Here is a 112,752-nt window from a genome sequence, read left to right on the forward strand (position 1 = left end):
ATCAACTGCAGGGAGCCGGAAGTCCACAACTCCTGGCCTGAGCCCAGAAAACGCCTGCGCAGTGCCAGGAAAGGCGTATCATTGGACAATCAGGGTCGGAAGAGTCCACGGTGGCGGGGGAGTTGTGATGGACTTTCGTAGAGGGAATTAGAAAAGGATTAAAGAGTGAATATGTGGGCCGGTAATATAAACCCAAAGGAGGTAACCTTAAACTACCTTTTGGTAGTTTACTTATGAAAATGTGCGCCCTTGTGCCTTGTGTCTTGGATAAGTCGGATTGATCCAACATCCAGAGCAGTAGAGCGCGGTCGGGATAGAGAGAACCCTTACGAAGGGGGCGTGGGAAAGAGCGTTAGCGGGGGAAGCTGGGAAATTCCCGTCCTCCGCCACCATCTTGCCCGCCTTTAACCCGCAGTGACTGTGGGTCAGCGCACTCTTGAGCCATGAAGCTACTGAGCACAGCCGGGTCCTTCTCGGTGAGCACAGCGGGAGGGTTTTGGGGAGGGTCTTTGGGCAGTGTGTCAGCACTCTGGTACGGGCCGGAGGTTCGTGATGTGGGGTCCCAGGCCTTGGGCTTCGATCTGCCCTTCAGCTGAACCCGCAGACCTAGAGGGTTGAAAGCTCAGGTGTTAGGAGAGACTTGGCTCGTTCTGTGAACAGAAGAGACCTAACGCCGGAAGACCTGAAGAGAGAGAGGGCTTGAGAGCCAGGTCAAGCGACTCCGAGGAGAGACTCCTGAAGGTCACTACTCTGCCCCACACCTAAGCCCCACCCGCCGCGCCTCTCCAGTCGTGGCCTCTGCTTCTTGGTTTATCTTGTGTGTCGGTTTCCCCAGCGGTGAAATGGGCTTACTAATAAAGTGTAAGAAATAAACTACTGTACCTTTAGAGCTTATCCCATTGCCTAGAACTTCATTCGTTGTAATTATATCCTGACAGTATAACGTGTGCTGCTTCTCTTGGTCTCTTACTACAGGATCCCTCCGGAAGGGATTCTTGGTCGGTTCTTGTCAAAAGCCGCTTAACTAGGGCTTCCCTAAGTGACAGTTATGTTCAAACTAGGGCTTCCCCCTTTTGAACAACTGGTTTCCTCAAGGATAGGTGTTTTGTCACTGTGGAGCACTGGTTACCAAGTAATGAAAGAAGAAACGCTTGAAAAAAAAAAAATCAGCAAGGAATAATTTGCACCAGTGTACTATTAGCAATGTCTAGAGACAGTTTTGTTTATAACTACTTTTGGGGAGGCTGCTACTGATAAGAAGGACACGGGTGCTGCTAAAAGCCTAGGATGCATGTAACAGCCCCTTTATAATGAAGAGTTATCCAGCCTAACATGCCCGTAGTACCTGCGTTGAAAACCCCTGCTAGAGGAAAATGCAAAAGACCAGATCTGGGAATGGATTTCCTTGTTCTTTATGTTTAAATAGACGTACTGTGGATTATACAAATTTAGGCTGTAATTATATTCCTGGCATGCCTTTAAAAAACCCAATGATTAACAACACTTTGAGAGCAACTTAGAATGGCAAGAGTGCCCCAACTTTCCCGTATTCCAATTTTCTGAGATAACAGTTGGAAAGGACCAAAGTAAGCAAATTATAGTAAATTTTAAAGCAATTGTTTATGTTTCTAATTGTAGTACTTATTTTATCTCATTCTCACTTACACTGTGTTATTCAAATAACACATTGTGTTATTCAAAGGAAAATTTAGTAATTGATAATTACTAGGACAGTTCTTTAGTGATTTGAAAGGGACAAATAAGCATATAACTAAAAAAGTGTCATGGCTTGGTGGTGCAGTGGCTCATGCCTGTAATCCCAGCTACTCCAGAGACCAAGGCAGGAGCATTTTGGGATTAACAAGTTTTATATATGCAGCACTTCCACTAGTAACCTTGTAAGGTTTAGTCATAATCAAAAGGACTTTTATGACATTGTATATCATTTGCGGCACCCCCCCCCAAAAAAAAAAACTGTCTAAAGTGAATGCATTTTGAATCCATTATCTGACATTTAATAAAAGCTTTTTTTCCTCTATTGTGACTATATATTATATACCAAGAATGTGCTGTGAATGAATCTATTGTTAATCTTAGGGTGATATAAACTTTTATTTAGTCAAAGAAGGTAAGATCCTTGGTTACTCAGCCTTTGGAACATGAGAATGAAGATGCAATGAAAATATTAGTGCAGAGGAAGTTGGTAAGCATTGGGTTTTTTACAAGGTTGCTAAGTATTTTCCAATTCATCTACTTAAATTATTAAGTAGATGAATTGGAAAATAGACTAAAGTGAAGAGACTTGTAGGGCAGATTAAGGAAGCAGTTTTTGGGGGGGAGGAGCAAATGATATACAATGTCATAAAAGACCTTTTGCTAAAATCTCTAAAAGGGAGTTAACATGGCAATTCAGTATACCTTTCCAAAAACTTTCAAAGCATCAGAGCTAGAGAGAAACACTAGAAACTTCAGTAAGGTAGTTAAAAGGTTCAGAAAATACAATGATTATTATATAGTTAAAAAAATTAGCATAGAGAATTCAGCTGTCTTTAGGAATCACAAATAAATTGACATTTTAAAATGGCTTGAGTAAGCTGTTGGGTTAAAAAGTTATTCAGCTAAGCCATCCCACGAAGATAATGGTTGTTCTTTTTACTTCTAAACACCCTCTTTCTCTTGGCAGCACTGATACAATGCTTTTATTTAAAGCACTTTGTGAGAAATGTGTATAACCTGTCTTTTTTGTGTTTAGAGATTTTATTCCCTCAAAGTTGCCCCCAAAATTAAAGGTACAGTCGCCCCCACAGGAGTTACTCTACATCCTCAGGACCTTGAGGTTAGTCCGACTGAGTTTCTTGCTATATGTATATATGAGTGTGTGTGTATATATACTTTACTCTCCTTGATAATATAAAGACAGTAATCATATCTCTACTTAATCTTAAATGCAGTTTACCAAATTACCAAATGGTTTGGTAATTGCTTCTCTGGAAAACTATGCTCCTGCAACAAGAATTGGTTTGTTCATCAGAGCAGGCAGTAGATATGAGGACTCCAACAATTTAGGAACCTCTCATCTGCTGCGTCTTGCATCCACTTTAGTAAGTATCTTTATTAACCTCACTGTTTGAACATGCTGTGGTATCTTGGTCCTGTGAAAAAGAAAAGCTTTGTTAATTTGCTTGAGCAACCATACAAACTATGTGACTTAAACAAAAGAAATTTACAGTTCTAGAAGTTTGAAGTCAAAATCGAAGTGTCTTATGACAAGTCAGGGTATCAGCAGAGCCACACTTCCTACAAAAACTATAAGGAAGAATCCTTCCTTGCCTCTTCCTAGCTTCTGGTGGTTGCTGACAATCCTTTGCATTCCTTAACCTGTGGCTACATCACTTTAATCCCTGCCTCTGTTGTCATATGACCTTCCTTTAGTCTGTACAGATTTCATTCTTAAAAGGACATCTGTCCCAAAGTATTTAGGACCCTTTCTAATCCAGTGTGACATCATCCTAAGTATATCAGCAAAGATCCTATTTCTAAGTAGAAGGGAGGATGGGTGGGGGGAGCCGGGATGTGTAAGTGGGGGTTTTGTAACTTTTTTCACTTAAGGATAAGGTCCTCAGGGCTCATTTATGTTATAACATGAGCAAATTAAATTAGTGTCCATCTGAGTGTTAGTGTTAGAACGTAAGAAGTAAGTAAAGATTTATTTAAATTGATACTGAAAGAATTGCATATATGAACATATGTAATTCTCTTTCAGAATAGACTAAGAACTCCGTTAAGCTTGTATTTGAAAATGGAATGTTTAATAAATATACTTTATATTTAAAATATATGCTTGTGCTCTACATTGCACCTTATTTTATAATTCGTGATTTAAAAGGATCCAATACTTAGGAAAGTTTCTTTAGAATATGCTAATAAGGATTACACAATAGATTTTGACATAGTGTGATGTTTGGGATACTTGGCATTAAAAAACTACTAAGAAAATCTTTTCTTTTTCAAGACTACGAAGGGTGCTTCGTCTTTCAAGATAACCCGAGGAATTGAAGCAGTTGGTGGCAAATTAAGGTTTGTTAAATAAATAATAGGAAATAAAATGAAAACACCAAAAAGTATTCAGTTTTAAGGGAACTCTTCTCTGTTATCAGGGTGATTAAAGATTTCCCAAACAGAACAAGAAAAAGACTGATGAATTTGCATCAAAGTATGAAATATCTTTATCCCTTAAAGTAAAAATTTACATAACCAATTGGGAATAGTATTTGTGATATACATAATATATTAAAGATTTCTATTTGGAAAAATAAAGAATTACAAATCAGCAAAAACAAGCAAAGGAAAAATATAAATGGATAAAAGATAGGAACAGACTTCCCGGAAGAGGAAGCCAGAAACACTAGTTTTGGTAATCAACTGCATACCATTTCACACCCATCAGAGTCTTTTAAATATCATATTTTGGAGGAATAAGGGAGATGAAGAATCTTTTATTCTGCTTGTGAGAGTATAAATTAATGTAACCACTTGAAGAATCAGAGAATACCTAGTAATATTAATAAAAATCAAGTGATTTGGTTTTTTTGCAGGTCTGTGGGGGTGTACTAGGGATTGAACTCGGGAGCACTCAACCACTGAGCCACATCCCTAGCCCTATTTTGTATTTTATTTAGAGACAGGGTCTCACTGAGATGCTTAGCACCTTGCTTTTGCTGGAGGCTGACTGAAGTCTTGGTCTTTCTGCCTCAGCCTCCCGGGCCACTGGGATTTCAGGCATGTGCCACTGCGTCTAGCATGGTTTTTAATTCACATGTATAAAGATATTCCTTATCTTGGTTGAGACTAGAAAATCTATGTCCATCGTTAGGGAAATAGATAAAGCATAGCATATGATGAGACAAGTGTATGGTTCTGTGGAGTTAAGGGACACTGAGCCATCATTAATACCATCTGTCTCTGGACCTTTGTCATCTTACCCAACCAAAAGTCTGTGCCCATTAAACAATGACTCCCCATTATTTGTCATCCCCCAAGCTCCTGACAACCCCAGTTCTATTTTCTGTTTCTGATTTTGTTCCTCATAAAAGTAGAATCTGAATATTTTTCCCTTTTGTAACTTATTTCACTAAGGATAAGGTCTTCAGGATTCGTCCATGTTATAACACGACTTAGAATTTCATCCTTTTTAAAGTTGATTTGCCAGTTTTTTTTTAAAAAATAATATTTTTAAAATTTAGTTGATGAGTATGTTATCATTTTGCACTTTCTGATAGCACTTCAAAAACTTTCAAAAGGAATTTATTGATTTAACAGAAAAGACAAAAGGAAAGTTTATTATTCTGATTTATTAATTCTAATTTATTTCCAATTCAGTGTGACTGCAACAAGGGAAAATATGGCATATACTGTGGAGTGCCTGCGGGATGATGTGTAAGTATTTGCATGTGTTTAGAATAGCTGCTTTTTTTTTAATATGTATTTATTTTAGTTGTAAATGTACCTTTATTTTATTTATTTATATGTGGTGCTGAGAATCGAACCCAGGGCCTCACACATACTAAGCAAACACTCTACCGCTGAGCCACACCCCAGCCCTAAATATGTGCTTTTTAAAAAATCCTAAACTGCTTAGGTCATGTTTGTGTCACTATGACCTCTGACTTTTGTTCGATATATTATTAACAAATTTCATGCTCATAACACTATTTACTACGAGTCTTAACATTTGAGAATGTTAATGTTTGTATAGAATCCTGAATGTTGGTTTTTTAAATTTTTGACCTGTAACTCTTAATTTTTTCTAGTGACATTTTAATGGAATTCCTGCTCAATGTCACCACAGCACCAGAATTTCGTCGTTGGGAAGTGGCTGCCCTTCAGTCTCAGCTAAGAATTGACAAAGCTGTGGCTTTTCAGAATCCACAGGCTCGTAAGTACAATTTCACATTACATTCTGTTGTTTCTAAAGTACTGGCTTTTTGAGAAGATAGATTTTAGAGACAAAAATTGCTGTTGAAATGTTTTCATACTTGAGTTTGAAACCATCTTTTCCAAAAAAATGTGCACATTTAAGTATATTTTTATAATTTGGATTATAAAGTCCTAGATGTATTTCCTGTTTTCCTTCATGTGTTTGTTTTGCTTGCACCAGAAGCATCAGCAGCTTATCTTTGCTGCTTCTGCTGTTATTGTTTATTGTTATGTATTGCTGTTATTGTTAATCAACTTCCCTTTATTGAGTCTTTCAGAAGCAAGCAACTTAACTTTTAAAAAAATAAGAGCTTAGCCAGGCTAAGCACAGTGGTGCACACTTCTAATCCCAATGACTTGGGAAGCTGAGGCAGGAGGATCATGAGTTCAAGGCCAGTCTCAGCAAAAGCAAGTTAGTGCTAAGCAACTCAGTGAGACCCTGTCTCAAAATAAAACACAAAACAGAGCTGGGGATGTGGCTCAGTGGTTGAGTGCCCCTAAGTTCAATTCCCAGTACCAAAAAAAATGACTTTTGTGTGTGTTCATTTTTTATGCTTATGCAGTGTTTAATTATATAGCATGAATAAGTACAACTGACAGAACAAGTTTCTAAACAGGCTCTGCTATCTCTTAGAAGTCATACAACTTCTGGAGAAAGCAGAAATGTGCAGGTAGATGAGAATTAGGGACCCACTGCAGGGCCTCAGTAAGCCACAGGCTTCCATGGGAATGTCAGCCTGTCAAGAAAGGATCCTATCAGTGTCTGGAACATAGCACATTTAGTTCATATTGCTCCTGTTACTTCATGGTGATGCTTTATGTCAGAGGAATGTGGTCTTTATTGCTGAGGACCTATACCAAACAAATGGAATGGTAAAGTAGAAGAAAAGAGGATTTACATTTCCAGAATGACTCCTGCCCCATCAGTGGCATAAGCTTGCAGCCATCATTCCCCGTACAATTACAGTATAGTCTTGTTGTATCTTCTCTGGTCTCTGTCTCCAAGTTTACAACTATGTCTGTCTTCTTATTTATTATTTTTTACTTTTTTAAAATGGTATATAAAAACTGTACATATTGATGGGGTACCATGTATACATTGTGTAGTGTTTAAGTCACATTAAACATATCTATATGTCCTCAAATATTTACCATTTATGATGATTAATCTATCTGGTATCACAATCTCTACTTCTAGCTTTTTAAAATGTCCGGTCCTACTTCTCTTGTTTCTTGCTCAACCTTCCTCCCCTTCTAGCAGTGATTCCCCCCTGAATCCACCTATTGTCATACTTTATGGCTTTGCTTTATCTGTTTTCTCTAGCAGTCATGCTGATCCCACATCACTCACCTATGAAACATTCATTCTATAAGACTTACACCATATTTTACTTCCTTTACTCTTTTTCAGTTTCCACTTCCTTCCCTTGTGCTTATACTGCATTTCCAACATAATGCTGATACTGCACTGTAATACTTTATTTCATGACTTCTCCCAGCATTTTGAGGGTGGGCATTATATCAGGCCCATCTCTGTATTTCCAGCACCTACCACAGTGCCTGGCATTAGACAGTTGTCTAGATAATGAGCAAATGTAGGAAATATAACTAGAATAAAAACACAGAAGCAGGAAGACAGGGACCAGGGTACCAGTGAGGAGTAAGTCCAGGTAAATGGTAGCATTTGACTCCTGAAAACTAATAATATAACCTAAAATTGATACTTTCATCACTCCCTGTATCCTGACAACACCTTCATTCCCTGGAGTGCAAACCTAGAGGTAAGTGGAATTCAGATTAAATTAAGGTCACATGGCAAGGTGGTGGAAGAATTATAACTAGATTCAGACTTCCTATATGTGGACAGTTATACCTTCCAGGTGATACTGTGTGGCCCACACCTGTAATCCCAGTGTCTTGGGAGGCTGAGACAGAAGGATCACGAGTTCAAAGCCAGCCTCAGCAACAGTGTGGCACTAAGCAACTCAGTGAGACCCTGCCTCTAAGTAAAGTACAAAATAAGGCTGGGGATGTGACTCAGATTGAGTGCCCCTGAGTTTAATCCCCAGTGCCAAAAAAAGAAATAAAGAAAAGTGTTAGGTGGGCTCTGACATGTAGAAGCTGCTACTATATAATCTCTTATTTTCCTCAGCACATTCAACTGGCAGACTTTCAAAGCTGCTAGAGATTAAATGATAATAAATTTCAAGTCCTCTTAATATTTGAATGCCAAATTTGTATAGATTTTTTGTAAACTCGGTTTTTAAAATATTGTTGTCTTTACTTAAGTGGTAGTTCAGTAATTTCTTCTTTACTTAACTATCTTATAGGTCTCATTGAAAATTTGCATGCTGCTGCTTACCGGAATGCCTTGGCTAATTCATTGTATTGCCCAGACTATAGAATTGGAAAAGTGACCTCAGAAGAGGTAACTGGTAAAACATACTGCATTTTAAAATGTGCTCATTTTCACCTTTTTTCTTTTCTTTTCTTTTTTTTTTTTTTTTCATATTTTTTAGTTGTCACCTTTATTTTATTTATTTATATACGGTACTGAGAATTGAACCCAGGGCCTCATATGTGCTAGGCAAGTGCTCTACTACTGAGCCACAACCCCAGCCCCTATAATTTTTAATACCACACATACACTGTATATCTGCTTATGCATTTGGATGTATACCTGTACTTTGTATATAAAATGGGTAAGTTTGTTTGTTTCTAACCCACAAGAACCAATTTTTAGACTCCTGGAGGGATTAAGAATACATGTTTTACCCCTAGTTTTGCACATTTTGAATCAAAAATAATAGTAAAAACTATGATTCCTACATCTTATTGATCCTCAGATCACCAGAGTGGTTGATTAGATGGATGGCTAATTGGATCACCAGAGTGGTTGATTAGATGGATGGCTAATTGGTTACTTTTTTTTTTTTGATGGATGCAATACCTTTATTTATTTTATTTATCTTTATATTGTGCTGAGGATCGAACCCAGGGCTCCACACTTGCTAGGCAAGCACTCTACCACTGAGCTATAACCCCAACCCATAGTTGATTACTTTTAATAAAGATTCTAAGATTCTTTATCAAATCTATCATATCAGTCTGTAATATGGGCCTCTGAAATTGGTGGAAGTGAGAGGACCTTTTAAGTTCTCCTAGGTAATTCTATAATAGTTCAGATTGGAAACCTTCATGTTAACAGTGACCTCATAGCAAGAAAAGTTTGCTGAGATTGGCTTCAAAGTGGACAAGAAGGGTATAGTGATAGAACTCTATTAGATCAGCCATAAAATATTTACAATGCTTTATTACTACCTGTAGAAACACACAGTAATCTAATGTATGACTTAAACCTCATGATAATAAAAAATCATAAATTTACTTCCATTTTTTTCAACTTCAGATCAATGTATACTCTTAATTTCTTTTCATTCCTTTTTATTAATGGCTTTATTGATAGGTATGTAATTCTACCTATTTAAAGTATATATATCAGTGGTTTTCATTATTATGATTATAGAGTTGTGCAACCTAACCACAATTTCCATTATTTTAAGCAATAGTTTTTATAACTAAGTCCTTTGTAGTTCATTTCAGCAGCATTTATGTCTGGGTATTTATCTTCTGCTGAACTGCACTTGTATGTTTTTACAACTTTCTTTGTTTATACCAATAAAATCTAATAAGAGTTTTTAACTTTTTCAGTTACATCACTTCGTTCAGAACCATTTTACAAGCACAAGAATGGCTTTGATTGGGCTTGGTAAGTTGGGAATTACTGTATGTCAGTTTGCTTCCCTAAGGACAGTCCTTTAAACTGTAATTATGTGAAACTAGAACAAAATTTTAAAACTTCTATATATGTCAAACAGGTATATATAATCAAATTTTAATTGCTAGTCATTTATTTGTGAAAGCACAATCCATTATTTAACTTTGTAAACCATTTGCTTTATATTCTTTACAGTATTTGTAAAACCTGTAACAAGGATGCATTTCTGTAACAGCAAAGAGCACTTACAAACTATCTTTTAAAAAGAAGTACAACTTAATAGAAAAATAGGCAAAGGGTGTAAACAGACAGTTCATGCTTAAAGTGGCCAGGGTAGAGCCAGTTATTTTAAAACATAGTCACCCTCACTAAATAAACATTTTAATCTGTGAGAACATCAAAAATTAAAAGGTTGATACTGCTCAGTAGTAATCAGAGCAGTATCAAAATTTTTAGTGGCAGTATAAGAATTGTCCTAAGAGCCAGGTGTACACATGTAATTCCAGCTACTTGGGAGGCTGAGGCATGAGGATCTCAAATTCAAGGACAGACTAGGCAACATAGCAAGACCCTGTGTCAAAAAAAAAAGAAATAATTTGTCCTACAGAAATACTTGTTCAACTATAAAATGTTTACATGGGAATATTGTTAAAATATGGATTTTAAAGTGTACAGTTCTGTAGCTTTTAGTAAATTCAGATAATTTTGTGCAGCTGTTACCACTGTCTAATTTCAGAGTATTTTCATCATCTCCAAAGAAACCCCATGCCCATAAGCAGTCCTTCCCATTCCCACCATCCTGCTTCTGGTATCTGTTAATCTACCTTCTGTCTTCATAGAATGCCCTCTGGACATTTCATATAAATGGAATTATATAGTAGGTAACCTTGTGTAATAGGCTTCTTTCAATTACCATAATTTTTCAAGGTCCATCCATATTGTAGCATGTATCAGTGTTCCTTTTTTATGGCTGACAAATATTCCATTACTTCATTTTGTTTATATATTCATTGACATTTAGGACATTTCCACCTTTTAGCAATTGTGAAAACTTAACATTGATATATTAAGTTTTTCTTAGGGTACTAGTTTTCAGGACATATATGGTAACTCTATTTAACAGTTTGAGAAACTGTGTGAGTTATTGTCCAAATTAGTTGTGTGATTTTACATTCCTACCAGCAGTTTTCCAGAGTTCTGATTTCTCCACATTCTCACCAGCATCTACTGTCTTTTTGATTATGGCCATTTTAGTGGTAATTGTGGTTTAAATTTGCATTTCCCTAATGACAGATGACATCTTTCTATGCCCTTTTTGGCCATGTGCATAACTTCTTTGGAGAAATGTCTGCTCAAGTTGTTTGCCCATTTTTTAATCAGATTGTTTATTTTCTTTATTCATGAGTTATAAAGATCCTGTATGTATTTTGAATGCAAATAATTTTTTGCATATATTTTATTTTATACCATGGGTTATCTTTTCACTCTTTTTTTTTAAAGAGAGAGAGAATTTTTTTAAATTTATTTTTCAGTACGCCAGGCAAGCGCGCTACCACTTGAGCCACATCCCCAGCCCCTCTTTTCACTCTTTTTAATAACGTCCTTTGAAGCATCCAACTATTAGAAACATGCTAATTGTCTACTGAAACGGGATTGATTAAAGAAATGATGGTATACCCATAGAATGGCACTTTGTATGACCTTAAATGAATAATATGGACTAATCACTTAGAAAAAAAGAGGGGCAGGGGTATAGTTCAGTGGTAGAGCACGTGCTTAGCATGCATGATGCCCTGGGTTTGATCCCCAGCACCAAAAATAAAAATCAAAGTATATGAATATAACCACACAGAAAAAAATTCAGATGAATATGATAGTAAATAGTTAATATTAAACTGTAAATGGATATATGGAAGAATGGCATTGCAGTAGAAAGAAAGCGTATTTTTAAATTTTATAATCACTTATGTTAAAACAGAAAAACAGATGTTTTAGAAATTCTGGTTCTAGCTTTGTTTTTGTTTTTGTTCAAACAGGTGTGAGTCATCCTGTTTTAAAGCAGGTTGCTGAACAGTTTCTCAACATAAGGGCTGGGCTTGGTTCACCTGGTGCAAAGGCCACTTACCGTGGAGGTGAGCATTCTCTTCTACTATGGTTAGTTTATCAGAAGGACATTTCACTGGTAGAACAGCACGTTGGGGTGGAATAGACTTGATTATTTACTACCAAACCATTTCAACACAGAAGGAAATAATTAGATGACTTAGGTGTTTAGCCTTAACATGTTTTGTGTGTGTGTTGGAGTAGGGTGTCATGGGGAAAATATAGGACCAAAGAAAAAATAGGGCCCGGGAAAAGCATAATCTTAGTGGGTTAATACTGTGTTATAGAAGATATTGAAGAATAAAACCAATGGTGCTGGGCATGGTGGCACATGCCTGTAATACCAGTGACTCAATGAATGAGGCAAGAGGATTACAAGTTCAAAGCCAGCCTCAGCAACTTTTTGAGCAACTTGTCTCAAAAAATAAAAAGGGCTGGGGTTGTGGCTCAGTGGTAAAGCGCCTATAGGTTTGGTCCCTGGTACTCCCTACCACCAAAAAAAACCCCAATGGTGACCAAGCCATTTTCCTTCTCACCCTCTTCTTACTTGGCCCAAGGTGAAATTCGAGAACAAAATGGAGACAGTCTTGTCCATGCTGCTGTTGTAGCAGAAAGTGCTGCTATAGGAAGTGCAGAAGCACGTGCATTCAGTGTTCTTCAGCATGTCCTTGGTGCTGGACCGCATGTCAAGAGGGGCAGCAATGCCACTAGCGTCTTGTACCAGGCTGTTGCCAAAGGAAATCACCAGCCATTTGATGTAAGTCTGAAAAGTTGATAATCTTTCTTGTTCCCAGAGACTCGGTATTTATGATGTAATCCTGATCATCTACTCTTAAAATTTGAGACGAACACATAAAATATTTGTGCAATTGAAGTGACAACTAGGCTTGTTTTTGGTACATTAATGGGTCTATCAAAAACTTATTATTTTTAATCCTAATGTAGAAAGAGGAATTGCATGCTTAGAAGTTAGAAAGTCACACAAGTTCCCTTTATGATAAAGTTTTAGATAGTATATGTATCCCTAGATTCTAACTAATGTTTCTTTCTAGATATTATTGTTTCTCTTCTGTTCCGGTTGCTACTCTCTGAATTTCACTACTCTTTTTGTTTTCCAATCAAGTGAGCAAGATGTATACCAAGAAATTGTTTACAGACCCATCCCTCCAGTTTAAAATTAAATTAAAAGAAAAAAAATGAGAGCTTTAATCATAACAAAAGGTTCATGTTACTTTAGAATACACTCTTTTATGACAGGAAAGTATTAAAGCTTTAAAAATAATGATACATCAGGAGAATATAAAATACCAACCAACAAAGTATTAATTAATGAATGCGCATTGTTTGCCCAGTGTAATATCCTTCATGAGTTTTGGTAGTATACATATAAAAGATAACAAACTAAATTATAGGAATGAACATTGGTCATAGTTTCCAATATAGTATATGGAACATGAAGACTTGTGCTTTATTTAGTAAAGTCTTTGGCCATTTGACACTTAATGATGGAAATTTAAATTAGCATTTTTCTGGTTTTTATTTGTCTATTTTAATTTGAGTGGTAGTTTTTAAACTTGTTTGGATTTTAGTTGTTATTGTTTTAGCAGAGGGACCTTTTTTCCTATATGATTTTCCAGCTGCAATGCACAAAAGGTTTAACTTTTAAAGAAATTTTGAAGACTTACTTGGCTGAAATCTTTTGAATCTTCTGTACAGAGCCTCAGGGTTCCCTGGAGCACAGTTTAAAAACCATTATCTTAAAGTAGTCCTAAGTTAAATTTTGCTTTTTAAATTTTCTCTAGATTATATTTCATCATTCACTGTCTACCGTTTTCTTTTTTTTTATTATTTAAAGAGACAGAGAATTTTTAATATTTATTTTTTAGTTTTCAGCGGACACATCTTTGTATGTGGTGCTGATGATCAAACCCGGGCCACACGAGTGCCAGGCGAGCGCGCTACCACTTGAGCCACATCCCCAGATCTGAGCCAGTGGTTTTCAAACTTTAATGTACCTAAGAGTCATCTGGCATACTTGTTAAAAATCTGCCTCCTAAGCTACCTACGTAGGACTGTGAGTCAGTAAATCTTGTATAGGAATCTGAAAGTCTGTATTTTTAAATAACAACTTTTTTTTTTTTTTTTTTTAATGTAAATGGTCCAGATGAACACTGTGAAACCCTGTGTTGGTCAATCAAAATCCCCTTAAGGAGCTCTAAATTCCGCTCATACTTTGGTCAGCAATATCCCTATTATCCAGAGGCTGAACTTTTTGCCACCTTGGAAATCTATATAATTTTTCTGTAACTCTTTGACCTTAGTGTGTAGGAGAAGTGAAAGCAAATTGATGAAAAAGTCACTACCAACAGCAAGAGAGAAAAAAAAAAAAAAACAGGTCTAATGATCTATACCATTTGACTATACTGTATCTATGTTATAATAAAATGTTTGAATTATCCTTTTTTCATCAAAAGAAGTTTATAAAATACCCAGCAAAAAGGAAAGTGAGCTGTCATTTTAGAAAGATTTAAATGAGGGGTGGGGGACCTCTGAAAGTTTCATTGTATTTCAGGTTTGTGCATTCAATGCCAGTTACTTGGATTCTGGTCTCTTTGGAATTTACACTGTCTCCCAGGCTGCAGCTGCTGGAGATGTAAGTTTCCAATTCATTAATTCTTAGAATTTTTTTTCCCGTCATTAGCATGTGTTCAGTTAAAATATGGAATGTTTGAATGGTCTGTCAGCATTTCTCAGTGTGAAACCATTGAAATGTATCTGCTATGATGAAAACATTAAAATGTGTATTAATACTTCCAGAAAAATGGAGAAATGCCTCCTTGATGTTCTGGTTCTATTTGGACAAGTGGCATTGAGTTGACTCTGAAATATCTGGATATGAGAACCCTGGAAAAGTCAAGCCAAGATGTGTATTTTCTGATAGAGATTGTGCTAAAGTCAGGGTTATGGGTGCTTTTACTTGTAGGAGAAGAAAGCCAAAACTCAAATTCTGGGAAACACCATCTATATAGGGCAAATGACTAAGGAAAAAAGGCCAGGAAAACAGGAAGAAAAAGAAGAGAAACCATTATATTTGGAGGCCAGGAAAAAGAGAATGGTTGATACCATTTTGATCCACTGATAGGTTAGCGTCCCTTTTGTTACCACAGAGAGGTCTTATAGTTTTAACAAACTAGATTGTTATTGGTGATTATATCAATTTCCCCAGAGGAGTGAAAGTGAACCAAAATTTACAGTGATTAAGGAATGATTGAAAAGTAACAAGTGAGAGATTGGTGCAGGTAGGTGGAGCTTCTTAAGACTTGTAGCTGGCCATTTTGGGAGAGTTTATACTGAAAAAAATGGGACATTGATAAAGAAAGATTGGAGCAAATACGAGTTAAAAAATGACAACTGGCTCAAGTCTGAGAAAGTAAGAACAAGTGGGATCCAGAATGCAATGGATGTATTGAGCCTAGGAAATCAAAACTAATGTTGGGAGATGTTGTCAGAAGATGAGGAAGAACCTCCATCATAAGGCAAGAGGCTAAGTCATCTTTTAAGAGTGAGAGAAAAAAAAGTTTCAAAGAAAGTAATGAGGCTTGGGACAAATGAATGGCAAGATGCACAAAGTATGGGCAGCAGGGGTAGTATAGGTAGGTATCCTGAAGTGCCCATGAATTCGTAGTACAATCAACCAGGTCTGTTTTATCTTTTATTCTTCATTAGCATTTTTTATCCTAATGGAAAAATTGGGGAGGCAGGTAGTAGGATTAATCCCAGATTGGAATCCAGCAAGGTAGACAGTTTAGAAGTAGGAGGAAGATAGCACAGGAGTTGGGAACATTCAAGAGTGAGTGAAGGGAGGATTCATAGATCTAGGCCAGATAAAGAAGAGAAAGGGGCCTGATTGAAAGTAGAAAAATAAGGCACGTGATCTTGAGAAAGTGGAAGAATAAAGACTGAGGCTGGAAGTCTTTGGAATTGGGGATTTCAGAGATAAGACAGGTCTAGGTTATGTGTGGGCATGGCTATAAAAATGGGTAATTAATGTGAAAGGGAAATGAAAGTCCTGGAATTTAGGTGATGCTGGGAACAATAAGTAGCAGGCCTGGAATGCTACCAGGGCTGGGATGAAGAAAATCATGGGCCAGATTTTTAAAATGTATTTGTTCATCAAGTATTTACCAAGCACCCACATCACTAGAACTTGAATCTTTCTTGACTTTGACATTCCGAGTATGGATAAGCCTTATAGATTGACTATTTAATTAGATTACTAATTTCTGCTCAGTTAATATTAAGAGATAGCAATTTTAAAAGCATGATGTCATGAGAGTTTAGAAATTTTATTAGAGATACTTACTTCATTTTCTGCTGTCTGTCACTTAAATTTTGTATGAAGTTTGGATGCTTAGATACTATCATTTGCACAAATGGTTGCTTTAAGGAACATATAGTAACTACAGAATTCCAAATGGACCCTGTACTGTTTATCAGAACTAACCCTCTATCTTGTGTTTTTGCCTCAGTAGAGGAACATTTGCTTGCCTCTGGAGACTCTGGCACTGGCCAGGGATGTCCAACTCTTACTTATGTGTCTTAGGTCATCAAGGCTGCCTATAACCAAGTAAAAACAATTGCCCAAGGAAACCTTTCCAATGCAGATCTCCAGGCTGCCAAGTAAGTTTCCATATTAACTACTTTGAAAGTTGTTTTTCTTTTTCAGTTATAATGATATAACATACTTATAAGGAATGAGGAATACAGAAAAGTATTAAAGGAGAAAGGGAAAACTGGGGATGTAGGTCAGTGGAAGAGCATTTGCTTACCTTACCATAGGTGAGGCCTACGTTTGATTCCCAGCAGCACAAAAATAAGTAAATAATAATAAAAGAGAAACACAACCATATTCCATGTAATTGTTAACATTTTCCTTATTTTCTTGACTCTGCGTTTTAAACATAAATTGTTAACATTGTATTTATATCTTTTGATTCTAATTAAATATTATGTTTATTGTAAAAATATGAAAATTTCAAATGAAAAGAAACAAATAATTCCTCTTTTTTTTTCTTTTAAGCAACATGTTACTTTTTGTTAGATGTAGATGGACACAATACTTTTGTTTTATTTATTATTTTTATTTTTTTATATGGTGCTAAAGATCGAACCCAGTGCCTCACAGGTACCAGGCAAGTGCTTTACCACTGAGTCACAACCCCAGCCCCAATTCCTCTTTTTAAAACATCAAAATGATGTTTCCATTTATTCAGATAACTAAACATTTGTTTAAATACCAACTTGTATATTGAAATTAACTTGTTGGAAATTATAAGCTACAAAGGACATCTTTAGGTTTAAAACACTTTTATATTTTCTGTTATAGTTGGCCTCTGTATCCTTCATCTGTGGATTCAACCAAAAAAATTAGGGGGCGGTAGGGGAGTTGCCTTTACACCAAACATGTGCAGACTTGTATGTTGTCATTTTCTAACAATAAAGTATATCAACTATTTACACAGTATTTACATTGTATTAAGTATTATAAGTAATCTAGGAATAATTTAAGTATATGGGAGGTTGTGCATAGGTTATATGCAGATACTGTGCCATTTTATGTAAGTGACTTGAGCACTGGTATGCATGGGGGTCCTAGGATAAATAGCCCACAGATGCCAAGGGACCACTGTACTTTCTAGGTAGAGATTCCCAACTGGGTTTCTTGAAAAACATCTGATTTTTTTGTTTTGTTTTGAATAAGAAAGACGAATACATGATTTTTAAATTTCCACTATCCAGATTGAAAGTGTCAAAAAACAAAACTCCTAATGTATTAGTACTTCAGCACTTTAACTCCTAATGTATTATACTTCAGCACTTTAAAACTGACAGAAAAATTGGAAAACACCCTGCACTTTTGTTTAACAGTTAAGACATTGTATTCTGACTCCATCCACTTAGGACATTTTCAGGATGTGAAGCCTGCAACTCAAGTGTGTCAGGGTAAATTCTAACCCAGGATGGAATAGCCTTTACTCATTTCTGTTACTGTTGTTATTAGTTTCGTTATGCAACATATTACAAAATTGTATCTCTTAAATAAGTACAACACAATTGTATTGTAGCATGGTTCTTACAAAGTATGATATTTTATACAAAATAAAATTTTGGTTATTAATGCCAAGATATGTTTTCTGTCTTTTTGATGGAATTGATATTTTTTTCTTGTAAGGTTTTTAGTCTTCCTATAGCAAAGAGTGAAAGTAAAGTGTCAGTCCTGAAGGGACAAACTAATAACCTCTTGGTAAAGTTTATTGCAGGTTAAATCCTTTTTTAATTAAACTGACAATTTGCTTAAATTGCTGCATTAGATTGTGATTAAATTTAGATGGAAGACTTGCTGTAGAGTGCCAAAGGATGATAGTTTGTTTGTGGTTTAAATAACTCAACTACCTTATTGAATACCATGGAATAATAGTTCATTTCTTAGAGAATTATAAATTGGATTTTGTCTTGTTTTGTTTCAATTTGATGCTTTTGTGCTCATACTTTAGCTGCTTGGGCTTTCAGGACTGTACCATCCTTCCCCACCTGCCTTCTGCATCCTGCTCTACCCTCACTGAGGCAAATCCTGGCATAGAATTAGCACTTGGAGATTGGGGGAGGAGAGAGAGAGAGATAGAGAGAGTGAGTGAGTGTGTGTGTGTGTGTGTGTGTGTGTGTGTGTGTATTGAGCACAGCATTCTGCTAAATGAACCTGCATAGGTAGATAACTTTCTTTAGTTACATTAATCACTAAAAATGTAGCGCAAGGCAGGAGTTATTTCACGTATAGTTTTACCTAGATCTGAGTTCTAGTCCAAAATCAAAAGGTAATGCATGCCTGTAATCCCAGCAGCTCTGGGAGGCTGAGGCAGGAGGATGGCGAGTTCAGCAAAAGCGATGCACTAAGCAACTCAGATCCTGTGTCTAAATAAAAATGCCCCTGTGTTCAAACCCTGGTACACACACACACACCCACACACACCAGAAAAAGGCAATCTGTTGAGTTTTCAGTACAGTTTTGTATTGAAAGCTTTCCAAATAGTAAATGATAAAGTATTCATTGAACGGAAGAAATTTATAGAATGGAGGCCTTAGCTGTTAATATTTACCAAAAACACTGCAGAACTTTGATTGCGCAAAGGGGAGGAAGTGGAAGGGAGAAGGTATGGGGGCAGGAAAGATGGTGAAGTGAGGAACATTATTACCCTAGGTTCATATATGACTGCACATATAGTGCGACGCTACATTGTGTACAATCAGAAATGAAAAGTTGTGCTTAATTTGTGTACAATGAATCAAAATGCATTCTGCTGTCATGTATACCCAATTTAAATCAGTTAATTAATTTAAAAAACATTACAGAGTTTGAGCTATATACTTTTAAATTGCCTTGCTTTATAAAATTTACTTCTGCCTTTTATCCAACAGGAACAAGCTGAAAGCTGGATACCTAATGTCAGTGGAGTCTTCTGCAGGCTTCCTAGATGAAGTTGGATGTCAAGCTCTAGTTGCTGGTTCTTACATACCACCAAACACACTCCTTCAGCAAATTGACTCTGTAGCTACCAATGATGTCATAAATGTAAGCAAATGAAATTTTATGGTGTAACATGAGAAAATTTAACCTTAATGATCAATTTCAGAAGAAATGCATAAGCTTCTTTGGGCTCTATGTTGTTCTCATGCCTCACTACCTAGTTTGTAGACACGGGGGCTTATCGTCAGATCTGCAGATAGCTTCCTTGTCAACTCAGGCCTATGTGTATCTTCCTTGTTCAAATAAATTATCATTAGGTTAAGCCATTTTAAAATCTGTAGGTCAGGAAGAGTCAAATACTGTCTCATAGGATCTGGCCTAAATAGTAGTGAAAAATAACAACTAAGGAATAAACAAGGGCTGGAGTTGTGGCTCAGCGGCAGAGCACTCACCTAACATGTGTGAGGCCCTGGATTCGATCCACATATAAATAAATAAATAAATAAATAAGTAAGTAAGTAAGTAAGTAAAATGAAGATATTTAAAAAAAAAAAATAAGAAACAAACTCCATCCTGCCAGTCCTTCCATCATCCAGCATTTCAAGATTTTCTTTATTCTTTTTAGCCTAAGACCTTCTCCCACTTTTGGCATTTTTTCCCCCACACATAAGACTGTGTTTTGAGGGCTAGGATTATGTCTAGACTATGTCTCATACTTCTTTGTATTCTCTAGAATGCCTAAAGAGCACAAGAGCTTCAGCATATATCTAAAGTCATTGGGTTTTCCCATGTTTTTCTACATTAAGAAATATCGACTCCTTTTTTTTTTTTTGTAGATGTCTCAACTATCTAAAATAATCTATTTTTTAAAGAGACAGAGAAGTTTGTTTATCTTGAGATAATAACTCTAACTTCATTCACTTGCCCCCAAGTTCATCATTACATACTCTGCTAAGTGGCTGACCTCATCTTACATTCAAGAGTCTGCAGCCCAACTGCCTCCCTCACCATCTCTCCTCCATTAGGAAAGCTGGCCTGAGATAATGGGGACAAGGCTGGGAGAGCTGCTGCTATACCTAGACCTGACTTTCACTGCACTTAACCTAAATATAAATAACTAGGCTTTGAATCTGAAATAGTGGCATAAAGAAAACTAAAGAGGATGGGACTGTGTTTGTAGTGCTTGCACATGTGAGGCACTGAGTTCAAGCCTTAACACCGCATAAAAATAAATAAAATAAAATGTGTGTCCATCTACAACTAAAAATATTTTTTTAAAAAAAGAAAGAAAAGAAAATTAAGGAGGGCTGGAGTGGTAACTCAGTGGTAGAGCACTTGCCTAGCATGTGTGAGGCGCTGGGTTCGATCTTTAGCCCCACATCAAAATAAATAAAGGTATTGTGTCCATCTACAACTAAAAAGTATATATATAAAAAATAATAAAATTCTTGGTTCAGTTATCAATATAAGTTTGACTTTAACTGTATTTTGATAGATCCAGACTATTTGCTATTATAATACAGAAGCAAGCACAACCCTGCCTGAAGTCACTCTGCCCTGTTTTGCAATGTCAGTGAGGTTTTCCTCATCCCCCTAACTACTCTGTTATCTAGATCACTGCTCTTGCTTACTTGGTCAATATTCGATGGAATATTCATATTCAAAAGAACAGCCAAGGTCTAGGGTTGTGGCTTAGTAGTAGACCTAGCATGTGTGAGGCCCTGGGTTCTATTCCCAGCACCACGTATAAATAAAAAAATAAAGGTCCATCCACAACTAATAAAAATACTAAAAAAAAAAAAAAAAAAGCTTAACTTTTCCTCCACATTGTTCCAAATTAAATGAAGCACTAGCCATCTCATAGCTTATTTTCACAAGAGGCTATTATAGAATTGCTGGCTTAAAATGTTTTATCTATAAACTCTTGAAATGGCAAAGTAGTATGGCAAAAGTTTATCTACTTGACGGTACATTATTATTTCTTTTAATTTTCTGTCTTCTTTTGTTTTATTTAAAGGCTGCAAAGAAATTTGTTTCTGGCCAGAAGTCAATGGCAGCAAGTGGAAATTTGGGGCATACCCCTTTTGTTGACGAGTTGAAACACTGAAGCACAAACTGCAAGGGAGAGCACAGAACATTTTCTCATCCCAGAGCAGCAGACACATGAAAGTCAAAAGTCTATAATTTATCTTGTTTTTCTCAACTAAGTAAAATATCATAAAACATAAATGCAAGTAATTAATGGAGTCAATAAAACATTCTGCTTAAATGTTTTTCTTGCATTTTTCCTGTTTAATCAATAAGTATTTATTATATACTGAGATCTTTGGTTTTTGTTTTTTTTTTTTTTTGACATGTTTGTTTTAGATGTCTGAAAGGAGGCAGGAATGTAATAATTTGGTACTTCAATTAAGAAGCATTGGACACTATTAAAATTAAGGCTAAGCAACTACCAGGGTAAAATTTCCAGATTATTATTGATGACTTTTTAAGATGAAAACAAATTAAAAATCTGTCATTTTGAATAACAACATTTAAGTGATCTGAGTTTACCCTCTTTGCCTTTTTTTACAGTGAAATCATTTCTGAAAAACAAATTCCCTATGAATCATATGCCGTGTAACTGTTACTTTATATTTCTGATTTATTTTCACTGTGGCAGTTTTTATTTTTCTCTTCTATTTCTCATCTGTTCCAATCCTGTCTCTTTGAAATAGTTAACTATCAGGCCAACACTAAAAATAAAGTAGGGCTGAAGGGTTGCTAATATGAATAACTACTCAAAGAATCTAATCTAAATATCAAAAGAAAATATGGTATTTACCTTAAAAAGAAGTTCTCTACCATGTTTATATATTCTGATGATGGTTTCTTCTACCATATTTTCTAAAAGATGGGAAATTCTCAGAAAGGAGGGTCTTCATGACCTGAATTGCTATTTTGAGAACAAGATCTGTGAAACCCCAGGAAGTCTCACTTTCTCACTGAAGAAGGTCTCTAAAGGCTTTTCCACAGTCATGAAAAAGAATTGAAAAGTCTGCACATAATTCCTGTAAGAATTCCTGCAAACTTGGCAAGGCACAAAAAAATTGGTGTTTTTAAAAAATGTTCATACAACCCCACATTTGTAAACTATTGCCTAACCTTTGATGCCAGTTGACTTTTGCCCTTCTCAACTTGGGCACAGTCCTCCAGCCAAAATGCATCTGAGGTGGAGGAGACGGAGGAAGAGGAGCTTTTGTTTTCGTTCTTCACCATGGTCCAGTATGGAGATGGGGCTCTCACTTCTTTCTTATGATCTTGATGAATTATCACATCACAGTTGATGTTTTTTCCGACACTAATAGTTTGGTTCTCCTTTTCATACCCATGCCATTCTCTGGAAATAGATACTGGTCTTCTTGCAGGGTGAGGCCCAAGTGACTGTGAATATCTGTAAAATTTAAGTTTTTTATCTAAAACTACATCTTCGTTGTCATCAGGGCTTGAGAAAAATTCATCTTTTGCCTTCCCAGTTTTCTTTGGTGAACTGAAATAAAAAGAATAGTGAATAAAATGAATGTCTGAACATTTATAGTTCCCTAAAGAGATGTCTTATAGCCTGCTTTGTCTCATTAAAGTACCGTTAAATTTTTTTCCTATAAATATTGCCTTAAATTATTTTACACTACTTTAAAAAGCTTTGCATAGACTTAAACCAGACTTAAACTATGCAAGACCATAATATTAGGAGGCCCTAAAGGATAGGTTAATTTCACTTGTACCTACAAGTTCAACCTGGCCATCACCTCCTGAGAATCCTGTTCTCATGGGTCGTATGACAATAACAGGAAAGTTCACTGATTGTGCTCTATATGTGTAATAAGAATTGTAATACATTCTACTGTTGTGTATTTTTTAAAAATCAAAAAAGAAAAAAAAAAGATCACTGATTTCCAGGGGGATCAGGAAATAAATAGTGGACCTCAAGGGTCTTCAGTAAGCAAGTCAGTACTCTTTTAATCATCTTTTTTTCCTGACGTTGCCACCCAGAGCATCATTCTGTCCCTCTCATTGGGGTTTACATACATAGATTTTGTTTTGTTTTGCTTTGTTTGGGTGCTGAGGATTGAACCCAGAGGCAATGACCACTGACCCACATCCCCAGCCATTTTTTACTTTTTATTTTGAGACAGAATCTAACCAAGCTACTTAGGATCTCACTAAGTTGCTGAGGCTGACCTGGCACTTGTGATCCTTCTGCCTCAGTCTCCCCAGGAGCTGAGATTACAGGTATGCACCACCACACCTGACTCAGACATGGATTTGTAAAGCACCTTCTACTCACATGGCCATTATCATTCTCTATTCTTCCTCTCTATTGTCATCCAAAAGCTTCAAAGGTTTTTTTTTTTTTTTTGCGGGGGGGTGTTTAATTTTGTTTTTTGGCTTGATTGTTGAAATTTAGGTGGTGTTTGCCTGCTAGGAACTAAGCTCTGGACTTTTCTAATACTTGCGCTTGCTAATCTTTGCAGAACAAATACCATCCATCACCTGCTCTCTCTCATCCTGGTGCTATTGCCTGCCAAGTCTACAACTAGATCTTTGTGATTCTAACCCTTTGACACATTCTGTTCTGCTAATACAAAACACGTCTCTTCCCCACCCTCTCTGCCAATCCATCAGACTTCTTAGTGTTATCATTAATATCCTTGCCAGTCTGCCTGGTTTTTGTTTTGAAGTTTCTCTCTTCTAATATTAAGTCATTTTTACTGAAAGCATCTAGTCTTAAATGGTGTGATTTCCTTATCCTTAGCTTAGGGTCATACAAGAAGATCTAGGACTGGAACCATTTGAAAAGAAAAGGAAAAAATCCAAGTTACTTTTTTTCGATTGCAAGAGGTATTCTTGGTAATTCTGTATTAGGCAATTATAAAGGACAGGTGGTAGGGCTAGGCACTTTAATTAAACTAGCATTATCGCAATAGATAATAAAAACACAGCCAGCAGAGGTCAGTGTGGGCTGGATATAGATTTTATGCCACTAGACTACCCAGAACACAATATGGAATATTCTCTCTATTGTGCACGCAGTGCCATCTGCTCCTAGAAAAGGTCATACCATAAAAGCCCTTTCCTTTCCCCATCTTCCCCTTTGCTAACCCCTTCCACATAAGTTAACTAAAATACCTTACAGAAGTACTTTGCTTAGTTAAGAAAGAAAATGTGTCATCATTCCATAAGTTTGTGGGGTTCGGTTGTGCTAATCTCTGTTTATCTCCGCTTTTGAATGGTCAGTCTGCCATCATTAACTTTTAATATTCAGAACCTCAGAATATTTCCATGTAATGAACAAGCTTAGGACATGGCAGTTCTACAGGCAAATGGTTAAGGGCTCCGGCTTTAGAGCTGCACTCTCCAAAACAGGCTGCTGGCTACGTGTGGCTAAGTTTCAACTGAATATTTTGAATAAAAATTTAAATTCCCCAGGTACAGTCCCCATATTTAGGTGCTTAATAGTCACATGTGGCTAGCCTACGGACAACTCAGATGCAGAACATTCCACTACCACAGAAAGTTCTCACTTACATTGTAAAGTCCTTGCCGTGGCCAAAACACAGGAAGCAATGAGTAAGTGTACACTATTATTTTTTAAATTTGGCGGGGTTTGTGTGAGGGGTGTGCCAGGGATTGAACTCAGGGCACTTGGCCACTGAGCCACATGCCCAGCCCTTTATTTATTTATTTATCTATTTAGAGAAAAGGGTTTTACTAAGTTGCTTAGCACCTTGCTTTTGATGAAGCTGGCTTTGAACTCAAAATCCTATTTCAGCCTCTCAAACTGCTGGGATTACAGGTGTGTGCCATGGCGCTGGGCTCATTTTTAAATTTAAAAAAAAAAAATTCAGTACTTGGATTGAACCCAGGAGGGCACTACACTATAAAGGCTATATCCCCAGCCTTTATTTTAATTTTTTATTTTGAGATAGGGTTTTGCTAAATTGCCTGGGCTGGCTTCAAACTTGTAATCCCCCTGCTTGTCTCCCTAGTTACTGAGATTACAGGTGCACACACTATTCCTGACTTAATTTTACTTATTTTAAATCAGATCAGGATTGGTTTGGTCATTGGGGAAAAAAATGATATTTTCCAGCCTGCCTGATCTGAAGAGGACAGCTGCTCCCCATCTCAAACCCAGTGTCACCACGTGGGAGTGCTTTAAAAAATACACAGAAAGTGTGAAAAAACAATTTAATGAAAACTATTATAAGCAGACACCTTGGTGGCTGCTGCCAGGTCAAGGAATGGAGTGTTACTGGTCCCTTGTAAAGCCTCCATGTATCTTCCTTGCTCTCTACAGGTCTGGGTTTTTTAAGTGCTGTGAGAAATGACCAAAGCATATCTGGGTACCACTTCAGATCCTTGACCGAAAGTTTGAGTCTCTGAAATAAAGTTGATGTAATATGGGCCATTTTCTAGGCTTTGTAAAAATCCTGGCCATATCCTTTGAGTCTATCCCTATAAGCGAAAGTATAGGGCTGGGGCTGGGGATCAGTGGCAGAGTGCTTGCCTAGCATGTGTGAGGCCCTGGGCTCCATCTCCAATACTAGGGGGCGGGGGAAAGGGGGAGTTTACACAGTGACAGTATCTAGTGTAGAAATCCTAACAAAACTGAAGATCACTCTTGCATCAGAGAATTGAATTCAACACAAAATAATCTCATTCTACACCTTGTGTTCCACAGAATGCTCCCTCATATATCTGATCCTCACAAGAGTCCCTGTTACAGATAAAGAAACAAGCTCTCAATCCCAGCTACTTGAGATCCTGAGGCAGGAGGATTGCAGGAGGATCCCAAATTTGAGGCCAGCCTGGGCAAGGAAGGAAAGAAGGAGACAAGCTGTCGTATTATTTAGGTAATTTGAGATTCCTAGCTGGATTTCGTTTTTCACTTTCAATAAATGAAGCCTCCACCACATTAAAGTCCCATAATAGATTTAGCAGAACAAGACACATGGCATTTGCATTTTCCCAGGGAAGCATAGCAAACAACTGATTGTTCAGATGATTGAATTAAAAGTGGGATAAATATGGAGGAGATATATAGGGTGCTATGAGAGCATATGACAGGTGGTCCCAACTGTGTTAATGCCTCTTAGAGAAAGCTTGCACAGTGAGCTTTCAGTGATGCTTACTGAAGAGCAGCACTCTACTGAGCACATTGTAGATGGAAGAACACAAGGCAGAAAACTGAAATCTAAAGTAGGCTAGATAAAGGGGGAAAAGAGTATGGGATGAAGCTGGAATGGTGCCCAGTCAGACCATCACATTATAGGCCAAGGTAAGGATTTTTTGTCATTTTAAAACTGGAATATGACTTGATTAGATTTGCATTGTAAAAGGACCACCCTGTATAGAGAATGAATAAGAGGTGGGAATAGATGCAGGGAGAACCAAATGGTGGCTTTGTCTAGGACAATGGTAATAGCCAGAGACAGAAGCAGATAAATGTGAGAAGATAAGGAAAATGACAAGTATTAGTGGTTGGTTGGCAGGGTCAAGGATAGAGGAATCAAGCACAAGCACAACCCTTGTCAAGTAGGCAGACATTCCCCCAGTAAGAGAGGACCACTGAAAGATCACTGGTGAGGTGGCTTTATTTTAAGCATGAGTTTAAGGGGTTTATGAAAAATCAAGATGTAGACGTCTGGTGGGCATCAAAAAATTTGTGTTCACAAGTTTGGTGATGACACAATGTGGAAGTGATTAGTGTACAGGTAGGGACCACAGGCAGCGGTGAGGTTGCCTAAAAGAGCCAAGGACTAGGGACTGGGGTTGTGGCTCAGTGGTAGAGTGCTTGCATGGCATGCACGAGGCACTAGGTTCGATCCCCAGCACCCCATAAAAAAACTAAATAAACAAAATAAAGGTATTGTGTCCATCTACAACTAAAAAAAAAAAAAAAGAAAGAAAGAAAGAAAAAAAAAAGCCAAGGACTAAACAGAGAAGTTTAGTTGGGCAGAAGACCAAGAGGAGGTGACCAGAGGTAACAGGAAAATCAAGGGAGTCAGGTAACACAGAAACCTGAGGAAACTGATATGTCAAGAAGAGGGGAAGGAAGGTCGTTGCCAAGTCTCTAAAGCTGCTCAGAAGCCAAGCAAAATAAAGACTGAGAAGAGTCCATTAGAATCAGCATGAAGGACATGTATGACCCCAGGAAGGGGCCTCTGAGCCAGGGATAAAAGCAAAACCTAGATAGAAGCAAGTCCCTGGAAAGTGCATCTACGGAAAAAATGGAGACGTCTGATAGGGGACGTCTGATAGGGGAGGCAAGGACAGGGCAGTGATGGAAGTGATGGAAGCCAGTAGGAAGAGGGGAATGGAGTTGACGGGTTTGCTAACATGAAAGAAACTTGAAAGGGCTAAATTGTTACTGGGAACAGAAAGAAAGAAGTTGGCAATTAAGAAAGGAGACAGGATTCCCAGTGTGTTTTAAGGTCTGACTGCAGAGAGGCACAGTGCAGGTGTTTTGGGGACAGTCTTCCTATCAGCGACTGCTGGTTATAGCTTTTTTAACTGTAAGTTGTGTTTATCATGCTGCTTTAAATGAGGTCAGTCAACTATGCTTTCCAAAAGGATTTGGAAATTCACCTAATTATTCCGGCAGTGTCACCCATCTCTTCTACCACGGGTCCTACCATTTGATTATTCTCACATTCAATCAGGACCCTGTGCTTCCCAGGACCTGGGGTTCTGTATTGTAACAAAGAGTTCCTAAAATGAACAACTTACCGTGTCACTGGGAATTTGGTTTCAGGGATTAAATCATATATTTCTTGCCATTCTCGGGGTATAGCAATAAAATCTCGGTAAACCTTGAATTGTAGCACTGTTCCTATGGTGATATTTTGCAAAAGCTTTAAAAATTCTCGAAGAGTATATCCTAATACGTTGGCATGGCCAACACTAATCAGAACATCACCTAAAAGAGGAGAAATATTATCAGTAAAATTAAGATAATGGGTTGGAAAGGACCATATTTCTGACTTGGTTGTGGAATTTCTGTTTATATTGTTGGTCCATTTTGAACCAAAACTAGGCTTCAACCTTGACTTATTAAAAATATTCATCTCTTTGACATGAATGTCTTTTGTATAACAAAGAATATTTACAAGATGTTTCTTAATAGCAGTATAATGGAGGATATTAAACCATGAGACATTTCTAAAGTTCTTGGTATAACAGAGGCTATAAACCATTTATAGTCTAAACCATCCTTTGGGATTCTAAAAATATATTAGTTTGAGATAAAATGGATGGCTGTTACTAGTAAAGGAAAAAAACATTTACACTCAGTGATAAATAAATGACCTACTTTCTATTATACCTGCCTGGCAATTTCCAGCGCCCTCCACCGTAAATAGACTATATTAATCAAGCCTTTCATTTCCATTTTCTGCCCCATGCAGAATTACTTGGGCACATAATTTTGTATGAAACACTGGGCAATTAGCTTGCTTTAATTATGCTGAAGCTGTATATGCAGAGAGTATATTGAAAGGAATTTGATGGCTTGGGAGAGGGAGTTTCTGAGCCCCCAGTAGGTGGAAAGAGAACTACATTTTGGCAACAAACCCCTGGGTCCCCAAAATGGAAAAGCTAAGAAACCAATTCTTTACTTGCACCCACCTCCCCTGCCTCCCTACCCTACCAGGTTGATATGGGCCTATAAACCAGTGCAGTCACCAGGCACTCCCATCTGGGTCACTGAACCTGGAGGAGATGCAGAGCAATGACAGGAACATGCAGTTTCCAGGAGCAGCTATACATGCCCCTTTCCTCTCTCCCTATCTTCTGAGCCTGGTTCTCAGTCTGTTGGCCAGGCAGTTGGGGCAGATGCAGTATCCTAAATTCAGTGCCTCACCTGTTTTCTGTTGCTTGCAGTGAAGAACTCTGAATGCCACTTGCCTTCAGCAGACTTTATGCTGTTCAAGGCCAGACTCACACTGGGCAAAATCTTAGTCCTCAGAGCTTACTAGGAACTGACTTCTTACCAACAGTAACAGAAACTTTAGAGCTGACATGGGATGAAGTGGCCTGGATGAAGTTATAAATGGTGTGTTCACTTCTCCGAGTGTGGAAAACTAGGCATGCTCCAATCATTCCAAGACAGATGAAACTCAACCTCAGAAGAGAAAAGGATCAAGAAAAAGCACTTTCTCTGATCCCAGTGAGCTTTAGTCAGAAATTACAGTGATCACCAAGGATTTCCACAGTGCTAGACCCATCAGAAACCAGTGGTTAGTATTCCAGTAAATGAGTACTTAGAAGGATAGAGAAAACCTTCTACCTTGGTCTTAGGAATTAACTGTGGGTTAAATCAGCCACGTACCTGAAGTGCCTGAAGCTACACTTCATAAAAAACAAGGCTTCTCCCAGCTCCCTGTAGGCCACACAGTCTGAAGCAGCTGCTCCTCCGACTGAGGTTAATTACAATGGGGGGGAAACCCTCTCTGGATGAGCTAACTTGCTTAATGTTAAAAGGAGTGTTTATAGCTGAAAGCTATGACTTGGCATTGTGCTTAATTATGTTGTAAAAGGGTGACTTTATCAAGAAAGCAGAAAATAAACAGCTTAATACCCTGACGGTTCTGGCTATAAACCAAGTGTGTCACCGTACGAATGTGATTATTCTGGCAATAGGCATTAACACTGCCCTTCATAGGGAGACATCAATTTGGTGTTTATGAACACCAACTTCATTACACATCTTCTTTTCTGTTTTAATGGGCTGTAGAATGACATTGCATAAACTTTGTCTCGATTACCTATATTAAATCAACTCTGTAGCACTTGTGTCACTACTGAAAAACACATTTTTTTCTCTGTCCCTCCCAACAAGGCTATAAGTTGCTTAAGTTCTACGTGCTAGGGACCGACTCTGCTTGGCTCCCCAATGGACCCACAGTGCCTAGCTGGGTGCGTGTGCACAGCAGGCATTCAGGAAATACTGACTGAATGAGTGAAGCCTGGTACGAGCAGTGGCCAGGGCACAGGTTAGCTACTGTCAAAGCAGCATCAATTTCTTAAGACTTTGGTTGGCAGTCTGTTGAAGCCATAATGGCCAAGATGGATCTAAAGTTTAGCCAGAATAAACTAACACTAAACTAAATCAGGAGATTTAAGATGAAACTCCATCATGAATCACCAAAGAAGAAGCTTTAAAACATAGGAATAATAAATAATGGGACTGAGAGGCTATGAAACCAAAGAAATAGCGAATTTCTACACTTATTGCCTTCCATGATCTTATTTATAAAAAACCAATTACAGAGACTGAAGTCGCTGACTCCTCATGAAGAAATCTGGGATATCTGATATCTAGTTATTAGGTAATTGTCTAGAAAGGTATGGGCTTTCCGGGCAGACATGGGTTCAAATCCCAGCTCGGACCATGGACTAAGCCATGAATTCTGAGCAAATTACTTCATCTCTCTAAGAGTCTATGTTTCATTATTTACATTCTAGGAGTGTTGCAAACGCAAAATTCAATAATAAACGTAGAAATATCTTGTACAATGCCTGGGACAAATACATAATAAACGTGCCAGACCTGGAGGTAATTCCTGGATTTAAAAAGATGGATTCGGGACTGCCTCTCACCTCAAAGAGCCCACCATGAGATTCTGTGTCACAGGGATGAACCGGAACACACTCTTGTCCCACTCTAGCACCCTGGAGTATGCACCTGGTTACCAACCAGCATTTGTCACCTGACTCGAGAGCTAAAAAGAAGGAAAGTCCGTGGAACCTGACCTGGAGTTCTTTCGGTCTGTGTATTGAAGGTTTGATCACCAGCTTGTGGAACCACTGAAAAATGCTGGGACCTTTAGGATGTAGAGCCTAGTAGAAGGCCCCTTCATCTCTCTCTCTCTCTCTCTTTTTTTTTTTCCCTCCAGCTGCCAGGAAATGAGTAGGTTTCTGTGCCACACACTCCTACCATGATGTGCTACTTTGCCACAGTTCCAAAGCAACAGAGCCAACCAACCGTGAAACTGAAACCTCTGAACCATTAGCCAAAATAAACCTTTCCTCCTTATAAGTTGTTTACCTCAGGCATTTTGTCACAGTGACAGAAAGCTGACTTAATACAGTGTAAGGAGCCCAGAACTCTCCGGGCAGTTTGTTCCTCAGCACCAAGTAGTGATATGGGGAGAAAATGCTTTGGATTTTAAGATAAGTTAATCTTTCAATATAACATTTATCTATTTTATTTTTTAATCTGTTGCTTCAAACCCTATCTGAGTCATCTGAGGAGATTTTAAAGCATGAGCTAGCTGCCCTGCCCTAACCCTACACCAGTTGAATCAGAACCTGTGGGGAGATGGGGCCCAGGTGATTCTAACAGATAACCAGATAACTGGGACTTGTATATCACAATCATTTTTTATTCTTTTAAAAAAGACACAAGTATAGAGAATCTATAAATCAGAACAGTGTAACAATTGCCAATTTTTCTAGAGCACTTGAAGTTCTCAAAGCACTTTCATAACAATTATTTCATCAAATCCTAGCAACCCCTGACAAAGACGGGATCCCCCAATTTAGAGATGAGGTGACTGAGACCTGGAAGGTTAAGGACCTTTGCCCAACATCACAGAGCTAGAAAGTGACAGAGCTTGTGCCAGAATTCAGGTTGCTTAACCTGAAATGTTTTGTTTTGTTTTTCCTTTTGACCACTTCACCATCCCACTGTGCTTCACTCCTGGGCACAGCACCAGGCCTGGAGAAGGCACTGGGAAAATGTGTCTCTCACCAGATAGAACACGCATTCACCCAAAGATTGGTAAAACCCTGGGGCTCTCGGATCCTAGCTCCTCGGTGTCACTGTGGGTAAATATTTGATTTTTTTGTGTGTAAGGTGGATTAATGCAGAATCTGCCTCTTGGGTTTGCAGGAGGGTGAAACATGATAATGGGTCCAAGTGTTAGTGATGATTAATACTGCCTAGAAGAGAAGAAATCTTTATCACAGAGAGGCATAAGCTCTGGAGTGACACTGGACTTCCAGTTGTAGCCACTTACAAGGTGCACATGACCTGGACAAGGAACTCAGTCTCACTGAATCTCAGTTTCCTCACCTGTAAAAGGAGGATGATAATAACAGTTCCTACCTAGAGAATTCAATGAATAAGCACTTCTGACAGCGAGAGTTATATGTATGGGATAGCAATTTACTGGACTGCAGAGAGTTCTCAACCAATGTCATCATATTATTATGGTTATGCTGAAACTGTGTGGCTCCCTGAAGGCAGAGGAGAGGGGACATGGGGAAACCACAGTCACCTGGCTTGAGTCTCCGGTCCTTGGCTGCAGCCCCATTTTTGATGAGGTGGGAAATCTGGAGGTAGGGCCCATGCTGGATGATGATCAGGCCTAATCCCAGTCTGCCCACAGTGAGTTTGGTCTGCTGAGTTTTGCTCAAGTTGTGTACAGAGTTCTTGAACTCGAAGCTGAATTGTTCTCCTAATAGAAAGAGGGGAACTTCTTTCAGTTATTTATTGAGACAGCAGCATGGCAGTAGTTTCTGGGGTTCTGAAGCCAGGCTGCTGGGGCAGTTATGAAATCTACCTATTCCTTAGTTTCTTCATCAGTAAAATGAGGGTTACAAAAGTGTTATGAGAATTACATGAGTCATTAAAGGGCTCTTGCACAATGTCAGACACACCATGGGGGTTTAATCAATATCAGTTATTATTATTATTATCAGTTCACTTAACAAATACTTATTGTGCTTACCACTTACCATGGTGAGTCAAACAAATGTGTTTCTTGCCCTTGTGGATCTTGTAGACAGGGAAGGAAACAAATATCAGTTACATAAGTCTACACTGGATAACAAACTGTAACACAAGCTATGAAAGAAAAAATAATACTCAGGATGAACAGCAGGGGGCCTCATTCTCTTCTGGGGAGGGTCCCTCAGTTGGGCTTTTCTGAGAGGGTGAATACAAATTTAGAAAGGACCAAAACTATTTACTCAAAAGAGAAAGGGAGAGAGAAAATTGGATCAAGGTTCTGAGATTCCCGAAGCCCTGCTGGGAATATGAAGGAGTCCACTAGTAGGAGGCAGCCAGAGGCCCAATGGTGGGGCTGACAGGGGCTGGTGCTCAGGTTTGCCCTAATGAAAAAGCTCAGAAGTGATTTAAGCTGGACATGATTCGGTTTGCATTTAAATCAAACTTCTGGCTGCTGGGTGGTGTGTGGGTTGTGGAACCCAGAGTTGACTAGAGAAATGGACAGGTTACTGCATTCACCCAGGTATGTCATAGTGGTGACAGAGGAAATGGACAGTAGGCGGATCCAAAAAGGACTTGGGAAGGAAATCCAAAGGCCTTTGGGACAGTGAGTTGTAGAGATGTTGAAACATGCTTTTTATAGATCCAACTCTCACAAGGAAATTTCAAGGATTAAGGAGTGATTGAAAACAAGTGATTTTTTTTTCCTCCAGAGGAAGCTTCTAGAAGGCCCTTTTTCAGTACACAGGAAAGTTCTGTGTGGAGAGCTGTTTTCTGCACACTGTTCCAGAATTCCATACACAGCTGATTCCATTAGGATGAGTGACACTACAACTGGCCAAGTCCTTGCTATGTCCATGTGACTGCTGTTTTCATGGTCTGCTGAGAGGGGCTCACCCAGCTGTAGAGAACTGGCAGAATTCACCTCCCTTTCTTCAAAGCAAAAGTCTTTGCCCATCTCCAACCTCATCTTCCTTCAAACCACAGACACTTTCTGGCTGGAAAACTACCCAGGATAAAGAAGATAAGGTCTTCAGAGTTTTTTTTAGGGGCAATTTGGGGCCCGGGTATGCTCTTCTTTGAGCCTCTGGTTCCTGGGCAGACAGAGAAGTTCATCCTCTGCAGGGTCTGGGTCTCAACCTCAGCCTGCAAATTAAATGTGCTTGATGATGTAGTCTATGGAGCCTAGATCAAAAGACAGCAGGGTAAGCAAATGAAGCCAGCCTCAAACAGCGCCATCCATGATTCCATTTTTATGACATTCTCCATGGAAAAACACACAATTCTAAACAAACCAGAGTGTGAGAAAGTACGGAGAAGGAAGAGGTGGGCCACCAAAGGGCGGCTCCAGTGTAATTTGAGGGGTGGTAGTACATTCTCTGTCTTGGGGTGGTTCCATGTGGATGTATGCTTGTAGAAACTCATAGTGCTGTCCACTAAGAAGGGAGGCCCTACTGAATGTAAATTATACCTTAATAAACAATGGTGAGAGGTTAGCTTCCAGGCCAAGGAGGTGACGTCCCCATTTTACAGAAGAGGGAAAGTGAATATGGCTTGAAACCCAAGACCTCACCCTCTCCCCATTCTCCCCAGTTACCATATCCGCATTTTCCCTTGGACTTCTCCATGGCCCCGGGAGGGTGGGCGGCTCAGGAAAACCTCCTGGAGCCTAGGCTGGAGCGCGTCTAACGGCCGGCAATTTCGAATCCTGCAGAAGCACGCGCAGGGCAGCACTGCAGGCAACCCCCGAGTAGATTTCGGGCGCCGTCCCTCGGGCTGACCGCCAGGGGGCACTGCGAGGCCGTCGCGCAGAGGCTGAACCGCAGCGTGGGAGCCTCCAGGGCTGTGTGGACCTTGGAAAACTTGGCAGGGGTGTTACACTCCAATGTGGCATGTGAAAACTTTGGGGTGGAAAGAATGGAACTTCTGCGGGGATAGGCAGAGTGCCAGGCTCACACTGGGTTCTTCATTCACTGGTGATGAAACCCAAATGGGATGGAGCAGAAAGCAAAGAGGAGTTTTCTCAAAGATGGCAGAGGAAAAGCACAGCTAGAAGATCACAGAATCCCTAGAAGATCACAGTCCCCTGCTGCAAGCCTAATGATGGTATTTTTAAATACTGTTGCATCAACAGCTCCAATTGCTTTGCCACTACACTTTTTTTCATAGATGTTTTGGTTGAGAAAAGGCCAAGGGTGGCCTGAAAACAATGAGTCACTATTAAGAGAGGGATTAATGCTTCCTTCTTTTTTCCAAAATAACCCTTCCTCCCACACACATTCACTCATACAGCAAATATTCACTGGAAGCCGCTGTGGTGTGTGGAGATGCTGGGGACAAAGTAGACAAGACAAACAGGGCCCTATCCTCTTGGAATTTATGCTTGAAAAACAGACAATGGGGACAATTTTATGAAAATATAAATTTTCAAAATAAATTCTAGGCATGTGGCACATGCCTGAGATGCCAACAACTGAAGAGGCTGAGGTAGGAGATAAAGGCCTGGGCAAGAGAAGGAGGAGGAAATAACCTGAGGTAGGTCCCCACTCTGAAGAAACCAAGGGGTTAAGCACCTTGCCTAAAGGCATTCACCTATCAGATGTCAGGAACTGTGCTAAGATTTCTCTGGTAAACTTGAGTAGGCCCAGCTTATTCTGCTGATTTTTTCTGGCACTACCCAGACAGGCCAGATTTCTCATTGGATAAATCCTGTGTCACTGAACCTCACATATAGTGCTACTGTCAACCTCAAGGAATCTTCAGCCAGTGGTTTCTTGTGATAGGTCACCTGTTTCCTCTTCCAAATAGTCTGGCAGGGATCTAGCTAGATAACAAATAAATTCTTTCATAAAATGTACCCTTTGCCTCTGTCTTCCCATCAGCAGGGAAATGGTGAGATTTGTGGGATTTAAGCAGCTGAGTCTTCTCTCCATGCCAGACAGAAAAATCTCTTAAGGGCTCATGGTATAAATGCAGGATACAAATTGTCACGGATGCTGTGCTGTTTTGCCCAGGTCCTCCTTCAGGGCTGAAGGACTTATGCCTCCCCCAATTCACCATTCCCTGCTGCTGGCTGAGAGAGCCCCTTGCCCAAGATCCTACCTTCCCAGGGCAGCTAGAATCCAATGACTGACAGCACAGGGCCATCCCAGCTTCAGAGCTCTCTATGGGGTCCACTGTCAGGCCCTGTCATGGTTGTCCTGCAGCCAGACTTCTCCCTCTGCCCACAGGGGTGGGTCCCAAAAGCACTCTCCCACCAAACTCCCTGTGACTTGGAATCTGTCTTCTAAAGACCCCAACCAGCAACAGAGAGTGCCAGAGGTGATCTGAAGGAGTAGATGCCCAGATGAGACATGGGAGCTGGATCACCCAATTTAATGAGGTCCCAGCCCTAAAGAAGCATAGCAGCCTCTGGCACAGGGAAGCGTTAAACTGCAAATGTTTTCCCGGTAGTAAATGGATGGTATACCAGGGGAAGGAAATTTAAGAGCAGGTATCATGTATCAGACATTCATTAGGCTAAGGAATTGGCAGGAAGAGTAATCACCAGGAAGGAAGCAGGTAACTGCGACACATAAGGACAGGAAGCAGGTGACCTGTGGCACCCAGATGATCCAATTAGGTGTTGTAGTCCTTTGTCATATTTTGACAGTAACTAACTGGATAAATACAGCAGCCACAGCAATGAGGGCCTAAAACTTCAGGGCTGGAGGTCTAGGCCACTTGACCACATGAGCCCCCTAGACCATCAGAGGTGCTGGCATGGCGTGAGAGGAATCTTGGGTGAGTCAAAGAGGGAAATGATGAGGATGTTAGTTATGCTTCAAGATGAGCTGCCACATTCCTCCAGGAGTTTCCCAAGAGAAAAGATACCCACCAGAGTCCTGGAGGGGCCACTTTCAGGACTTAAATAAACAAGTCAAAGATGAGAATTGGGATGTTAAAGATAGTAGATATGTTTTCTACTGCAATAGAGCAGTGCTTCTCAAATCTGGGTAGGACATGGACCAACAATGAGTGATGTGATAGGAATTCAAGTAACTGGACAGATATGGCCCATTTTCCTGGGGGGTCAGTTTTATTTGAAGATATAAGGAAATTCTAAAAATTATTATTATGGAGCATAATACAAAATGCTAATGATCTGCTGAACACCATGTGGGCACTGTGGCAGATGCTGATGTGCCACTAGGTCCCCTTCAGGACTAAAGAATTATTCCCCAGTTACTGAAAGAGTTGTAGGTTGACAGATCTCTGCTGTTGGTCTTCTTGAGGAATTGTGCTTGGCTGCAGAGAGCCACCTTCCCTAAGGTCACACCCCATTCCTGGGGTAACTAGCTAATCCAGTGATTGACTGGTCAGTGCTAAGAATGTAAAGGCTTGGCCTCTTTATCCCAACTCAGCAACTTGAAATTGCCATGTCAGCTTCAGAGCTCCCCTCTGAGTCTGCCAAAGTCTCTTCTGACTCCCTGACTTCTGTGTCCAATCCTGCCTCCCTTCCTTCTCTCACAGGAGTTGATCTGAGAGCATTCACCAATAAATTTCCTGCACACTGATCAATAATCCCTTGCCTCTGAGTCAGCTCCAGAGGAATCAATGTAGGAGACAAACCATGATCTGAGCCCTGACCAAGCTGTTAACCTCTGGATTTGGCTCTTTGGTCTTCTTTAATCCCAGAAACCCCCTGATATATACATGTGGTGTGTTCTCCACATTCTTGGCCCACACAGTAAACTTGATCCCTAGGAGGAAGTGTGTTCTTTATTCTGTCAGGCCAAAGATACTCCTTAAAATGAAGAGTGATGACACCAGCCTCCCTTCCACAGCTTTCCCAAGGTCCCATCTGGATTCAGCCTCTTCTGCGCTGAGGCCTGTCATCAATCACAATCAAGCACATCACATCCATGGCTCCTTAACAGCCACAGTATGGCTATTTATGTCTTTGGGCTTCTAGCAGAGCTCTCCCTGTGAGCCTTCTATGTTCTTCTGGATCCCCAAGGACTTTCTGCCATAAAGAGCCTCGTTGCTCATCTCTGATTAGAAGAGTCCCAGCTGTTTTCTTAGGTGTGGGTGAGAGGATAGGATGCTTCTATCGCTAAGGCAGTGACTCTGGGTGTCTGTCTGGTTAGACAGGGGAAAAAGGCCAGGAGAGGTGACATGGCTTTCCCAAGTTCAAGTCAGTAGCAGGACTGGAACTAAATATGCATATCACTCCTCCCAAACCTCTCAGGTTTGTCTCTACTAAAATCTAGAGAAGGGAACTGCTTTGTGCTGTAAATCTCAGCGGCTTGGGACTCTGAATTACCAGTTATTCTGGAAGTCAAGAATATGATGTGGAACCCAAATCAGGGATTAAGGGAAACTCTGTAAATAGCATATTTGGCCCCTACTAATCCCACCAACAGGAAGGCATGGGTCACTATGATCTATAATGCAAAGCAGAGTTGTGCAGCAGGAGTGTGCAGGGCCTGCATGATGATGTATAGCCATTCATCTGAGTAAAAGGTTTAAAAAAATTTTTTTTAACTCAGTGCTGGTTATTTTGTGCTTTCCTCTGATATCTAGAACCTTCTGTGGAGGGATAAATGCAGGAGGGTCTGGGAAGTGCTGCCACAGTAAAAGGAAGATTTACACCTGTATTTTTTAGTTATAGATGGACACAATACCTTTATTTAATTTATTTATTTCTATGTGGTTTTGAGGATCAAACCCAGTGCCTCACACATGCTAGGCAAGTGCTCTACCACTAAGCCACAACCCCAGCCCCTACACCTGTATTTTTTAAACAAAAGAATCAAGTCACTATCATTCTACTCAATCAGAATAGTTGCAAACTGTTTAACATTCCAATGTAGGATTCTCACTAGCAGGCCAGTGGTGAACATCAGTGGATATTATTCCAGAACCTAGTTCTGCATAGTTAGGGTTTTTCATCTATTAATAGGCAATCAAAACACTTGACAAGAAGCCAAAAACATGACTCCCTCAAATTTCTATAGTACTTAAAAAAGAAAAGACCTACTGCAACAATATATTGACTACAGTCATGTATAACTAGTTAGAACAAATAAAAAATTCTTTGAAAAAATAATGATATTGATATGCATTAAATTTAGATCTTTGGAACATATAAATTATCTTGTGTCAATTTCTATGGCAGAGAAAATTACATTATATATTTTTTTTCAAAGTTCTTCTCCCAAGAGACCAGTGTTTGGACAGGAAAGTCTTTAGCAATCAAATCTTTTCTTCCCTAATCTATGTTGTGCCATGGATAACTGCACATTTTTTGCAATGCTGTTGAATCTGGTGGAATTTGAAACCTGCTGAGTTTTGTGGACAGGTAGGCCTTCCAAAAATAGAGACAGATGTCACTCTTCTAGGTCTTTCTAGAGATGACCTAGGTGGCATTTAAGGAGAAAACAAGTGTCCTGTCATTATTTGCTGCATGGAGTCCTACCCAGGATACAGAGAGTGGGATCTAAAGTCAGAGTTAGTGTCACTTAATCCAGAAGTCATGGAAGGAAAATCAAAAACAAAAACCCTCCAGCAGATAACAAAATCATAGATGGCTAGATCATCTGTATTGCTAACTAAATTATGCAAATGTCTTATTTTTTTCTTGTTTATCCATTCAGCCTAGGATTCTCCTTACATCCCAACTCAGTAAATAGTATCTATCATCAAACTTGGTTGCTCAGGCCAAAAGCCTGGAGTCATTCCTGAGTTCTGTCTTTCAACTCCTTCCACATTATCAGCAAGTCCTTCCCTCTATCTACAAAACACCCAAATACGTCAAAATTTTTTCCACCTAGAATACTGTTACCCAAAACCACAGTTATCTTTCCTGGACTACTTTGTCTCTTATGTCGTGTCTCTGCTTTCATTTTTGCCCCTTCCCCCTACAATCTACACTACGTACCTTTACAGATTAAAATCATGTCACCCTCCAGTGTCTTCCCATTGCTCTTGAAACAAAATCCAAATGCTTTACTATGGACCCCGAAGCCTTTCATCTAGATTCTGCCTGCTGCTTCTCACACCACTCCCTAAACCCACAGGCCATTTTGCAGGTCCTTGAATGTGTCAGTCTCTTCTCTGTGGCCTCCCCTAATGGTCTGGTCTTTGCACTTGCTGTTGCCTTTGTCTAGGACAGTCTTCATAAGATCAGCCTTTATGATCCTAGTTAAGTCTCAGCGAAAATAAATGTATCCCTTCCTCTTCATCATTAAGTATCACCAACCTGACCCTCATTAAGTTCATAAATCAGCACCTGAAATTTTGTTTTAAAGATGGGCTTTCAGCTTGTCTTTGCCCACCCGCACGTCAGTACCCTCGGCATCTATAGTGCCTGACGCACGCACAGTAGGTGTCAAGAGCTATTTCCCACACGGGCCAATCCCGGGAGCTGACGGCCACGGAGCTGGTAACGATAGCACAAGGTGACAAGGACCGTGCGGGGCCCGCCTCCTGCTAGAAGCGGGCGGCTACCCCTTGCGCTCATCCCAGTGGCCTTAGGAAAGCTTAGGGACCGGAGCATTCGGCATCCAGTCTTTAACGACGACGACAGCGTCGTTCCTGGGAAGAAAGTCGAGAGGCGGCGCGGCCAGCTGGAAAGCCCCGGAGCGGGGCAAGGGCTGGACGAGCGTCGGGTCCAGGTCCAGGGCAGCGCGGCAGGGTCGGCGGTCACAAGCCGCGGCTGGTCCTGCCGGCGCCGCGGCTTCGCTTCCGGGTGAGGGGCGGGCGGGCCGAGCAGTTCCGGGGCGGGCGGCGGCTGCTGGTCCCGGGCGCGCGGAGGGCGCGAGCGGCGCGCGGGGGCCGAGGGGGCGCGAGGCGGCGGCGCGGGGACTCCGGGCCCCGGCGGCGGCCCATGGGGCGGGAGGCCTGAGGCCGCGGCCTGCCCGGGGCTCGGGGGGTGGGGGGAGCGGGGCGGGGAGATGGATAAACTGACCATCATCTCAGGATGTCTCTTTCTGGCCGCCGATATCTTCGCCATCGCCAGCATCGCCAACCCCGACTGGATCAACACCGGGGAGTCGGCGGGTGAGCGGCGGGCTCGCGGGGCCGCGCTGGGGCTTGGCGGAGGCGGAGGGCGGCGCGGGGACCCGGGCTGAGGGGGACAGGCAGCCGGAGCGGCGCGGGCGGGGGCCGGCCTGGGGGGAGGCAGGCGGAGCGGAGCGGAGAGCCGGGCCGCGGAGCCGGGCGCGAGGGGAGGGGACGGAGACCCGGCTGCCTGCGGTACCCCCGGCCTGTGCAAAAAGTGGCCGAGGAGACCCGGGCAGGGCTGACGCCCGGCACCGGGGAAGAAGCGGGTGCAGGGAGGATTCTAAAAAGAGGGGGGAAAAGTCAAGGTGGGAGACTGGAGGAAACTGAGAGAGAATTAGAATCCAGGCGGAGAGGCTGGGGCGGGAGCGGGGCAGCGGGTGGGGAGAGCTGCGGGGCGAGGCAGCCGGAACGACCCTGGACCCCCACCCTGGCTCCCCGAGGAAGCTGCACCCGGGAAGCGGTGCCCCCGCGGCGGTGCCGGGAGAGCCTCATGAGGGGGGCAGGTCGGGTGGAGGAGGTTGAGGATCTCAGACCCCCGTCCCCAGCCCATCCCCTGCCCTTTTGGCGGGGCTGGAGACACTGGTGGCTTCCAGTTTTTCCTTTGAAATGTAAGTGATTATAATTTTGCTTTATTTTAGGCCCGGGAGCTATAATGATACTAATAATAAACTTCATTTTATGGAGCATCTTTCATTCCAGCGCATCACAAAAACACTGTAGAGGTCTTAATAGTAGTTACAAAATTAAATAACACATTAGAGTTGCAGGCAGCCCAGCAGCAGTAGCAGCGGCTGCTGTGACGCCACGGAGCTGTAGACTGGAGAGGCAAGGTGCTGCCCTCCAGGAAAGAGGCGGGTATCTCAGGTGAATGTGCTGGCAAGATTTTTCTCAGCTTGTTCATCCCTTCTCCCTCCTCATCTCTCTCCCTTCCTGTAGACCTGTGAGACTCAACCTTTAATTAATGTAAACAGGTGTCAGGAATTAAGGAATGAGTCTGGTTTTTTTTTTGTTTGTTTGTTTGTTTTTAACTGCTTATCCAGTGCAGGCAAAGGGAATATTGAGGATTGGGAATGTCAAGCTCCTTGCATGAACAGTTTGCTACAAAAAATGTAACACTATGCTGTCAAACTTAGTTCTTAAGTATTACTTATGGTTCTGTATTTATCCTGCAATATTTTTAGCTCTTAAAAAAAAAAAAAAAAGAAGCTGTAGCTGGGGCATTTGTTGCTTCTTCCTCCCTTCCTTCGCTCCCCTGATCTAGACCTAGTGACACAAAATCGTGCTGTCACATTTACTGGTTATTAAAATTACACTAAAGAATTCTGCTACTTTTCTTGGCTGTGGAGTTTTAGCAGAGCTTTTCATTGTAAAGCCTATAAGAAAGTATCAGGATGGTTTAGAATTTGGTGCAACTGTTTATGAAAGTGTTGGTGATTCCAGACAGTTTGTGCAATTATATGTGTGACATCCTGCTCATTACCATTGTTGTTTTTAATCCTAATTATATATGTAGTGACTCCTTTTAAGAAACTTTATTTGGGGCTTTACAGACTTAGAGACAATGAATTTTCACTGTCTTTAACAGAGGGATCCTTTTTGTAAAGGAGTATTATGGGAAATCTTGATAGACTAAATGTCCCTGGGACTGTTATAATTGAGAGAGGAAAGTATTACTATATAGGAGAAGAAAGAAGTAATGGTATAATATTCTTGAGAGAAGATGGAACATAGCAAACTTCTCTTTCATTCAAAAGAAAGCAAGGGCAGGATGAGTTCAACTCTTTCAGATTTGGAGGCAAAGTCATTGACTGTAAATTGCCAGACATAGGAGAGATGATAGTTCAAGGTTTGAAGGAAGTAGAAGGTTCAAAAAAAAAGTTGCAGAAAGAGCATGCCAACGTAGTAGGATTGTATGGCTGCCTTGTGGAAGCTGGTAGTGAGGAACATACTGTGTGATAACCTGTTTGTTATACTGACTTTTCTAGTAGTGCTCAGCTACTTTGGTACCAGTGTAGCTGAAGTAGGTTAATTTTCTAGATGTTCTTGGGAATAAGGAAACATCGAGAGTACTAATGTGAGATCCTGTAGAAAGTGTCATTGAAGGTTAGGGTTTGCCAGATATATACAATAAAACGACAAAGCAATCAAGATGTATAGTATTGGACAAAGTATCTTTGTATACACACATGCACCCGATTGATCCCAGGGCAATTTAACATGGAGCTACATCCCCAGGACCCCCCCCCCTTTTAATTAATTAATTAATTAATTTTTAAGAGAAAGTCTCCCGAAATTGCTGAGGGAATTCAGCAGTCTCAGAGTTCAGTCTCCCTAGTAGCTGGGATTACAGGTGTGTGCCACCATGCCCTGCTGTTGGCCAAAGTATCTTTGTAATGATGGCTTATGAAAGCTCCGCTGGATAAAAAGCAGAAGTAAATAAAGGGTTGGCCAGTCAAGTAGCAGATGGTTTATAGTCAATGGAACAGTGGACCCAATAATACTGAGGACCAGTCTGGGTGGAAATAATTGTATGGCAAAGTAGCATGACAGGGGATTGTGGGCATAAGCTCCACAGTGTAACAGTGAGAGTGTGCGGCTGAAATGGAGTAGTGGATATGATTTTTTTTTTTCTTAACAATTTTTCTTGCCATCTCTACCCTTCAGTTAGATATTCTGTGGCTTAAAAGGGGAATAATAAGGTGGGCGTGGTGGTACATGCCCATGAATCTGGTAGCTTGGAATCTTGATATGTGAATTCGATAATATGTTCTTTTCATTGTTGTACTCTTGTGCTGTGATAAGATGCACTTGAACTTTTCCTAGTATTTGCTTTAGCACTCATGTTCAACTTTACCTGAGCAGACAGATGCAGTCTTGAGTTAAAAATAAAAACAAAAAACAGTGGAGTGGTGCACGCCTGTAATCCCAGTGGCCTGGGAGTCTGAGGCAGGAGGATTGCCAACCTCAGCAACTCAGTGAGACCCTGTCTCTAAATAAAATACAAAAAGAGGGCTGGGGATGTGACTGTACCCCCTGGTTCAATAGCAGGCACCAAATACCAAAAAAATAAATAAATAAAGTGCAAAGTTATTTTTCCAAATCAATGAAATAATTACAAGATGTTTTAATAAGGTCTCTCTGAGGTAATAGAACCACTGTCGTGTCATCATCTGCCTATCTGCCCCTCCCATTCCCACCTCCCAATCCCATACTGGGGATTGAAACTGGGGTTCTCTACCACTTAGCTACATCCCTGGCCATTTTTTGTTTTTTATATTCGAGACAGTGTCTTGCTCAGTTGCTCAGGCTGGCCTCCAATGATCCTTCTGTCTCAGTCTTCTAAGTAGCCGGAATTACAGGCATGTGCCACTGTGCCAGGCTAGGACCAGCTTTATTCTAGGGTCTGCACAAAAGTGAATTTACCTGGCAGCAAAAGTTAATGTGTTCCCTTTGGTGTACCGGATTCATTCTATAAAAGTTTCGGTTAATTCTTGGGATTTAAAAGGTTCTGTTTATGTAATTTTGAAAACCACTGCAGTGAACTATTTAAGGGAAATTTCAGGACTCAAATCCTAACTTCATCGATTACCAGTACTGTACTTTAGTTCAAATTCCTTAGCCTCTCCATCTCAATTTTCTCCTCTGTAAAACAGGGATAAAAATAATAGCCATCTCATTGTTTTGTGGTGATTAACCTCACTAATCCATGTAAAACATTTAGAAAGTGCCTGGCACATAGCAAGTGCTCAATAAAAGATATTGTTGTTCTAGTTTATAAGAACAGGTGTCAGAATCCCAGTTTTGTAGTTAGAGCCCTGGACTTGTTACTGTAAGAAATGACATCTCTTTATTAGGTGCTCTTGGATATAAAGAAACATCAAGAATAATACATCCAGACTTAGAGCAAGTTAAATGTTTACCCTCTTGGCTTTGAATTTTATTCATCACTCCTGTACAGTTTCTCTTCTTCTAGTGTTTCATTTCTGCACTCTAATCTGTTCCTCAGCTTTTGCTTAAACTACCCCAGAAGGAAATGAAATATAAAATGGCAAAAACTGGATCAAATAACTTCCTAAAATCACAACTGATAAACTATATTACCATAAGATTATGGGCCATACCTTGGATGCTCACAGTTTTTAGTTTTAATTTTAGTGGTCCAGATCCAGAGAAAATGTTTCTTTTTCTTTTTGTCTGTTTGGGACAACATTTTCTTCTTGTTCTAATAGCTTGTGGATTATGTAGCAACTTTTTTTTTGAGTGGGGTACTGGGGGCTGAACTCAGGGGCACTGGACCACATCTCCAGTCCTATTTTGTATGTTATTTAGAGACAGGCTCTTACTGAGTTGGTTAGCGCCTTACTTTTGCTGAGGCAGACTTTAAACTTTCGATCCTCCTGTCTCAGCCTCCAGAGCTGCTGGGATTACAGATGTGTGCCACCACACTGGCTGTGTAGAAACTTTCCTTTTTTTGTAGTGCCTTATAGTTTTGAAGTGCTTTGACATTCATTACTTGATTTGATCCCTTAGGCTTTTTCTATCTGGCTGATGTGAAATAGTCATTTCCACATTTTCTCCACATTTCAATACTTTGCACTTGAGATTTGAGTTTCAATGTGTCAAAGTCTCCCTTCAAGAAGATTTCAGGGCTGGGGTTATAGCTGAGTTATAATGTACTTGCCGTAATATGAACAAGGTCCTGATTTCTGTCCCCAGCACTGCAGAAAAGAAAACTTTTTGCCTAAGTATTACCTATATCTTAATTATGTACAACTTTTATTTATCCTACCGAGGTTTAAATTCCTCAGTGGGTGGAATTTTTGTTAGATTATAGAAGAGGGAAGGGAAAATTTAGGTTTCAGTCTTAAACGATAGCTTTTGCTTTGTAAAAGTTTCTTAAACCTCACTGTCATTCTTTAAAGAGACAAAGCCTTTGTGGGAAAAAAAAAAGAGATCATTTATTTAATTTTAGCAAGATCAACAGTTAAGCAAGTTGTTCTGATTCACAGATCCCTTTATTAAAGGCATCATCTCTTTAGCAAAGACTTTAGTGACCATTTAGGATTATACCAGCCTAACTATCATTCTAAATGGATTTGCATAGGGGTTTTTATGAAGATTTCTAGATGTTTCTCAAAAGCCTCTTTCATGTGCAGGAAAGAACTTCTCCCTTGTATCTAATCAGAATTTCTCTAGAATGGTTATGTAAGTTAAAGTTAGTATATTCATACCTAAAAATATTTTCATTCTTGTTCTTTCTTTTTTAATTTGTTTAAATGGAATGTTGGTATTTAAGGCATCCCAAAAACTGGCACCTTCTTCCCTGCTTGTATTTTGAACCAGTTGAAGAAAAAAAAAAAGAATGAATAAATAGGAGCTAAATTATTTTATTACTGGTAAAGAGGATATTGGAGAATGTGACTTATATTTGGGAACCAGCAACTTCTTACTACTACTGGACCTCTGAATTGAACAGATTTAACTAATGAGAAAGATTAAGGCATCTGAATTTTTTGTGTTTCTCTTTTGTATTATCTGTTTACATATGCCCTGCCTTTTTCCAAAAAGAAATTTAAGGCAACATGATGTGTCTGTAGTTGACTATTCCTGAAACCCAGCTGGATCCAATCTGGGCAGAGAGACTACACAATTGTAGTGGTAATGTGAACTTAATGGGACACCTGTAAGTACCAAATCCAAGGAGTGCATCAGGTTGAAAGGTTTTCTAAGTGATAGGCAGCCTAGCATAGTAGAAAGGATGCACAGGTTTTGGTTAAGTCCCAGTGTCACTATTAGCCAGGTAATTGATCTTGGAGGTTTTTTTGTTAATAAAAATTACCTCATTCAGAACTGATTAAGACTTCTTTTAGCACCGTTAGTTGTTGTGCAGGTTTAGACCCCAACTTTCTTTTCTGTTCTATAGGTTAAAGAGTATTAACCACAGTACCACAGTGGATTATAGAAATCACTTAGTTCAGAAGTTATTTTTAAAGGAATATATCTAAGAGCTGGTAGCTGTAAAGTTATTATCTATTTATTTTTTTTGGTAGTGGGGATTGAACCCAGGGGTGCTTAACCACTGAGCCAGCTCTCCAGCCCTTTTTTATATTTTATTTAGAGACAGGGTCTTGCTGAGTTGCTGAGACTGGCTTTAAATTCATGATCCTCCTGTCTCAGCCTCTCTAACCTCTGGGATTACAGATGTGTGCCACTATACCCGGCCTATAAAGCTTTGTAGTTGGAGTATTAAGAGTCAGTTGTGTCATTTCAAATTCTGAAAATTAAGTTTTAAATAGGTGAGATATTTCTTTCTTTATAGAAATCTGGCAAATAGTATAACTGAAAATTAAGTTTTAATTTATGGAATAAAATTTCTTCTAGTTACCATTAGCTTTTATAATACAATTTGTGAATTTGTTTTTCCTATATCTCTTTTATACTCATACTTAAGCAGTGGGCCATCTTGCATAATCTTATAGGGGAAATCTGGACACATAATGAAGTGCTACTGTTTATGAAATTGTTATCATTACGTTATAAGTAATAGCTTAAGCAACCTGAATAGATAATTATTTATATACTGACCTTATTTGATATCCTCCTTTAAGTACACCGGGAGATTAGGCTGTACTGTAACAACAGTGACAGCATGTAGATATAAATTTCATATTTACTGCTTTATCTGTGGTGGTTTATGTAAGCTTGACATATCTTTTTGGTTGTCATAATGTTTTCAAGCTCTAAAGCTACATGTTTTCCAAATGCTTTCTAGAATTCCTTGCCCAACAAATAACTAGCTCCTAAAAAGTTTAATGATTACAAACCTGCTCACTTGGTAACAGTAGATTGAGAGTAGTGGCTATTTCATCCTTTATTGACTATAGATTTATTAAAGTTCCTGGATCCAAATCACTTTTCAGTATTATATCTATGTAAACGTTACTATGTATTCTCTTGTTAATTGTAAATTGTACAGAGGAGAATCCTTGCCAGAAACTCAGCAAGTAAAATGTGATGTTCCTTTGAGATTTGTTTTGGAGTTGACAAAATAATAAGCATATGAGTTTGGGTGTTGGTATCAGTGATACATGTATTACTGAGTATGTTCCACCCAGCATGTACAGTTGCTTACAGGAAGTTTTCATGTATGCTCACATTGTTTTTTTTTTTTCTTTCTTTCTTTTTTTCTGTAGTGGGGACTGAACCCAGGGGAACTCTACCACTGAGCTATATCCCACCCCCTTTTGTTTTCTTTTTCTGTGTGTGTGTATTGGGGATTGAACCTAGAGGCATTCTATTAGTAAGATACATCATCAGCCTTTTTATTTTTCATTTTGAGACAGGGTCTCTAAATTGCCCAAGCTGGCCTTGAACTTATGAACTTTCTGCCACAGCCTCCTGAGTAGCTGGGATTATAGTTGTGCACTCCCACCCTGGCTTCAATTCAGTTTTGAAGCAAACCATTTCTCTAAGTCACCACTAAACTTATTTATTTTTAATTAGAATAAGGCTGTACTGTTGTATGTCTCTTTATACTAGTTTTGCTATAAATAAAATGTCACATTTGGCATCTGGACACTTGCTATTGTATATATTGAGCAAAAAGGCAGCTGTTGACTTTTAATATAGATCTGTTAACTAAGGACCATATCCTACTGTATAGTTAGAGATTAAATAGGAATAAAGAAAATGCAGTTGGGTGAATCAAGTAAAAAATGGTAGAACAAGCCGGGTGCTGTGGCACATGCCTATAATCCCACCGGCTTGGGAGGCTAAGACAAGAGAATCATGAGTTCAAATCCAGCCTCAGCAAAAAGCAAGGTGCTAAGCAACTCATTGAGACCCGGTCTCTAAGTAAAATATAAAATAGGACTGGGGATATGGCTCAGTGGTCGAATGCCCCTGAGTTTAATCCCCAGTAAACACTCCCCCCCCCCAAAAAAAATGGTAGAACAAAATTTTACAAGCCCTCCCTTTTGCATTATATTCATGGTAAGTTGTTTACCTGGAACATTATTGGGTCTGCTTTCAGCTATGGTAGTAGAAATTATTTTCAAAAATAGGCCATATTCAGATCAGTTCTATTGACTATTTACCAATTCTTAGACTATCAAAAATGTAATCATTTGATAAAGTACCATCATTGTCTGGGGATGTAGCTCAATGGTAGTGTTTACTTAGTATGCATAAGGCACTGGTTGATCTCCAGTACCATCCCAAAATAAATAAATAAAATACCAAAGTTTTGATAATACCATGAATATATCTTCCCATGGATATTTCCCAAACCACTGGATTTCATTCCACTTACAACTAATGCATTTGAAGTATTTATGCTCTATGTGGAACTCGTACTGGATATTCAGTGGGTTAGTTATTTATTTTTGAGACAAGATCTCACTAATTTGTTGAGGTTAACCTTGAACTTGTGTGCTCCTCCTGCCTCAGCTTCTTGTGTTTCTGAGGTTACAGATATGTACCACCATACCTGACCAGGTGATACATTTAATAATGAGTATTTAAATAATTAGGAAGTTTTGGGAAGTACTTGTCCTTAAAAGCAGATTGATAGTAAAAGCAGATAGAAAACAGGGAAGTTTCTATTCCAGTTCATTTCTCTATATTGCTGCTAAGTTTATTTTTCTAAAGAACAAATATAATAATACTTATGTATCTTTTACTTTGTTACATACTGTTCTAGACACTTTACAGAAGTTTACTACTTTCCTCCCCACATCATTCCTGTATACAAGCTGTTATCAGCCCTATAGAGTTGAGGAGAAGTTAATTAACTTGCCCAAGGTCACAGAGCTGATCCTGGCTCTTGACCACTGCATGTGCTTACAGGAGAAAACTTCAGTGCCTCTTCTGCTTCCACGGAACAAAAAGCACTCAAAGATGATCACAGTATGACTCTAATTTACCTTTCCAAACTCAGATCCACTTTTTTCTCCTGTAAAGACCTACATTCTTAGCCCCTCTTAGTCTATTTCTGAGGTACAACTTCTGTTCTCATCTCTAAGTCCTCTTATGTTTTATTCTCAGCGTGAAGTGCCTTCTCACTAATTCCAGTCCATATTTCATCAACATCCTATCCATCTTCCAAGTGGATTTTAACTGCAGTCTTCATAAAAATCTTTTTTGGTCCCCTACCTGAAGTGATTTTTCACACTTTGTGGGAGCACATTTATATCATGGTTATTTGAGTGTTACTTGCCCTATTTTCTGGTATAGACTTTTAAAATTCCTTGAGAAGAAGGAATATGATCTATTGATCTTTGATTTTGGTAGTATTCAGCCTTAGCTTGAAATGTTACAGTTGCCACAAAAGTTTTTAACGGGGACTGTGGAATATGATTGGAAGTTTTGGAGAGTGGGGTAACTGTAAAAATAAGGGATTTGGTTATATATTATCAAATTAATGTTTAGTAGCTACATGTCCACAAAATTCAGTCTCTTTTTTTGAGAAGTAACTGTTGGTTTTCATTTGGAAAATAAGATACCATAAACTCATTCCCAACTTTTAGAAAATATTATAAAAGGAGAGTTAATTTGTAGGTTAACTGGTTGATTATTTGGGTCAGTAAAGAAGTTAGGCTAGGGGCTGGAGTTGAAGCTCAATAGTGGAGCACTTGCCTCACAAGTGTGAGGCACTGGGTTCAATTCTAGCACCACATAAAAAACAAATAAAGGCATTGAATCCATATACAACTAAAAAAAATTTTTTTTAAAGCTGGGGCGGGGGAAGTGCTAGAATTGGGCTCAGCAGTAGAGTGCCCTAGCATGTTCGAGGCCCTGGGTTCCATCCTCAGCACCACAAAAAAATAAATAAAATAAAGATATTGTGTCCAACTACAACTAAAAATAAATATTAAAAGAAGTTAGGCTAGTCAGTAAGACCACCTTGTAGCTATTTACTTCTATAATAAAACTAAAATAGTAGAAAGCAGAACAATTGCTTTATTTTGTGATTTTATTTATTTATTTAAATTTTGGAGGGATCAGGGATTGAACTCTGGATTACTCAACCACTGAGCCACATTCCCAGCCCTATTTTGTATTTTATTTAGAGACAGGATCTCACTGAGTTTCTTAGTACCTCACTTTTGCTGAGGCTACCTTTGAACTTGCCTTCTTCCTGCCTCAGCCTCCTGAGCCACTGGGATTATAGGCATGTGCCACCATGCCCAGCTTGGTATTTTGAAAAGATAAAAAGAAGTAAGAAAATGTAGTTTATTTCCCTTTAATTTATTGTTCTTTAACTTGTCATTTGACTTCAAAGCTTAAAACATTTCTTCTGTGTGATATAGGTACTTCACTGGGATTCTTCTGACATTTGTCAACAATATTTGGGTTGTATTTCTGATTTACAAATTGCCTTATCAGAGGAGGAAACAAGAGGAATTATGGAGAATGTTTATTTAAGAGATTTCGGGAGGTAGAGTTAACACAGTGGAGCTGAGGAGGGCATCTGTGTTTGTGGCAGGTGGAGGAGATTAGCAACTACTGATGAGTAAAAGGTCTCCCATGGGAGGCAAGGTGATGAGAGGGAAGTGGCTGGAGCATGGTCCTCATTGGTAGCCATGAGATGGGCTACTAGACTGGGCTAGTATTGTTACTATTTGTTGAGGGGGGCTGTGGCTAGAAAGAGTAAGGAGAAAGCAATATTTTATATACCAGTTTGGTTATGATATGAGGTAAATTGACTTATTTATTTATTTATTTGGAAGAATGCCTATAAAGAATTTGGGCTCTAATTCTGGCTTGGGTGTAGATAATTTTGTTGGTACCTGAAAAATTACCAAAATACTTATTATTTTCTCCAACTGGAAAGTAGTTCCTGTCTCTCCTTCATCCTCTGAATGCCATCACTTAATGTGATATAGATGTATATGTGATATTGAATTCTGGGGAAAATTTCATGCAGAAAGAGTTCAAAAGAGTATAGGAGTGGAGCAGGGCACAGTGGTGCACACCTGTAATCCCAGTGGCTCAGGAGGCTGAGGCAGGAGGATCAAGAGTTGAAAACCAGCCTTGGCAAAAGCGAGGCACTAAGCAACTCAGTGAGACTCTGTATGTAAATAAAATACAAAATATGGCTGGGGATGTGGCTCAGTGGTCAAGTGCCCCTGAGTTCAATCCCTGTTACTGCTGCCCACCCCCCCCCCAAAAAAAAAGGGATTGAAGTCAGAACTTCTGACTGATGTTTACCAACTGTTTGGGTTTGGGCTTGTTACTAGGCCTCTTGAGTTTTATTTTTTGCATCTGTAAATGGGGTTGATAACTTCTTACCTTGAAAGGTGGATGTAAGAATTAAAGTTAATATATCTGAAACACCTATCACAACACAGGTACATATCATACCTTCTTGTTGACCACTTCAACGGATTGCTCTCTTATCACATATGATACACAGAATGTAAATATTACAATTGATTGTTTACCTACCTTACAATCACTAAAAGCAATCTGATGTTTTTAAACTAAGATATATCATTGTGGTATATGCCTGGTTGCCTGCTTCATTTTTACCACATACACTGTAACAGTGCCCCTGAGGCTTAAATTGATGCCTTTTCCCACCATGCACTAAGGGAAAAGAGTGCCTGGCAGCCTATCCAGATGTTTGTATGTCAGTGTTCTCTATATCAAAGGTAACATGGAAGTGTATACCTGTAATCCCAACAGCTCTGAAGGCTGAGACAGGAGGATCTCAAGTTCAAAGCCAGCCTCAGCAATTTAGTGAGGCTCTAAGAAACTTAGCAAGACCCTGTCTCTAAATAAAAGGGGCTGGGCAAGTTGACAGATTGTACTAAGCCATTAGCTTTCTGTCAATCTTCTTGTTCTCCCTAACATCTAGAGATAGTCTGTGGCCTTACACCAGATCTCCTGGAGAAAGCTAAATATGCAAACCATGACCTTGACTGCATTAGTTGAGGTTAGTAACTGTTAGAGTGAATGTTTGGGGCTGCAGTATGGCTCAGTGGTAAAGCACTTTCCTAGCATGCACAAAGCCCTAAGTTTAATACTCAGCACTGCAAAAAAAAAAATTAAGGGGTAAATATTTGTGCCCCCTTTGTCATAGGAGGATACAATAACTCACCAATCTGTAACCCAGGATAGTACCCTCCTCAGGATTTTTTTTTTTTAAAGAAGAATTTTTAATATTTATTTTTTAGTTCTCGGCGGACACAACATCTTTGTTGGTATGTGGTGCTGAGGATCGAACCCGGGCCGCACGCATGCCAGGCGAGCGCGCTACCGCTTGAGCCACATCCCCAGCCCCCCTCCTCAGGATTGAACCATTGTGTCACCCTCATCCCCTGAACTGCTGTTACTTTTAAGCAAATCAGTCTAAGGTTCTTTGTTATAGTAGCCCAAACTGGCTAAGATAACAACAGGGTTCAGGTAAAGAATGGTTGATAATAACAGGTAGCCTATAAGATAGTTTATGATACAGTTCTATTCATTCTCATATTATGAAACAAAATGTAAAATTCTTCATAATTTTTTATCCTGTAGATAAAATGCTTTGAAGATTTTATTTAAATTTAAAAATCATCAAATCACTTAAAAAGCCATATTAATGAATCTTATTAAAACAAATATAGGACTGAAGGTGTAGCTTAGTGATGGAGTGCTTCTAGCATGCCCAAGGTCCTAGGTTCAATCCCCAGCACCACAAAAATATTAACAAATAAATATATTTAATAAATATAAACTGTCATTCGGGCATATTGAATTTCATCAGCATACTGGATCACTTTTTGGACTCCCCCTGGAGATAAGATTTAGTGCTTTTTGGATCAGAAGACAAACCCTTACATGTTGAAATGTTGCTGAAACAGGAATGATTCTGGGAGCTTTAGAGAACTATTTCTAGTATCTGCCTACTTACCATCCGGTAGGTAGCTATCATACTGTAACCATTTAGAATCATACCAGTAGTTATGTAAAATGTCTGCTTTAAGAAAATCATCCTCTTATATAAGTTTTATTGTCCTTTAGTGTGGCCTCCATCTATAGCAGGAACATATGTATGTCAGTTAAGAATGCAGAAGACATTTAGAATTATACCTGATGGCACAGACTCTTGAGCCTGGGCTCAAATTCTACCTGTACGACTTACTAGCAGCATGATCTAGGGCAACACACCTCAGAGGTCTGACGATTAAAATTTTCATATACATAAAATACTAAAAGTACTTGGCACATGGTACTATATAAATGTCAACTAAAATTAATGACACTAACTTTTGATGATTCTTAGCTATAATCATTTCAATAGCCATAGTAGCAACTGAAATATAAATACTATGTAGTTTTATGTTAAAGATGTAAATGTTACTGTACTGGAATATAAATTCTAGCCCCCAGACAACTGGTCAAAATTTTTACCTTAAAAGAAGAATATTACCACTACTATAGTGAAATGGGAAGAGTAGCCTTCTAACTATATATATATTCAGAAAAAAAATTTTAAGTGGAAAAACATAAATCCTGATATTGAGTACAAATTGAGATCAGTGCATCTAACTGTATTTCAAATTGATAATGTCAAAAGGAAAAAAGAAGTAAGTAACTTTGGAATACTTTCATTGTATTCCCTTAATGGGATCTAGCCTAAGGACAAAAAGAACTATAAAGAAATATTGAACTTAGTAGGTAGCAAACATGCCCTGCAACTGCTCTGCAGGGGAAATGCAATCCCCATTTTTCTGATGAATAAGCATGTTCAGAGAGTGAAATGAATTAAATGATGCTTTGTCCACTGTATCATACAATTTTTCTTAAAGTATTGTTTCTGATGAGTCAGTCCTCTCCTATGCCCTGGTCTTTTATTGATATCATGCATAAGTGCTAATCAGAACCACATTTTCAAGAGCTTTCTAACCTCTTGAATTTCTTTTCATTCAAGAATTTCATCCCATATAATTATGCCCACCTTTTTGAAATCTGCCTTCCCGAATTAAAATGTAATTGACTATAACCACCCTTTTCTTTACAAGTTATAAGATGACATGAAAGCTTTTTCTCTAGATACTTATTTCCCCTACTTCATCAGTAACTAGTTTCCTGAATTTAGCTGATGTCAAAGTCATAATTGGATATAATCTGTATCAATAATTAAGTCTGAAAGTTGTGAGAGAGCTTTGTTCTTTTAGACACTAATCTATTTGTAACTTAGGATGTCTTAAGATGATTTGGTGTGAGACATGGAGTAGATTGCTAAAGAATGTAGTTGTTGGACCTGCGTTTTTTATGATGGTGGAAATAGGTATTATTTTATACACTGTGATTTTTGAAATGATTATTAAAGAAGACCAAAAAATGGCAATGAAACTTGTTGTTAAATGAACTGTGTACTTTGAAAGAGGGATGATAAGGTAGAAAATATGTAAATAACTTTTGAAGAGAAGTTACTATTTGAAATTTTGCAGAGTAAAAGTTATGGGAGGAATTAAACTGTTGAGGAATTAGTCAAATTTTGCTTAAAGTTCTTTGTATGGCAGATTTCCCATTTTTGTTGTTGCTAAAGCATTTGAAGACCCTCTTCTTCAGTTAGCACAAAGTGGAATTCTGTTTTCTGACACCCCTGAACAATCTTCATTATGTGTGGCTTTAAATGTAATTTTATGGCCAGGTGCAATGTCACATGCCTGTAATCCCAGCCACTGCTCATGAGGCTGAGGCAGGAGGATCGCAAGTTCAAAGCCATCCTTATCAAGTTAGCAAGGCCTTAAGCAACTTAGTAAGACTCTTGTGCCAAAAAATAAAAAGGGTGAGGATGTGGCTCAATGGTTAAGTGCCCTTGGATTTAATCCCCCATACTTACTAACTAAATGAATAAATAAATAAAATGTAATGTTATGTAATAGAGAAATTTTCAAGATTTCTAGGCCTAGGATTTTAGTATAATTTTTAAAAAGAGGTAAGGTTGGCAATCAGATTGATTTGAAAAAGTACTTTTTATCAGAATCAAGAATGTAAAATCATATTGTAGTTCTTTTATTATATTAGCTGTGTTTCTGAATGATTATTCCAGTATTTTCTGTTCAAAATAGCAGTTTGTGGGAATGTGCCACTGTCTGTGGAAGTCAGCATTTGTGAACATCTCTGTTGATATTTCTGAGGTTTTGACTCTGGATAAACATTCAAGAAAAATTAAACTGTTCTACCAAAATATTCCTAAATAATAAACTTTGAGCATAGCTATAGAAACAGACCTGGTTCATGTCTTAACTTCAGCTTTTTCTAAGTGGTACTAAGTAAGCACTCAAAATCTGATGGCAGCAGTTACTATTTATCCTTTTACCTTTTCCTTCTCCTCCAGCTTTCTGAGTGATAAGGAAAGAAAATTTCTTATGAGGGTCCTTTATTTTAATATTAGGGTTTTGAAATAGAGTTTCGGACAAAACTAGATTTTTCTGAACCAAAACAGTTGAGATACAGTTTGGGAAGTGAGAAGGAAAGCTGCTCAATACCTACTCCGCTTGTGCAATGGCAAGAAGGCTGAATTTCTAATTTGTTTCCTGCCCTCAATTCCTCTGCCTCAATATGAGAATTTCCCTATTCCTTCAGAGATAGTTACCTCACTAAAACATATTATCTCTAGGAGTTAATCATAACCTTTTGGAAGAACATCTGAATACAGTTTCCACTTTTAAAGTCTATATTTTGAGGTCATTAGATTATTAGATTTGTATATTTTTAAATTATTAGCTTCAGTTCTTTTCCTAGATTGTGCCCATCTTTTTTTTTTTTTAATATTTATTTCTTAGGTGTAGATGGACTCAACACAATGCCTTTATTTTTATGTAGTGCTGAGGATCGAACCCGGGTCCCGCCGGTGCTAGGCAAGCACTCTACCACTGAGCCACAATCCCAGCCCCTTAACATTTTAATCTTGAGACTAGATTCGTCTAGTGGCCTTGTCTAGTTGCCCAGGCTGACCTCAAGCTTGGGATTCTTCTGCCTCACCTCCCAAGTAGCTGGGATTTACAGGCATGTGTTACTGCCCAGCAGTGTGCACAACCATTTTAAGAGATGTCTTTTTTTTTTTTAACATTTTAAAAAAAATAGTTGTAGATGAACATGCAGTATCTTTATTTTCATGTGGTGCTGAGGATTGAACCCAGTGCCTCACACATGTGAGGCAAGCACTCTATCACTGAGCTAAAGCCTCAGCCCCTGAGATGTATGTTTTTTATCCAGAAAATATAAAGCCTGTAAGTAATAATGAATGAAAATCATTAAACTACTGGAGTTTTTGCTTCTTCATATATTTAGAATATAATCATTACACTAAATTGTTGTTTCGGGACACCATTTCACCCCCAGCAGATACCAAAATTCACCATGGGCAGGCCCCGTGTGTGTGTGTGTGTGTGTGTGTGTGTGTGTGTGTGTGTGTGTGTAGTGTAGTGTAATGTAGTATTTGCTTATTGCATGCACGTCTTCCTGTTTACTTTAAGTCATCTTTGGATTGCTTATGATGTCTAATATAGTTGTTGTACTGAGTTGTTTAGAAAATAATAAGGAAAAAAGTCTGTTTATGGTCCGTGCAGATGTATATTTTTTTCTTGAATTTTAAAATCTGAGGTGGTTTGAATCTGAGAATGTGGACCATGTGTATACAGAGGGCCAACTTATACTTGTACATACAAATGTAAATTTGCTTTGTTGTGATTACTCAGGTACACTAAGTAGAAGTCATAATATTTGTTTTCATACTCATTTCAGCTGTATCATGGATAGGCTGCTGGACTCTGGAATTTAGAGAGGATTTTAGTACCATAAGCATATAATGAAATATTCTAAATATCTGAAGGATGTTTTAAAGTCATTTCTAAAACAACTGCTTCCTTTTTAACTGACCTTTTACTAAGCCTCTTTTTGGAAACATTACACATAATCTACTCAATCTTGTTTCCTTTAATTTTTGTCTCAAACTTTACTTTTCCAAAAGTGATGTAAATCACACCCTTCGAGTTTTTGTACACTTCCACTCCACTTAGCTTTTCTTCTTCCCTGTACTTGAATGAGTGCATATCATCAGAGCACTGTTTCTGTTACCCTTTCTGCAGTGTTCTAAAAAGTCATAAAAGGCAAATTGTTTAGTATACATTCTTAACATTTTAAAAACCTCCAATTTTGAAAGCCTTCTTTCTCTGAGCTGTTAGATACATGTATGATTCATAAAATGAAACAGGGTTGCCTGTAGTTACTTCTTAATTGACTTGCCATTTAGAGTCTTCTGTCCTTGTCATGTATCTAGGGAGAAAAATCTAGCTTACTTTAATGTCCTATACATTATTACAGTTTGGGAAAATTCTCTTCAGAACTTTCCTGTTTTAAAGCTTTTACTTCTCCATTAATTTTGTCTCCAAAACGTGGTGTAGCAGTCAGTTGTGGTGGAACATTAAGTAAATATTCTGTTTTATTCTTAGAGATTTTCAAGCAGTTATTAGGACTTCTGGTAGACATTTCTAAATTATCATATAACTAATCAGTTTCACATAGAATTAATGGTAGTCTAAAAAGACTGTTTTCTTAGGTCCTTCCTGCCATAAACTCACACCTTTCCACCCCACCCCCAAATTCTGAAAATTTCCTGTGGCTTATGAAGTTCATTCTTAAATTTGAAGAAAATCTATACAAAGGGCATCACCATGTTAGACTGTAGATGGAATCTGTACTAACATTCACCCTGATTCAGAACTGTTCTCTTGGGTCTGATTTTGTAGACTTTCTTATAGATAGGTATTCCCTGGGATTCAGAACCTGTCACACATCACTGCGGGAGATGATTCAAATACAGAGTGTTTGAAAATCAAAACTGTATTTTCCAAACAGTCAAGTTAAATGTTTGTATATCTGAACAAAGCTTAACCAAATAAGACATCATTACTTTTCCATTTGAAAACTTGCCTAGAGCATCTGAACATTAAGTACTCCTTACATATTTTTAGGAAAATTATGCTCCAGTACTTTTCTCTTTACAATTAAATATCTTTAGTATTTTGTGACTTTTATTGTGAGGGGACTTTTTTTAAAGTGATCTTTTGAATTGAATTGACAGATGATCACAAAAATGATTCTGACTTGTGGTTAGTTTATCCCAATCTTTAAAAAATATTCATATTTTACCCTCTTTAGGCCAAGATGCAATAAAGAAGACCCAATTTTAGTGAGAGATGCAGACAAACAATTGGAATTCATGAGAACAGCACTAAGATCGTAGTAAGTGCCATTGCCATAGGAGCACATGAAACATGCCTCTCTGACTCAGGCATCGGTTAGAAATGGCTACATGGAAGAATGATGCCTAAACCAAGATCTAAAGAACATACAGGAATTGGTCAAAGAAGGAATCAGCATAAGAGTGTTTCAGGTAGAAGGAAAAGCAAATTGAAAGCTTCTGAGGTTAAAAAAGAAAATTTTATGTGGGTGTCCTGGAAGCTAGATGTGGTAACAGTAGATTGAAGGAAGAAGTGACATTGGATGGGTAAACAGGAACTAGATAATGGAGAGCTTGTTTTTTCATCTTCTTTTTCGAAAGAAAAGAGTGCTGGGTACATGGCATGCACCCATAATTGCAGTGACTTAGGAGGCTGAGACAGGAGGATCGCAAATTCAAGGTCAGTAACTTAGTGAGGCCTTAAGCAACTTTGTGAGAGTACTCCCCCTTTTTAGGTGTAGATGGACACAACACAATGCCTTTATTTTTTTGTGGTGCTGAGGATCGAACCCAGGTCCTGCCCATGCTAGCCTGTGCTAGGCAAGCACTCTACTGCTGAGCCACAATCCCAGCCCCCCTTTATATATATATATATATAAACATATGTGTGTGTGTGTGTGTGTGTGTGTATGTGTATGTATATGTATATGTAGAGAGAGCTCAGTGGTAAAGCACCTCTGGGTACTCAAGTACCCAAATAAATAAATAGAAAAAGAAAAGAATCTTTTGAGTTAGAATTAACAGTCCATTTAGCTTACTCCTTAAAAATGTACAACTCATCATTTTTTAGTGTATTCACAGAGTTGTAAACTATTGCTAATTTAGATTTGGTCAATTTTAGAATGTTTCATCACTTCAAAAGGAAACCCTGTCCCCTTTAAATATCAACCCCTACTTATCCCAGCCCTAAGCAATTTTCTAATTCTGTGTAATTTACCTATTCTGAATACTTGTAGACTTTTGTGACTAGCTTCTTTAACTTAGCATAATATTTTCAAGGTTCATCCAATATTATAATAAAATCTATTAATATTTCATTCAGTTTTTGTTACCATTGTATGGCTATGCCACATTTTATTTACTCATAGTCAATGTACATTTGGGTTTTTTCTACCTTATATGGCTATTGTGCTGCTATGAACATTCATATCCACACGCTTCTTTGTGTTTACTTGTTTTCATATCTCTTGCATATACACCTAGCAGAGAAATTGCTGAGTCATATGATTCTTTTAACTTGCTTTTTTTGGTATCAGGGATTGAGCCCAAGAGTGCTTAACCACTGAGCCACATCCTCAGGCCCTTTCATTTTTTATTTTGAGACAGGATCTCACTAGGTTGCCTATAGCCTCACTGAGTTGTGAGGCTGGCTTTGAACCTGAAATCCTCCTGCCTTAGCCTCCCAAGCTGCTGGATTACAAGTGTGCACCACCACACCAGCTTCTTTTTTTTTTTTTTTTAATTTATTTATTTTAATTTGTTATATATGACAGCGGAAGGCATTTCAATTCATAGTACATATAGAGCACAATTTTTCATGTCTCTGGTTGTACACAAAGTAGAGTTATACCATTTGTGTCTCCATACATGTACTTAGGGTATTGATGTCCATCTCATTTTACCATCTTTCCTACTCCCTCCTTTCCCTCCATACATGTACTTAGGGTATTGATGTCCATCTCATTCCACCATCTTTCCTACCCCCTCCTTTCCCCTCCCTCCCCTTTACCCTATCTAAAGTTCCTCCATTCCTCCCATGCTCCATCCACTCCTACCCCCATCCCCATTATGGACCAGCATCCACATATCAGAGAAAATATTTGGCATTTGGTTTTTTTGGGATTGGCTTATTTCACTTAGCATAATATTCTCCAAATCTCTCTGTTTATCTAAAAATGCCGTGATTTTATTCTCTTTTAATGCTGAGTAATATTCCATTGTGTGTATATGTACCACAGTTTCTTCTACTAACGGGCATCTAGGTTGGTTCCACAGTTTAGCTATAATGAATTGTGCTGCTATAGACATTGATGTGCACACCAAGCTTCTTTTAGCTTTCTGAGGAACTGACAATCTGTTCTAAAGTGGTTGGACCATTTTACTTGCCCACCAGCAGTGTAAGAGAGTTCCAGTTTCTTCACATCCTCACCAACAGTTGTTATACTTATTATACTGGTATGTAGTAGTTTTTTTTTTTTTTTCTTGAGGACATTTCTCTGATCTCTAATGATATTGAACATTTTTATATGCTTATTGGCCATTTCTGTAGCTTTGAAAAGATGTCTGTTCAGATCTCCTGCACATTTTAAAACTGGATTATTTGTGTATATTACAATAATAAAAGTTGTTTATAATTCTGTTACATTTTGTTGTTGGACATTGATTCACAAATATTTTCCCCCATTCTGTGTATTTTTTCTTTCACTTTCTTTTTTTTTTTTTTTAATTTTTTTTTAATATTTATTTTTTAGTTATTGGCGGACACAACATCGTTGTTTGTATGTGGTGCTGAGGATCGAACCCGGGCCGCACGCATGCCAGACGAGCGCGCCACCGCTTGAGCCACATCCCCAACCCCTCTTTCACTTTCTTGATTGTTTCCTTTGTTGCACAAAGATTTTCATTTTGATTAAATCTAGTGTATCACTTCTTGTGTTACTTTTGATTTTGGTGTCTTATCTAAGAAATATTTGTTTAATCCAATATCACAAAGACTTTCTTATTTTTATATGTGTGTGGTGCTAAGGATTGAACCCAGGGACAGTTAACGACCGAATCACATTCCCAGCATCCGCCCCTTGTGCCCCCTGTGCCCTCCACCCCTTTTAATTTAGAGACAGTGTCTAAGTTGCTGAGGCTGGCTTTGAACTTGCAGTCCTCCTGCCTCAGCCTCCCAAGTTACCAGGATAACACATCCAGCCTAAATTCCTTCTTTTTTTTTTTTTTTTTAAGAAAGAGAAAGAATTTTTTAATATTTATTTTTTAGTTTTCAGTGGACACAACATCTTTATTTTATTTATATGTGATGGTGAGGATCGAACCCAGCACCCCATGCATGTCAGGCGAGCATGCTACCGCTTGAGCCACATCCCCAGCCCCTAAGTTCTCTTTCTTTCTTTTTTTTTTTTTTTTTTTTTTTTTTTTTTTTAATGGTGCTGGGGATTGAACCTAGGGCTTTGTGCATGTGAGGCAAGCACTCTACCAACTGAGCTGTATCCCGGCCCCCTAAGTTCTCTTTCAGATGACATTTTCTCTTCACCAGTAGTGCAATGCAATCACCTTATAACAGTATCGCCAATTTCTCCCTCCTATTTCCTATAACATTGCTGTCATTCGTTTTGCTTATCCATAGCTGCAATCACTGAATACATTTTTGCTATTATTTTGAATAAACTGTTATCTGTTAGATAATTAAGGATTAAAAAATAAGATGTTTACCTTTATTTATTCCTTTACTAATGCTCTTTCTTTGTATAGATTTCAGTTTCTGACTTGTATCATTTTTCTTCTTTCCAAAGAATTTCTGTTAACGTTTCTAGCAAGGCTAATCTTCTGATGAAAATTACTCTCAATAGTTGTTTGTTTGAGAAAATGTTTCTGTTTCACTTTTGAAGGATAATTTTATTGGATACAGAATTCCTTTTTTTATTTTAGCCCTTTACTATATTTCATTCCACTATCTTGTTGCTTGTGTGGTTTCTGATAAGTCTGATATAATTCTTTTTTAAATATTTTGTTTAGTTGTAAATGGATACAATACCTTTATTTTGTTTATTTGTATGTGGTGCTGAGGATCGAACCCCAGTGTCTCATATGTGTGAGGCAAGCGCTGTACTGCTCAGCCCCAGCCCCAGTCCCAGCCCCAGCCCCAGCCCCTGGTATAATTCTTACATTTGTCCTCTATAGATTAAGGTGTTTTCCCCATCTGGCTTCATTCAAGATTTCCTTCTTGTTTTTCATTATCTGCAGTCTGAATATGATATATTTATGTGTAGATTTTGTCTCCCTTGATCTCTTTGGGATTTAGAGACTTCTTAAATAAAGCCTGAGAACTCCAGGTTTTGTAACTGTATTCCCCTGTTATATAGGAGCTGTATTGATGTTATGGTAAGGTGTACAAGCAGAGAAAGTGTTCTGTGATTAGGTCCAGTCAGCCTGGGCCCTGACTTATGACCTTCATAAGTGTTTCTTGGCCTTCTTCCCCTCTTAAGTGAGATAGAAAGGCTAGAGACAGGTGGTATTAGGTATTCAGCTGGGCTTTACTGAAATGGTTTCTTTTTAGCCATGCCTTTTTTAGAAGAACAGATGCTCTGAGCTTATTTCATCAACTGGAAGCATGTAGGGATTTTTTTGATTTTCACTGTGAGAACCTGGTAGGTTCCTTGAGAAAAATCTCAAAAGGTATATCCCCCCCCCCCACAGCCGCCAAATTAAACCTCCTTGGATTTGTGTGTGTGTGTGCATGCATGTGCACACACATGCAAGTGCCCTTTTTTTATTTTTCATTTTGAGATAGGATCTCATTAAGTTGCCTAGCTGGCCTCAAATTTGCCGTCCCCCTGCCTCAGCATCCTGAATAACTGGAATAACAGATGTGTGCCACTGTACCTGGTCCCTATGGCATCCTTGGAATTTTTAACTATCAAACTTGACCACACAGAGCCTCTAGGAATTCACCTGTTAACATTTTTATGTTTTTCTAACCTAGTAAAGGTTCCCATAGAGGTTTGGAAATTTGTGGTTCATTAAGCAATGATTGTATGTGCCTTTTGTCTCTCCAGTTCTGCAGGCAGCATTTTGTCTGTGACTTCAATTCTCTGATGGATCTAAGGAGAGTTGTGGATACTTAATTTGTTTAGTATTTTTCTTGTTTTATGGACGAGAGTGAAATTTCTAGGCTCCTTGCTTGCCTGAGTGGAAATCAGATGTTCCTACTTTAAAAAAAAAAAATTAGTTGTAGATGGACCAATGCTTTAATTTTATTTAATTTATTTATTTATATGTGGTGTTGAGGATCAAATCCAGTGCCTCACACATCTAGGCAAGCACTCTACCACTGAGCTACAACCCCAGGCCACCTACTTATTTTTTGAAATTTATTCCTATAGAATTTAGGGGGCTCTCCTAACCCTAGTACTGGGGTTTGAAGTCTGGGACAATTAACCACTGTGCTACATCCCTCACCTTTATTTATTTATATTTTGATGGGGGGCTACGGGGGCTTGAACTCGGGGACACTCAACCACTGAGCCACATCCCCAGCCCTATTTTGTATTTTATTTAGAGACAGGGTCTCATGAGTTGCTTAGACCTTGCTATTGTTGAAGCTGGCTTTAAACCCGTGATCTTCCTGTCTCAATCTCCCGAGCTACAGGAATTATAGGTGTGCACCACCATGCCCAGCTATATTTTTATTTTTTGAGATAAGGTCTCTCAAAGGAGCTGAGTCTGGCCTCATAACTATAGTCTTCCTGTGTCAGCCTCCCAAGTTGCTGAGATTACAGGCAGGCACCCCTGTACCTGGCTGCTTTGGGAAGGTTTTGTTTAGTTATAGGTTTATTGGGAGGGTTGAGGTTTTAAATTCAATACTTTCTTGAGTTTGGGATTAATCATTGCTAATATTATAGGAATACAATTTATTTTTGCATATCGATTTTGTATTCTGCAACCTTTCTAAATTCATTTATTCTGATAGTATTTTAGAAGATTTATTTTTCTTGCTTGATTGCTTTGGCAGGAACCTCAAGTACAACATTGAGTAGAAGTCACAAGTGTAGGGCTAGGGAGATAGCTCAGTTGGTAGAGTGCTTGCCTTGCATGCACAAGGTCCTGGGTTCAACCACAGCACCACAAAAAAAAAAAAAAAAGGAAGAAGAAGTCTTATTACAAATCTCAAAGGGAAAGCATTCAGTCTTTCTCAAGTATGTTAGCTGTGAATTGTTTTGGGTTTTTTAATTATTGCTTTGTTTGGGTTTCTTTTGTTTTTTGTTTGTTTGTTTGTTTTTTCAGGTAAGCTTTGAGCACATTCACTTGTATAGCCATAATGGTAATATTTTTGTAAGCTATCCAAATTGTGTAGTCACTAGTTTGTTCCTTCTTTTTACTTATATTCTGTATCTTAATTTATTTATTTTTATGTGGTGCTAAGGATCAAACCCAGTGCCTCACACATACTAGGCAAGCACTCTACCACTGTGGCATAAATGTACCAGAATTTGTTTAATCATTTGCTTTGTCAGTCTTAGGACATTATCATAGCACCCAAAATGGTACCTAGCACATAGAAGGCATTCATTATATACATGTATATATTGAATGAATGGAATCTAATAAGGAAGGAGAGAGATTAGTTAAAAACTTATTAGAATAATTTTAAAATGAGGGCATAAAGAGATGGACAAGATTGAAAACAGTGGAAATTGTTGGAAGGAAAGAATAAATAAGAAAGGTTACAAAGGAAGAATGATTTTTCATTATTAGAGGAAATGATAAAAGGCAGCAAGAAAGATTCCAGGATTTCCAATTAAATACTAAAAGTCTCATTCTCATTATTAAAATGTCTGCCTTTCTCTCCTCTTACAACTTTTTAAAAATATTTTTTTAGTTGTAGTTGGACACAATACTTTTATTTTTATTTATTTTTATGTGGTGCTAAGCAAGCGCTGAACCACTGAGCCACAACCCCAGCCCTCCTCTTAAAACTTTTTATGTCCAAGATTTGTGCCTAGAATATAGAGATGGACAGTAAATATTTGGATAAATGAAAACTAAGGAAATCAGAAGCTTACATCTTAGATGCATTTTATATGTAAAGTAACAATAGGACATTGAAGCATGGGACATTGACGGAGGGTAAGGCTAAAAGTTTGGAAAGAATGAGGGCCTTGGGATTTACAGCATTTAAGTGGGGAAAGTACCACGAAATAGAAGAGACAACCTTCCACATAGGAGAGAAACAGGAATATGGTCTCAAGAAGGCAAAGACAAGAGTTACAGTCAGGAAGGAAAAGAGTTATCAACATTATATGCTTCAGACAGCTGAAGAAAATGACGAGAAGATCTTCAAAGTTATCGATTAAGAGGACATGATGTTGAGAAGAACAATTTAAATAGAGCAATGAAGTGAAAGTCATAGTACAGCGTGAGGATGAGTGAGAGCTAGAGAAGAGAGACACTGGGGAAATCTGAGGGAGAGTCATTTAAGGGAAGTATTTTTTGTTTCGTTTTGTTTTGATTTTATAAATATGTAAGCATATTTTGAGAGAGAAGCATCATCCTGTAGTCTAAGACAATGGTCAAATTTCTGATTGATTAAGAATAACATGGGGGACTGGAGCTGTACTCAGAGGGAGAGTACTTGCCTAGCACATGGGAGACACTGGGTTTGATCCTCAGCACCATATAAAAATAAAATAAAGGCATGCTATCCATCTACAACTACAAAAAATTTTAAAAAGAAAAAAATGTGGAAGCTGGGCATGGGGTGCACACTTGTAATCCCAGTAGCTCAGGAGGATCCTGAGTTCAAAGCCAGCCTCAGCAATAGTAAGCAACTCAGTGAAACCCTGTTTCTAAGTAAAATACAGAATGGGGCTGGGGGTGTGGCTCAGTAGTTGAGTGCCCCTGAGTTCAATTCCAGGTACCCCCCCCCCCAACAAAAAAAATAACATGGAGATTTTATTTAAAATGCAGATTGCTGGCATCACTTATAGAGAATCTTATTCAGCAGGTCTGGGGTCAGAAATTCTCATTTTTAAAACAAATTGTACTTCCACTTACCCCAATTTGCACCTAGTAGATTCTGATGTAGTTAAGTACCAAGACCTTACTTTGATTAAGATTGGGCTGGGAAATAATTGGAAATGATTTTTAAAGAAAAAAAAGTGTAAAGGGTTAAACTTCGAGAGGAAGATCATCATCTTAAAGAACAAAAACAAGAAGAAATGGTACTAGGGAAGTTTTGAGACGAGAAACAGATTCAGAGGCGTTTTGGAGTGCCGAAGAGGGCAATTAAAGTTGCTTCATTTGCATGACCTTGTTTTTTTACTTCTAAGAAGAAAAGTTATCTACTGTGGGTAGGCATGAGAAAATTTTAAGTGTGGTTAAAGGTTTGAAACTGCTGCTGTGAAGGATGTACTTGGGTCACCAAGAAGGAACGTAAACCTGCACTAAGCAGGAGTAGGGCCTTAAATTTAAGTAGGTTGCATGAGTTTATCAGTGGACCCAGTCAGTACTGATCTGACACTTTTAAAGTGAGGAGTAGTCCAGAAAACATAACGTCTTCTCTTGATGATTCTCTTATTTCATCAAATGTAGAGTTACTTAAATATTTCATGATGCTTTTAGCCTGTGCCACTTCGTAGAATGATTTCACATATTTACAGAATATAAAGCATTTAAAATTTACCTTTCATCCAAAAAGTACTTCCTGTGATTTTCTTGAATACATTTACATTCATTCTCTGTCCTCTCTAAGTTTCTATGAATTTTGATCACAATTCATGATGCTTGCCATCATTTTACAGATTGATGTTTCTACAGCCAGCCATTGAGGGTATTTATTTCACTTGGGCAAGAGAAGTTATCACCAGGTAAATGCAGTGCCCTGGTTTAGGGCAAAACTCCAGTCTGCTGAGTTTTTCTCACATTTACATAAATATAGTCAGTTTGAACAAAGTGGGGAGGAGCACATGGGTTCTATGCAGCTTGTTCTACAGTTTTATTAACGCTGTCAGTAACTCTCTGAAATAGAAATTAGAGTCTCTCCATTTACAAATAAGGAAACTGAGACTCACATCCCTAGATCCCATGTAAGTCATATAGTAAAGAAGCTGGACAGCAAGAAGTCAAACCTTTATCTCTCTTATTCAACACCCCAAAACTCCTTTTTATATCATATGCAGAGTATAATGCAGTCTAACCAATTATGTTTCATGCATAAAATAAAATAACAATAGGACCATTGATTAATTAATAGTTTCTAATTGGAAACAATTTATTTCTCATTCTAGATCAATAATTAAAGAAATGCATTGTTGGGAATTAATAAAAGGAAAGTTTTTCCTCTGTTTCTGTGATCAGTTCTTCTAAACCCCTTAGACCTTTAGATTGCTAGTATGACACTTAGAAATTCACCTTTTTTTTTTTTTTTTTGCTGGTGCTGGGCCTTGTGCATGTGAGGCAAGCATTCTGCTAGCTGAACAATATCCCCAGCCCCCAAAATGCACATTCTTTATGAGGACAAATAAAAGTTATAAATAGTATGAATTTAAGTTTTCTGGGTTTCTTTCCTAGTAAATTCAGATGGTATCCAGCATTTTTAGCCACAGTAATATATTTACATTGCCATATCACTATGTCTTATATACAGGGATTATTTTTCCTTAAAAAAAAAAAATATATATATATATATCTTTACATTGCTCATGTGGCTGCACCTCTTCTCAGACTGTTCACACACTCTTGACTCACCTTCCTATGTATTGTCAATGAATATTCATTGAGCAGTTCTTTTGTTTCAGCCATTATACTGGGTGTTCCAGAAAGTTTCCTTGGAAAGTCTAATGTTTTCTGAAAATTGGAATTCATTAATTTAAAAATTAAGTGGAACACTTGCTTTGGCCACATGTATTGGAGCAACATATAAATTAGCAAGATCTCTGCACAAGAATGGCTTGCAGATTTGTCAAAAAAAAAAGTAAATAGAACCAAATATACTATGCTTTTCTATTCATGGAAATTATGTCTTGATTTAAGACTAAACCATTTCTTTCTGCCAGCCATAGAGTAAGATGAGTTTGTTTCTTTTAGGTCCTAGATACAGAGTCTGATCAAAGTCTAGGGGTTTATGTGTACTGACAGTTGCATTTATAATCAAGGGGACTTGCCCCAAATAAATGATCAGTTTAGGTAGGTTGAGACATTCTGAAATGCCAATTATGTACAAATAGAATAGAAAATAGTTACATAGAATGCAAACTCTTTGAAGGCTTACATAATTGTTTAATTACCTGTTCCCCCAAATTAGGTAGCCAGAAGTGTTTTGTTTCATTATAGGTACAACATGTCAATATTAATGATAATAAATAACTAATTTATTAAGTCATTGTTCTTGTCTTTTGGCAAGAATAATTTGACTTAAGTAAATGCAGTGCCCTGGTTTAGGGCAAAACTCCAGCCTGCTGAGTTTTTTCCACGTTTACATAAATATAGTCAGTTTGAACAAAGTGGGGAGGAGCACGTGGGCTCAACCTGTGAAGTAGGTACTATTTATGATCCTCCTTTTACAGATGAAGAAAGTAAGGCAAAGAGAGGATCGGTAGCTTGGTCAAGTTACAGGGTAAGGGGCAAAGCCCCAAGCCAACCTGCTATGTTACTTACTGTCCTCTTAACCACAACTTAGCTAGCTGATGACTATTATATTATTTATGCTGCTTTTCACTGGTCCTAACTTGGTAAGTCAGTCAGCATGATCCAACTATATTTTATAGTCAAGAAATCAAAATAACAGCAAGTCACACACAATGATTTAATGAATCTAAATAAACATGTTGAGCAAGAAAAGCAAGTGTGGAAGAATAAATTATATTTGTATGAGGGTCAGAAACATAGAACTAAACATGTTCAGGGGGAAATATAGTAAAGCTACAAATAAGGAAATTAATAATCTAAAATCAATATTGACTGGAGGATAGCTGGGCATGGTGACATACACCTGTAATCCCATCAGCTTGAGAGGCTCAGACAGGAGGATCGAGAGTTCAGAACTAACCTCAGCAAAAGCGAAGCAATAGTAAACAACTCAGTGAGACCCTGTCTCTAAATAAAATGCAAAATAGGACTGGGGATGTAGCTCAGTGATCAAGTGCCTCTGAATTCAATCCCTTACACCCAATAAATAAATAAATAAGACTAGGGGAAATGAAAGATTTTAGAGAGGTCACATGGGGGATAATAAAAGTAGTAATAATGCTCTTTTTTTCTTAACCTGTCATGACTTTTTTAACTTCATGTATGTTTTATAAATACTTCTTATATTTACTAATTATTTAACTAAAAATATGTTTGGGAAAGCAAGATGTGAAAAATAAATGTTACCATGACTGTGTGGAGCACTTTTTAAAATACAGGCTACATGAGCATACGTACACATATCCATCATCTCTTCCATAAAGAAGCTGGTAATAGTAGTTTTTGCCTCAAGGGAAGAGGACTGCATAGCTGGAGATCAGTTGTTGAAAGGAAATTTACTTATCATGCCATTTGAATGTTTATAGTAAATGTATATACTACATATTAAAATTTTACTTTAAAAATATGTGTAAGTAATTTATCATTTGTGAGATTCCTGGAGAAATTTCAATATCATTTCTAACCTTGGTGACTTTGCAGGTTTTACCAAACCATATATGAAATGAAAGGTACATTTTTATTGACTAGGTACTTTACCTGTCACACTAATTTTTCCTTGAAGCTTAAACACCATGCAATATAACATTCATAACACAGAGATTATATTCTTAGCCCTTAGCCTTACTTCTTTTTATATTGCTTACTGAGGAATCTTTGAAGTTCTGTTCAATTTTTTAAACATTTTTTTGAGGAAAAAGTGTCCTTTCTTATTTCCCTTTGTATTTCAACTCTTAGTGTAAGAGCACTAGCCCTGAAATTAGACAACACTGTACCATTAGAATATATGTGTATCTTACTAAGATATTTGTCTACAGTAGGAAGCAAAAGTTAACCTTTGTTCCCCCTGCCTTGAATATTTAGGGAGAGGATCTAATTGAATACTTTTTTTTTTTTTCTCAAAACTAATCATAAGTATTTTTCCACATTTTCTCTTTAGGGTTTTACTACTTAATCAAATTTATTTAAACATGTCAAAGGCATTTCTTTTTAAGTGTTCCATCAATTCTCTTTCATAAAGATAGGTTTTTTTTTTTCATTTATGTTCTTTGTCTCTGGTATAATTGATTATAAATATTACCTATTTAGCTGACTCATGAATTCTCATACTAATACAAGTTATCGTCCTCCTCCTTTCTCCTCGGTTGGTTTTAAGGGAGGGCAAATCTGGTCAATCTCTGTGCAATGTCCCACATCACTTTGGTACTAATGGGTACTGTAAGGGATTGATGTCATTTTGTCTTAGTAGCATGGCATCTGCTGGTCACCTTAAGAGTCAACAGCATTTTCTGCTGGGTACTGCAAGCACAGTTACTGTTTCCTCTAGGTTAAATGTTGATATGTTAGTCTTCTCCAAATGACAGGATACTAAGAGGGAACAACTTCCGTTCCATGTTACACCCTGACTAGAGCAGTCCCATGACAGTACTGCCACTTCTCCACAATCACTCCTTTTCTATGACAGATGATAAAACTTTCTTCATTACTATGTAATGAATGTAAATCAGTTTAATGTAAATCAGTTTCTTGAAAAAGAGTGATCCTTAGAGCTCAAGTCACAAAAATTCTGTTCCACATCAGGTCTCTTAATGGAAAGTGGGTCAGCAGGTGTTTCTTAGAGGAGAAGTTGAAAATTGTAGTCACCTTAACCTTTAACTTTGAACCTGTTTGCTGTTGCTTTCCTCAGCTTGGTCCAAAAAGAACAGTAAAGCTAAAAAAGCAAGTATTGTTTTTATTTTGTTTGGGGGATATAGAGATAGTAATCCTGTTTTGATAGAGTTAGCAAAACCAAGTTTGTACCGGCTGCTAGACCTTCTTGCTTTGCCCAGGAGCCTTCTCTTGGCTTATCTACTCCCATTTCTAAAGCTTTTGCTTTGGGGGGGGGGGCAGGGAATTAAGAATCTTTCTGGTTTTTCTGTATTTTCATTTTATTATCCCAAGAACCAACCTCGTTCATTAGGAAATCAGCATATTCTCCAAGACATATCAAGATACCAGTTAGCTGGCCATGTTAAAATTGCATTTCTGATTGTATTTTAGGTACATCATCAGTCCATAAAGTAAATGAGAACATTAACAGGATTCTTAATTTTATATGGATATCTCACTGAAGTGTTACTTGTCTTTATTATCTTATTGAGATAAAGCTTGTTTTTTTCTCTTTCCCTTCTTCTTAAGTTAATGATAAATAGTGTCATTAACTTGAAGTTACTATTTAAATTAATCTCTTCCTTAAGATAAATGATAATTGTCTACTGCCTAATTTGTCTTTTATTTTGGAAAGAGAAAAATATGATAAAATATGGTATCTCATCTGCCTTTGTGCTGCTACAACAGAATGCCTGATACTAGGTAATTCAGGGCAGAAATTTATTTTTCACAATTCAGGAGACTAGGAACTCTACGTATCAAGGCATTTTAGGTTAGGTGTCTGGTGAGGGACCAGTCTCTTCTTCCAAGATTGTACCTCGATCCTCTGCATCCTCCAAAGTTCCTCAATGTTAGAAGAGTTCCCATAAGTTCTTTTGATGGTGGCATTAATTTGTTTGTGAGGGTGAAGCTCTCATGACCTAGACATCTCTCATTAGACCCTACCTCCCAATATGGTTGGAATCAGGATTCAAGTTTTCAGCACATTTTAGGGGATATGTTCCAATCATTGCATGTGGGTCCTCAACTATTAGGCACAAAATTTATATATTTTTTAAAAATATTTTTTAGTTTTTTAGGTAGACACAATATTTTATTTTTATGTGGTGTTGAGGATCGAACCCAGCACCCCGCGCGTGCCAGGCAAGTGTGCTACCGCTTGAGCCACATCCCCAGCCCACAAAATTTATATTTATATTAATATTCATTGAGAACATATTATATGGGCACTGTGCTAAGCATTAGATACACAGAGAAAAATAATGTAGATGCTAACCACACATTGAACTTATTGTAAACAATAAGAGAGACTAGAGACAAAAACTTTTTTTTTCATGGAAATATAATTATCATAAGTGCTGTGAAAGGAGAAATGTAGTTTAATGAGTACTTGTAATAAGGAGTAAGATACTAGGAAAGTCTTTCTTAAGAAAACAATACCTTGGGGCTAGGGTGGGTTCGATCCTCAGAACTGCATTAAAAAAACAAAAATAAAAGATATTGTGTCCAACTATTGCTAAAAAAATAAAGAAAAGAAAACAATATCTTAAGAATGAAAGGAAGTGCAGGAGTTAGCAAGAGAATGAGCAGGAAATGGTGATGCAGGCTAAAGGAGTAGCATGGTCCAGGCCTTGAAGTGGGAAAGAATCTGGTATATTTAGGAGCTAAAGAAAACCAGTGGGGCTAATCTCATTGAGAGAAAGGCAACTTTGGAACAAATCTGAAGAAATTGTTGCTATGTTCTGTATAAATTTATTAACAAGCTAGTTTTATAAGAATCTTACTTTGTAATAACTTGGCTTTTTTAACTGAGACTTTCTGTTACAATACAGTAAACTTCTCCCTCCTGCCAGATACATTTGTCATCTTTTTTTTATGTTCGCTATTATTTGTTCAAACAATGAATAAACTTTGTAACTAACTGATCTTCCAAAGGCAGTAGTTGATATTTTCTAAGCATATAGGTTAGGCAATGAGAAGAAAAGGCATTGAGAACTATTCTGAGTGTATTTTTGTCCTGTAAATCTTGAGATGACATGATTTTTAGCTGTATGTCCAAATGTAATAAAGGAAAGTTAATACTTCTTTGCAGTCGTCGTCGTCGTCATCTTCTAATTCTCCTCCTCCTCCTCCTCCTCCTCCTCCTCCATCATCATCATCATCATAAGCCATTGAACATATCTTAGATGGCTTTAAAAATAATAAATGTTTATTACTTTGGTGTTCTGTCTTGTGATGTCTCTTATTGCCAAAGGTTCAATTAGGTATTAGAGTTGGGGGTTGCCCCTTTGCCACTAAGTAGCTACAGAAAGCAAAATGAGAAATTATTAAATTGACTGTGCATGGTCGTCCAGACCTGTAATCTCAGCTACTCCAGAGGCAGAAGCAGAGGATCACAAGTTTAAGATTAGCCTGGAGAATTGAGCAAGACCCTGTCTCAAAATAAAAAAAAAATAAAATAAAGAGGGCTAGGGATGTAACTCAGTGGTAGAGTGCCATTGGGTTCAATCCACAGTACTAGGGGGGAAAAAGTGTTGGTAAGTTGGACTCTTAAAATATTGATCCTTAAAATCCTCATTAACAACATTTAAAGGCAAGACTGAGGGAAAATATTTGTAAAACAAAGTCAGATGATGGACTTGTATTTAGAATATATGAAGAATTCTTAGATTCAATAATAAGACAACTTGATTTTTTATAGGCAAATGATTTAAATAGATCAGAGATAGCAAATAAATGAACATATGTTTTATATTATGAGATATTAAGAAAACACAAAACCACAATAAGAGATTTCTATGTACCCACCTTTACAAACTATTAAGACTGCTAATTTCAAGTGTTGATGAGTATGGGGAGAAGCTGGAATTTTCACAGGAAGGCAAAATGGAACAGCCACTTTAGAAAGCACTTTAATAGTTTTTTATAAATTTAAACACACACTTACCATATGACCAATGTTTTTACTTCTGTTAACACAAGAAAAAGAAAGCATGTAACTAAACAAAGACCTGTACATAAATGTTTGTAACAGCCTTATTAGCAAACAGTGTCTGTGATTCTATTTTATAAAATTCTACAAGAGGCAAAACTCTACTGATAGAAGGCAGGTCAATCTTGGGAATCTGGTGGAGCAGATTGCAAAGGAGCCTGGGAACTTTTAGGGTGAGATATATGTTCTATATCATGATTGAGATGATGGTATACAGTTGTCAAAATACATTGAATTGTACATTTTTAAATGATTGGCTTTATCATATCTAAGTTATATCTTAATAAAATTAAACAATTATGAAGGATTTTTAGGAACCCTTTAAAAATACTTCATTTGTAAAATGGAGCAATAGGCCATGCAGTGAAGTTTCTTGCTCAAAATTACATGAATAATGTGCCTGTGGATGGAATACTTATCACCAGATTCCTAGTTCCATGAGGCTGCACAGTTCCCTTGGCATTAGGTCACATCCTGTTATGTACTGTGTTGTGCTTTTTAACTTTGTGTGAATGTGCACCTTGGTTTTCTACATTTAAGTTTATGAAATACAGAAATTCTGTTCTTCACTATACTTCCCACATTGTGCTGCACAGCACAAAGAGCTGTAAACAAATGTTTATAGCAACTTTATTCATAATAGCAAACAGTATATGATTGCACTTTATAAAATTCTACAAGATGCAAAACTGTACCGAAAGAAAGCAGATCCATCTTGGGAGCTGGGAAGAGGGGATAGAATGCAAAGGAGTCTGAGTGAGTATTTGCTGAATGAATGAAAGCTTAGTGTGGCATGCTGTGCCTAGCAGACTTGGAGAGAAGTCAGACCTATCTCATGGAGTGGTGCCAGACTTCTCAAATTCATCAGAGACCTCCTCTAATATATGATTTTCCTAAACCACCATCTTTTTGCTTAAGAGATCATGTCTACCACAAATGTAAGCTAATTAATGAGAGATTGATTTTATATATTTCTGCAAAAGCTTCAGTAGTATGTTCTAACGTTGAAAATTGAGAGATATCACCTTACATTTTCAATCTGAAGCCAAATATAACTGCAGTGAAAACACACACTCCTCTTCAAGATTAAATGGAAGAGCAGCTGTCATAATCAGAACTTCCATTTTTCTCCAAAGCCTTCCAGTTTTAAATCCATCCTTTTCTGTAATTGAGAGACCATACTAATGGCACAGAATAAACACATGTATCAATGTTAAACTAGCTTTCCTCATATATACAAGTCTCCAAACTTTGATAATTATAACTCACTTAAAAAATTTTTTTAGAATTTGATGGACCTTTATTTTATTCATTTATTTATAGCAGTGCTGAGAATTGAACGAGAGTGCCTTGCACATGCTAGGCAAGCACTCTACCACTGAGCCACAACCCCTGCCCCATGACTCATTTTTAAATTAGTAGGTCTATATAAATTAAACAGAAAGTTTTTATTTTTATTTTTTCATCTAAACCCAAGAAAGCAAGGAACTCAAAGATATTCCGAGAAAATAATACATTTAATAGGAAGACAAAATTCCACAGATTGTGTTATCTTTCTTAAAGTAAAAGTACATATTTTAATTGAAATAGCAGTATATCTCTAATAATACTTAACATTTATCAGGTTCTTACTCTGTGCCAGGCATTTGTTCTAAGTGCTTCATACACATTCTCTGTCTTAATCTGCACAATATTGTGAGATCATTCTTTCCCCATTTATAGTTAGGGAAACTGAGATACACAAAGGTTAAATATCTTGCCCCAGGGGGCTGGAGTTGTGGCTCAGCGGTAGAGTGCTCACCTCGCATGTGCGAGGCCCTGAGTTTGATCCTCAGTACCATATAAAAATAAATAAATAAAATAAAGATATTTTGTCCAACTAAGAAATAAATATTAAAAAAAAAAAAAAACTTGCCCCAAATCTCACTTCTACTGAGAAATGGACCTGGATTTTAAGCTTAATCTGGAACCTGAATTCTAACCACTAATATACTTTTCAAGAAAACAGATATATGACTAAATAGTTTAGAATTTGATTTGGTTTTAAAGGATTACTGTACTTACATAAATTAAAGGGGTATACTTTTGTTAGAAAATTTACTTTGAGTTGTTTCATATTGGAGTATAAACTAGTTGCAAAAGAACAATTATTTTGACAGACCCAGAAATCATAAAATGGAATTTTGCTAAACTCAGAAAAGTTAATTATTGTCATTTACTCTACAGTTTTCTTCTGAGAAGGTGATGATGCACATTTTCTGGACTATGTAAATAAATGAGACAAATAGGAATATTCTTTTTGATGTTTGAGTATAGCCCATAAATGACCAAAGTTCCTTGAAGGTAGGACAAGAGACTAAAATCAATGCAAGGAATCCTACTGTTCTTTCTTTTTTATAAGTGCTTTTTATGGGGGGTACAGGGGAGTATATCCAGGGGCGCTTAACCACTGAGCCACATCTCCTGTCCGCTTTTGTTTTTTATTTAGAGACAGAGTCTCACTGAGTTACTTAGGGCCTCTCTAAGTTGTTGAGGCTGACTTTGAACTCACAATCCTCCTGCCTCAGCCCCTGGAGCAGCTGAAATTACAGGTGTGCGCCACCACACCCACCCCTGTTGTTTTTGAGACAGAGAAAGAGGGATGTTTCTTTAAGGAGAGGTATATGCAAAAATAATCCACACAGTTTCAGCACCATAATGAAAATACAAATAACCTGGATAGGAGCAGACCTCAAACGGATGAGCAAGCTTTCCTTTATTCCACAGGGGAGTCAATCAGGCACTGGAGGAGCTCATTTTCTGAGTAGAAAAATGGTCATTGGTTATAGAGGGGCTCTTGAGTTTTATAGTCTACAATGAGGGTGAATTAATCATTGCAGACTGAGGCAGAATGTATCAGTTTGGGCAGTCTGAAAAAAGGCTGTAAAAAGTCTGAAACTCATTGTCACCTGAACTCAGTGTTCACTGCTTATCTTCTTCCTCTGGGACCCATTGTTACCCAGAGCTTCACTATTTGCTTTTCTCCTTCCAGGACTCATTGGCAATGAGAAAGAGTAAAAGTCCAGGGCCCAGTATTTGCCTCCTCCCATCAGGACCCATTGTGGTTAGGAAGGGATGAATGTTTGCTTTTGGTGGAGATGCTGGGGATGAACCCAAGAAGGGAAGAAAGTGTGCTCCCCACCCCCTTAGGGCCTACTGTTTCTGGGGAAGGATTAACTGGCAGAGGACTAATGATTGCCTTCCTCCTCCCTCTTCCTCCAGGTCAGACAGTTTTGGGGGAGGTTGTCATTTCCCTGTCCTAGGAGTTGTCATTTTCCATATCCTCCTGAAGGACCTGGGAATGGGATACTCCTTGAACATTTATGAGGAAGAGTGACTAGTGTGGGAGGAGGCTACATTTCAGAGTAAACAGAAGCCAGGGAGTCATTTCTTTGAGAGGAACCCAAAGACAGTCTCCATGGTATATTTTTTTTGACCTCCCATGAAGTTCCTCTTAGATTCACTATCGGTATGCTTACAAAGTTATAATTAAGTCTGCTCTGATGTAAATCTGAATGTTCCTGGAGCTATTTTTAGGAGTACTATTCTCTCTCTTTACTGAATGGATGGTGTTCCAGGAAGTTAGTGTCATGTGATAGGGATAATTTTGAAGTAATTGAAAGTCTGGGTTTTAGTACCGGTGCTGCTAGTTACTTTGTACTCTTGGATTTATCAGTTAATCTCTCTGGGCTTCAGTATTCTCTAAACCCTAATTTGGGGATACTCGGACAGATGATCTCTGAAATTTCTTCCAGCTCTAAATTGTCTAATGTTATGACTGCTTTGGGCCAGGAGCGCCTCTGGAATAGGAGCAGTTCTCATCTGCTGCAGGGCTTGCTTCTTTCTTGTCATTGTGTTTAGGTGAACCTTTTCTATGACCCAATTAGGGTCATTATTATTCAGCTTTTTTGTTAAAGTGCTTTTACAGATAATTCTGCACTAGTTTCCTGCCCACACAAACTACTTGACCTACAAAATTCGTTTGACTTTTATTCAGTTTTTCTGTATCACTTGTCTTAAGCCAGTTTAGTCCTACAAATGAAACATGGAGGTTATTCGTTTAGGTGAAATAAATTTGTTTCTTCTGCCAGATTCATAAGAGAAAAAACAATAAGTCCCCAGTGTGCTCTACTGAATTTCTCCACAGGGGTGTCTCATGATACCCTATAGATATTATAATTTTAATTCCATTTTAGCTCTCTAGACTTTTAGTCTTATTTCTTTGGCATACTCTTAATTCAATTTAGATTCAGATTAGTATATGCTTAAATTCATGTATGACTGGAAAATTTCACAGTGTGTAACATAAATGTAAATAACCTTTAATGTGTAATAAATACTCTTGAAACATTTTAGAAATTTAAAATATAAAACAAATGCTTGCCAGGCACAGTGGCACACATCTTTAATTCCAGCGTCTCTGGAAGTTGAGACAAGAGGATCATGAATTCAAAGCCAGCCTCAGCATAAGTGAGACGCTAAGCAACTCAGTGAGACCCTGTATCTAAATAAAATACAAATCAGGGCTGGGGATGTGGCTCAATGGTCAAGTGCCCCTGAGTTCAATTCCCAGTACATTAAAAAAAATTTAAAAAAAGAAAAGCTTTTAAATTTTCAGGCAAAATTGTATTAATTATCTACACTCAAATAAAAATGAAAAACATGAGAGTTCTCAACTCCATTCCCCAATGCACTTTCAATCCTACTCAACCAGAATAGGCTACTCACAGCAGTATGACAAATACCCTTTCGCATGGTTTCCGCACATTGTATGGGACAGGTTAAATTTCTCTTTTATTAGTTCTTCCTGCATTATGTGTTAAGAGCTTCCAAATGATTGGCAGAGTCATAGTGAAAACTATAATACTATGTTGTACTTGTCAGTAAAGAAAATTTTCAAATAGGGATTCACTGCTAGTGTTTACTGTCTTCATAGTGAGCTAGGATGGAAGAAATAGAAAGCAGACACAAGAAAGGACAAGAAGACTAACTTTAAAACCCTTGTGCTAAAGTTCCTCACCCACCTAAAGCCAGTTCCTTCTAGGCCTGTCACTCCCAAGGCAGCTCTATCCCCCAGGTCTGTCATTCCAGAATTTCTAGGAAATATACAAATCTTCATTCTCAATCTTAAAAGATACTGAAAGTTCACCCACTTGGGAAAATTGCCATGTCCACTGCTAATTAGCCCATGGATACATCTGTTTTTAGAACAGATTGAGCAAAGAGAGATGCAAATCCTGTAATATTGGGTACTTTCCCAGTGTAATCTATTGATCAGATAATGGAGATGATGTCAACCTAAGGATCCTGAGAATTGTCAGACCACCTTAAATTATTTAGTGATCACCAGACTGATATCATTCCCACAGCTGCCCCAGATTGAGTTTCCTTTAAAAGAAGAACCCAAACTATGAGCACTGAATAATTGTTACTTTTTTTTTTTTTTTTTTGGAAAAGGAATTAGATAAATTCTGGTTTTGGTTTTTAAAAGAGTGTGTGTGGAGAACCTCATTGTTATACAGAACACATATATGATGTTGTAATGAGAAAAAAAAGTGTGTCACATTAGATTGGATAGAGAGAAAGGATGGGAGAGAAGGGGAAGAGTAGGGAGGATAGGAAGGACAGCAGAATAGAATAGACAATGATTGATGTATGTACATTCCATGTATGTATTATATATCAAAATGCATTCTACTGTCATGTATGACTAAAAAAAATAAATAAAAATTTTTAAAAAAGAGTGTGTGTGTGTGTGTGTGTGTGTGTGTGTACACAGAGCAGTAGGGGATATCCTAATTTAACACAGTAGTCCATTCATGAAACTCAGTTTAAAATAAAAAGGGTGACATTTGACGGCTGCTAAGGCTGCTAGTCACACAATATATCAGGACATTACTCCCCTGTCCAACTGCTTTGTTGTATCAAACAGACTGAAGATGACACACAGGTAAAAGTGCACCTCACTCTTGAGGTGGTTTTCCTACATAAATTGTCTTTGCTTTTTACTGACTCGAGCTTAAATTCATTCCTGTTAACATTTGTTAAGAACCTCATTCATCCTGAGTTGAGATTTCCCTCTCGAGGAACTCCTTTGAACAACTCCTTGAACTCCTCTAGTGACCACAGGTTCAGAACCAAGGCCAGTTTAGAAACTGAAGGCTGATAAAATGAATTATAAACGGGGAAGGGGGCAGGAATGTTGGGCATGACTTAAGCGACAGTAGAATATTCTGTGACCTCTGAACTGCAGTCCTCAAAAATTACTGGTAAGAGTTATCTTTTGTAAAAGAGGAAACATCTAGGAAACTGTAAGGAAAAAGAAAATCTAACTTAAAGATTAATGATCAATGTTTTTATTTGCTATCTAAATAAAACATTACATTAGCAAATCTTTTTTTTTACACAAAGGAATTTTATTCAGTCATAAAGAAAAAGGAAATTATGTCTTTCATGGTAAGTGAAACAAACCAAACTCAGAAGGTTAGGAGTCATATATATTTTCTCTCATATGTGGAAGCTAGAGAGGAAAAAAAGCAAAGAAAGGTGGGAGTAAGAGATCTCTTAAAAATCAAAGGGAAATCAGCAGAGGAAAGGTACTAGAGGTTGGGAGGGGTAAGGAGGGCGGGGAGGTGGGGGAATGCTGAGGAGTGATATTGGCCAAATTATATTGTTATATTGTAACATATTGTTATATTGCTAAATATAAATCCCATCATTATGTACAACAATAATGCCCCAATAAAAAATGTGGGGGAAAAAAGGAACCATGCTATGAAGTCTGCCTAAATAAGACAAATTCTTGAGCATTACAAACATACATATAGAAACTTGAATCAATTAAATAGGAAGATTATGGTGCCGATAATTCTAATGATACTGTGTTATGTATACACAAAGGCAGACAAGAGATATTTTATTTAATGAAAGCTATGCCAAGATCACTAGAAAGCTTTAGGCAAAGAAGTTACTAGGAGAGTCTTCTCTTAAAGGGATAAAGTTAATGATATTCTTTATTTTACTTAAAAATTTTAAGGATAATTTGAGATTTTATTTAACCTGAGAATTTATAGTACAAATTTTTTCTTATAATTAAATGAAAACATACAATCTATGCTGAAATTTATTGATAAAAACAAGAAACATATTTTACTTGCATTAAGCCATTCATGTTAAATAAGGCTTAAAACATGTAACTTACAATAGCTGAGATCCAACCACTAGGAATACAGAGGCTTTAAATGGAACTCCTCAGGCCCCAGCAACACTATGTTGTTGATAAGGTTGGAAGGAGCCCCAAGGCCTAGTGAAATGGCTGGAAGCAGAGGGTAGAGAAACCTGGAAGGAAAACTAACCATCTGGATGAAACATCTATATAACTTTGATGAGAAGGCCTAGAAAATTCTGAAATTCTGGGCAATCTGGCTCTGAGAAATAGCATTCAAAACTATTAAGGGCCATTTGTGCACTGTGATAATAAGTTACAAGTAAGTCCACTTCTTCCCTCTGGAGATAACTTACGACACTGGTAATGGTGGGAAGAGCAAACACTTCTTGTCTTAACCAGACAGATTTCCTCCATCACTGTAAAACTCCAATTATAAAGAGAATGTCATAAGGACAAATCATTAAAAACTTGATCATCAAGATATCTCTGAAGTCAAAACAAAGAGCTGAGAACAACTGCAATACCATCTGGCAAATGATGCACGAAGTCCTTGATTACTGAGACCAAGAAGTTGTACATTTTCTTTTCCATGGTAAATCCTCAAAGCCTCAGACGTAGAACCCACAATATATGATGATAAGATCTCATTTGAAATGGCACTCATCCAACCCCAGTTGATAGGCCAGGTTCTGTAGGCCTCGTACCTTCTCCATCAAATTAGCTGTAGTGAGACTTCCCAATTCTTTCAACATGTCAATGTCATCCCGTTCTATTTCAGCCATCCATTTGGGTGGAAAGCTAGTAATAGGACTTTTGAAGGAAGCTGCAAATTCAGCAACACCTGGTAATTGTTCTGGCCAAAGATCTGGTGAGGCAAGGTCAAGTTTTTCAAAACTTAGCAAAGATGCTTCCAAATCTGTCCTGTCTGTGGGAGACGCCATCTTCCAACCCATGTCACAGCAAATCATTCTTAATCCCAAGGTTCTAGCATTGCTATTCCTATAAAATTCATCCTCAGAGCTTTTATTTCAGCAAGTCCAAATTTGCCTTGTGAGTCATCTTCATCCTGTTTGATACATCGAAGCAAATGGACAGAGGAGTAATGACCTGAGTAAGTTTTATAACTACCAGCATTAGCAACCATCAAATACCACCCTTTTTTATTTTGAACTGAATTTCATGAATAAACTACTGTGTTAAATTAAGCTATGTCCTATTGCTTTGTGTACACAGACATTTTTATAATCAAAACAAGAATTTATCTATTCCCTTTTCCAAAATCATATAGTAATTACTCAGTGTTTATAGTTCCATTTGCTTTACAGGTATTATCACATTATCCCATTTAATTCTCACAAACCTAAATGAAAGGTGGTATTTTTCTGTTGAAGCAGGCTTGGAAAAAGATAATGAAACTTGCCCAAGGTAGTGGCAGATCTGAGATTAAAGTTGTGACCTGTTGAGTTTAACTTTCTCAGTGGTGGAGCAAGGGCAAAATATGTTCCTCCATAAAAGTAGCAAAATTGGTAGCAAAAATTGTCAAATCAACTTTTTTAGGGCTCTGGAAATTAAAGACTAGCACCAACTCAAAAAAGCATTTGTTCAAGAAAATCACCTGAGTTTCAGTAAGTACAATTTAAAATGGTTTGTGACATTTTAAATTGTGCTCATCCTACCTGCCATCTTCCTGAAAACCTGTAGCCTTATAACTTTAGTAGCTATAAAACAGCAGCCTAGCAACAATTGAGAGAGCGTAGGGTTTGGTACTGTTTCAAGATTCATCCCCAGAGAATAAGTACCATTTTGATTTGTCTGGCAACTTACTATACATCTCCATTTTCAGAGTTTATTTGATCAGATGCAGAGCTTCCTCTTTCTTATCCCTTGGGGCATTTGTTAAAAAAAAAAAAAAATTAGCAGCCCATTGTTTCACATTGCAGATATACCTAAGGCATTGTTACCAGTTGAGAGTAAAACAATGCTGGGGGGAAAAACAATAAAAGACCCATAGAAGTCTTTGAAAAATACACAATATAATATATAACTTCACTTTCAACTTCAGCTTAAAATTACAATACACTCAAATAACAGGGAAATACCGCCTATACACAGGAAAAATAAAAGCAGTCAGTAAAAATGTTCCTGGGGAAGCCCAGACATGAACTTACCTGATGAAGATTGAAATCAGTATTATAAATATGTTCCAAAAATAAAGGAAACCATGTAGAAAGAGTAAAAGTACTTTCTTAGCACACATAGACTATTAATAAAGAAATTTTATTTTAAAAAATAAAATAGAGGGCTGTGATTGTGGCTCAGTGGTAGAGCACTTGCCTAGCACGGGTGAGGCATTGGGTTTGATCCTCAGCACCACGTAATAAATAAATAAATAAAGTCCATCTACAACTAAAAAGATATTAAAGTAATAAATTCTGGAGCTCAAATTCAATAGCTGAAATGAAATTTGGCAGAAGAATAGATCAGCAAACTGAAAGACACATTAGTTGATTATCCAACCAGAGGAACAGGAAAAAAAATAATGTAAAATGAACAGGGTGTAAGACACATGGGACATTATCAGGTATACCAAATACACATAATGAAAATTACACAAAGGCAGACAAGAGCTACTTTATTTAATGAAAGCTATGCCAAGATTTTGATTTGTCTGGCAACTCACTATACATCTCCATTTTCAGAGAAGAGAGAGGGAAAGAAGAGAGACTTTGAAGAAATAGTATCCCCCCCACCAAAAAAAAACCCTCAAATTTTGATTAAAAAATTTTAATTACACATTGAATAATTTTTAGCTCCAAGTAGGATAAGATTTAAATACTTCACATCTAGACATAATAATCAAACAATAGAAAGAATGTTGAAAATAGCAGAAAAAAAACCAGTAAATTCTCATGTACAGATGATCCTTAATACTATTAATAATTGGCTCATCTAAAATTGTGACCCTGGGTGCTGGGGTTGTGGCTCAGCGGCAGAGCGCTTGCCTTGCACATGTGAGGCACTGGGTTCTATCTCTCAGCACCACATAAAAATGAATACACAAAATAAAGATATTGTGTCCATGTATAACTAAAAAATATTTAAAACAAAAAAAACCTGTGACCCCATTGGGCAGTGGAATGGCAAATTCAGGTGTTGCAAGAAAAACTAGCAACTAAGAATTCTATACCTAGCAAAACTATCCTTCAAAATTAAAGGAGAAATTAAGACATTCCACAAGAAACAGAAAAGAAAAATCTGTTACAGGCATACCTGTCCTGTAAGAAATACTAAAAGGTGTCGATTTTGAATTGGAAGGTAGTAGCATTTTTATTCCATAGAAGGGAATAAAGAGTACTAGTAAAGGCGATTACCTAGGTAAATATAAAAGTTGAAATGTATTTTTGTTCGTAACTCTTAAATTAGATAATTATTTGGTGTTGATAAGTTTATAATGTATATAGATATAATTTGATAATAGTACAAAGGCAAGTGAAGAAATGGAGCTACATTGGAACAGAGTTTTTGATATACTATTGAACTTGATAGTAATCTATACTAGATTTTTTTGGTTTCTTTGGGATAAATTTCACCATTTTAAAATGTACAATTCAGTGGTTTTTAGCAGATTCATAATATTATACAACAATCACCAATATCTAATTCTGAAATATTTGTATTATCTCACGAAATAGAAGCCCTATATATCCAATTCCTACTTCCCTGTCTCTTGCCAAATATTAATTTACTTTCTGTCTTTTAGGATTTGCCTACTCTGGGCATTTAATCTAAATGGAATCATACTATATGTAGCCTTTTATGTCTGGCTTCTTTCACATAGTATCATGCTTCCAAGGTTTATCTATGTTGTTAAATATATATAATTATATATCTGCAGCATATATCTATGCACTTCACTTTTTGAATTGCTGAGAAGTACTCCATTATATGAATACATCACATTTTGTTTAACATTTTATCAACTGATGGATATTTGGGGATTGTTTTCACTTTGGGGCTATTATGAATCAAACATTCATGTGGGGTTTTTTGGTTTGTTTTTGTGGTTTTGCTTGTTTGGTTTTTTTCAGTACTAGGGATTGAACCCAGGGCCTCACTTGTGCTAGTCAAGCACTCTACCACTGAACTGCATCCTCAGACCTCATGTGCAAGTTTTTGGGTAAAGAGATACATTCTGTTTCGACTCCCAATTGTGAGTGCACTGCAGTGCAGTTTAATTCCTACACTACGCACTTGGAGTTAATGCAGACCCCTGAAGTTGAAAGCTCTGTCCTCCAGTTCAGACACTGCTGTAAGTTCAGGGGATCCCAGGTTACCTGGTTCCCAGCACCCCCTCAGGTTTGATAAAGAGACAGCTGTAGTACTTTAATAGGAACTGTGGAAGCACAGAGGACAAACACTCAACCGAGAATGAGGGGGTAAATGCTTGTCAAGGCAGACATCTCAGAAGTGACTTCTAAGCTGCAACTAGAATTTTGAGTCAGTAGCCGAGAATTTGGGAGTATCTTAGGAAGAGGGAAAGAGTATACAAAGACTGTTGGGAGAGTGGAGGAGTAGATAGATTGCTGGATAGATATGGGTTAAAAAAATAAGGATTTGAGCATTAAATGTGAAAAGTAATTAAAGGAGAGGCTAATGAAAGCAAAATTAATATCCAGACCTCTGTAGGCCATTTTAAAGCGTTTGGATTTACAGGGGAGAGTGTGTATAGAAGATCCAGGACCAAGAGAGGTCCCTGTAAAACACCACATATTAATGAATGAAGGAGGGCTGGGGCCATGTCTATGATAAAAGAGAGGAGAAACTAAAGAAGCTGAAGGAAAACCCATAGAATGTGAAAAGGATTACCAAAGCCAAAGAAAATGTGTTGAAGAAGACAAGGCCTTGGAAGTATCTGTGAGCTGGCAGTGTGGAGCAAGGGCCGTTACAGGGAGGTGGTTGGGCAAAAGCCAAGCTGTAGCGAGATGAAGAGCAAAATAGCCTCTATACAGAGGGGAGTAGGGCAGGAGATCTTGACCAGGCTGTGGGCAAGGGAGGCTAGGCAGAGCAAGACAGACTGCAGGATGCTGCTGGAGGATGACCTGGCATAGTGGGATAGTTTTGGGTTATGATGGAGAGACATAAGTATATTCAAATGTTTTTGAGATCCTGAAGTGGATTCATAAGCAAAAGAAACCAGTAAATTGGGCAAGATCTCAAAGTGAGAAAGACTGGGATCCAAAACACAAGGAAGAATCAATAGGATGAAAGGCAGGTAAATTCACAAGTTTGATACTGGACAGCTAAGGAATTGCCGTCTGATGACCTCTTTTTTTCTGAGTAGTAGACACTGGTACCTACTGAATGTGAGAGAGGTTCTGATATTGGAGATCAGGAGAGAGTGCAGGAGACTTGGAACAGCCCCAACACAGGAGGGGAGACTACTGAATTAGGGAAACCTAATTAGCTACTGGGCAGTGGTTATAGCCCTGAGATTAAAATTTGAGGTGGCATCCCTCTACTCTGATATATGTTTTTCTCCATTAGCATTCAACAGCCTGGAGGTAAGTGCAAGAAAAGGGAGACATTTTATAATCTCTAGGAGTCTAGGCTGGACAATAAGAAAGAATCGATGAGGATAAAGCATAGGGTTCTGTGACTAGAAGTGCTAGGAGAGAGTGTAACAGGTGGAAATAACAAGAAGACGACATGGTTGCTATAGCAGACACTAGTACTTGGTCTCAGCCTCTTACATTACTCAGGTTGTCAGACACTGTGTGTGGTTCATTATAAAGTTCTTTTGTTTCGCCTGTCTACTCTTTGAACCAGTTCGTTATTTATAAATACCTTTGTCCTAAGATAGAATGCAAAATCATAGCAGATAAAAATCTATCACTGCAAGCTGTTTCTGGAGGAAACGATTATGTAAAGTTTTAAAGTTACCTTTAGGCTATTATTTTCTGTGCTTCTGCATCTAGTCACTCAAAAGTTTCCTATCCTCTCCTGTCCCCAATTCTGCTGATTCTTCAGCCAAACTGTCACTACAACATGAAACTTTATAATTTCTGTTAAATTGGAGTACCGTCCCTTGCTTAAATACCATTGCTCTTGGGAGGGGCAGGATGTTAAGCGTTTATCAATCATTAAGATATTTGTAGTAAAGCATTTGTTTGGTCTGTGTAAGCGACAAGATAGCTTGCCAAGAACAGATTTTTATATCTGCCAAGAGAAGGTAGAGCCAGAGATCCCCATCAGTGGCAGGGTTTGGGCAGATCAGATCACAAAACATAGAACGGACAGGGAGCTCCTGCGAGGAATAGAACACTGAGTAGTGGGAAAACTTAAAGGAGACATGAGAAAAGACAATTGTAATTTTATTATTTTTTAATTTTTAAAATTTTGGTGCTGGGGATGAACCTAGGGCTTCGAGCATGCTGAACACTGAACACATGCTGTGTTGCTGAGCTATACCCTGAACCCAATCACAAATTTTAACTTCATCCCTTTTGCTTGGGTCCAACCCTATATGGGGAATCCCTCTGTGGCCAGGTTGGCAAGTCCTTCACAGGATTTGCCCTTGACAGGTTCTGGTAGGCATATGCTTCTGCTTTATAATCCCTAGGTTACAGATTTTCGGTGACACTGCTTTTCATGCACTGATAACATGCCTTATAATCATTCTCGCTGTGCCAGCAGGCATGCTTAGACTGGCTGTGCTAAGTCATTTCAGCAGTGTCTACTATAGATGATGAGTGTCAAAAGCCACTTTAGTTAAAATGCCCCACTTAATGACTCATTATGACTTTCCCTTTTGTATGTGATGATACACAGGTGAGATCCTGTGAGGCACGTGTGGTTGTGGGGTGGGTTCCTAGTTTGGTTTCCTTTTTTCTATTGCTTATAAGACTTTTATTTGGCTGGATTGGTTACCTAGGAAACTGCTGCTGGGCAAAGATAGATTGGTTGTTTGAGGAAAGGAATTACAGGCTCCTTCCAGAGGCAAAAAAAAAAAAAAAATTGTTGGATAAAACAAAAGTTAGCTTGTGCTTACCAAGTATTCTTCAAGAAACCACACTGAGTAACCTAATCAGTGTAAAGCCACCAAATACTTTTTAAAGCCAGTCTCATGCCCACTTCCGCCTGCCATTTTGAGGTTCCAGTGAAGTAGAAGGTGAAGTAACCTCCTCTGAAAAGTTCATATCCTATTTGGGATAAAACAAAGGTACCTTTGGGGATAGGGGTGTGTAGCTCAGTGGTAGAGCACATGCTTAGTGGGAGGTTCTGGGTTCCATCCCCAGCACCCTTCAAAAAATAAGCAGCAGGGATTGGAGTTGTAGCTCAGTGGTAGAGCACTTGCCTAGCATGTGTGAGGCACTGGGTTCAATTCTTAGCACTGCATATAAATAAATGAATAAAGGCCCATCAATATCCATCAAAATATTTAAAAAATTATTTAAAATATAAGTAGCAGCAGCAGCCTTTTAAAATCAAGTACATGTCTGTGATACAGACTAATGTGTTAAGAGAATTTGGAGGAAGTATAATTGACTTGACTATCTCCTGCCCGTAGATTCAAATCTGTCACTTAACTATGAAAATTTGAAACTATCATGAGTTCAAAACCAGCCTCAGCAACTTAGCAAGGCTGTAAGCAATTTTGCAAGATCCTGTCTCAAAATAAAAAAGAGCTGAGGATATAACTTAGTGGTTAAGCATCCCTGGGGGTAAAATCTCTGATGCTCCCTCCTTCCCACCAAAAAAAGACCTGGTGAAAATTTGGTTACTAACAGTACCTGAATTTTTAAAATGTAATGGTAGTGACACAATTACCCTTACAGAATCCTCCAATTAATTATCCAGGGAAAATATATGACTACGGCATAAGTTTTATTGACTTAGACTCTCACTCTAGAAAATGAATTTTAACAATACTGTTGACAGACCTCTGTTTACTCTGTTTGTAATATATTTAAGAGACATCTGTTTTCACCAAGAATGTGACAGCATATTAGTTCTGGAATCTCTGATTACTACAATAGTGCCAAGCATAAGAGAGACACTCAGAAATACTATCTGCATTTGGTGCTAGGGACTGAACCCAAGGACTAAAGCATGCTAAGCACATGCTCTACCACTGAGCTACACCACCAGCTCACAATAAAATATTTCTGTATTGATTTTCATATACACAGTATACCTGCTGATTGTCAATTAGAATTAATTTTCCTTTCTTCAGAACAGAGCTGCTGAATTCTAGTCTTCATTTGTTGTGATAAGGAATTTTATAAATATAGGAGCATAGTCAGCTTTTTTTAAAGGCTAAACATCTCTCAGGATATTTCCAGTTAGTCTGTAGAAAGTATAGCAGTAACTTTCATTTTTTTACTTGTTCTGTTTATATTCATTTGGTGTGCCATGCAAGGCAGGAGAGTAAAAGCAGTTTTAAGGAAGCTCAGTGGTCAGCAGACATACAAGGTTAAGTTCAATTTCATCCTTAATCCTGCTCACTTTTGTCCATAGCCGGAATAAGAGAGGCAACATAGGATACTAAGAAATATTTTTAAGAAGAGATATTTTAGTTATGATTTACTGGACCTACAGCTTTTAATATTTACCGACCACAAATAATTCTCTTGTGAATCTAGCCAGGTGCAGTTGTACATGCTTGTTATCTCAACCACTTGCGAAACTGAGGCAGGAGGATTTTAAGTTCAAGGCCAGCCTCAGCAGCTTAGTGAAACCTTCCTCAAACAAAAAGGACTGAGGGTACGGCCCAGTGATAAAGAACCAAAAAAAAAAAAAAAAAAAAAAAAGGAAATCTAATAATTTCAGTAGATATGTAGAGTTACTAATATATGTTAAATTGTGAACAAAGTTGCTTCTCCACAATACTGTACTTTGTCAGAGGATCTTTCATTGCCTTTAGTTTATTCTTATAGCAATTACAGCTTTTTAAAATGGAACAATGAGTACAAGAGAATAATTTGTTAGAAGTCTTTTTTTTTTTTCCAGGAATAGTTTCTTATTAGGAGTTCTGAGGCACTGCTGCAAATTTCTTCCTTCTAAAATTACAATAAAATGTTTTATTATAGTAAAGACATTTCTTTTCCCCAAGTAATCTTTGCTTGGAAACTTTTTAGTGCTTCAGTTTACAGACAGTCGTGCAACTCTCCTGGTGCCTACTTATTCCTGCCCCATCCCTTCTTCTGGTTTCAAACAATTACCAGGAGACTTCAAAAGGTAGCAATAATATCAAAATATTTTCACTCGACAAGCTTCTTTTGGGCCTATGACATCACTCAGCTCCAAGTATCTGGGGCATTGTGGATGGCATTATTGTGAAGGTTTGCTTTCTTTGTCCCTTGACTGTCTCCATCCTGCCTGTGATAATTACAGTGTTGTTTGCACCAGTGCAGGGATCATTAGGTGGGCCTAATTATTAGATGATTTGGAAGGAAAGTACAAATTGATTATCTGCTTCCACTCAAGTTATAGTCAGATAAAGTTAGCATTAAATGGGGGGAGGCCTTCAATTTTAAGAGCAGAACTGATTTCTTGCTTCATTTTCTTTCAACACATTGCTTTATTTCTAAAAATGTATCAGTGGCAAAACTTAAGTTGCACAACAATTCAGGAGCCACTTGTCAAAAGAAACGAACTTTATTTTTAGAACACACACACCAAACCACACAGCTCCTCAGGAAAAAACCTTCAGAGCCCAACTGCCACCACCAGCTTCCCACAAGCCTCTCCACCTCCCCCACTCCTCCTGCTCTTGAGGCTGATTGGCTGGGTCCCATGGGCAGAGCCAAAAAAAGTCCCCCAGTGAGCAGCTCCGTGGTCTGAAAGGGCGGGGAAACAGCCCAATGAGCATCACCGCAGAGGAGCCAATCAGTTGGCAGCTAGAAGTTTGCTGGGCCGCTGTGAGCCAATCATCAGCTGGCAGCTGGAAGTTTGCTGGGGCCCCTTTCGGCTGTGGCTCTCAACACTTAAGTTGCCCAAAGCACCTTCCACCAACAGCCCCACCTACCACCCATGCATCTACACATAGCTCTAGCCCCCTCTGCTTCTCCTGGAAGCTTCCAGGAGTGTAACTGACTGCCCTTCTAAAAGACAAGTGTAATGATATTGAGGTCAATGTGTTCATTTTGAGAAAACAATGTGACCAAAAAAGAATCCTTGCCTGCCCCACCCCATGCAGAAATCTATTGTGTTTTCTACTGGCTCTAGAAATTTCTGCCCTTGATTTTTTGGTAACTGTTTTACCATTTGCAGTTGTTCTTCAAAGGGGGAAACAGCAGTTTTTATTCAGAAGTAACATTTTAATCATTATCCTTGTGAGGAAAAGGAGTAAAGGTTACTCTTGCACCTTCCTGGATTTCTGTAGTTAATTCACCCCAGATTTGATAGGGTTCCTGGGTTTGACATGAGATGGAAAAAGAGTACTTGATATCTTACAAAACTTACTTTCATTTTATCTATCTATCTGTCTGTCTGTCTGTCTATCTATCTATCTGGGTAGTGCTAGGAATTGAACCCAGGGCCTTGTGCATGCTAGGCAAGTACTCTACAACTGAGCTATAACCCTAGCCCCCACTTTCATGTTATTTAAATAAGGAGGAGGACACTTTAAAAATTACCTTCATAATGAGTCTTTATTCTTTTATTCTTCTCCTTTTTCTTTTTAGTACTGGGATCAAACCTAGATCCTTGTGCATGATAGGCAAGCACTCTACCACTGAGCTACATCCCTAACCCTCTTTGTTCTTTTCTGTTAAGCATGCCAGTAATAGTTTGACAATATGAATATGTATACATTGTTTAAAAATTGATGAGCTGGATCCTTTGACTTTGATATATATTATCACTTTGAATATTTAATCCATTATTTAATTTTATTTATATATTATGATTAAACATATTAGTATTTTTTCCTCAACCAAAATAAAGTAATATGCAATGAGTCTTGAAACTGGGGATAGAAAAATTTCAGTTCTTTTTGCTAGTATGCAAGCTCCATAGGAGAGGGACCTCATCTATATCGATCACTCTTTTTTCCTGAGAGCCTAGGGCAGTGCCTTATACATGTACTCAGAAAATTGTTGAATGAATGACAGAACAAGCTACAAAAACTTCGGCAAAGTTTTTCAATTTGGGGTTTTTTGTTTGTTTGTTTGTATGTCAAGCCGGGCATGTCTACATTATGAATGACTAGGGAATTAAGTACTTGGGTGACATATTCAGAGATATATGTCTGTATGTAGAGATATATGTTTCTGTAATTAATTCACCCAAAGGACCAAAGGGTGGGAGAAGGGAATATCCCCTGCTTACCAGACCCACTAACGTATCCCCACCTTTTGCATCTTCCCAGGAGCACTCACTGTGGGGCTAGTGCGACAGTGTCAAACAATCCATGGACGAGACCGGACGTGCATCCCTCCTCGGCTGCCCCCAGAGTGGGTCACCACACTGTTTTTTATCATCATGGGAATCATTTCATTGACTGTCACATGTGGTTTGCTGGTGGCTTCCCACTGGCGAAGAGAAGCTACAAAATATGCTCGGTGGATAGCATTCACTGGAAGTAAGTAGCCTGTGCTTACTAAGTTGTCTAGAAGGTGTGCACAGTAGTATTTTTATGAAGATAATCAAGAATCAATAATAAGGACTCAGTAATCATCAGAGAGCAACACTTGCATATGGCCTTGAGACAGATTCTCCACAGTCCTATCAGTTCTTCAAAACTCTTACAACAAGACCAGGACATCCACAACTTTAATTGCCTTGTATGCAACGCAAGTTTGATGAATCTTATTTTTGTTTACATGTGACATAAGTATTCCAGGTCTGTGACTCAGAGCTACCAAAGCTTGAGTCTTTTCCTCTTGATGGTTTTGGTATCTTCTATCAAAATAAAGATAAATCTAGAAGAACTATAAAAACATAGACTAGATAAAAGTGGTTATTTGCTATTTAATATCATTGAATTTCTGCTGTGTATTGTATAACCATTGGAAAATCAGCACATTTGGTTATTTATGATTGTTTACCAACATTTCTTACTCTATTAAGCTATGCCCATTGGTGTGATAAAATTATATATTATACATTCTCTTATACTTTGAAAAATTGGTTTTATTTCAAAACACATCAGAGGCTTATCCCAAGTTGAAAACAAATGCACAAAGAAAAGTTACTTCTATAATTTTGCTTTCTTATTTCTTTCCCTCTAAAGCATGTTTGCACTCCAGGAGACATTTGGCAATGCCTAAAAATACTTTTGATAGTCACAACTAGGGGGTGCTGCTGGCATCTAGTGTGTAGAGACCAAGATGCTGCTAAACTACAAACCTACAGGACAGCACCCCCAGCTACAGAGAATTCTCTAGCCCCAAATGGCAGCAGTCCCACTATTGAGAAAACCTGCCTTAAAGAAATGGGATGGCAATACCTGTGCCAAACATTGATACTTCACTTCTAATTCAGTGTCTTAAAATCATCTCAGGTTTGTATAAGTTTCTAAAAATGTCTGTTAAAACTGCTCATTTCATGTTATATCATTATTTAGAACTAGGGTGATTAGAGTAAGAGATAATCTCAAGGATCCCTATTCATGGTAAAACTCAGTTAAAACTATCTTTAAGGCTGTAGGATAGTGATATTCCTTCATTTCTCTGTTTCTCCCTAACTTTTGGTGAAACTTTCTCTTTATTTTTCTGGCTTTGTTTTTTATTTTAGTCTTTCCACTCTCCACTGCCCTTAATTTTAGATGTAGATCAAGCAAATTGCCTTTGACATTAAAAAAATTTTAAAAACCCAAAAGCTTCTCCACTCTTGTTAATCAATGTGACACAATTCAAAGAGACCTCCAGAGATAGTTCTTGTCTAAGAGTAAGGGCCAGAAGCAGTTGTGGAGATCAGGCTGCTGAAATTTAAAATTTAAAATTTAAATTTCATTTTTAAGTTTGAAAATATTTATGAGGAATTTAAAGAGAAGACAGGGTTCTTTTGTTTGTTTGTTTGTTTTTTGTGTTTTCCTCAAAGATAGAACCATTTATGCAGATAGAATTCACTCTTTGGGAGTAAAATAATACCAAAGAAAGGTTTAGTTTCAGCAGTTAGTTGAAAGTTGGGAGGATATATGCTCAGAATACCAAAAATCTAAACTATAATTTAGAAAAGTTGTATGAAGCAAAGAAAGCACTAATATGCTCACATGAGCTATTAGTTTGCCTGATGTAAATGTAAGATTATGTTTATTTTTTACTGCCTTCCGGCAGAGAATATTTAAGTATGTGTAGTTATTCCCCAATGCAATGAATCTTTTTTAGTTAAATAATCTAACTTTTTGAAATTATATATGCACATGCTACATAATTCAGTCAGTGAAAGGGTAACCGAGTGAAGTTTTTTGTCCTGTCACTCAGGGACCTGGTAACCTCTTTCCTGGAGGTGATCACTGTTACCAGTTTGTGAATTTTCCTACTAGAAGCATTCTGTACATAGAAACATACATGCATGTGTGTGTGTTCTTTACATATATATTTATATAAAAATGTTCACACACTATACTATACTTCTGGTTTTTAGTTTAATAGATCTTGGGAGTTATTTTCCTTTAAGTGGGTATAGAGCTGCCTTGCTCTTCTTACCTTCCTTTAATGCATTTTTTTCCAGTAGCGGAGCTAGTGAGCTGGGGTGGCAGTTCTGAGAGGAATTGGGCTCCCCCTAGTGTTCCCTTGCAGCCATTGTGGACGTACTTTATCTCTAATGTATGTACTTCTATTCCAGTGAAGGCTGTAGTTTTTATAATAATGGAAGGTTAACACTTTCTGATGCCTGTGTGCAGTGAGGATGTATGTCTCCTCACATGATGAGCCCCACATGATGAGCCTTGCTTGAGGGCAAGAAAAACAAAGATAGTCCTCCTCTTCAAGTCTGATACTGCTCTTTCCTTTGCTGCCCTGATTTACCACCTCAACTCTCAGGATCCCTGATTTCTCATTCCCACCACCAGAGATTCTATGCCTTGGAAGATATGAAATTATGTCTTCATAAGCTTTAGGTGATAGATATTATCAGTGTTAATAATAATGTTAAGATTTAAGTAACTTCAAAGTTCTTAGTAGCTTAAAAAAAATTCATCAATTTACATTAAAGCTGGTCCCCAGGCATTATAAGGAACCTGATTCATAGGATTGAAAACCAAGGTTCAATTGAATAGGAGTTCATTGCTTCCTTAAAATTTTATTAAGTTTCTGTAGTAATTTGGAAAATTTTAACTCTTGAAAATGCTAAATTCTGCCGGTAGCCATTAAATGAGTACTTATAAGGGTAAATTTTGATTTTAAAGTGGAAAATGGAAAAGATAGGCATGAAGTTGCAACGTTAGTTGAAACAACAAATTTAATATGTAGATCTCTGAAGCACTTTTCTTCTAAATTGTGTGTTTCTTGAGTTAGTCAACATTAAGGAAAAAAAATGTTTTTAAAACAATTGTCCTGCTGTTTTTTACTAGATTATGTATAGATACCTAGATTGTGGTTGCATTTTATTCACCAAACTAGTAGGCCATAAGAAGCATTATAAATTGATGACAGATAACAGTGGTAAGTGGGCATTGACAGCATTAGTAGTTATTTATTGTTAACAGTACAACAAAAAGACCAAGAACTCTAATAAAAGTTAATGCCTGAATTGTTCAGTTGTTCTGTAGTAGGTATCATAATGCATGAAGTTTAATTATGTAATATTTTTTGGTGTAGTCATTTACCCAAGTTGAAATAATCTTATTTATACAATATAAAATTATCTACCCAAGTGGTACAAAGCAGAGTGCTGGTGTGTTTCTTAAGTGGTATATTACTTAAGCAAATGCTACTTTTTAATATATATTCTTGGAGATATCCCATCCAGGAAAAGATTCCTAATTGGTTTTTTAAGGACTCATGAAATTCTGTTCCCTCCCCACATACTTAGACAAGCATTCCTGGATGATATATTTATCCAGGGCACTCTCAGTATTCTGGCAATAGGTTTAACTTGGAAAAGGTTTCTTGTTTAGTTAATAATAGAAAGCTTTCTGCCAGATTTTAGTTTATTTTTTGGAACTTTGTCCATGATAGAGATAACCACGCTGACAATTTGATAATCATCCCAAAGATCTGATGTTCTTTTACTAGCTGATTGAAAATCAGAATAAGATAAATGGTACTTATTTTTATGTACCTTATCTCCAGTTCCTTCTAATACCTCAAGGAGCAGAGAGTTGGCAGAATAATAACTGGAATGATAATAGTATGTAATGTTTATTCAGTATATCCTGTTAACCTGACACTGGCCAGGGGCTTGAAGTTATTTTATTTGTCCTTCTGATACTTCCCTCTATTTCAGAAGGAAAGCAGAGACCTAAGATTGCATAGTTGGTAGGTAGTAGGGTCAGAACTTAGGCTAGCCAGTTAATTAGTAGTTTAAATAGATAAGAACAGGATATTGAGTACTTAGTAAGTTTGGAGAGTATCCATCTTATTTCTGGTAATTCAGAATCATCCTAATATACTTTCATAAAGGGCTAACTCAGCTTTTGCTGTATTTGATAAATGGTCCATGTTATTAATAGGTTTGACCTTGTTATCAATCTATAATTCCTATAAACTTTTTTTGTGCCAAATTTTCATTGTTTTTATAATCACCAAACCATGTTACTAATGTTGTGTTTTGGTTTGTTTTACAGTGATCCTTTTCTGTATGGCTGCCCTAATATTTCCAATAGGATTTTACATCAATGAAGTCGGAGGTCAACCTTATAAATTACCCAACAACACAGTAGTTGGGTCATCATATGTACTTTTTGTCTTATCAATTTTCTTTACAATAGTAGGACTTCTATTTGCTGGCAAAGTTTGTTTACCAGGCTGATGAATGTCTAAACTGCTTGACTCTATTATTTTTTATTTTATTTTATTTTTTATTTTTATTTTTAGAGGGTGGGAGGACAAAGACAAGGCATCTGAGCAGTCCTCTCATAGGAAAATGCTTAGGTGAAACTGATGCTGAAAAGGAAAAAATGCTTTGATTTGTTCTCACTATGCACTTTGGATTAAAAAAAAAAATTGAGAGCCTTTCCATAACCAAATACAGACAATAATGACTAAATCTCCTGAGCATATTCAGGCAGTCAGTCTGCACTGTGATAGCAACCTAGTGAAGGAGAATGCTTTACACTGAAAAGCATGTGGCCCTTTGTGACTCTGTTGTTCCGTTTTTAACGTCTAATGATTCATTTGAGAAAAAAAGTTTAAGTATTTATGAATCATGGTGGACCAGAGGGATGCAAAAGAAGTTCATGTGGGGCTGGCCTCACCTCCTAAGAAATTAGTGTTCACAACTTCCTTGTAATGGTATGAGCCTTTGGCACCAGAGCGGATTACCGTTGCATTACTGCACCGAGAAGCCAATAGATCAAAATGTGTTTGCTAAAATGTATGTAAAAATTCTGAAATTCCCTAATCTCTATGTACAAAAAGAAAAGGAAAAAAAATCAAAACACTAAGAGACATGTTGTTTGGGGTGGGTGGGTGGGGAAAATCTTCCTTATATTTATATAAATATATATATAATATATATATTTTGCTGATGCAGTATACAGTGTGTATATATGTGTGTGTGTGTGTATGTGTGTGTAAATTTATATATGCACACATGCAAACAGTTCCTGGAAGAGAACTCTGAATGCTTTGCTAGCAAACACTGTGGTGTGCAAACCTAGAACTCACTCAATAGAAAAAAAAGCCATTTATCTGAAGGCTGCATAGTGGAGAGAGTCTTCAGTTTACCTCATTCTTTGTAGCAGCCCTTGATTTTAACCGGTTTTTGTAATAGGTACAAATAATCCCATACCTTTCTAGGTGTAATTTTAAGTTAAGCTAAAAATTCTTTGTAGGTTAATTTATTTGTATATGATAGTAGTAGGTAAGATCATGTCAAACCTTATAATTTGGGGAATCTAACACTATTTAAATTATTGGAAATTGTTGTCTATTGTATAAAGATTCTTTTTTCTATTGGCTTGGTATGCTACATTAATAATGCATTTTATATGTTCAAGCACACAACTTTACGTAAATACAAAGTTCACTAGCAAACATCTGGCTTTTTTGACTACTTACAATACTAATTTCACTCTGCCATAAAAATTAATGTTTCTGTTCTTTTTATCTGTAAGCATTATTCACATACTTTTACCAAAAACTCAAGCAATACAATATTTTCTTTATTTGCTGTATGCCTTTGTTTGCTAAAAGCTAACATTTTTGCATTTATTTTAAAGGGCTGTACTAAACCCACAGCTTTAAGTTTTTTTCCTTAAAAAAGCATTGTAGCCAATGCTTGAACTCACAAATGGTTTTAAAATACAGTATTTCTCTTCTCCACATTTCCATGCCTTCGTGTCAAAGCTTAGTTGTTTTTCCTGGTGAGCACCATAGATAATCTCTTGTTCGAAGGGTGGACAGGAGGGTGTTTCACAGCAATGGAGCTAAGTTTTTCCTCTTTTTAGTGAAATGGCAACCCAGATGTCCCTATCAGTATAATAGAGACAGTCTCATGTAGCCCATGCTTCACACAAGCAGGAATGAATGCACTGTTTCTTAAGAAGATAGTTTATAAATTACAGAATGATTCCTTCAGAGATGGGGCTACCTCCTCAGATATTCAGAGTATGAAATGGAAGAGCTCAATGTGTTTCACACTGGCTTGTTTGGTATTCATATATCTTACTGTTAATTCTACAGTGTTTCATTGTGAATGAAAACCCCATTTTCAGCTCACTCTTGAGTCAACAATGGGCTGGGGTGTTGGACCACCCCTGGGTGTGTTCCTTGAGCGTTCTGAGGGAATGTCATACTTTTCCTTTTTACCTTCCCCAGGTTAAAAAAAAAAAAAAAACCCATTGGAAAACCCAAGGGAGACCATTCCCCACGTATTGTGATGTCTAGTCAATTCTAAGAGTACCACCGGACACATGTGGACATTTGGGATTGCATTTCCCATTGTGATTTGACAGGTCCTCAAATCAAAGGGAACACTTTAAAGGAAAGCTTTGGTTGTCACCATTATACCACTGAGATAGTGTTAGCAAAGTATGGTTCAAATTAATTTATGGTATAACCAAGAGATTTTCTCTTCCAAAAGATGGATTTTATTGTAAATAGTTTCTCAAAATATTTTTAACTGGATCATGAGCATGGGGAGAGAAAGTTTCTCAGCTGCTAAGAATTTCCCCACTGTTTACTTCTTTCACTTACAGTGGTATTGCATATAAGATTACAAAATTTAAGGTTTTATTTGTATCTATTACCCAAACCATTAAATTGTCCTTGATATCATCATTGTCTTGGAGGTCCAGTGCATAAAGGACTGATAGAGGGAAAGTTCCTCTAGCCAGTCTGCATGCTAACCCAGGATTAAGACCATCTCATTGAGTAGTATGTGAGGTCAAGTCTTTGTACTCTTCCAGACCAAACATTGAAATGGACTCATTCATATAACTTTCTATAAATCCTGTAAGTGAAAAGATAGTCAACTGTCAGCAGTTGCTTTTAAAAAGGTCACTATAATAAGTACTATATAGTACAGTATTAATTTATAGCAGGATATCATATCTTGTAAACTGTATATAAAACACGGTTTTATGGTGCAATCATTTGTCCAACTTTTGTCTGTTACATTGTTTTTAGAGTGTACGTTCTTCTCATACCTAAGAATATCACTGTAAAATGCTGAAAACTATCTTTTTGTTTTATTTGCACAAGACTGAATTAGTTTGAAAATTTTTGGAAGCTCCTATTGAACATGCCTAGACACCTGTAAACATAAAAATATTAAGTTCATTAAAAGTAAACATTTCAGTATGATTCTTTCCAAAGGTAATCCATGTTCTATGTTGTTAACGTGTGAGTGTGATTTTTCTGACTTGTCCACCTCTTAACCTATTTTCTGTTTTGTTTTTGAAGGATGGCTTTTTTTTTTTCTTTTTAATGTTCTAGATGACCAAAACACTATTGGTTTTTACCCTCTTGCCTAAAGCTTTGATATCTCCACTTGATGTTCTATGAAGTCACTGTTTAATCTCTTAAGTGAAATACTAAATAGTCCTGGTGACAAACAATCTATTGATTTAGAGAAAGGCCCAGAAAAAAAGTATTGAAAGGTAACTTTGGATATATTGTTAGCTATTATTTTGCATCGTGGGCTTCATGGGAAGAACATGTTGCATTTAATTTGTCTTTATTATAAGACTACTAGACACAAATTACTCTTACTATAGTAACCGCTTTATCAACCCACTTTGATCTTCTTTTAAAAATTAAATATGCATTCACAGTTCAAAACAGTAAGCTGTCTTTCAGAAAAATTTTGAAGGATAAAATACATGAAGGAAAAAAGTGGCCTGTGTAGGTAGAATTCACTACACAGGACTTGTAATTGTATCACCTCAAGAGATTTTAAAGTTTGTGATTAAGGTCTGTATATTATCCCAAACTTTATTAAGAATTGTTTTCTAATTGGTTTTGACATTTTTTCAATTAATAGTTTCAAAACAATTGTTAATACAACTGTATAAAATGAACATAATTTTCTTCACTTGTATTTTTGTTATTGAGCAAGTTTATCAAAATAAATTGTCTACTAAAGAAACTAAAAAGGCTTCTATTACTTTGCATAAGCTTTGATTTAAAAAATTAATTTCTTATAGTGGTTCCACATATATACACATAGACACTTCCATGCCTCTTGTTAGCCTTGTGGTGGGGAAGGGTTCCCTCTCTTCTTCCACTCCTAGCTCACTCCTAGGTCAGAGCTGCCATTAATATTCCAGGTCACTGATTATGCCATGTTAGCAATAAGAAGAGCCATTCAGCAATAAAACACCACATACACGTGGATTTGTCTTCTGCATCAAATTTCCATGAACTAGGAGAAAAAAATTGAGCCAAAGCCCGGAAGACCAGCCATCTTTCTCTTCTTTCTTGCATATAGACTTAGCTCCATCTTGGCTTCAGTCTTCTGCTGTGTCTACTTTTACTTCACGCCAAAGGATCTTAGCTTCTAAGATCTTAAAATGTGGGTTGAAAGAACAAGATAAAGGCCCTTGGTCTTTAGACTGGTCCGTTTACCCCACATTATAGCCTTACCAGAGCCCTCTATGGAAGTATCAAGATTAGCCCAGCACAATAACAACTAGTGAATCTCTCACCTTCACTGCTGTTTCTTCTTTATATGCCCTTTCCAAGAGCCTCCTGGGGTGTTAAGGGTTAAGACATAGTAAAAGATGGTTTTGAGTTCTGGGACTTGAAAGCATCTTCAAAGGGTGCCCAACCATTCCAGGTGGCCTGAGACCTAGGGATTCCCACAATGTGGGACTTTTTTGGGGAAAATCCAGGCAAACTAGGGTGGTCATTAGGTCACTCAATCTTCACACTATCCAAATCTTATTCTGATACATAACACTGATTAGAGGTACTCAAGAAGGTTTTTTTTTGATAAGCACTAATGAATAGGTCAGTTGGTAACTGTAATGGTAGGCATATACCAGACTTTTTCCTTTTCTTCGGAAAAGGCAGCAGCATGGTTTTAACAATAAGATGTGCTCAAAAAAAACCTTATTTTTGACTAAGTCTTCCATCAACTCTATTCTAGCTGCCCTATGGGATTATGGGGGAAATTCCAAAATGAGAGGACTGTGGCTTCTCTGTGGGTCACAGTTACCCAGCAACAAAGTAAAGGCAGTTATTTATAAGTGGTATTAAAGATAGAAAGTATAATGTATTATTTTTTTAGAGTTTTGGTTCTTTTCCCAGAAGAAGAAAATACCATGGGATGATATTTTCAAGCACAATCAAGGTTTGTGCCTATCAACCCCAGTTCTAATTATAGACAGAGACCACCTAAGATTAATTTTCAAGAGTTTCAAGAAGAGATTTTTCATGAGACTCAAAATTTCATAGTTGGATGAAGTCTCAAAGAGCATGTCCAGGGTTTCCATTTTCAGATGAAGAAATTGAGGCCTCAGAAAGGCTTTCTGACTTTCCTAAAGTCTCTTGACTAGGTCTCAGCAGAACCCTCAACATAGGAAAGAATGTCTTTGACAAATGCACATTGATCCTAGGACAAATATTCTCATTCTACAGCCATCTGAACCCACCTGTCTTCAGCTCATCTTCATCTGATGCTCATCTACCAAGTCATTTCTGTTGGGCCCAGAGTGTGGCTCGGTGGTAGAAGCCCTTGCCTGGCATGGGTGAGACCTTGGGTTTGATTCCTAGCAATCCAAGTGGATTCTGCCAAAATATTCTTTAAATGAAGTGTATTACGTCCTCATTCACATTTTTGTCATTCCCATTGCGCAGATGGAAGCCCCAACTCCAGTAAGCTGGCATAGAAAACTCTCCATGACTAGGCTTCGCGTGGCCTCCTCAACCTCCCCACTGTTTACTTTTTCTGACAACCAGCCTGCTCTCCATTCTCTGACTACAACCTGTTTGCTGTTGTGGCTGTGTCTGCATTGTCTACTCCTGGTGGTTTTCTTTAATCCTGCTTGTGTTGAACTATACCTAATCCTTTGTTTTCCTTTTACTTATTCCTCTGTAACAGTACTAGAGGGGAGTAGACCCCTGCATTCAAATCTCAGTTCCACAGTTTTATTTTTGTGACCTTCAGGCAAATCATTTAACCAAGGTCTGTGAGCCTTGGTTTTTTTTTTATCTATACAATGGGGCTAATAACCATACCTATTTATGGGGCTATTGTTTGTTTAAATGAGACCAAGTGCCAGGAACAGAGTAAGCATTCAAATGTTGGTTGCTGCTATTATCACTAAAACATTTTTTTAACTAGATTATAAACTCTAGAATGCAAGGAATATGGCTTTCTCATGTTCCTGAGAGACCTGGCACAATGCTTTACCTATGGAATTGAATTATCAAGATTAAATTCAGGGGCTGAGGTTGTTGGACAATAGTAGAGTGCTTGCCTAGCATGTGTTAGGCACTATGTTCGATTCTCAGCACCTCATACAAATAAAAATAAAGTTCCATTGATAACTAAAGCAAATATATATATATATATATATATATATATATATATATATATATATATATATATATATATAAATTCAGGGATAGATTATAAAGGAAATTTATGAAACCATATTTCCTGGAAATTTAAAAGACCCAGTTACCTATTTGCTAGAATTATTTCAGTAAAATTCTTCCTGAAGGCAGAGGCTGGTCTAGATCTAATGTGGTTACTTTATCAGTGGGTATGTCCCATTTAATATGTCAGTTTCATTGATCTCAGAATTTCCTTATGGACTCAAGATTCTTACTGAACTCAGCTCTCACATTGCTGCTGATACAAACAGGAACAGGATGATGCAAGTGTCCTGTTGATCCTGAGAGAACTCTCTGGAGGCTTCTTCAAGCTTGTGGGTTCTCTGCTGTCCCGAAGCCCTACATTTGGTATGTTTTGCAAAGATTCGGTCTTGCCAAGATGTTCTTAATTATTTCTGCTAAAAGGAATAGATTCGGGCTGGGGATGTGGCTCAGGTGGTAGCGCACCCGTCTGGCATGCGTGCGGCCCGGGTTCGATCCTCAGCACCACATACCAACAAAGATGTTGTGTCTGCAGAGAACTAGAAAATAAATATTAAAAATTCAAAAAAAAAAAAGGAATAGATTCAAGAGTTTGATTTCATTTAGATGTGGTTTTCTCCAATTGACCATTTTAAGGTATTTTAATAAATATTGCCAGTGATATGTGGTCACTATTAAATCAATCTCCATTTGTTATCTGTCAGGGCAAGTCAGTAAAATAAATGCCATGTACTGACTCTGGCACCCTTTCTTGTGTTGTTTAAATATTTAAAACTGTCTAAGACAACTCACATATGTTCTTTAAAAATTAAAACTTTTTCTTTTGTGTTGCTGTGTTTTCTGTGGCCAATGCAAATGCACTGGAAGAACAACAACAACAAAAATCTTTTCTTATCCATAATTGCTCTAGGGTAAAAAAAAATAAATCTACACATCTAAAAAAGATTTGACCACCTTCTGTATATTTTACCAATTAAATGAGCATAGTGGACTTATTTTTTTTTTTTTTTGAGAGAGAGAGAGAGAGAGAATTTTTAATTTTTAGTTCTCGGCGGACACAACATCTTTGTTTGTATGTGGTGCTGAGGATTGAACCCGGGGCGCACGCATGCCAGGCGAGCGCGCTACGGCTTGAGCCACATCCCTAGCCCCATAGTGGACTTATTGTTTGTAATCCTACCCTATACTCACTGTTCTAGTACGTGACTGTATTTCTGCTTTTAGGGTAATTGACAATTTTTTTCTTGTCTCAAAGAGCTATCATGAAGGAAGTGATCATGACCCTAAACTGGCACAAAGGATTTTCTTTTTACAACATATATCTGTAAAAAATCTTTTAAAAACAAATCAAAAAAGTCCAAAATAGGAGCACAGGAAGTTAAAAGTTTCCACACCCACACCCACAATCCACCTTCCAGAGAACCATTAATACTAGTTTATTGAGCATTCGAACAGATACTTTACTCTCCCTTCAGTTTAACAAAAGCAATATCATATATGTATCTACCACTGCTTCCCCAGTCTACATAATATTCCATTTTACATAAATTTAGGTTGTTTCCAGGTTTTTGTTAATATAAATAATGCTTTGGTGATCTTAGGTCTTACATTACAAAAACTTCCCGAATATCAAAATAACCTGATAACGAACTGAAGCATAGCAACCACTCTATTAAGATAATTCATATTTTCAAAAGTGCTGTGGTTAGGTAATAGTGGCATTCAGCAAGTTTAGAGAAAGAACATTAAATTCATGTGTCATGTGCTCTTCCATGTCATCTTAATTAATCCTCTTCCTGTGTCATCAGAGGTGGTATTTTATAGACCAGAAAACTAGGGATCAAAAGGTGAACTACTTACCCAAGGTTCTGTAACGAACTAGTCATTGGTCAATCTGAGTTTCAAACCTAGGTTCCCTGACTTCAGATCTAGGGCTCCTTCTGCTGTCGCACATGGCCAATTTGTCTAGTCTAAAGGAAATAAAAATAGCTTGTCCCAGTTGCATGATTCTTTGGCTCAAACACAAGCAGCTAAATCTATGGCTTGCTGCTTCTGGATGTGAGATGCAAAGAACCATAAAAGGTAGTCCCTATTTAGAAACAACTTTGGAATTTATCTACTTTGCTGTAAGAAAAAAAAAAAAGTAGGAAAAACCAACTTGTTTGTATTTACTCTTCCATCATTCCTATCTCATTGTCAAGCTTTCTCTTTACAATCATTGTTCGATGGCATTTTATAGTGTCCATGTACTTCACTGGTAAAACTAGTGATGTCATCTGTTGGGTTCTGTGGAGCTCTTTTAGGATCTGAGCACCCATGGAAATTTCCCCAGACAGGCTACTCCACACACCCCTCCATAGCACTTAAAAATCAATAGATCCCCTCTGTGCTGTGGGTAGGGAATTTATTAGGGTACCCTAAGTTTTGCAGAGGTCCATGGCTCAAACATTAGGAAGAACCCGCCCCCCCCCCCAAAGTCATTTGTCCACACATTACTACCGAGGCCTCAGATGTCCCATACTTGGGGCATGATACACTGGTGAGCTGGGGACCTCCTGTGCCTATGGTTTTGAGCGCACTGAGTACTCATGGGTCCTCTTAGGTTGTGGCTCACCAAGGCCTTGCTACCCAGCACTGAGAGGCCTCCACTCCTTCTCCTTTTCAGATCTCTGTTCATCTAGGAGAATCTCCCTCCCCTTGGCTTCCTTCAGAGGCATGTTAGCTTAGTACCCACACCCTCTTTCTTTTGGAAAACTGCTCCTTTGCTACCTCAGGCTATGTGGCTTTGTGGGCTGATTTCACTTTCTGGCCCCAAAGCTGGACACAGAAGCTGGCCTGGGCAATCAGGGCACAGTGATTCCCTCAGGAATGAGTATGGCATGTCACCAAGAAGCCAAGCCTGGAACTCGCTGGAACTGGAAAGAAATGTTCTTTCTTTAGGGTTGTTTCAGTTGGGGAGAAGCTTGGCACTGCTTGGGTCCAAAGTTTGCCAGCCACACCTGAAAAGCCTACCCAGGAATCAAGCCATCACAGAAGAAAAGAAGCCGAGGAATGGAGATGGGTGTTCTGTTCTGAACATTATTTTAGCCTTTGGGTCAAGTCGGGCCTGAATCCAGAACTATCCCTGGCTTTTCTATTATTTAAACAAATAAATTCTTTTTTTTTTTTTTTTCCTGAAGCCACTTTGACGCAGGTTTCTGTCTTTTAATTGAAAGGATCTTGATACACTGCCACTTGACATTTAACACATCACTTACCTTCCCTGCCTCAGCACGTCCCTTGAATCTTTTAGTGAGCTGAGGCTTTTACAAAAGACAGAGCTGTTGACTTCATGCTGCTTCTCCACTCAACAAAAAGCACCTGCTCCCTAGTTTGAAATGAAGGATTGAAATAAAGGAAAACACAAATTAGTAACCACACATACAGTCACACACACACAAAGGTCTCTCCATATGCCTGGGGAATGTTACCAGCTCTCACATGGAATATGAGTTGACCCTGATCAGGTCCCAAGAGCCTCAAATAGGAGAAATTCCTGTTATGCTCTGATGCCTTACATGGGTCCAATCAGTCTACATTCTGAGGGGAGCTGAGAAAAATGGAACCCACACACAGCTTTCTTCTTGGCTGGTCAACCTGAAAATCTTACTCTGCTTTATCCATTTTGCACGAGAACATTCAGAATGTGTGTCATGTAAGCTTGAGTAGAAGAAAGCAATAACAAGAGTTTTCAGTACTGAGTTTTACTGCTTGTAAAACATTAAAAACCCATATATCCAGGGACCCAGGGAAATGAGAGGATTAGATGACCTGCCATGTCTCACAAAGTGGTGTCTCAAAATTAGCCCGCCTCTTCCACCCAGGATTTCCATCAAGGTGGGCACCAAGATCCTCACCTCCTATTCACAGAGTAACCGTGGGTTACTGTGGCCTGTGAGTCCCTTCTTTCTGATCTCTGCTCTTGGTGGTGTTGCTAAATGCTAAATACCCTGGCTTTACACATGGTGCTCCCAGCCCATGACTGCCCAAGTAACGTGCTGGATCAAGTTTCTACTTTGAGGAGTGTGGTTGTTCCTGACCTGGCCTGTAGGAGACGCTGCTGGGCTCAACATCTAAAGGACATCTGTAACATGATAACTACCACAGACTGCACATGTTCTAACTTCTTATTAAAGGTTCAGAAACTGAAGAGTGATTTTGAGAAATTACTTAGGTAAGAAAAACTAAGTGCAGATACCTTAGCCACTTACAAGCTGGTTGACACTGGATTCATCACTTCATTTCTCTTGAACTCTATAAAAGAAGAGGTTAGAGAGGCCCCCAGTGATGGGCCAGGACCTGGTTACATCATAATCACTTGAGACCATTGTTAAAGGTTCATGCTGCCACAATGGCCACAGTTCTAATCAATCGCCTGCGTGAGAATGTACATGCTTGCTTAGCAAACAGCCCAGGTGATTCGGATGGGCACCCAGGTCTAGGAACCACTGTAGAAGATAACTGTCTTGTGATGCTAAGAGGTCACTGAGCATGCTGCCGTATTAGCCAGGCTTGGGCAGGACTGGGCATGGTGGGGGTGGAGACTGTCAGTCTTCTCCCAGGGAGACCTAGGGAGTCTAAGGAGAAGATCACCATTTTCATGCTCATTACAGGCTCTCTGGTATCTTCCATTTCTACCACAAGAAAACAGCAGGTCTTAACCATAGTCCTCTGCTGAGCCAGAGGTTCTAAAAATAGAAAAGAGATCCAAATCCTGCTTCCAGGATCTTGTGAGGGTGAAAGAGAGTAGATTGCCTGGGAGAGGTTCTTAACAACAAAGAGGTGATAACTCTTCCCTGGGGCCAGAGTTTTCCCCTTGCCCTGCCCCAAGCTGCAGTGGCTTGGTCGGTTGCCTTGGAGACCAGCTAACACTTCCTGCAGGGCAGGCTCCCCTATGGAGTTGCTTAGAGGAGCTTGGAGCAACTAGAAAGCGGAAGCAGGAGAAGCAGAGCCCTGGAGTGCCAGAGACCCTTCTCCCACAAATGGAGAAATAAAAGGAAATGCAAATAAAGGCAGGTGAGTGTCCCAAGGGTGGACAGGGTTTGGGAGAAGGGGGGCAGGAGAGGCCCAGATGCTAACTCCTTGACTAAGCAAGAAAGCTTTAGGGAGCCTGGGATCTTAAGTCCCTGCTCCCTGCCTGCCAAGCCTGGTTCTAGGTGCCGAGGATATGCAATAGAGAAGCTGGTTGGGGAGACACCATGTCAACTTGATATGAAATAGAATAGCACACAAGACTTCCACAGGGTTTCTGCTACGGAGTTTGGGATAGCAAATAGGAATCAGAAAGAACTTACTGAGTTTATTACCAGATGAAAGGGGAAAGGGGCATTTTGAGAACAACTTGAGCACAGGTAGGTATGAAATAGTAAGATGTGGAAATAGGGGTTCTTGGGAAGAAGGTCTGACTTGTTTGACTTAGAGCACTGAGGAGCCATGGCAGAGTTCTAAACAGGTAGTGATAGCAGGAACTCTGCATATTAGGAAAAAAATCATTCTGGCATCATGATTGGCTGGGGACAAGGCATGAGACAATTCTGCAGTTAAAAGTACCCTGAGGATGGCTTTATCCTGGATGAATATTTAGGAGAATCAGCTGTTAATAATTCAGAAAGTTAGCTGAAGGTTTTCTTTTATCCCCAAATCAGCACTTCCTCCATCCCTTTGACCAAAATGTCAACAGCCATGGACCAGTCTGTACTTTCCCTTCTCTTCTAGCCACTTTCCCTGGGCAATATGGCCCACTTTTGCCCAAATTCTGGCCCTGCCCTTAAAGCATTTGTTCAATAAGTGCCTTTTTGTTTTTTTAAGAAGCTACTATGTTTTAGGCACTGTAAAAGTATTCTAGCAGTGGACATTTCTAAGTGACTGCCCTCAGGGAGCTCACGTCTAGTGTGCTCAGGTTGGGACAGAAGGAGTAGACCATTGGCATACAGAAGGTCAGATGGTGAAGTCTGCTGTGGAAAACACTAAAATGGGTGGAGGGTCCTGTTTGACTCTGAACAGAGGCCTGAGGGTAAGGCTGTGACAGTCCATCCTACTCCCCAGTACCAGCTCTCTCTGGGTCCCTGAAGGCACTTGAAATATTCATGAAAGGAATAAGTGCTTAGGAGTCTCATGTTGAAGTGCTTCAAGGCGGCAGATATTTAGTGGCATTCTGCATTTCTATAGTACTTTGTATTTTGAAAAGCACTTTCTCAAACTTGATTTCATTCGATCCTCTTGACAATGAAGTTAGAAGTAGGCCCTCGGTTACTTCATCCCTCTTCCACTCTGCAGATGAGAAAACCCAAGGTCCAGAGCTCTTTCCAGGCCCCACATTGCTTGGTCTCCTCCACTGGCCCATGTAAGAGCCCCCAGAACCATTCACAGGCCTCAAATGCATTTTAAAAAGCATTAATCACCACCACCACCAGCCCGCAAATAAGGAACTGAGACCCTATGAAGGGACCCCTGTTCATCAAGCATTTCTGTTTCAACAGTCCCTGCCGTAGGGTTTCCAGAAAAGCTCGCTGAAGTCAAGCCAGTTTGGGTTTTTAATTTAAGACACTGCCACATGACCCTGGTACTTCCCAGATAATAAAGCATCTTCCAAATAAAAGAAGTGAAAAGCCAGTTGCTGAACCATTGCTAAGCTCTTTCATGGAGCAATTTCCTAAGAGAATACACTAATGTTCGAGCTGCAACTTCATAGTTTCTCACAGGTTGCGCATAGCCAGGATTTGTTTGGTTGCGAGTAACAGAAACTGAAATAAGCTAGCTTAAGCAAAAAAGTAGAGTTATAAGAAACAGGTTCACAGAGACCAAGAGCAGAAAATGGGTCTGTTCTTACCTGAAGCCTGGGATAAATAGTTAGAAATTCAAGAGTCGAGGCAGTTTTTTAACCTCCTTTCCTTTATCCTCACTTCCTCAAAATACTTATTGTTTGCCAGTCCCTGCTCTCACGTAAACAATAGTGTCATGGGAGAGACATGCCATTTCTTTAAAAATCATGCTAATGTATTTATCACTCCAAATTAAGACAAGCTATTTAAAAGAAAGGAACACAGTCCTGGGAAAATGTATAAAACAAAGTAACCTGTACTTGAATGGAATGCTGGAGAGTTTTCCCAAAGGAAACATATATGAGCTAAAACATCAAAGATTAGGAGAGTACAGGGAGGGGAGGAGAATGTTCCAGAGCAAAGACAGCAGCACATGCAAAGATCCTGGGGTGAGAGGAACTATGAAGCATTCCAGGGCCCTTGTGGAACACAGAAGGGAGGGTGCATGGGAAAGTAGGAAGTCTAGAGAGGTTGATGAGCAGCAGTCAAACCCTGTGGGGCCTCAAATTCCATTTCAAGGATCTTAGTCTTCCTCCTAGGGAGAAAGGGAAGTCTTTGATGAGTTTTGAGCAACAGGGAGAAGATGAGAGTACCACACTGGATTCGTGTTTTTAAAAGATACTCCAGTTGGTAAAGAGAACAGATTGGATGGGAGGGCTGAGGGGACCTACTGCAGTAGTAGCCAGGGTCTACTGCAGTGTCTGTGACAGAGGTGACAGTGGCCTGGACTGGAGAAATGTCCATGGAGACAGATAAATGGTGAGGTGTGAGAGAGTCTTAAAACTAACAGGATGAGATGATGGAATGGCATCAGGAGTGGGTGTCAAGAACAATTCCTAGATTTTTGACTCCTGTAAGTAGATGCTAAGTAGATGGTGGTTCTTTTCTGTAGAAAACAATGGAAAGAGGAGAGTGTTGTAGGGAATATCACGAGTTCAGTCTTGAACACACTGGGTTTGAAATGCTTCAAGTGGAAATATCCGGTGTCAGTGAATACCCAGCTCTGGAGTCAGGGAGGGACGTCTGAGCTCTTGATGTACAAATAGCAGTCGTTCATGGATAGGTGGCAGTGGAAGCCTGGTAAGAGGAGACATGAGAGCCATGCACCCTCCTTAGTCTCCAGGAAAGCAGGTAGAGGAGAAGTCTGGGAAGGAGCCTGAGAAGGAGCAGGCAGGAAGGGAAGAAGCCAGAGACCAGGGCCCCACAGAAATGACCATCCCCTCCACCTTCCCCATGGAGAGCCTCTTCCTGCTCCTAATCACAAATTCCCAGTGAGAGGATCCGATTGATCCATCTGGATATACACCTCCAATAAGCGGTGCCTTCCAAAGCAGAAGGATCTCACTTAAGGGTGAGCTCAGAGCTCAGCCTCATCTCAATATTCTTTCTGTTCTACTCTCCTCATCTTGAAATTCCTACCATCTGGCCAAACAGGCCTTCTGTGAGTTCCTTGGGTTGGCCAAGCTCTTCCTCACCTCAGGGTTTGGAACCGGCTGTTCACTCTGCTTCCCATCCTTCCCATGGACTCTCCTTTTCAC

The 112,752-nt window shown here is 38.3% G+C and overlaps 3 protein-coding genes across 4 annotated transcripts; 2 read left to right on the top strand and 1 right to left on the bottom strand.

Moving 5' to 3' along the window:
* The first annotated feature begins 365 nt into the window (after nucleotides 1-365).
* Nucleotides 366-21,652, top strand: Uqcrc2 (ubiquinol-cytochrome c reductase core protein 2). The gene is made up of 14 exons (XM_077802432.1): nucleotides 366-476; nucleotides 2,753-2,836; nucleotides 2,952-3,101; nucleotides 4,013-4,077; nucleotides 5,380-5,436; nucleotides 5,811-5,935; nucleotides 8,307-8,404; nucleotides 9,688-9,745; nucleotides 11,791-11,886; nucleotides 12,415-12,614; nucleotides 14,430-14,510; nucleotides 16,461-16,537; nucleotides 19,331-19,484; nucleotides 21,397-21,652. Exons 1-14 carry the CDS (start codon nucleotides 444-446, stop codon nucleotides 21,484-21,486), a joined length of 1,368 nt encoding a protein of 455 aa, XP_077658558.1. The 5' UTR covers nucleotides 366-443; the 3' UTR covers nucleotides 21,487-21,652.
* Nucleotides 21,653-21,735: 83 nt separating this feature from the next.
* Pdzd9 (PDZ domain containing 9) lies at nucleotides 21,736-34,784 on the bottom strand. The gene is made up of 4 exons (XM_026392079.2): nucleotides 34,730-34,784; nucleotides 32,705-32,884; nucleotides 28,152-28,341; nucleotides 21,736-22,908 (listed from the first exon to the last, which is right to left on the bottom strand). Exons 1-4 carry the CDS (start codon nucleotides 34,782-34,784, stop codon nucleotides 22,512-22,514), a joined length of 822 nt encoding a protein of 273 aa, XP_026247864.2. The 3' UTR covers nucleotides 21,736-22,511.
* A 6,308-nt stretch (nucleotides 34,785-41,092) lies between these two features.
* On the top strand, nucleotides 41,093-98,752 carry Mosmo (modulator of smoothened). Of its 2 annotated transcripts, none has more exons than XM_026392129.2 (3): nucleotides 41,093-41,199; nucleotides 93,572-93,784; nucleotides 97,934-98,752. In XM_026392129.2, the coding sequence occupies exons 1-3, from the start codon at nucleotides 41,094-41,096 to the stop codon at nucleotides 98,116-98,118; spliced, it is 504 nt and encodes a 167-aa protein (XP_026247914.1). In that variant the 5' UTR covers nucleotide 41,093; the 3' UTR covers nucleotides 98,119-98,752. The 2 variants fall into 2 exon arrangements, 1 of the variants encoding a protein (XP_026247914.1); XR_003301095.2 differs by lacking the exons at nucleotides 93,572-93,784; nucleotides 97,934-98,752 and adding exons at nucleotides 59,362-59,445; nucleotides 61,915-62,049 and having other exon boundaries at nucleotides 41,112-41,199.
* The last annotated feature ends 14,000 nt before the right edge of the window (nucleotides 98,753-112,752 follow it).

The sequence above is a fragment of the Urocitellus parryii genome, chromosome 9 (assembly GCF_045843805.1).
Source record: "Urocitellus parryii isolate mUroPar1 chromosome 9, mUroPar1.hap1, whole genome shotgun sequence".
NCBI lineage: Eukaryota > Metazoa > Chordata > Mammalia > Rodentia > Sciuridae > Urocitellus > Urocitellus parryii.

Bases quoted from the DNA above. Each gene is read 5' to 3' on its own strand.
- Uqcrc2 (XM_077802432.1), top strand. From the start codon at position 444: ATGAAGCTACTGAGCACAGCCGGGTCCTTCTCG. The intron at 9,746-11,790 runs GTAAGTTGGGAA...TTGTTCAAACAG, and splicing joins AATGGCTTTGATTGGGCTTG to GTGTGAGTCATCCTGTTTTA. The intron at 16,538-19,330 runs GTAAGTTTCCAT...TTTATCCAACAG, and splicing joins GCAGATCTCCAGGCTGCCAA to GAACAAGCTGAAAGCTGGAT.
- Mosmo (XM_026392129.2), top strand. From the start codon at position 41,094: ATGGATAAACTGACCATCATCTCAGGATGTCTCTTTCTGGCCGCCGAT. The intron at 41,200-93,571 runs GTGAGCGGCGGG...GCATCTTCCCAG, and splicing joins CAACACCGGGGAGTCGGCGG to GAGCACTCACTGTGGGGCTA. The intron at 93,785-97,933 runs GTAAGTAGCCTG...TTTGTTTTACAG, and splicing joins GTGGATAGCATTCACTGGAA to TGATCCTTTTCTGTATGGCT.
- Pdzd9 (XM_026392079.2), bottom strand. From the start codon at position 34,784: ATGGAGAAGTCCAAGGGAAAATGCGGATATGGTAACTGGGGAGAATGG. The intron at 28,342-32,704 runs GTGACTGTGGTT...CTCCTCTTTTAG, and splicing joins GGACCGGAGACTCAAGCCAG to GTGATGTTCTGATTAGTGTT. The intron at 22,909-28,151 runs GTAAGTTGTTCA...TTTTTATTTCAG, and splicing joins ACCAAATTCCCAGTGACACG to TTCACCAAAGAAAACTGGGA.